Source organism: Silurus aristotelis, assembly GCF_946808225.1.
Source record: "Silurus aristotelis genome assembly, chromosome: 5".
NCBI lineage: Eukaryota > Metazoa > Chordata > Actinopteri > Siluriformes > Siluridae > Silurus > Silurus aristotelis.
In genome coordinates this window covers 10,098,985-10,243,163 of record NC_139578.1, presented here as the reverse complement: position 1 = coordinate 10,243,163, position 144,179 = coordinate 10,098,985, and the positions used below count along the sequence as shown (strand labels likewise).

The following is a 144,179-nucleotide window of genomic DNA, read 5'->3' as shown; positions in this document are numbered from 1 at the left end:
GAGAACAGAATAGGACTACGAATAGATCCCTGAGGCACACCAGGGCCCGGGTTTTTCAAAAGTAATCCACTAGGATTTTGGATAACGGATTGGATCAAATCTTGAAAATAGGTTTTTCAAAAGAAAAAACGGATTACATAATTGGATTAGATCATGTAATCCAATCTTGGTTTTAATCCGGATCAAACCTTTAGTTTGGGTTTTTCAGAACTTTTTTGTAGGATTTGGATCACTTTGATCCAAAAAATCTGGATTAAACTGATCCCATCAGAAGGGATTCCATGCCCAAAATGTAATGAAAACTTTAAAAATGTATCAAATAATGCTATATTTGGATCATGCAGTATCTTACAAGATATCCTATTTATTCATAAGGTTTTAATTTTATTTGTTCATCCGTCAGGCTACAGTGATTAGGTAGGCTTTAACGTATTCAGCCTTTCAGTATAGGCCTACAGCAAAGTAGAAAGAGTTTTGCCTCATACAATAATCCCCCAAACAGCTGTCAAAATTGACAAAAAACAATAAATATACAATAAACATATATATATATATTCATCACAATCGAAAATATTTTTGTTTTTAGAATATTTATTAGTGATGCATGCAATGATTACAGAATAACCCCAAAACTGCAAAGAATGGCAATCACTGATTTTTGAAATCCAAAACAATTCCAAATCAGAAATAGTGTCTAACTATTGCGTCCCTTGTTGCACGTCCTGTTTGCTCGTTCTGGCAGAATGCAGGAGGTTGGTTAGGGTCTCCAAGGGGCTCAGGTGCATCATTGTCAGCACAGAGAGGGACATTGCGCTTAGTAGCGATGTTGTGCAGGACAATACAGGCAAGGGTTATGTTGCATGCTTTCTGTGGGTCCGCTCTCAGGTAGTTAAGGCATGCAAAGCGCCTCTTAAGAACTCCATTTAAATGCTTAATTGCACATCTTGCTCTGCAATGAGCAGTGTTGAAGGGTGCCTGCGCCGGTGTATTTGCTGTTAGAAAAGGAGTCATCAGCCATGGTAGGAGTGGGTAGGCACTGTCTCCTAATATTATGCCATCCGGTCGGTTGGTTTGGAGGTCTCTATATAGAGCGCTCTCCCTCAGGATGCGTGCATCATGGACAGACCCATGAGGATGATGAGGTCAGCATCACACACAAGTTGGACATTGATGCTGTGCCTCCCCTTTCTGTTTATAAACTCCCATTCATTCTCACGAGGTGCTTGTATATGCACATGTGTGCAGTCGATTGCTCCAATAGTATTGGGCATATTCCCCAAAAGAAAAAAGTTGCGCGTGGCCTGGGCAATCTGGTTGTCCTTTGGAAAAGAAACAAATTCATTGACCAGGCTGGCCAGTGCGATTGACACATCTCTCACCACATCACACACAGCTGATTTCACCACCCCTATATAGTCACCAACAACCTGATAGAAAGTCCCACATGCATAAAATCGGAGAGCAATGAGGATCTGGTCTTCCACAGACAGACCGTAACTCCTTTGGGTTCTGTGTTGAAGTTTTGGCCTGAGAAGGTTTACAAGGTACTCTATATCAGCCTTCCCAAAGCGAAACCAGACATACAGCTCCTCAGTGGTGTATTGCTCCAGTGGCTTGGTACGTTCAACATACACCCTTTGACGGTATCCTCTCCTGGCAAAGTGGTGGTGGCGGTGGACAACACCTGCCATTTCACTGTCTCTCTGTGAATCCTCTGAGAATTTTATATGGCTGTGTAGTTGGTCTTTTCAGACACACCTATTACAACTGATTAGTTTTGGCTTGTGTTCAATTGAGGCAATTGGAATCAAGGCCTATAATTGATGAACAATGTTCACTATAGTAAAGCAACGAAACCATGGACTCAAGAAGCTGTAACTTCACTGCTGCTGAAACCAATGCACTACTAGAGAGTGTTCGGTGCCATTATGGAACAATAGTGGGAAGTTTTAATTCTGCTAAGGATACCAACAAAAAGAAAAATGTGAATGCCATAGGGTCTGGCCAGAGGACGACCACAGACCAAATCAAATTGCGGTGGAAGAATCTTAAGGCCAGGGCAACAAAGGACCATGCTGAAGCCAAAAACCCACAAACAGGCAACAAGCCATTTAAGAGGGGAGATTACACAGATGTGGTCCTCGACATCATTGGAGGTGAGAAGTCGCAAGCTCTCCATGGTATTCAAGGTGTTGTAGGGGATGGCGAGCCTTGGATTGGGGAGGAGGAGAATCTGCCAGTTCCTCCTGAGGCTGATCCAGAGAGCGTCTTTATATTGAATCTCAGCTCTGTTCCTGAGGAAGAAGCTGGATCCTCATTGGTTGAGCCAGTGGTAGTTGCCACAGGATCTCAGAGCAAAGGCTTGAAGCGCCCTTCATCAAACAAAGAAGATGATTACAAGGCACTTCTGCAAAAAGAGACTGAAAGGGCAGAAGCACAGCTTCATCTGGCAGAGGAACAACTGACTCTGACCAAACTGCAGCAAACCAAAGACAGACTTGAGATCCGCCTCCTTAAGGCTACGTTCAGACAAGCTGGTCTCTCCACATCAGATGAGGAAGTCTAAAATTATTGTGGAGTATTTGACATTAAGTCTTTTTTTTTTTTTTATTCAATACATCTATATTTGAAACTTGTTATAAATATCCTCAATGTACAGGGTGTTGTGTTGTAGGTCCCAGATGAGCGGACTGCTGGAAGAGGACGGGGTGAGGTTTTTCTTGTGTTTAGTTTCTTTTAAATGTGTGTGTTTTCATTTCAAATAATAATAAATTTATATTGACCCCACACTGGCTATTCTACTTGTTGCTCTTTACATATCTATAGTTCTACATTGTGATTTCCTATCCTGTTTGAGCACTGGTTATCCAGATTTGGTAATCCTAAAAAGTTCCTATCCGGATCAGATTGATCCAATCTGATGTTGCTTTGAAAAACTGGCTCAAGAAGTAAACTGGATTACGTGATCACGGATCGCAAAAAAAAGGATTACTAAATCCGGATAAATTTTATCCGGATTAAACCTTTTGAAAAGCCGGGCCCTGATGACAGAGGAGCAACCGAGGAAGAATGATCATCCAGCATTACTGAAAAAGTTCTGTTAGTAAGGTATGATAAGAACCAATTTAGTACTGCACCCTGCAGACCAACAACATGTTGAAGACGAGAGATGAGGATGGCATGATCCACGGTGTCAAATGCAGCGGTAAGGTCCAGTAACACCAAAAACCACAGAGCTTTTACCATCCAAGGCTCCAAGAATGTCATTATAGACCCTCAATAATGCTGATTCAGTGCTATGTCTCGACCTGAAACCGGACTGAAATGTATCACCAATGCCGTGCAGTTGAAGGTGAGACTGAAGCTGGGGAGGATATTGGGCGGAAGTTAGATAGTATAGAGGGATCAAGGTTGGGTTTCTTGAGCAGCGGTCTAACAATAGCATGTTTAAGAGCAGCGGGAACAGTACCCACGCTAAAGCAGCTGTTTATGAAGGAGACAAGAATGGGACCTATGATGTCAACAGCCTCCTTCAAAGTCCTGGCAGGAACAGCGTCTAGAGGGCAGGCGGTGGGCTTCAACTCGTGGAAAGCTTTCTTGAGGTCCACCAGAGTAACAGCATCAAAGTTCTCTAGCACACATTGGGCCGCACGAGTAGAAATAGCAACAGCGGGGATTTGTGTAATGGTTTGCCTAACAGACAAAACCTTGTCCAAAAAATGTTGTCTGAATGCATTGCGTTTTTTTTTGGTTTGTTTGTTTTTTTTTTTTACGAAACGTCATTCAAGACGACAGACATCGGATTTATGACAGAATTGATAGTGCTGAATAAAATTCCAGGGCAGTGGCTATTGCTGATGATGAAAGGTACTGTCCTTTAGCTTCCTTCAGTGCACTCTGGTAGGTGGCAAGACTGTCTCTAAACATCTCCAGCGACACCTGCAGCCTATCCTTCTTTTATCTTCGCTCAGCCTGTCTACACCGGAGCCTAAGGGCCCGAGTTGTATCATTGAGCCAGGGGTCCAATGGACCATTGGTCGACTTCACCTTGAAGGGCACAACAGAGTCCATAATCTGGGAGCAGATGGTATGGAAGGAGGCGAGGAAATGGTCCAGACAAAGTGGCGATGTCAATTCAGTAGTAGAGGCGAGATCGGAAACAGAGAAGGCAGCGACAAAATCATCAACTGTAGATGAGGTAAAAATGCGACGACGATGAGGGGCAGTAGACGTTGGTGCAGGCGAAACAGCACAAATTTCAAACCGTATAAGAGAATGGTCAGAGATGGGAAAATCCTTGACCTCACAAGCTGACACAATAACCCCACGAGAGATAATAAGGTCGAGAGTGTGACCTAACCTATGGGTGGGACAGGAAATGGACTGAGCCAGATCTAATGAGTCTAAAAGTGCCTTAAAATCATTAGCAGGTTTATCAGAGGGGCAGCAAACACGAATGTTAAAGTCACCACAAATTAGAACATTGTCAAACTTTGCTAGAAACTCTGACAGAAGTTTTGAAAACTCAATTTTATTTTTTTAAAGTTTAATTTGGGCAGCCAGTAGATTACTGCACATAGGATCGGACAGGGGAGTGTAAGCACAAATACTTGTACCTCGAAGCTGGAATACCCTCTAGTGGACAGCTGGCGGCACTTCATCCTCATTCTGGCCTTGGCTTTGGAATGTCACCAGTTAACAAGGCTAACTGGGCACTGGTTCTTGCCCCAAAAAATTATGAGCCGCCATTTTAACAGCTCTTTGGTATGCTTCCTTGGTAGCAAAGGGGTAGCTCAGTAATTAGAATGTTGGACTTCTGATGAAAAGGTTGTGAGATCGAATCCCAGCTCCACTCAGCAGCCACTGTTGCATCCCTAAGAAAGGCCCCTAAACTGCTCAGTTGTATAAATTATATCATTGTAAGTCGCTCTGTATAAGGGCGTCCGCCAAATGCCGTAAACGTAAATGTCATCTAGGTAACACCTAATGTCCATTCATTACAGTTCCATCAATGTTGAGGTTGTCAGCTGTTAGAGACTCGAGTGTCAAACTCTTCAGGGTGATAGTAGTCCCATTGTTGCAGGCTGTTTATATTAATTATAGTCCAAAAAAAAAAAGCTAAGAGCTCTACAACAAATACAAGATGACAATGTGTTTAACTCAGCTCCGTTCAAAATTGTGGAAATAATACTGACATATTCGACTAGAAAACCTACCTCTTTGTTCGTGTAGACTTTGTGAAGATATTCCTGCACTTCAGACTTTAAGGCTATTTTTGGGAAGACACTCTTTATAGACATCGTGGACACTGTAAAGAGAATATGAAACGGGTGAAAACACGGCTGTCAGGTTTAGATTTGAAAAAAAAAAAAGAAAGAAAGGAAAGAAAGAAAGAAAAACTTGTATTGGTTACAGAGTTTATTTCAATAAGCTCTCAGCCTACTAAACTCTAATAAATGATCTCTACATCCAGCTTAGTCAAATTAACACTTCTCCTAAAGACTGCACTGTGCATTAACATGTCTCAATACTGTACATTGTTTTCTATGATGCCTCTTACTATTACTACCTACTGTTGCACAAATTACAACATTCTACCTCATGTTTCCTTTTTATGACCACTTATAAAAAAAAATACCTTCTGGTGTTTATATTCACATTTGCACATCATACAGTATTATTGTAGTAAATATTATATAATGCACCTTTGCACTCCCATAATGTTTATTTATAGAAGGTTTATGTATATACATATCTATATGCACTTCTGGTAAGCTGCATTTCAGTGGCTCTGTATTTGTACTCTGCACAGTGACAAAGTTGAATCTACTGCAATCTAAAAAGAAAAATTAAACAGTACAAATTTCTTTAACAACAATGCAATTCAAGGATGAATAAATGTAGCAAGCAAGCACGTGCCTGTTCCTGACAGTATATTACACTTACACACAAACAAACAAATAAACAAACACACTGAATGCACACTCGATGCACTGCGTACCTACAAAACGTCTCTAATAATCCAGGATCATCTCTCTTTTAATGCACGTGGAGGAATAAAAGCATATTTACTGTACACACTGGGTCACGCCCACGTTTCTCTAGAATATCCGCAAACGTCATACAAGGGTCAAAGTTCAAACCCATACTTATTGAGACCTACACATTTCTCGTTGAGAAATTAAATACATTCTGTGACTACTGCCGTTGTTTCTCGTTTTATAAAAGATATTATGGCAAAAAGTAATTATTAAAAAAATTTGTTATTTCTCCCCCCTGTGTTTTCCGTCGCCATTTTTCCACAAGCTGGAAAGCACGCTGCATTATGGGATATGTGCATAATTTTAGCTTTAATCGCCGGCCGAATTAAGTCACAACAGAAAGCAATATTCTGAATGAATCAATGTATTCTTGCGTCTCACTTTATAAAGATCGTGCAAAATAACTGTTTAAATGTAGGTTGTATATTTAAAAAAAACAATTCGTTGACCCTTTCAATATGGCGGACCCGCTGCCGTATTTCATAACCATGCGCCCTTCGCTAAAGAGTCGGCTCATTGAGTCGGTTCTGCAACTTGTTGAAGAGTCGAGTGTATGAAGCGAGCAATTCCCAAGATGAATCGGTGAATCATTTCATTCCCAGTCTTTCAGTGGTGTGATATTTGAGTCAATCCACCTCTTAATACCAACATTATGACGCCACAGCTCTGATATATATATTGTTTTACAGAAATGCAGTATATCATCACCGACAGGTATCTCATGCAGCGGAATTGAATGCACAAGAAAAACAAATGAACACAATTCAACCAGTCTGCTTTTCAACCACAGCTGCACCACCCACATACATCATCATCATCATCATCATCTCTAACACAAGCATCAATATTAACCTCATAAGATGAGCACAGATTTTACATGCATAGTTTTTTGGGGGGATTTTAAATGAACAGGAATCAAAGGGCAAAGGTATAAATGGTTTATGAAAAAGCTTAAGAACTGTTTTGAACTGTTTTGGCTGACCTTTCCTCACAATGTCCATCTTTTGTCTGTCATGTAAATGTCCTTGTAAATGTCTGCGGATTTAAATCAACCTCCAGTGTTCACAGTTCTAGCATTATAGCAGTACCCCTGTAATTTAATTCAATTCAATTTAATTGATTTTTATTTGTATAACACTTTTAACAATGAACATTGTCTCAAAGCAGCTTTACACAGAAAATGTGGTGATTAAAATTGAATATGTCCTTTATAAGTAAGTTTGTCCCTGATGAGCAAGCCGGTGGCAACTGTGGCAAGGAAAAACTCCCCGAGATGGCATAAACCTTGAGAGGAACCAGACTCAAAATGCTTGATGACTGTAATCTAATTGGATAGATACTCAAACCCTCAAACTCTTGGTTACCCTCCAAGATGCAGTGCACATGCATAGACTACTGGGAATGATTTAATACATATTCATAGACAAAAATATATGAAAACGTAAGTCAAAGATTCTGCTAGAGTTTAAGCCAGGAGACCCTGCTGACCCTGCTGTCCTGACCCTGCTTTGCTGACCCTGATGACCTGCCTTAGAATTATGTAGTAAACAAAAATGTGTTTCATGTTTTGGATTGTAAATGAGCTACATTTAAATTTGATAATGAGCTTTTTGATCATCAGTTGCCTTGTACAGAGGAAAGGGTGAGTACAGAGTCAAAAGCGGTATTAGTACTATTGTACAAATTTATATTATGGCAAGAAACATTCAGTTAGGTAAAAAGATGCAGTCCATCATTACTAAAAGAAATGTAGGTCAATGAAATAAAATCTCAAGATCTTTAAATGTATCCTCAAGTGCGATCTTCAAGACCATCAAACGCTAGGATGAAACGGGATCTTATAAGGACCGTCCCAGGAAAGAACGAACAGGAGCTACCTCTGCTTAGCTTCTTTAAATGACCAGTTTTAGGAATCTCTGATTGACAGCACTTTAGATTAGAGCCCACATAAGTGCTTCTCAGAGTTCAAGTGGAGTTCAAGTTGGGGGTTATTCAACATGCTTTTGTTGGCTACACAATTTCATGTTTGTTCTGTTTTTAATTTTAATGTCTTGTACAATATACAATGTTGAAGCAACAAAAAAATAAAGAAAAATAAAGAAAAAACACTGATTAAAAAGGTTTATTTGTAAATAAATAAAAAATAATAGTGTTATCTTAATAATGATATGCAAATACTATAACATTTCATGGTACAATTTCAGTGGCAATTTCAGTCATGAAAAATAAAACTAAATCCTACAAGTTTTGGTGTCGTTTAAGAGTCTTTTTTTATTTGACTCTCCGAAAGCAGTTTGCATACAGGCTGCACTGTCATAATGATAATAATAATAATAATAATAATAATAATAATAATAATAATAATAATAATTTTAATAATAATAATAATTATGATAATAATAATAATAAAAATTTAAATAATAATAATTTCAATAATAATAATAATGATAATAATAATAATAATAATAACTAATATTATTTTAATAATAATAATAGCTGGAAACGATCAGACCAAACCACAGTCTAATGAACGTGTTTAGGAGCGAGCATTCGCGATTAGCCAATCATAGCGCAGAAGCGGGAACACGTAGCCAATCATAGCGGAGGAGGCGGGCTTTGTGGGAGCAATAAGGCGTTGGGGGATGGTGGTGCGTTAGTCTTATATATATATATATATATTTTTTCCACCAATACTCCTGCTTACTACCCCCTCCCTATCCCGGGTTAGTTTTGTATGGAAACTTTTCCTCCTTTCCCCCCCCCAGAAAAGTGTTTAACTCCTCCACTGCTTGACGCACGATTTCTTTTCCAGAGGCGACCCGTGTTCGCCTTCGTATCCACGCTCAGTCCCGGCTGGAGTCTGGGATGTGACTGTAGCGGTTTACTGGGCAGAGAGACTGAGATGAGGAGGCTGCTCCGGCTTTTGACAGAAATAAGACAGATTGTGGAGTGATTGAACCTGGCTGGGGTTTTAAACCTAATTCCAAAGCACGGCACTGTTGTTTCCCTGTTCTGCGATGGGTTTCATGAAATTAGCGTAGCCGGATAAACAAACATAACGGGGTTAGCAAGAAAACGCTGCTGCAGCAGGCCGCTAGTTCACTCCTGAGCTCTGTCCAGAAGATATATATATATATATATATCATGGGCTTGATCGTGGCCAAGCTGTGGAGCTTTTTCTGCAATCAAGGTAAGTTGTTGTATTGCATTCTGATTGTATGTGGTTAGTGACTTAAAGCAATAGTACCACTCCAGCTGTGTGTGTGTGTGTGTGTGTGTGTGTGTGTGTTAGAGGAATGCAGCATCAGCCGCACCTTGATAACTAGCTTCAGTAGACCTAAAGCGAGACTCAAAAGCAGCTTTACACACGCGGAAATATAATAACGTGTTCAAAGGCAGTGTTATTGTTCGCTCAACCTCGTTAAACGCATATTTCCTCGACGTTTTGACACGTATTTGGGTTCCTCTGCGTCAGAACTTACCGACTAGCGTGTTCTATGTTGTGAACGTCTGAGGAGCAACACGTTTATATCCGAACAACCCTGAACAAATATCAGTTGAAAGCTATAGCTGAATATGCATGTGTGTGTGTGTGTGTGTGTGTGGTGACTTAACAAACAGGTGGTTGACAGCAGCCTAATAAAAGCATAAGTGATTGCAAAAAAAAAGTGGTTTTCCCTTATAATGTATTTTGTATATTATATAAAAGAGAAATATTGATCTTTAAAACTATTATTTTTCAATGACATTGTTGTGTATTCTCTGTATGTATCATGTTAGAAGCTGAGAGAGACTGATTGCCATCGCACTGAGGCACAAAAGTCAACCAAGCAGGCAATGTACATCCAGAAATATGTAGGGTTTTTTGTTTGTTTGTTTGTTTATGCAAATAGTGATGGCAAAATAACCAAGAAGTAATAGTATTCAGTCTGCAAAAGCAGCCGAAGGGTGGTTAAAAAAACACACACACACACACACACACACACACACACACACACACACACATTTTCAGACAATAGATTAATGTCCAGGACTCTAGTAGTTGTGTTGTATTGCAAATCCGAAATCTCTCATTCAAAACTAATATTTTGATACAGAAATTGACTAAAAGATAAGGAACGTCTACCGATGTCACCCATATGAGGATGGGTTCCCTGGTTCCTCTCAAGGTTTCTTCCTCATATCATCCAAGGGAGTTTTTCCTTGCCACTGTCGCCACGGCTGCTCATCAGGGACAAACGCACACCATTCACCTTCACTGTTGTTTTCTGTTAAGCTGCTTTGAGACAATGTCTGTTGTGAAAAGCGCTATACAAATAAACTTGACTTGACTTGACTTAATAAAATCGTGGTCGTTTGGTATGGCATGTCCAATGTATATTTATTATTATATATTCATATCTATACTTGTTTGAAAGTAATCATGGTGGATCATCATGGTGGATTTTGGTGCTTGATTTAAAACTTGGCTCATCAGTAAAACAAATGTGTAGTGATTTTAAAATGATTTTTTGGTGGAGTTCATTTATATAACTTGCAGAATAGACAGACTGGAAAACGTGTCTGTCGAGAAGAGTGAGACTTGCGTGTCTCCCCTGTCCCACAATGCGTGCCCACCAAGCGTTCTTCTTCTTCCTCTCCCTCTGTTTGTGGCGGTGTCAAATGTGAAGAGCGCATGGATTTTCAAAGTTTTCTTGAATTTATTTATTTATTTATTATTTTTGGGTGGCCACGTTCCTGTCTCCAAAAATCCGTAAATCTGTATATAATATAAGAGCGTCGTGAATAAATGTGTGTTGGGTTGAAGGTTTAAATTTCACCTTTTATTTATTTATTTAAATTATTATTTTTTTTTAAATAAAAATGGTCAAGCATAAATGCGTGCTGCATTAATTGCACGTTAATAAAATTAGTGCCGTTAAATGATCTTGCGTTAACGCTTTAACACACATTTTGACAGCCCTAGCTTTAACCGATTAACTTTATCAGGGAAATGAAAGCGTACATTCTTAAAGTCCCATTGAATTCTGAATTTTTAAAACCAGGGAAATGCAGTACTATAGAGAGAGTAAGGACTGATTTCAGGTTACAGTAAGAGTCTTTACACTAATAATCAGGCTAATCCTTTTACTCTGTTCTTTTTAATCTTGTTGCATAGAGTAGTTTGGGGCCGGCGAGTGTCAAGTTCTTTTCTAAGGAAATGCGATGGGTGAGAAGGTCACTGTGTTCCACTATCACCCCCCCCCCCCCACCCCCTATAGTTCTTTTGTGTTTCCGAACAGACTTGGGCCTTTTCTAACGCAGGATGTGACAGAAGGTCCAGTGTCTTGGGTGACCCGGCAAACAAAACGCAAACGAGGAAGCCATTTTCCTTCCATATTGTCTTCCCATGACGTTATTCATGTATGCGTGGACAGCCGGCGTTCCTGTCAGACTGAGCAGATGTGAGCGTTTGGGTATCCTCTGAGTAACTGAAAAGTCTGTTTGATATATCAGAAAGCTTTTAGTTCTGAGGCCATGTTGATAAATCGGTAGCAGACGCATTGATTATTTTGACTAGAAACCGTTCAAATCTGTGTGTACTGACCTAAATAATTGATTCAGATTCAAGAAGAAAAAAACCTGTGCTGTTATATGGAATTAATCAGTGTTGTGACGTGTTACCAACACAGAAGTGCATCGTTTTCTTTTCCATAATTATATACGCAAGTAGGGCTGTAGCTATCGATTATTTAAGTATTTTTTTTTACCGATTATTCCATCGATTAATCGAGTGATCAGTTATTTTTTGCTTATTAAAGAGCAATACTAAATAGAAGAGAAAATGAGACGGGACTCTTAAAACGATCAGGTAATTTGTTTCCTTTTTTGTGAAAACGAAACTTATTTAGTTGGCAAATGACATCAAAATGCAAATACAAATACATAAATACAACACAATTATAAAGATACATTTCAGATTTCTACAAAAAATGTCTCTTATGGTTCAAAGTGATCCCAAACTTTGGAAACTTGAATCCTATGGAGGTTTTTATTTTTATATTTTTTTCCTTGCAATTCCGATTTTGACTTTTTCTTTGTCTCGTAAACGGCAATCATTTTCGGTGCATCCACCAGTAACCATGTTGTCGGCCTGAAGTTAGAAGCCTTTGGTGTTTGAACGAGGCTCCTCTGTGTCACATCACTATTTTATCCATGAATAGTTTCAACATTTGATGTTAAATGTCTGTGAGACAAGTTAGTTCCTGTTATCTCTTACATTATAACAAGTGAAGTCTCTCCTATGGCAAAAAAGCCATAGTGAATGTTCTAATACACTGAGCATGGCAGACTTGGTAAACAAGAATCGACCTTCACCAAAGTCAGGTTGATTTTTGGGTGTTTATACGAGTCAAAGCTAAGTCAGATACGAAACGCTTTGACGAAGTCACATTTTTTTTTTCAGCCTAATAGGTTTAAACTGGCATTTGCACCCAATTACACTAATCACCCAAATAAACAGGCCTGTTTGGCTGAGGCTGCTGATCCTAGTCAGATTTGACTTGAGTGGAAGCTGACTGTTAGACATTTCTTGACATGATATTTAGAATATCTTTTTTATCTAGTTGTCTATCTTGAGTGCCAGTAATGTGCAACACAGGAAACGAAAGCATTGTGCTACGCAAGTACATTCTGTTCTTGTTTTTTTTTTTGTTTTTTTAAGCTCCAAAGGGAAATTTGTGGGTTTTTTTTTTTTCTTTTTTTTCTTTTCACCTTTGGCATAACTTTCCAAAACTGTCTGGTTCATTTGGTTCATTTAGTTGACAGACTCAAAGTCTCAAAGTGTGGGTCAGTCAGCCCTGAGGAAGCAATACTGGTGTCGTTTCCTGTATAGCATTGTGCCGCTATCTAAACCCAGCAAGTTGTGTTGTCCTCACTTCCTTCCATCACTCCACATCTGAACATAAAGGGCAAAAAAGCCAGACTACTTGTGCTTTATTCTCACACACACACATTCTTTGCACTGACATGCCAATTTTGATCTTGGGCTGCGTGTGAACTGTCATGCGTTTCTTGGATAACAAGCATGATTCGGCTCGGTGTGCATGTGTGGGTGGTAAGGCTCATGCAGCCTTTTGTTTTATGTAAAAAGCTGAAATTGTGAGTTCACTAATGCCACAGAGCAAAGACACACATTGCAGGCTCGCTCCGGGAGGAAACGCTTCAGTCCTACATAACGATCCATTCCCTAGACAGCTCTTCAGATGCTCTTGGTTTTAACTCTTCCCCAGATTTTAACATTCTAAACACATCTTTTTTTTTTGTAGTCTCTAGTAACAGTGTTCCACAAAATCTGGTTTGAAATGGAACATCACTAAGTCGGTTGACGGTGATGTTTTAAATATCCACACACGTGCAAACCTGCTGCTCCGAAAGTCTTGAGGCCGCGGTAAAAAGTGTCTTGAATGATTTGTATTTATGATTCTGCATATTTTGCATGTATTTGAATGAAAGCACATTTCTTTTAAATTTGTACAGTAGTTCAGATTGTTCTTGTCCCTTCCGCTGAAAATTCTGGAAAAAAAAAATATTTGGGACGATGTTCTGCTAGATAATTATATAATAAATAAATATACAGTGGTGTAAAAAATTTAATGTTCCAGATTATCGAAACAATTTAAATATTAGTAAAAGATAAAACAAGTGAACACATGCCATTTTTAAAAAAAAAAGGTTTTTATTATTGAGGGTAAACAAAATCCAAAACTACATGGCCCTGTGTGAAAGTGTTTGCCCCCTAAACCTAATAATAACTGGTTGAGCCGCCCTTAGCAGCAACAACTGCAATCAAACGTTTGCGATAACTTGCACTGAGTCTGTTACAGCGCTGTGGAGGAATTTTGGTCCAATCATCTATGCAGAATTGTTGTAATTCAGCCACATTGGAGGGTTTTCGAGCATGAACCGTTTTTTTAAGGTCATGCCACAGCATCTCAATAGGATTCAGGTCAGGACTTTGACTAGGCCACTCCAAAGTGGTGGACTTGCTGGTGTGTTTTGGATCAGAACCCAAGTTCAGCTTGAGGTCACAAACAGATGGCCTGATATTCTCCTTCAAGATTTTTTGGTAAACCGCTGAGTTCATGGTTCCATTTATCACAGCAAGTCCTCCAGGTCCTGAAGCAGCAAAACAGCCCCAGACCATCACACTACAACCACCATAAACCACCAAAAATTACAACCACCATAAATTTCGGTATAATGTTCTTTTTCTGAAATGTGGTGTTATTTTTACGCCAGACGTAATGTTACACCCACCCTCCAAAAGGTTGAAATTTTGTCTCGTCAGTCCACAGAGTATTTTTCCAAAAGTCTTGGGGATCATCAAGATGTTTTCTGGTGAGAAACTGAGAAGATCCTTTATGTTCTTTTTGCTCAGCAGTGTTTTTTTTTACCTTGGAACGCTGCCATGCAGACCCTTCTTGCCCAGTCTCTTTCTTATGGTGGAGTCATGAACACTGACCTTAACTGAGGCAAATGAGGCCTGCAGTTCTTTGGATGTTTGTTGTGGGGTCTTTTGTGACCTCTTGGATGAGTCGTCGCTGTGCTCTCTGGGTAATTTTGGTCGGCTGGCCACTTCTGGGAAGGTTCTCCACTGTTCCATGTTTTTGCCACATGAATAACGGCTCTCACTGTGGTTCGCTGGAGTCCCAAAGCTTTAGAAATGTCTTTATAACCTTTTCCAGACTGATGGATCTCAATTACTTTCTTTCTCATTTCTTTCTGAATTTCTTTGGCTCTCAGCATGATGTCTAGATTTTGAGGATCTTTTGGTCTACACTTGGTCAGGCAGGTCCTATTTAACTTGTTAGCCTTCGCCACAGATTTTGGGACTCACAGATGAAAATGCCCTACTTAACATTTAAATGTTAACAGTTCCTGATAAAAATAGGCTACATACACAATTTAAATATCTTTAAAAAGAAGACACTTTGAGCTTTACTGTCAATTATCAAAGTTGATATTGCTCCAAAAGATATTGTTATAGATGATGACGTGCCATGGATATACTTTTCCTGCTTTGAACATTTATTTTAATTTTATATATAAATACATTAAATCAGTCCTGGAGCAATCCAGAAAAGTACTGGGTTGATAGCCACATGTCTCATGAGTTTATATTTTATATTTTCTGAAGATTTTCATGACAAATGAGATTCCAACAAACATTTATTTGAGACTTGTCTGATCCTTTTCTCCCTCCCCCTGTTTGAGAGTCACCTGCTAAACTCAGGTGGCCATTCATACTCTATTCATACAGTCTGCATATTAATGAATTGCTGACCATTAAAGGCTTTTGTTATACATGTTTGGCTTTTGATATTAATTTGGCATTCATATAGATGGCCGGGTAGCCAGACAAGCTCTTGTTTTAAAGTAATGGTCATTCATATTGATGTGTGACTATTCCAATCCCAACAACACACACACACACACACCTACTTTTTAAGCATTTGTCTTATAAAAACAAACGGGCAATAAAAACCTATAAAATTGTATAAAACTGTAAACTGAGATATTTATTGTAACATATAGATTCAAACTAGCATCTCCATGCACATCTCCAAGTCTCTGTTACTCCGCCCCCAAAAATATTTTCCACGTCGCTGCTTTGTGCAATTTTCTGATAAAACAACTTTTTGACTACATTTTTTTCTTTGTTTATTTTTTTTTGTAAACAAGGTCCAGTTAGCACGAGCACGTGTAACCAGTAAGAGTTTGCAAAGAGTAATAAAACTAAGACTTCACCACATGGTGAATAAAATCCTTCCATACAGTACAGACCAAAAGTTTGGACACACCTTCTCATTCAAAGAGTTTTCTTTATTTTCATGACTATATGAAAATTGTAGATTCACACTGAAGGCATTAAAACTATGAATTAACATGTGGAATTATATATGGAATTATATACCTAACAAAAAAGTATAAAACAACTGAAAAATGTCATATTGTAGGTTCTTCAAAGTAGCCACCTTTTGCTTTGATTACTGCTTTGCACACTCTTGGCATTCTCTTGATGAGCTTCAAGAGGTAGTCACCTGAAATGGTCTTCCAACAGTCTTGAAGGAGTTCCCCGAGAGATGCTTAGCACTTGTTGGCCCTTTTGCCTTCACTCTGCTGTCCAGCTCACCCCTGAACCATCTCGATTGGGTTCAGGTCCGGTGACTGTGGAGGCCAGGTCATCTGGCGCAGCACCCCATCACTCTCCTTCTTGGTCAAATAGCCCTTGATGCCTTCAGTGTGACTCTACAATATTCATAGTCATGAAAATAAAGAAAACTCTTTAAATGAGAAGGTGTGTCCAAACTTTTGGTCTGTACTGTATATAGTTAGAATCCTGCACTTATTGGCTACAATTTCCATCAATCATTTTGTTTCCATAATATTACTGGCTGAAAATAAAAGGTTATAAAATGATGCATGGTGCATAATAAACGTCACCTAAACACCTGCCTATGGATTGTAGACTCAAGCCTGAGATTGTTTTGTAACGCTATATTCTAACAGCCATATTTGTCTTTTTACCAGCAAGATCTTTTTTTTTTTTATTTGTATTTTTTTATGCAAAAGTATTTCGGACAAAACACCAGCCGAAGGTCTGTGAAACAAAAGAATAACCATTTAAATCACAATACTATTGTTTTGTTGGTGCAGAAATGCTTTAAGACATGTTGTTCAGTGGTATCTTTCCTAATACACTGGAAATTGCAGCAGTGGATGCGTTTGTGACATGTTATTACAATAAATGTGTAAGTACTGCATTATATATACGTTAAACGTTTTCCATTGAGGAACAGTGGTCTGAAATCGCTGCTTGAGGCTTAGACCTTTAGAATGATGTATCGATAGTCATGGTTACTCTTCTCCCTTTTTATTTAATCTATTGCTAAACATCAACACCTGAGAACAATTTTATAATCGTTGCACTGGCACAGCGCTGATGACTAAGGGGTTAAGAGTTCTTAATTGTGAACAGGTGTGGCAGTAATCAGGCCTGGGCGTGGCTAGAGGAAATTGAACTCAGGTGTGATAAGTTTTAACAGGGGGCAAACACTTTTTCACACAGGGCCATGTAGTTTTGGAATTTGTTTTCCCTTAATAATAAAAACCTTCATTTAAAAACTGCATGTTGTGTTCACTTGTGTTCTCTTTTACTAATATTTAAATTAGTTTGATGATCTGAAGCAGACGTGCAAACAAATAAATCGGGATGGTGTGTGTTTGTATATATATGTGTATGTATATATATACAGTGAGGAAAATAAGTATTTGAACACCCTGCTACTTTGCAAGTTCTCCCACTTAGAAATCATGGAGGGGTCTGAAATTGTCATCGTAGGTGCATGTCCACTGTGAGAGACATAATCTAAAAAAAAAAATCCAGAAATCACAATCTATGATTTTTTAACTATTTATTTGTATGATACAGCTGCAAATAAGTATTTGAACACCTGAGAAAGTCAATGTTAATATTTGGTACAGTAGCATTTGTTTGCAATTACAGATGTCAAATGTTTCCTGTAGTTTTTCACCAGGTTTGCACACACTGCAGGAGAGATTTTGGCCCATTCCTCCACACAGATCTTCTCTAGATCAGTCAGGTTTCTGGCCTGTCGCTGAGAAACACAGAGTTTGAGCTCCCTCTAAAGATTCACTATTGGGTTTAGGTCTGGAGACTGGCTAGGCCACGCCAGAACCTTGATATGCTTCTTACAGAGCCACTCCTTGGTTATCTTGGCTGTGTGCTTCAGGTCATTGTCATGTTGGAAGACCCAGCCTCAACCCATCTTCAATGCTCTAACTGAGGGAAGGAGGTTGTTCCCCAAAATCTCGCAATACATGGCCCCGGTCATCCTCTCCTTAATACAGTGCAGTCGCCCTGTCCCATGTTCAGAAAAACACAGCCAAAGCATGATGCTACCACCCCCATGCTTCACAGTAGGGATGGTGTTCTTGGGATGGTACTCATCATTCTTCTTCCTCCAAACATGTTTAGTGAAATTATGACCCAAAAATTCTATTTTGGTCTCATCGGACCAAATGACTTTCTCCCATGACTCCTCTGGATCATCCAAATGGTCATTGGCAAACTTAAGACGTGCCTGGACATGTGCTGGTTTAAGCAGGGGAACCTTCCGTGCCATGCATGATTTCAAACCATGATGTCTTAGTGTATTACCAACAGTAACCTTAGAAACGGTGGTCCCAGCTCTTTTCAGATCACTGACCAGCTCCTCCCATATAGTTCTGGGCTGATTTCTCACCTTCTTTAGGATCATTGAGACCCCACGAGGTGAGATCTTGCATGGAGCCCCAGTCTGAGGGAGATTGACAGTCATGTTTAGCTTCTTCCATTTTCTAATGATTGCTCCAACAGTGGACCTTTTTTCACCAAGCTGCTTGGCAATTTCCCTGTAGCACTTTCCAGCCTTGTGGAGGTGTACAATTTTGTCTCTAGTGTCTTTGGACAGCTCTTTGGTCTTGGCCATGTTAGTAGTTGGATTCTTACTGATTGTATGGGGTGGACAGGTGTCTTTATGCAGCTAACGACCTCAAACAGGTGCATTTAATTTAGGATAATAAATGTAGTGGAGGTGGACATTTTAAAGGTAGACTAACAGGTCTTTGAGGGTCAGAATTCTAGCTGATAGACAGGTGTTCAAATACTTATTTGCAGCTGTATCATACAAATAAATAGTTTAAAAATCATATATTGTGATTTCTGGATTTTTTTTTTAGATTATGTTTCTCACAGTGGACATGCAGCTACGGTGACAATTTCAGACCCCTCCATGATTTCTAAATGGGAGAACTTGCAAAATAGCAGGGTGTTCAAATACTTATTTTCCTCACTGTATATGTGTATGTATATATATATATATATATATATATATATATATATATATATATATATATATATATATATATATATATATGTGTATATGTATATGTATATATATATATGTGTATATATATATATATATATATATATATATATATATATATATGTATATATATATATGTATACACTTAAAATAAGACGTTTTGTTTAGTTGTGAAGATAAGCATCTGAAATATCATTAATTTAGTATATTAACTGATATATATAAACGATATCTGCATAAATTAAATCATTCAAACATTGAAAACAAGCATTTGAATGTGGTTAATCCGCAGTAACTCACGTTTAAAAACAGAAGTAACTGATGTGGTAGACATTCTATAAAAAGGAAACAGAACAGAGAAATGCAGCAAGCAAACAGGTTTAAAAATAAAGAAAAAAAAATGAACATCCGTGTACAAATGTTATCATTCTCTGAAAACCACAGCAGTCAAAAAAAATCTAATAGTTTACCGCTGCGGTTATTGTCGCTCGCGAGCTGATTGCGTGACCTGATGCTCGCGAGTCACAACAGAACAGATCCAGTGCGACTGTCCCGAAGTTACAAACAGTTTACACAATAGCACTACATTACACTACGCCATGTTCAAATGATGAGGATTATACAGTTGTTGCTTACTGTGCTGACTTTTCGCTTTCATCCATGACGGCGTCTGTGTTCTCTTGCCATCACACTGAGCCGTAACGTGAGCAGTCCAACTAATCGATAACTGCATTCGTTGCCAACGATTTTCATTATCGATTATTATCGATTTAATCAATTAGTTGTTGCAGCCCTATATTACACATAAACAGAAGGGTGCTATGGGAATGAAGCACTTCAGCAGGTGTCACCGACTAGCTGCATGTAGGAGCCATTATGGGGAAGCAAAAAAACGTGACCAATGTTTTCCGAGTCATTCAGGAGTGAACGTGCCACAAACTCACTCCAATGTGCTTCTATCATGTATAAAGCTAAACTCAAAATTGCCTTCATGCTCAACATGCTCACTTTGCTTTTGCTAGCGGTCACTTTATTTACTGCGGACCACAAATTGGTGGCTCTCCCTGTAAAGTGCACATGGGCTTAGTTCATCTTCTCACCCTAGTTTTTTTTTCTTTGGTCTGCAGAACACAAGGTGATCATCGTGGGTCTTGACAATGCCGGAAAGACGACCATTCTTTACCAGTTGTAAGTAGCCCTCGCTTCAAAAATCTTTTTAATGTAACGATTCTCAAGAATGGGACATGTAAGGCAGTGCTTCTGTTTTTTTTTTTTTTTTTGTGCAGCCTGATGAAAGAGGTCGTCCACACGTCTCCAACAATTGGCAGTAACGTTGAAGAGATCGTCGTGAAGAACACGCACTTCCTAATGTGGGACATCGGTGGCCAGGAGAGCTTAAGAACCTCTTGGAACACTTACTACTCCAACACTGAGGTGATTTTTCAGAATGATTCTCCAACAATATTCTAAATATATTCCATTTCTGTACACTACATTCTTGAGCTATGTTATTAATATTAATTATTTTGTATGATTAGGAGGATGATTACAGTTCCAAAACCGCCCGCGATAAACGAAAAACCGCGATAAACGAACGCCACCCCAAAAATGCTTTTTTTTAGATTACTGTACTTTATTGGCAACAATTATATATACAGGATCATTATTTAATATGTATAATAAACAATACCAAAACACTATAATAATCCAAAAATCAGATGGACTTGCAAACATTAGGTTTTGAGCCTTGTTGTTTAGGAAGCTCCTGACCAATGGACTGTGAGTGTATCATTGTGTACCATCACACTGATGAATGCAGTGAACTATGTCCAACTGGTATATGTGTGCATGTATGTGTGTGTGTGTACAGACCCTGAGGTCAAAGCTGAGTATCTGACAAAGGGGACTAAGTGAAAGCATGTCCCAGGCATTCAACCGAAGCATTTTGTGTGTGAGAGGTCGATGTGGTGGGGGTTGCTACTGAATGCTGCTCTAAAACACTGCACTCTGTGCAACAAGCACACACACACATTCTTAAGTACATGTGCCAGCAGGCAAGGACATGCAGAAAAGCTCTTATAGTGCGCTTTTATTTTTTTTTCCCACTTGTACACGAAGCCCACCTCATTGCGACTGACTTTATTCACTAAGCTAATTGTGACCTTTTATGTCTGTCCTGTTCTCAGTTCATCATCCTGGTTGTGGACAGTACGGACAGAGAAAGGCTTGCGATCTCCAAAGAGGAGCTGTACAGAATGCTAGCACATGAGGTAACACCTACACGTGGGCTTAAACGTTTTTTCATTTATACACTAGCACAGATAATATTTTACATTTCAAATAACTAAAACTCAAAACTGAGTGCATCATTCACATCGTTGTTGCAGTCTTGATCCAAAATGTGAGTGGTCAAGCGCATCGAATTAACCGGAAAAATTGTTTTATGCATGCAGTCTGTAATCATTCAGAACATCACTTGCTCACCTCAATCTTTTTTTTATTTTTAGGATTTACGTAAAGCCGCAGTGTTGATTTTTGCGAATAAGCAGGATATGAAGGGCTGCATGTCCGCAGCCGAGATCTCAAAATACCTGACCCTCAGCTCAATCAAAGATCATCCGTGGCACATTCAGTCCTGCTGTGCTCTTACAGGAGAAGGGTGAGGGTCACACAATCATGTACACTGTTCATATGATTTTTTTTTTTCCGACCTTTTTTAAGAAAGATGTTTTACTAGATTTTAGAATGTGCTATAAAACCCGTAGTGAGATCAGGTGCTGTTGTTTGCTGAGGAAGCCTCATCGTTCCCTTTATGCTAAGGGTTCAGTGGGGTTGATCAGATTTCTTTGCTTTATGAACAGGAGCATTATCCTGCTGAAACAGATTTGGGCCTCTTGGTTCAGCAAATGGAATTCTGTTTAATTGTTGCTTGTCTGAAAGACACCTCAGAAGAATGTGGTGGAGTGGTAGCTCTGTGGTTAGGACGGGAGGTCGCGATTGCAAATTGCAGCAAGGCCAAGCTTCCACTGGGGGCTCCTTGAGCAAGAACTTCAACCTTCAACTACAATTGTTGCATAAATGAGATTATAATAATAAGTAATAAGTTGCATGAGACGAGTTGTCTGACAAATGCCATACGTGTAATTGTAAGGTGACCACATACTTGTAGCTGAATAGTATATATTATTGTAATAAGTGCTGACCCATTAGTACAGTACAATGACACATTCACATTTGAGAACCATTAAACATGTTAATGAACACCGGCTGTAAAGGGTCTCTCAAGATTTTGCTAAACCTTTTCTCCAATAAAAACGCCAGATGAACCAGTCAATATAGGAATCTGGAATGATTGACAGTTATGTAGGTGGCTTGAAGTATTTTTTTTTCTACTTGAATCTTGACACTTGACCAACCAATCAGCAATCGCCTGACAAACTGCCATACATAGAAACGGAAAAGAAAGATTTATACTTGCTTTCTTTAAAGCACCCGAAGCCAGCGATATGTTTTTAAACTGTTGCTCATGCTGCACCACACAGCCACTTAATGCACTCAAATCAGAGTGGTGTGACTGTGGTGCACCCATGATTGGACAATGATGCTACAACTGATCGATTAGACATTTTGTTGTAGCCGTCCTGCTATCTGGGGGATGGAATACTTTCTCTTGCGAATATGTTTCTAATAAAATTTTAATGAAAATTTTTTAAAATGTTTTTATTTCAACTGATCAAAACCAGTGCCAACTCTGCCTAATGTTCTTGAATTCTCTTTCAGGCTTTGCCAGGGCTTGGAGTGGATGACTTCAAGGGTGGGACTCAGATAGCCTCCAACAACTTTACAGGACTGGCTTCATGCAGCGCCTTCACCGTGAACATCTGGCCTCATCCTATTGGCTGCATTTTTTTTTTTTTTTTTTTATGATTATTATGATTTTAAACCTTTTAGCTCATGAACAGTGATCGACCGCTCTGGACAACCTACCTCACCACAGAATGACTGGATGCTGGTTGACAGATTGGACAGATGTTTCAGTTTCTTCAGGTTATTTATGCACATGAAAGAACTGAGAGGCATTGGACTGTGTGCTTTGAACACCCATTTTTGGAAATGTTCTCTGTTCTAGTTTAACATAGTTAATGGACTGTGGTGTGTTTTATTGAACAAATCATTTGACTGGTCAATACAGCGGTCAGGGACGTCTGTTGTTTCTTTTTTGTGTGGGTGTGTGATGGGGGGGGGCATGTATGAAGTGTCTGTAACAAACTCAAAAACCACTACATATCATGAACACACATTGCATATCATGGCTCATTACCTCAGTTAGCAGCACTACAGACACTCGAGCAGCCGTCATTGAGCTAGCCTTTGCGTTACCACTGAAATTGTGGGAGCGGCCTGGCTCAGTAATATGGAGTTTTATTCATTGATCTATGTCAATTATTTGAGGTCCTCAAACACCATTTATAACCATGTTTGTGCCATTCGAATAAATGGGCTCCTTTTCCACCCATCATCTGCAATTACATTGAGGACTGGTTATTGATATCTTTTTCCCCCTGAGGATGAAACCTGGATTATGGATAAACTTGAAAATCCTGTTTTTGTTTTGTTTATTTTATTTTTTTTTGCTAATTGTATTTTGTTTTTATATGTCAGGTACCAGTTTGTATTATTTTTATACTGGTGATTCATATGCTGCATCAAAACACTTTTACTCAGTCGTGTGTGTGTGTGTGTGTGTGTGTGTGTGTGTGTGTGTGTGTGTGTGTGTGTGTGTGTGTGTGTGTGTGTGTGTGTGTGTGTGTGTGTGTGTGTGTGTGTGTGTCAGTCAGTCAGTCAGTCTCAGGCTGGTGAGCATTTTCAAATCTATTTAAATAATTGGTGCAAACTGAGTAGCAGCTACAAAATCTAGGTGGAGATCTTTTCAGTTCTGCAATTTTGAACCATGAAAGTGTTTATGAAAATACTGTTTTTGGAATAAAATTATGTATGCATATGTTTTTTTTTTTGTTTGTTTTTTTAAAGATAGTTGTTGGAACTATTTCTGGAATTTATTTGAAACATAAGAGACATGATCATGTCTAGATACAAAATTTGGCTCTATCTAGATATGTGCTTGGAACTGAAATGAAAATAGGCCTTTGAGTGAATATAGGAACCAGATGTTTTTATGCTGACTTTAAAAAAACGCTGCCTCAGCCATTCTAGGAGTTTACAAGTATGCTTGTGCGATTATTAGCATATTTGAAGCATTGAGCTGTGCAATCCTTAACACTTAAAACTATGTCTACTGATTTAACACCAAACAGTATAGAGCTAGAAATCAGTGAATTTTTATTTTATTTTTTGCTTTGCACATTGCCATCAATAACTATATATATAAAAATATATTTATACTTTTTTTTTTTTTTTTTGTGCGCTGAATGGATTGCAAGGGAAGAAAATGTTTTTATGAAAATTTTTATTTTTTTTCATAAAGTAGGCTGTTGATTCAGAGGCACAGATTCATTCATCTGCAGTACCACGGATTCCTCATTTCATCAGCCATTGAATACCCATTCCCAAATCTCAGATGTGCCATTTCAGCATAAGCAGGTAAAATGTGTATCAACATTTATATTTCTGTAATTTTGTAATAAATGCTTTTATTTTGAATTTCTCTTTGTCCCTTTGAAAATGCTGTGTGGATATTTGTGTTGTTTAGAAGAAAAACGTGGATTTCTATGCAAGCTTATGCTATTCATAGCTCACTTAGCCAAGAGTTCAATTTCAGGTAGGGGGAATCAAGATGCACCATCTGCCTGTGAAAATATGAGGACAGTAGGGAAATAAAAACAACAACTAAAAGTATATGCAAATCTGCCATAACATTAAAACCACTCAATATTTTGAAGAGCTTCCTTATGCCACCCAAGTCTTTGAGCAGAGCAGGCCACCTCTTTCCATTGCTCCATGTTCCAACTGTAGATGTTTTTTGCAGTGGACTGGAATCAGCATGGGCACTCTGTAGCTTAACAACCATATGAACAACAAGCTATGATTCACGGTTCTGAGACCTTTCTCTCATAGACAGAACTACATTTTTTTTCAGCAATTTGTTGTACAATAGCTCTTCTGTGGAATCAGAACAGAGAGGCTAGCTGTCACTTCCCACACACATCCGTGAGCCTTGAGCATCCATGGCCCTGTCATCAATTCACCAGTCAATTCATCCTTTGAACCAGATTTGCTAGGTACTGGACACCCTTCACTTGCCACATTATATATGCCACTCTGTGACTGTTGTTATGCCATGATATAATTTATTCAGTTTTTCCTGTCAGTGGTTTAGGAGTTATGGCTAATCAGTGTATATACACTGTAATTTTTTTGCACTGCATTGATCAGTGAAGCATACATATCTGCACATCATTAAGACATCAATTAGTAACTGCTCCAGAGACTTTTATGGAAGCACTGGGTGTGACCCAAGAGCAAAACTATAGGTAGAACACACAAAACTCCACAAAGGCAGTAACCAGAGCTGTGATGAGGAAACTCAAATCAAATCAAATGGAGGAAAAGCAAAATAAGTGATGAAAAAAATACATCCTTTTTACATGAATACAAATCTCTGATGTTCCACAGTATGTAAAGTGCAACACAGTTAACAAGTAAAACATTCACTGTAAAATATGCCATTTTGTTATGTAAAACATATCAGAGTCCCTGGTGGTCTAGTGGTTAGGATTCAGCGCTTTTAACGCTGTGGCCCGGGTTCGATCCCCGGTCAGGAAACCAAAACCCTAGCCACTCTTAGTGCTGGTCCCAAGCCGATAAATGGGGAGGGTTGCGTTAGGAAGGGCATCCAGCATAAAAACGTGCCAAATCAAAACATGCGGATGATCCGCTGTGGCGACCCCTAATGGGAGAAGCGAAAGAAAGTATTATGTAAAACATATCAAATTTAGTTTCAAGTTAAAAAGATTACATACCAAATTATATAAACCTAATTTTTTCCTACATTTTACTTAAGCTAAAGTAGACTTCTGTTGTCAAATAATTTTGCAAATAGACACCTTTGAGTATATGCAATATATTTATACTTTTAGGAAATATACACAAAGTGTAAAGCATGTCACTGTATTGCCCTATACTGTACACTGATAATATACAGTGTATTGAAAATGACAATAATTAATATCAATCTAGTACATAAAGTTAGTACATGTTTAAAACATTCAGTTTATTACTTTGGACTAATTAACTGTTGGCCCCGGTGCTACTGAGCCATTTCAGTTCGCTTTGTAAAGAATAAATAACTGGCAGGAATTAAGTGCACTTTATTCATCACCTTGTCTCTATTAGTGCCTCCAGAGAGTCAAGGATTCACTTTAGAATCCTTTTAGAAAACATACAAACCCACGCAATCACACCTATAGACAATTTGAAGTACGTAATCAATCTTTCGACATGTTTTTTCGGAGGTAGAAAAAAAGAGATTTGCAAAATCAGTGAAAGAAACAGTAATTAGAGTGAACTCAATATATAACTGAAGCGAAATGTGTGTTAGTGCGCAACAAATGTTCGAATAATTGCAGATAAAGAAGGAGGTCCTTCTTCAGTTCATTGATTTAATTTATCAGGGCTAAATAACAATTGTTTATTCCTGACCAAATTAATATTCCCAGGTGACAGAAAACAACAGATTTCAATATGTAGTCTCTTTTTCAGTCTCTAGGTTATGTATGTAACCTTAGTTCGGGAACGAGACACTGCGTCACAACGCTTTGGGAACACCCTCAGCGTTGCTCATGCTCTTAATTACGTGTGAATTCTGGCCATAGGCAAGGCAACTTCACCGGCGGGGCAATAGCGATAGAGGCAATAGCAGACAAACAGCTGCTCTGACTTCCTCCATGGACACCTCCTGTGGACATACATGTCCAGTGCTTGCACTGGACACAGTCGGTTTTGATTCTATTGGTCAGGGGCTAGCAAGGTAGGAGTGTAGAATGCCTGCAGCATGACAGGTCGTGGGGGAACCGCAGGCACCTAAGGTATGTACCCTGGTTTAGGGTAAAGAAAGGCACTGGCCATGCAAGGGGTAAACTCCAGGAGAGACATGGCCATGGAAAGAGCCTGTAGGTCCCCGACCCTCTTCAGGGAGGATATAGGCAGAACGAAAGCAGTCTTAATAGACAGGTACCTAAGGGCCACCCCAGCCAAGGGGTCGAAAGGGGGCTCCGACATAGCCGCTAGCACAATGGCCAAGTCCCACACAGGCACTCTGGATTGCGTCCTGGGTCTCAGCCTCCGGGTGCCATGCAGGAAACGTGTCACCAAGGGGTGTTTACACAGCGACTGCCCCTCAGGCGAGGTACAATAAACCGTGATAGTGGGCACGTAACCCTTCAGGGTTGCAGGAGCCAACCCTGTGGCAAACTGTTCCTGCAGGAACTCCAGCACTGAACCAACCAGGCAGTTAAATGGTCTAATTGAGGGTGCTCGCACCATGCAGCGAACATGTACCATTAAGCGTCATACAACCTCCTCGTAGAGGGACTCTGGAATGGAGGATGGTTTCCACTACCTCAGTAGAGAGAGGTGGCCACAGCCAAAGCCTCCATAACTCTGGGCTGGGGTGAACCAGGGTTCCCCATCCATGGGAGAGGTGATCCCCCCTGGGAGTAATTTCCCAAGGAGGTCTCTCGAGGAGGGACACCAGGTCTGTGAACCATGGTCTGCCCAGCCATCAAGGTACCACCAGGGGGAGCAGCCCGAGCGGAGGAAAGGCGTAAAGGCATAGCCTCGGCCACGTATGTACCACGAGAGAGAAAACCAGAGGGGATAGTGCGAAGTCTCCTGAGTCGCAAACAGGTCCACCTGGGCTCTCTAAAACCTCCGCCATATCTGCTCCACCACCTCGGGGTGGAGCCTCAATTTCCTGGGGTTTTATAACATGAGCACTGTGATGTAAGAATATGAGTAATGTTTTTTCTTCAGTCTTTTACAGTCATTTGTGGTTATATAAGCTACTGAGCAACTCGTAAAATAGCTCAACATTTGCGATTATCATAGATCCAACACCAGCTTCTCCATGCCAGAGCCTGTAAACACTCACGGAGGTCCAGTGTTCAAACTTCACATGAAGTTTGATCCAATTGGCACTGGTACGTCTCTAGATGGTTCGGGATGTTTGTGGGGTCGGCATCTACTTCTTTAAAGGTCCCCAATCTTCATAAGGTGGAACGTGACTGGGGCTGGAGCAACCTCAGGATGCATTGGGATGGGTAAAGAAAGAGAAGCAGTGGAGAGGAATTAGCATAGCTGCTGTTCATGATATTAACAGCACAAGTTGATGATGTGCATGTGATCAGATGTTCTTGATCATCTGTTATGATATGTGATGTGTGTTATGTGTAGGCTTTGCTAAAAAGATAAGTTTTTAATCTGCCTCTGAGCCCCCACTGGAGTGGTCTCGTGGAGGAGGCCAAGTGGAATCACATTAGACGCTGCCACCATGAGATCCAGCAGCCTCTGGAACTGCTTCACAGTGAGTGACTGGCCTTCTCTTACTTTCCTGATTCTCCTGTGAGGATAGCTTCAATCCAAGCGGGAGACAATTGTGCCCACATTATGGTCGAGTCCCACACTACACCCAATAAGGTGGTTCTCTGTACTGGAGAAAGCACACTCTTCCTGGCGTTTAGCCTTAACCCCAGCTCCTTCATGTAGGTGAGAACGACATCTACAGTGAGGAAAATAAGTATTTGAACACCCTGCTATTTTGCAAGTTCTCCCACTTAGAAATCATGGAGGGGTCTGAAATTGTCCACTGTGAGAGACATATAAAAAAAAAAAAAATCCAGACATCACAATATATGATTTTTAAACTATTTATTTGTATGATACAGCTGCAAATAAGTATTTGAACACCTGAGAAAGTCAATGTTAATATTTGGTACAGTAGCCTTTGTTTGCAATTACAGAGGTCAAATGTTTCCTGTAGTTTTTCACCAGGTTTGCACACACTGCAGGAGGGATTTTGGCCCACTCCTCCACACAGATCTTCTCTAGATCAGTCAGGTTTCTGGCCTGTCGCTGAGAAACACGGAGTTTGAGCTCCCTCCAAAGATTCTCTATTGGGTTTAGGTCTTGAGACTGGCTAGGCCACGCCAGAACCTTGATATGCTTCTTATAGAGCCACTCCTTGGTTATCCTGGCTGTGTGCTTCGGGTCATTGTCATGTTGGAAGACCCAGCCTCGACCCATCTTCAATGCTCTAACTGAGGGAAGGAGGTTGTTCCCCAAAATCTCGCAATACATGGCCCCGGTCATCCTCTCCTTAATACAGTGCAGTCGCCCTGTCCCATGTGCAGAAAAACACCCCCAAAGCATGATGGTACCACCCCCATGGTTCACAGTAGGGATGGTGTTCTTGGGATGGTACTCATCATTCTTCTTCCTCCAAACACGTTTAGTGGAATTATGACCCAAAAGTTCTATTTTGGTCTCACCTGACCACATGACTTTCTCCCATGACTCCTCTGGATCATCCAAATGGTCATTGGCAAACTTAAGACGTGCCTGGACATGTGCTGGTTTAAGCAGGGGAACCTTCCGTGCCATGCATGATTTCAAACCATGACGTCTTAGTGTATTACCAACAGTAACCTTGGAAACGGTGGTCCCAGCTCTTTTCAGGTCATTGACCAGCTCCTCCCGTGTAGTTCTGGGCTGATTTCTCACCTTCCTTAGGATCATTGAGACCCCACGAGGTGAGATCTTGCATGGAGCTTCAATCGGTACGCAGCACATCACCCACAACGAGGATCATTGTGTCAGGACCTCTTCCCACTTACCAGCGAGGGGCTGAGAAGTTTAGTAGACTTTTAGCTCTAAATGAATGGTTACAGTCATGGTGTCGAGAACATAAACTTCTCTTTGTTAATAACTGGAACTGTTTCTGGGAGCGTCCTAGGTTCTTCCGCCCTGATGGCCTGCACCCCAGCAGAGTTGGAGCAGCAGTGCTATCAGATAACATCTCTAGGATACTACACACCATCTGACTGGTAAGACATCAAGAAATCTTCAACTATAAGAACACGCATACTACAGACCAAATAGTTACAAGTTCACACACAGCCCAGTTTATAGAAACCGTATCTATTCCTCGTGTAGTAAAACCAAGAATTACATACACAAGATCCAGAAATAATCTTATTGCAGTTAAAAATGAAAAATGCCAGATAAACAAACACAACAAAGTTCTAAAGTTCGGTCTTTTAAACATTAGATCACTTGCACCCAAAGCACTGATTGTAAATGAGATGATCACAGATAATAATCTCGATGCACTCTGTCTCACTGAGACCTGGATTAAACCAGGTGATTATATGGGTCTAAACGAGTCGACACCGTCAGGATATGTTTATAAGCATGAGCCCCGTCAGACTGGTCGTGGGGGGGGTGTAGGAACCATTTATAGTGCTTCTCTTAATGTTAGTCAGAGATTAGGATTCAGCTTTAAATCATTTGAAGTGCTCGTTCTTAAAATTGCACTTTAAGAGATGCATAGAAAACTCGCTCTGGTCACCGTGTACAGACCCCCAGGACCCTACGCTGATTTTCTTCATGAGTTTGCTTGTTTTCTCTCAGACCTCCTGATCAGCTTTGATAAAGTGCTGCTTGTAGGAGATTTTAATATTCATGTAGATGATGAAAACGATGCCCTAGGATTATCATTTGTCGATTTACTAAACTCTTTTGGAGTTAAACAAAACGTCACCAGACCAACCCACCGTTTTAACCACACACTAGACTTAATAATATCCCACGGAGCAGACGTCACTGATATAAATATTTTACCTCAGAATGATGACATCACAGACCATTATCTCCTACTGTACACACTACCGGTAGAGCAGATTAACCGTGTTTCACCACGGTATCGACTTGGTAGGACTATTATTCCAACCACTAAGGACAGATTCATAAATAACCTGCCTGATTTATCTCAGTTTCATATTAAACCCATAACTGCTGATCATCTTGATGAGATGGCAAACAACATAGACCTTATCCTCACTAGCACTTTAGACACTGTTGCCCCCATCCGGTTAAAAAAGGTTCGAGAACAAGCACCTGCACCTTGGTATAATAGTCATACGCATGCCCTAAAGAGAACAACACGTAATCTGGAGAGAAAATGGAGGAAAACTAAATTGGAGGTATTTAGAATTGCGTATAAAGACAGTATGCTTAGCTACAGACAGGCGCTAAAAGCTGCTAGAGCTAAACACCTGAGCAAACTCATAGAAAATAACAAAAACAACCCCAGGTTCCTTTTCAGTACAGTCGCTAAATTAACAACAAATCAGGGATCTGAAAAATGTGTTCCATCACAGTTTAGTAGTGAAGACTTTATGAATTTCTTCACTGAAAAAATAGATAACATTCGAAAAACAATTGTGGCAGTTCAACCTCTGACAGCATCTCCCGACACAATCGTACTTACAACCCCACAACTACACTGTTTTACATGTATAGGACAGGAAGAGCTGTATGATGCTATTATGAAAGCTAAATCAACAACATGTCAGTTAGATCCAATTCCCACTAAACTACTGAAGGAAGTGTTATATACAGCTGGTGAGCCTCTTTTAAATATTATTAACTCCTCACTATCGTTAGGTCATGTCCCTAAATCCCTCAAGTTAGCAGTTATTAAGCCCCTCATTAAAAAACCTAATCTGGATCCAAACACGCTATCGAATTACAGACCAATTTCAAATCTCCCATTTATGTCTAAGATTTTAGAAAAGATTGTCGCTGCCCAGCTATGTAACCACTTGCAGGAGAACAATATCTTTGAAGAGTTTCAGTCAGGTTTTAGGCCCCATCATAGCACAGAAACTGCTCTAGTTAAAATCACTAACGACCTGTTTTTAGCTTCAGACCAAGGCTACATCTCCCTATTAGTTTTACTAGATCTTAGTGCTGCGTTCGACACTATAGATCATGATCTTCTCCTCGATCGCTTACAGAATTACATCGGTATTCAGGGACAGGCATTAAGCTGGTTTAAATCCTACCTGTCCAATCGTTACCATTTCGTAGATTTAAATGGAGAGCTATCCAGGATAATGCTAGTAAATTATGGCGTGCCACAAGGGTCAGTTCTGGGACCCCTGCTTTTTACAATATACATGCTTCCATTAGGAAATATTATTAGAAGGCATGGAATTAGCTTCCATTGTTATGCTGATGATACCCAGCTATATATTTCATCCAAACCAGGCGATACAGCTCAATTAGCTCGCATAACTGAGTGTGTTGAAGAAATAAGAGATTGGATGACCCATAACTTTCTGCTATTAAATTCTGATAAAACGGAGATTTTGCTCATCGGCCCAAAAAATAGTACACAGAAGCTCCAGCATCTCAGCCTGCATTTAGACGGTTGTTCTGTAACTACTAGTTCAACGGTAAAAGACCTGGGAGTTATTTTAGACAGCAACTTATCTTTTAAAAATCACATCAATCAAGTTACAAAAACAGCCTTCTTTCACCTTAGAAATATTTCTAAGCTAAGAAATATGTTATCTATATCTGATGCAGAGAAGCTCGTCCATGCGTTTATGACCTCTAGAATAGACTACTGTAATGCATTACTAGGTGGATGTCCTGCATCATTAATAAACAAGCTTCAGTTAGTTCAGAATGCCGCAGCAAGAGTTCTTACTAGGTCAAGAAAATACGATCATATAACCCCAATCTTATCGTCCCTACATTGGCTTCCTATTAAGTTTCGAATAGACTACAAACTACTGCTACTCACTTATAAAGCACTAAATGGTTTGGCTCCCATGTATCTATCCAGTCTCTTAACACGCTACAATCCGTCACGCTCCCTGAGATCTCAAAACTCTGGGCTTCTAGTAGTTCCTAGAATAGCAAAGTCCACTAAAGGCGGTAGAGCATTTTCACATTTAGCTCCTAAACTCTGGAATAATCTTCCTGACAGTGTTCGGGGTTCAGATACACTCTCCCAGTTTAAGTGCAGATTAAAAACATATCTTTTTAGCAAAGCCTACACATAACACACATCACACACATCACATCACAACCTTGTGCTCCAGAACATCTGATCACATGCACATTATCAACTTGTGCTGTTAATATCATGAACAGCAGCTACGCTAATTCCTCTCCACTGCTTCTCTTTCTCTCCCCATCCCGAGGCTTCCTGAGGTTTGGCCAGCTCCAGTCACGTCCCACCTCGTGAAGATTATGGACCTATGGATGATCATGGAGAAGTAGATGCCGAGTGTTTAAAGGCCCTGGCATGGAGAAGCTGATGCTGGATCTATGATGATCACAAATTGTTCTGTATTGTTGAAAGATTTATGACCAAACTTTTGATGTCACCCATATGAGGATGGGTTCCCCTTTGAGTCTGGTTCCTCTCAAGGTTTCTTCCTCATATCATCTAAGGGAGTTTTTCCTTGCCACTGTCGCCACGGCTGCTCATCAGGGACAAACGCACACCATTCACCTTCACTGTTGTTTTCTGTTAAGCTGCTTTGAGACAATGTCTGTTGTGAAAAGCGCTATACAAATAAACTTGACTTGACTTGACTTGACTTGGAGCCCCAGTCCCAGGAAGATTGACAGTCATGTTTAGCTTCTTCCATTTTCTAATGATTGCTCCAACAGTGGACCTTTTTTCACCAAGCTGCGTGGCAATTTCCCCGTAGCCCTTTCCAGCCTTGTGGAGGTGTACAATTTTGTCTCTAGTGTCTTTAGACAGCTCTTTGGTTTTGGCCATGTTAGTAGTTGGATTTTTACTGATTGTATGGGGTGGACAGGTGTCTTTATGCAGCTGACGACCTCAAACAGGTGCATCTAATTTAGGATAATGAATGTAGTGGAGGTGGACATTTTAAAGGCAGACTAACAGGTCTTTGAGGGTCAGAATTCTAGCTGATAGACAGGTGTTTAAATACTTATTTGCAGCTGTATCATACAAATAAATAGTTTAAAAATCATATATTGTGATTTCTGGATTTTTTTTTTTTAGATTGTCTCTCACAGTGGACATGCACCTACGATGACAATTTCAGACCCCTCCATGATTTCTAAGTGGGAGAACTTGCAAAATAGCAGGGTGTTCAAATACTTATTTTCCTCACTGTAGATGCCGGACTGCCCGAAGCTCTGATCGAGCTAATATCAAGCAATAATCGATAAAGTTCAGAATGCGGATACTCCGAAGCCTTAGCAGCGCCAAGGCCGCATCTATGCACTTTGTGAAGGTGTGGGGTGAGAGCGCTAGGCCGAACGGGAAGACCCGAAATTGGTAAGCTTCGCCTCCGAAAGCAAACCTCAGGAACCTCCTGTGAGCGGGAAGGATGGCTATGTGGAAGTATGTGTCCTTTAGATCTATCATGACATCCTCAATGTCTTTGGACTTGATCTGAGACACGACCTGCCTGAGAGTGAGCATCCTGAACCCGAGCCTCACGAGTAAACAGTTCAAGGAGCGCAGATCTAGGGTCGGACGCAACCCCCCATCCTTCTTCAGAACTATGAAGTACTGGCTGTAAAAGCTGGACTCTCTGACTAAGGAAGGAACCACCTTGATGGCCCCTTCATTAGGAGAGTACGCACTTCCTGTTCCAGGACCAGAGCCTGATCGAGTCCCACCGGAGTGGGACACACCCCGTTGACGCTATTAAGGCCTCCTGAGAGGTGGCGGGTCTCCTCTATCCGCTACGAGGCCGGGTGGAGGCGGAGGGATACACCTGCTGGAGGTGGCTGTGCCCTGAAGCACATCTTATGGCAGGGCTAGCAGCCTGGCCTCCTGGTGGCACTGAGGTGTACACCGCACTCCTAAGATTAAGGCTCTCTGAAAGTCAGGGCCTGCACCTCACAGCCCACTGTGCTCAGAACGAGCCTCAGGTCGGCCGGCTCCTTGGGCTTGGGCCTAGAGCGTCGTCGGGGGCCCTTGGGTCCAGGTGGCAATGCTCTGCTTTTGGTCTTCGCCCAGCAATGCCGGGCTGGGGCTGCACCCGCCGAGTGGTTCTGTGGGAGTGACAGGGAAGGAACCGCTGAAACGCCGGCGATTACTATTTAGTCTCCTGAAACTTGTGGATGATCGCCCCTACGGCGTCGCCAAACATGCCTGGAGGAGCCATCGGGGCATTCAGCAGGAAAGCCCTGTCCCTGTCGGGAATAAGATGCCTTTCTGTGGCTACTAGGGCTGACATGGATTGACCTACAGCCTTAGCCATTCCTTGGTGGCTCTAAGAGCTAGGTTGGCAGCGCGACGTAGCTCCTTAACATCGTCAGTCCCAGAGCTGAATCCCTTATACTCCTCCCGCTACAGGTCAGCTTGGTATACCTGCAAAACACTCATCATGTGGAGGCAACCCGCAGCCTGACCCGCTGCCACGTAAGCCTTGCCTTCTAGGACGGAAGTGGCTCGCAACAGTTTAGTAAGCAATACCGGGGCCTTAAGGGACGATGCTACGCCAAGTTAAAGATAGCTAGCTAGAATCTCTTCAACCTGTGGCATCACCCCATAGCCGCACACCTTAAACCCAACAATATTTGCATACAGTGAGGTACGGGAAAAGAGGCGGGCCGCATATGCGCTCTCCCCGGACCTGAACACCTCGGTGTGCAGATCTGGGAAAAAAGGCAGGCCCCGGCGTGGAGGCTGCGATGGGAAAAGAGGCGGGCCTCATATGCGCTCTCCCCAAACCTGGACACCTTGGTGTGCAGATCCGTGAAAAAAGGCAGGCCCCGGCGTGGAGGCTGTGATGCAGGAAGCCCTCATCCAGCTTACTGGGTGTGCACTGCTTCCGCTTCTCGTCCGGCCAAGCTAACTCCAGGAGCTTCTCATACAGCACAGGCTGGGAGTCTGTAGGCTTGCTAGCCTCCAAAATCTCTCCCTCCTTGGAGGAAGAAATGTGGAGCGCCGCGCTGCTCGCGCCGGGGGAAGAAACCGCTGAAGGGCGTGCTTCCCCCAGGGAACAAGCGCTTGACCCGGCAAGTGAGGCTGGAGAAAGGGACTCACCCATCTCCATGCCTTCTGCTAGATCCGCCTGCGAGCCCCACGACCTCTGGCTCCGCTTTGCCTCGACAAGAGCGGGGCCCGAGCCTGGAGGGAGAGTACTCTCCTCAAAGATCGCATTTGCCACGCGGCTACAATGAAAGTAATCGACTCCCTCGAGAGCAGACTGAGCATGCTCCACTCCCAAGCAAACAATGCATTCAGAGCGTGAGCAACGCGGAGGCGTTCCCAAAGCGTTGTGACGCAGCTCGATTTCCCGAAAGGGAACGAAATCAGCATTCTAAATTGTATTGGGAAAAATAATTACGCCCTATGACCATTAATTATTAAGGACACTATTAGCGTGTTACTAAACATGCATGCAAGGTATTTATTCAATAGGATGCCACTACCTTTTTTATTTAGACAAACTCAGGTGTGTGAAAACTTATGATAAAAAAAAACGTCAGGCAATTGTTGATAATTATCAGTCTTAAGAGGGTTATAAGGCCATCTCCATACAAATTTAACAGATATTGATTAATCAATACTACATCATTTTAGCTATTGGCCTCCGTTTGAACATAAATGTTTATGCTCATGAGAGCATAATCAGTAATTTTTTTTTTTACATGACTTTAAAGGAAGGGTGGCTAGAAAAAAAAAGCCACTTCTCTCCAAAAACAATATGCTCTAACATGTCTAATGAGCTTTAAGAAAGCTTTAAAGAGGCTATATTTGATAAATGTCCTGAAAGCAAACTGTCCACACATTGTTCACTTTAAGCACCTTGTTTTCATAAATTCTACTATTTGATTCATAAACACTTCTAAACAGAGTAAGAGACCAAACTCTCAGACTAGCAATTTGTTAAAACAAAGCCTGCTGTGAGTGATGAGAGTCAGCATGTGAGCCATGCTGAAGACTATATTACGTTTCATAAAACAGAAGGACACAGGCACTTTAGACCTCACACTCTGTGAAAAGAATCTGTCTCATGACTGTCACATAATCTTTGTGTTTACAGCGAACAGAAATAGTCTGTCTGTAAATTAATCTGTGTGAACTCAAGAGTGCTCTCTGTCTAACATCATAGTGGATAGTAGATTACCTTTCTGATCCCCTATAAATGATGATGCAGGGTAATATTTGGGTTAAAAGGTGTACTGTGGAGACATAACTGATCTTTTAAAACAAACCACAGTTTCACAAAATACTAATTTGTGTGTTTTTTTTTTTTACTATCTAGGCCTATAGTCAAGTCAAGTCAAGTCAAGTTTATTTGTATAGCGCTTTTCACAACAGACATTGTCTCAAAGCAGCTTTACACAAATCAACAGTTAAGGTGAATGGTGTGAATTTGTCCCTGATGAGCAGACTGTGGCAAGGAAAAACTCCCTTAGATGTTATGAGGAAGAAACCTTGAGAGGAACCAGACTCAAAAGGGAAACCCATCCTCATTTGGTTAGTAGCTCCTAGTTTTATAAGCTCAGCATTTGTGATCATCACAGATCCAGCATCAGCTTCTCCATGCCAGAGCCTTTAAACACTCCAGGAGGTCCAATGTCAAAACTCCACACATGTAGCGGGATCTAAATGGCACTGGTACGTCTTTAGATGGTTCGGGATGTTTGCGAGTTCGGCATCTACTTCTTCAAAGGTCCGTAATCATCACGAGGTGGGAGGTGACTGGAGCTGGCCAAACCTCAGGATGTCTCGGGATGGGGAGAGAAAGAGAAGCAGTGGAGAGGAATTAGTGTAGCTGCTGTTCATGATATTAACAGCCCGAATTGATAATGTGCAAGTGATCAGATGTTCTGGAGCACAAGGTTATGATATGTGATGTGTGTTATGTGTAGGCTTTGCTAAAAAGATATGTTTTTAATCTACACTTAAACTGGGAGAGTGTGTCTGAGCCCCTAACACTGTCAGGAAGACTATTCCAGAGTTTAGGAGCTAAATGTGAAAATGCTCTACCACCTTTAGTGGACTTTGCTATTCTAGGAACTACTAGAAGCCCAGAGTTTTGAGATCTCAGGGAGCGTGGCGGATTGTAGCGTGTTAAAAGACTGGATAGATACATGGGAGCCAAACCATTTAGTGCTTTATAAGTGAGAAGTAATAGTTTGTAGTCTATTCGAAACTTAACAGGAAGCCAATGTAGAGACGATAGGATTGGGGTTATGTGATCATATTTTCTTGACCTTGTAAGAACTCTGGCTGCTGCATTCTGGACTAACTGAAGCTTGTTTATTAATGATGCAGGACATCCACCTAGTAATGCATTACAGTAGTCTATTCTGGAGGTCATAAACGCATGGACGAGCTTCTCTGCATCGGATATAGACAACATGTTTCTTAACTTAGAAATATTTCTAAGGTGAAAAAAGGCTGTTTTTGTAACTTGGTTGATATGATATTTGAAAGACAAGTTGCTGTCTAAAATAACTCCCAGGTCTTTTACCGTTGAACTAGTGGTTACAGAACATCCGTCTAAATGCAAGTTGAGATGCTGGAGCTTCTGTATACTAGTTTTTGGGCCGATGAGCAAAATCTCAGTCTTATCAGAATTTAAAAGTAGAAAGTTATGGGTCATCCAATCTCTTATTTCCTTAACACACTCAGTTATCCGAGTTAATTGAGCTGTATCGCTTGGTTTAGATGAGATATATAGCTGAGTATCATCAGCATAACAATGGAAGCTAATTCCATGCCTTCTAATAATATTTCCTAACGGAAGCATGTATATTGTGAAGAGCAGGGTTCCTAGAACTGAACCTTGTTGCACACCATAATTTACTTGCATTAGCCTGGATAGCTCTCCATTTAAATCTACGAAATGGTAACGATCGGACAGGTAGGATTTAAACCAGCTTAATGCCTGTCCCTGAATGCCGATGTAATTTTGTAAGCGATCTAGAAGGAGATCATGGTCTATAGTGTCGAATGCAGCACTAAGATCTAGTGGAACCAACAGCGAGATGAAGCCTTGGTCTGAAGCTAAAAACAGGTCATTAGTGATTTTAACTAGAGCAGTTTCTGTGCTATGATGGGGCCTAAAACCTGACTGAAATTCTTCAAAGATATTGTTCTCTTGCAGGTAGGAACATAACTGGGCAGCGACAATCTTTTCTGAAATCTTAGACATAAATGGGAGATTTGAAATTGGTCTGTAATTCGATAGCGTGTTTGGATCCAGATTAGGTTTTTTAATGAGGGGCTTAATAACTGCTAACTCGAGGGATTTAGGGACATGTCCTAACGATAGTGAAGAGTTAATATTCAGAAGAGGTTCACCAGTTGTATATAACACTTCCTTCAGTAATTTAGTAGGAATTGGATCTAACTGACATGTTGTCGATTTAGCTTTGGCAATAACATTATACAGCTCTTCCTGTCCTATACATGTAAAACAGTGGAGTTGTGGAGTTGAAGGTAACACTGTCTCAGGAGATGGTGTCAGAGGTCGAACTGCCACAATTGTTTTTCTAATGTTATCTATTTTTTCAGTGAAGAAATTCATAAAGTCCTCACTACTAAACTGTGATGAAACACAATTTTCAGAGCCCTGATTTGTAGTTAGTTTAGCTACAGTACTGAAAAGGAACCTGGGATTGTTTTTGTTGTTTTCTATGAGTTTGCTCAGGTGTTCAGCTCTAGCAGCTTTTAGCGCCTGTCTGTAGCTGAGCATACTGTCTTTATACGCAATTCTAAATACCTCCAATTTAGTTTTCCTCCATTTTCTCTCCAGATTACGTGTTGTTCTCTTGAGGGCATGCATATGACTATTATACCAAGGTGCAGGTGCTTGTTCTCTAACCTTTTTTAACCGGATGGGGGCAACGGTGTCTAATGTGCTAGTGAGGATAAGGTTTATGTTGTTAGTTATTTCATCAAGATTATTATCAGTTATGGGTTTAGTGAGAAACGACAAGTTTTACAAGAGGCATTGCAAAGAATTTAAGCTGAATGTTTGGAGAAACGTATCTGCAAACCGTTAAATTGCCGAGTTTGTTGCGACATGAATGCGCCTTTTCAAAACAATAAAAGACTTGGTGTTTCCAAATGTTTATTGCATATAGTGTTTTTTCATGAAAAATAAGTGCTTATTTTAGCTACATTAGTAATTAATACAGTCATAACTATAATACATCACCATGCTTCCATCAGCTACTAATAACTCACTATGTGTCATTATAGGTATGGTATTAGTCAGATAATTAGCAGGAACTGTTTTAAACCGTTTGTAATACAGTAATCCGAATCATGTACCGGTTTATTGCGGAATTGCATTTGCCAGATAAATTTGTTTGGCTGATTTTCCCGGTCTCTCACGGATAGCACGATAGACCACAAAACTTATAGGGAATTGTTTTTAGTTTTATGTTGAAATAATGACATTTATTAATAAAAATATAATTATTAATTATAAAATGAAATAAAATGTTTATACAGTACAATACTGTATACATAAAATAGCGTTTTTGGGGTGGTGTCGTAGCTTGTAGTTTGTAGCTTTCCCCTTTAATGACCATTGGATTGCTTCCTACAGGATTTATGCACATTGTATACATATGTACAATACATCTGATTGCTTTTTTATTGGATTTATGCTTACACACTGACTGAATATATTTTTTCATTCTATTCAGTTTAGTGAAGCGTGAAAGGCCATGTACATTTTTGAGGGCAAATTTGAGGGGTTTTTTGCACCAGTATTCTATTACTACGATTTCCTCTGTCTGACACCAGGGGGAGATATTGCTCTGTTTGACTAGAATATCAACACATGGCTTGGACAAAATAGGTTTTATTTTGTCAGCCCCTGCAGTGTGAGTTGATGGCTAGCAGCTGTTTTTGGAATATAGGAGCTGGTCACAGTGTGAAGATGATCTGTTTTTGTTAAAAAAAAAAATAATAAATTTCAAAAAAGGTAGTAGTACACTGTGAGAACATGATGTTAGGGACATTTTGCTCTTCTCCAAAGTCACTGTCTCTGTCCTTTGGTTTTAGTACCTAAACCTTTATAAGTAAATCTGCCTCGAGAAGCCTATTCACTTACAAGTCACTGAACAGATAAAGGAGCATTACTTAGTAAACCAAGCAAGTGGCCATGGACCAACTCCCAACATGATGATACAACCACCATGCTTCACTGTTGCAGTAGTATTCTCAGGAAGATGAGCAGTTAAGGAGTGTACAAAACCAAAATCTGAAACATTTTATTCTCATCAAAACAGACTCCACATCACATGTCCCCACATTCCAACATCCTCACATAAACAAAACCATAACTCTGTTATTTATTCCATGACTGAATTCAGAAAAGCACAAAATGAATAATGAACCTTTAGTTGAATTACAACACCAACAGAGCGCATCAGGTTTCACTGCCTTCAGGCAAGTACAGGAATCTGAGGCTTTTGAGATTTGGGTAAAAAAGAAGGATTTAAGCCTTTGCTTACTTATATATCCGGGTCAGTTAATCATTTCAGTAGACTATAGGTTGAAACTGCATACATTACTTCAAAGAAATTGATACATTTATGCATATAAAATTTATATCTTTAATTTCTAGAACTCTGCAAAGCAACTTTGAGTCAATGTCCATTGTTAAAAATTCTATCCAAATAAAAGTGGATTGAATTAAATCTGTAATTAGTAGCTGTAATTCATTTCATGTTACTTTTGTGATTGAATTCAGCTATGATTAATTTAACTATTAGCTAAAGTGATTACACTCTTTTGTCTTGTGCTGTTACACCTGTACATTAAAGCCATCCAAATGACAGGCAGCTGAGTGTGTTTGGGTGTAATGGAAGACCAGAAACGCTTTATGTCTGTCACTAAGGTCTTTAGGGAAAAGCCATATCTTTCTGCCCACCTGTTTTGCAAGAAAAATTATGCTCTGCGTGTCACTATTTGCAAAAGTGAACGTAGCACCTAAGGGAAAAGTTGTGACAAGCTCATTAAATAGAGTGCCTGATTTGTACATTTCTGAATTTCTAAAGAGCCAATTTATTACTTCATTGCTAATAATAGGGCAAATGGCATATTTGTTTAATAGGTAGGTCCTTTCCTGACAACCTTAAATAACAAGTTCAGAGTGAGCCAGCCAAAGTTGTGTACTTGAATTGTGATGTAGGGATGTTGCAAAATATTTGCTGTAGCAGAAAATAATCTAGCATACACAACAGTTGTTGCTTGAGGCTTTTGAGCATTAAAGCATGCTTATTGATTTAAGCATTGTTGTGAACATGACAAAGTGACTTTAGCTCTCAGTGACCTGATTTGGCCGGATCTTAATTTGCCCTCTGGAACACCACTTTGACACTACTACCTTGTAGATGAGTCTACAATTATGCTGCAATGTCTGACCTTGTCAAACTCAATTCGATCCAACTTCTGTACGATGTCAGAACAGAAACCTCTCTGATGCATAAGCTTACAAGAAAGAAGAGATTTTAAGCGATGTAAATGGATTCATTGTCACGAATGACTGAAAGAATTTGGCCTATGTGATACCTCCTATTTATCCTATTTATAAGTCATGGTTAAACAAATTCCTGTTCCCAGTCATGTATTAATGAAAATTCATTAACTGAAATTATACATGTGGAAATGTATAATTGTTTTCCTAATGATTAAGCCAAAGGTAATGATAACAAGGAAAAATTCTCTGAGCCAACATAAGGAAGAAAACCCGAGAGGAACCAGACTCAAAAGAAACGGTTCTTCATCTGGGTGACATGTATTGTTGCAATTAGTCAAGTCAAGTCAAGTCAAGTCAAGTTTATTTGTATAGCGCTTTTCACAACAGACATTGTCTCAAAGCAGCTTTACAGAAAACAACAGTGAAGGTGAATGGTGTGCGTTTGTCCCTGATGAGCAGCCGTGGCGACAGTGGCAAGGAAAAACTCCCTTAGATGATATGAGGAAGAAACCTTGAGAGGAACCAGACTCAAAGGGAAACCCATCCTCATATGGGTGACATCAAGAGTTTGGTCATAAATCTTCTTTAAATTATAAAGAGTTTCTCTTTCTCTAATTGTAATATATATAAAGATGGGTTTAAACTCAATTCTGCTGTATCAAAATGAACTGTTGGTGATATTAATGATGTAAAATGTAAACTGTTCTAAGGCTGTCCAAGTAACATCCACAACCACTTGTACCAGCCGCAGTAATCTCATGATAATTCAATTCAATTCAATTCATTTTTATTTGTATAGCGCTTTTAGCAATGAAAATTGTCTCAAAGCAGCTTTACACAGATAATGTGGTGATTAAAAGTGAATATGTTCTTTATAAGTAAGTTGGTCCCCTGGTGGTCTAGTGGTTAAGATGCAGCGCTCTCACCGCTGCGACCCGGGTTCGATCCCCGGTCAGGGAACCATCCCCAGCCACTCTCAGTGCCGGTCCCAAGCCTGGATAAATTGGGGAGGGTTTCGTTAGGAAGGGCAGCCAACGTAAAAACGTGCCAAATCAAACGTGCGGAGGATCCGCTGTGGCGACCCCTAACGGGAGAAGCCAAAAGAAAGTTTATGTTTCTTTATAAGTAAGTTTGTCCCTGATGAACGAGCCGGTGGAGACTGTGGCAAGGAAAAACTCCCCGAGATGGCATAAGGAAGAAACTTTGAGAGGATCCAGACTCAAGAGGGAACCCATCCTCATCTGGGCACCAAATGTCCATTTATAGCAGATATACGATGTTGCGGGTTGCAGTGATGATGATCAGAAGCGAAAAGTAGTCCTGAGTCAATGTAGCAGACTGTTAACATGAACTACAGTCCAAATCCATCCTCAAAGCTCCCGTTCTTACTCCGGAATTTCATGAAACCACCCAGGCGTTGATGAGAAACCGTCCAATATAATCTTTAGGAGTGATTATCAGGTGACAAATAAACCAAGCAGAAATGGGATATAAGTATGGACCAGGAAGGTTTCTATAGCTGTTGTCATTATTCAGTCTTGGTTACATTCAATCAATTAAACAATAATTATTTTGCTTAAACTGAATCAGTTTTACCACCATAGACTGACTTTACAATTTTAACACAGCAAAATGATCTGGAAATTATGCACATGCTCTGGAACCAGCACCACAATGTAGTGAATTAAACGGATCTGTTGTTATTCAGCTCCAAATATGAGTTAACTAACTATACATGAACTACAGGTGACAAATTATCTTGTCTTCTTTGTCTGGGTCAAGAGAAGATTCTACTCGTAATTCATGATGCTCACTGTGGGAAATATTTACCATGTCCATTAGGATAGAGTGACTGTCAACTTGGAGTCAGTAGAACCAATTAAAACAAATGGCTTAATTTGATAAATGGTTGTGCTCTAAGAGTGGAAGAGTTTTCTCTTCATAGACAAATTTAAGACTTTTCTTCAGTGTTAGAGTCAGAATATGGCACCGGCAACCTGTAAGTGATTGAGAGATTCTCCAAACCTGGATTCTACCTCATGCTGAAAAAGTGTTGTTTACTTGAATTATTTTCAGGCTATAAATTCTATATCCATTTTGTGTCATATATGAGCAGGGATTACTATTAGTACTTTAACTTCTGAGACCACTTAAACGTTCTCCATGCATCTCTACTGTATGTGTGTCTCTCACACGTTCACTTAGGTTTGTTGATGGTGGTGTGGTGGGTCGTCTTTTATCCCAGAGATCCCTCATGTCTGTGTTACCTTCTGGTTCTCCCTTTTAGTTAAGGACACATATTAATCCATATCCTTCTCTTCCTGTCCTAGTCTCTCTCTCCACCACTCTGCGCAGCTGGGAATGGTTTCTTATGGGGATGGTTTTTCCTTGCCACAGTCGCCAACGGCTTGCTCATCAGGGACAAACTTACACTTATAAAAAACATTCATTCATTCATTCATTCATTCATTCATTCATTCATTCATTCATTCATTCTCTCCCGCTTATCCGTAATTCGGGTCACGGGGGCAGCAGTCTAAGCAGGCCCCCGCCTTCGACTGCTCCCCAATCCTCACAGCACCGTCCCTTACGGTCCCTCCTGCAGGTGGTGAGCCCACGGGAATGTCACTCCGACGTCACGGACCTTGATATTGCCCTCGTAAGGGACCCCCGGAGCATAGAGGGTTAAGGGCCTTGCTCAAGGGCCCAAGAGTGGCAGCTTGGCGATACCGGGGCTTGAACCCCAGACCTTCCGATCGGCAACCCAGCGCCTTAACCGCTGGAGCCACCACTCCCCCCTATCAAGAACATCTTATTCATTTTTATCACCACATTATCTGTGTATAACTGCTTTGAGACCATGTTCAATGTCAAAAGCGCTATACAAATAAAAATGAATTAAGAATTGAGGGAGACCTGATTATCTCACGTATAGAGTTAATTAGGGTAACTATTTAATTTAGTCAACAAATATCTTACTAACAGAAATCTTGAATAGTGTCTAAATGAGTAGAACACTAAAAAACAAAAAAGTTCTTTTTCTTAAATGAATTAACTGAAAATGTGTACATAATTTCCACATGGGTAAATTTGAGCTACATTAATAGAGTGTGATTTGATCATGTATTTTGAGCCCCGAACAAAACCAAAATGAACACTCTTGCCCTATTTGCACGTCGATCCTCAGGGCAATGGTGTGCTATAACGGTTATGTAACACATTCTACTGCTCATTGTTCATTTCATACTATGTGGCTGTCATTTAATACTACTTTATAATACATCCTATATAGTATGCATGAACCATTTTTCATTTGAATCCCCATCAGTGAACAATTGAAAACCTCAACAATGATGCAACTATACTTATTGGACATTCGGTGTCACTCAGATAAGAATGGCTTCCCTTTTTGAGTCTGGTTCCCCTCAAGCATTCCTCAAGCATTCTCTGGGAGTGTTTCCTTGCCAGTGTTGCCAGTGTTTTGCTCACTAGAAAAAAATCATTTATAGGACTGATTCATAAATTAAAACATTTAAATGTATGTTTGTAATCAATTTATTTCTTTAAAGCTGCTTCAGGACTATGTTCATTGTTAAAATTGCTCAGAATTTACCAACAGAAATAATAAAATAAATTGTATAAATGTAATTATTCATTCTTATTCATGGTGCCTACAATTTGATTTATGACAGTTTGATTTAGTACAAAAATTAATGACAGTCACTTTAGTTTAATATAGTAATTAGTAACTTGGGTTAGTATAAGCAGTGAACATGAACTAAAGAAAAAGGTTTAATGAGACAATGTTTTAATGCATCCAAAATGTAATTTTTCTTTTAAATATGACCAAGCACATATTTTATATTCTTTATTGTTGCTCTTCAACAGCTGCTGGCTGTAATTAAATGTGTAAATTATTTATCATATCCATGCAGCTAATACATCCAGTATTGCAGTTCCTAGTCAAAATTACAATTACAAGGAACAAACCGCTTTATCTGTGTACAAATTATAATTAATTGATTTGAATTGAAAAGTTCTTTATTGAATTGAATTGAATTGAATTGATTTGAATTGAATGGAAATGAATTGAATTGAATTGAATTGAATTGAATTGAATTGAATTGAATTGAATTGAAGTGAAGTGAAGTGAAAAAAGCTACACATTAATACAGTTTCACATCTTGGACAAACTTAATTGCAGTTTTCGACCAAACTACTTGATAGTTATAATGCTAACAGACATGAAAGACAGAAGATGAATGGCTATCCTAGCCATAAACTTTTATCAGATATATAGAAAATATATAAAATAAGGAAAAATAGTTAATAAAGACAACACATGGTTAATCATTATCATGAAGGATTGGCAGAAGAAATATAAATTATCACCACTGTTTAATCAAGAATAACAAGATTGAGTCTATATAGGTCTATAGGGATGAATGTGAAGTGCTGACTCACGGCAAGATCTGTTAGAGCCAAATTTAATCCTCATCGTATTCCTGCAGACTTCCTCCAGCAGCTTGTCTTTAAAAAAGAGAGGCTTTTTTCTTCCACAGGAAGATTGATGGTCTAGAGTAGATCTGATAAAACTGTAAAAGTGACCTATGCAGAAGCAAGGTTCAGTTTAATATTTTGCACAGGAATGTGTCTGTTAGTTGCCACAATCTGAGAACTAAGTGAGTTTACAGAACAGCAAAGGATAAATACTTTGAGACCTGAACGCTATTCATTTATATACAGTACAGTATATTGTAGCCTTCATTTGTTAGTTCCATTCTGTAATGTTTTATCAATCATCTCTCTTTTTAATAAAACTGCGATAATTAAAAAAAAAAACTCATCTGACTACAATTTTACATAAGTCATTTATCCTAATCTTCCAAAATGAAATGGATTAGTGTAGGTCATCAATATTAATATAAAATCCTCTAAGCTTGTTGCCTTCAGGAGATCAGCTGCGCAATTTAATTTCTGGGTAAAGTCATTTGAATGTAGCACAGCAGTCTCTGATTAACCCGGGGGTCGGCAACCTGTGGCTCTGGAGCTGCAGCGGCTCTCCAGCCCCCTTGCTGTGGTCCCCTGCAGCCTTGACAAAATTACATGTAAATAAATAAAACAAAAAAAGATTAATTTTATTTTATTTGTGTTACACAGTGAACAGTGTTTCAAAGTGAACAACCCCTTATCTTGCCATTCTAGGTAACAGATGTAACACTGAAAAAATAAAGTTAGAATATTTTGTCGATCTGTCTACTTCCTGCAACTTGACCCGCAAGTAGCTGATATTGAGGTCCAGACCGCTGCTTTAGTAAGCTAACTATAAATAAATAAATGAAAACATCTCGGATTAAAACGTGAAAATATACAGTATCTCACAGGACAATTTCAGGACAGCTATACATTTACAATATTGACTAATATCAGTGTGAACCTACCACATGGTATTTAAAAATTAATGAGTACTGGGGTGAGATAAGTTTCCATCAACCCATCCCTGGCTGAGAGGAAAAGAAGCTACATGTTCCTACACAGAATCTGAACATATCTTTTGGAAGACTAGTGCAGTCGATATGTGAGGTGAAACCCATCAAGTGTGGAACTGGATTCTTCATGCCGTGGACTGCTTCCGAATTAATTTGAACCACATTAGGGAGACAGACACAGAGAGAGGCAGCCAGATACATAGTGAATGAACACTGCTTCAGCTATAGAGGGCTTATAAGAAGACTCGAGGCATTTCATGATATAGTCACAAACTTTAATCTATTGATCTATTATAAATATAATATATATAATAATATATTTTTGCCTCCAGTAGAGGATCATAATGCTGAAAGAATTATTTTTCCATTTTCACAGAGAATAAGGCAGAAAATATACAGTTAGGGTAAGGGTTATACTGTAATAAATGTGTGTGTCTCTAATTGATGCAGTCTCCTTAATTAACCTGGAGAATATATTCCCTGTATTTTGACGTGAACCACTGTGAACCACTGACAATGGTTTATAATAGTGAGTAGCTTACATAATATAAAGCAATAAAAACAAGGATAGAATCTTCTGCTTAAATGTTGAGTAATAGTGCTTGAAGATCAAAAAATCAATAACAAACGAAAAAAAATAAACAATACAGCATCTGTAGTATCCAGTGGTAGAAAGAAGACTTTGGGGAAAAGCACCAAAAATACTTCCCATTGCAATACATTACATAGAAAGTCATGCTCAGTGACACGAACAAAGAGGAAAATCCGTGTTTATAAACACGAATCAGTAGATTACATTTCGTGACTATATCACGAAATGCCACGAGGGCTGATATTCCTTAAACAGTCAGTTTCAAAAAAGCTGAAAATAGGTTAAAAAGTAAATTTACCGCATAGATCAAACTGCATGTGGCTTTTGTTTTTTTATTTTCTCTTTTATTTAAAACCTGACCAAACATGCATTTTGTAATACAGAAATGTACTTAGCATCTAATAATTTATTTTATTTTATGTGAAACCATATAAAATATTGTAAAAAGGATTAGACATAATAAGCTGCATGCACCAACTCTTTCCTTACAGGCCTGCATCTACAGTGGAATCATACAGTGTCACAAAGACTTAAAGACCACTGTAGGTGTAATGCATGATTCAGTGAAGGAAGGATCTATATGATGTATAAATAAGGTATAGTTTTACAAATCTCTAACAAGCCGGGTTATTACGAAAAAAAGTGACAGACAATTAAATCTGATATTTAAGAAACACATGGATGAAAGACAAGGTCAAAAACACAAAAGTTAGAAGAACATCAAAAACAAAAGAGCTAAGCAAAGATAAAAACAAGTCAATGCAAGATCAATCCTCCATTAGCATAAATAAGAGCTTTACACACTCTGGACAATTCGTTTCATCAAACATTCAGATTAAATACTTTGCCATGCCTCCTGTAAAACTTGCTGAAGATGCTCCTCACTAGTATTTCTTTCTTACTTTGCAATCTAGTTAATCCACGATTAGTGCAATAGCATTTACTTTCCATGATAGATAACACTTCAGCTTATTGTTTGCTCTCTAAATAATAACTACAGAGCTTGGACGTATGCTTCAGGTCATTGTCTTGTTGTATGGTGGGTCAAATTAGCCACAGTCTGGAACAGAATTGCATGGCGTTTACAGTAAGTTTGGAATGGTAGCCATGTTGGTTCATTGTTTCTTTCACCCAGAATAAGTCTCCAAACGTCCCTACTCCAATAAACCCTAAACCATTAAGCTTCCACCTCCTTCAGGTGTGAGGCAGTCTGCTAACATCTCTACTGTTCTTCATCTTACATAAGTTCTTCTGTTCCAATAATGTCATATTTTGACTCATCTGTCCAAAAAATTTTCTTCCAGTCATTCACTTTCTAATTCTTGAGCGTTTTTTTTTTCTTTTTACCTAGTTTGTTACATATAAATGGAGCATGCATGTGCCCCTTAAAAAATTATAAAAGACTAGGTGTTTCCAAAATAACTAAATGTAATCAACCAATGTGTACGTACAAGGTGCATTTATAATATTATAGATTGATTGTTCACACAGAAATAGCTCAAAATAGCACCTAGTGGCTTTAGTGCTGGATTTTGGAATATGATTTCATTAGAGATTTTCATTAGAGATTTTCAGCTATTACATTGTAGTATAGTAGTTATTATTATCGTCATGTAATGTAAGAGATGAGTAGGAATGTTTTATTAATAGATATATACACATGCAATATTGAGATCCTAAAGCAAGAATGCAACCCAGGCGTGGGTCAGGTGATAAGCAAACAACAATAAACTGTGAGGCAAGAATAAGAAAACAAAACTAGGACAAGAGACATAAATCAAAGAACAAACAGGCTTGGTAAAATGACAGAGACTCAATGAGTTACTTCGAGAGCATGAAGTAAGAATACAGGTATATACACAACTATTGAACACAGAAGTGGGAACAGCTGTGAAGGGAAAAACACAAGGACCAACGATGAGACAAGGGGGAAGATATTATAAAAGCACAAAAATGTGGCACATGACAACAGATGATGGAATTGGGAAATGTAGTATTATTAACTTTTTCAACATTTATAAGCTCTTAAAATTCTCACCTCTGGTCACTTATGCTACATAGAGTCCATTTGTATAACGCAGTAGGTATTATACACATAAATTATTTCCAAGGCTGTGAAGTATTTATTTTCACAGCTATTAAGCATTTATTCGTCATGTTCACGAAGTTGAATGAGTAAAGTATAATTATTATAACTGAATAAAATGCTTCCATGCATATCATTTGGATTTAATTAAACAAAAAGAACAAAATGATACATTGATGAAGCTTTCACCTGCTAATATGTTTTCATTAAAATACAAGAAGTTGAGATTTTTTTTTTATTATATTACATCATAATATGTGCAAATGTGATTTTCTACTTATTTATTGCATCAATTTGTTTTGCCAAAGAAAAAAAAATAGATATTTTTAAGATCTGTTAAAAAAAATTCCATGTCTGACAAGCATCTTTCTGTTTGGCATATTTAAAAATGGACACCATTACAGTTGAGGCACCCTGGCCCAATCCAGAACGCATGTTTGTTTCCTAGCAACAGGCATCTTGAGTTAGCCAAAAGTCATAAACCAATAATGAAATTATTTTTAGCATCGTTCTACTTTTTCCCTGCTCTAGTTTTCCGTAAAAAAAAATATACCGATTTGTCAAGGGTGATATCCGATTTTGTTTTGTCATTTTTGTTGCTATATTGATTGTAATCATATGGTTTGTCTTAAAAAGTATGACTCATTGACTGGTGTGCATTAACACTGATATAAACCCATAATATAACAAGAAAGAGGGATTGTTATAACAGTATATCAATAACTCAATCATTTTATATACAAATTATTGCTTATTTTAGCCTATTTTTAGCGATCAGTGTTATTTGTTGCATGTAATGATGAGGTTAATAGCTTTGAGATGCTTAGGTTTAATGAATGTTGTAAATGTGCATCCAAATAAGTGACAGTTAATATGTGTGTATGCAGGCAGAACATTATCAGTCTGAGCTAAAATAATATTTCCTGATGATCAAATGCTTAAAAAAAATCCAGTGTTTAGAAGAAAATTTTTTATTTTGCTTTTACTCTGCAATGAAAAAATTATTTTTGGCAGCTTTTTTTCATTCTTAGAACCAATGATGCAACCATAGATATTTCTTTTATCAAAGGCTAGTAACTAGCCAGCACGAAAGCCAAATCCAACAAATATTATATATCAGCGTTCATGATATTTATGCATGTAACTCCAAATGAAAAAGGCAAATAAAGCAGTAGTAAAAAGTTTACATTAGAGCGTTGGAGTCTTGCGTGGTGAGCATGCACACATGCCATGGCGGTTTAATGCATTACTTATTGTTTTCTTTGAAACAATTGTACCTGCTAATTCCAGGTTTTTCTTGTGTGACACCTTGGTGATTATTCAGTTGGGAATGAACCAGCTGATATTAATTTGCACTGACAAGAGGCAGGATTGCTTTCTTATTACTGATTGATTTCAGCTGGTGTCTTGGCTTTTCATGCCTTTTTGCAGGTCCATTTTTTCATGTGTTTAATCATTTTTCCCTATATCATTTCATATGATTACACATAATGTACGGTTTGATTTCTTTGAATGTGTGGATGGGTTGTTACCAACATCTGGTAAAGATTTTATGTCCATAGCACCTTTAGAAATATATTTATTGGGAAAAATGGTGACGTGTTTAATACTTATTTTATCCGCTGTATATAATATATATATATATATGTTCACAAATATATTAAAATATCACACAGAAACAGGTCTTAGAAATTTTGCAACATCCTCAAAAGTGTCAAAAACACATGAAGAGATTGTCCACAAGTGTCCTTGAGCTGTCAGTGAGTGACTGATTACAGGATTCTGATGGCCCTCAGGTAGAAACCGTTCTTCAGTTCATTCTAGATTGTATGCTGCAGTACCGTCTGCATGACTGGTGAACAGTCATTACAGTCTTTTGGATTTTGTAAGTCTTCCCCAGGTGTAATGTATGATAAATATCCTGCAAGTTTAGCCCTTACTTTAGCATGTTTCCAGGGTTTGTGATTTGAAAAGGATTTGAATGATTTTTCTGGAATAATATTTTCAGTGCATGTACTGATGTAATCAGTGAAAGAGTTTGTGTTCATTAATGTCTGTTTCTGCTGCATACTGAAAGATCTTTTAATTTGTGGATTAGAAACAGTACTTAAGTGTCAAAATAACCTCCTCAATCCATTGCTAGATTGTCCTTAGGAACTTGTTTTCCTGAATCTGCTGAAGACTTGTAAAAGTCAGGAGGCACATATAGTTACAAAGGCAGAATTAGCAGCATATACGAGTGTGTGTGTGTGTGTGTGTGTGTGTGTGTGTGTGTGCACGAGTTCATTTCCTTTGGTTTGTATCTTGAGTGAAATAGTGCTTTAATGTATTTCTTTGTTCTCTGGGGCACAGTGATATTAAACTCTGCACAAACCCAAATATCAGGAAAGTTCATCCTTTTGCCATCTTCTTCCACTTGACCTTTTCAACAGAGACCAGGCATGATATGTCTCAGTCAGACCTTACTGAGACTGAGTACAGAGTTGCCCTCAATAGAATCCCCAGAGTTTGAGGATATGTGAATTACAATAGGTACTCACATTCAGAGGTGCCAAAAGTACACACATCCTTCACTTAAGTAGAAGTACAGATACTCATGTTTTTAAAATACTTAGGTTAAAGTTAAAGTACCGACTATACTTTTTTACTTAAGTTAAAGTAAAGAAGTTTGGGCTCTGACATGTACTTAAGTAAAAAGTAGCCTTTATTAGTACTTGTTTTAGTGTCACACTGGTATTAAAATCGATTAAAATATTTAATCACAACTTAATTGCACATTTCTATCTGTTCTAAATGTACCGTATATTAATACTTTATGTTTTTAATACTCATGGACATGGAGAAATAATGATGCTTGATGCAAAGGTATGTTTATTATTAGTGAAACCAAACTCAACATAGAGCATGAAAACAAAATATTCTTCTAAATGTTTTAAAGTAATAATGATGGTTTAAATTTCACCAAACGGAACCTTTGCTATGTTTCCACACAGTTAATGAGATACCGGAGCAACTGTACCTCTTCTAACTTTCATACCAATTACATAATCAGAGAATATTTGTATTCGATGTGAACTGGTTAATGTAAAAGACATTTCGAGCTTTCTATGCATATATTTATTTTGTCTGTGAGGTAAGTTTTCTCTTAGATTCAGGTTGTTTTATTTATGTGTTTGTGAAATGAGATGACAGAGACAGCAGAGAGCGCCCCCTGTCTGTTAACTTTATTTTACAAAAACACATGGTTTTGTTTTTATTATGAGTTTATGCAAATGAAAGTAGACATTTGACAGATACTAATGATGTAATGCTCATATCTGTACTATCAAAAAAGACAGCAATTTAAGTTCGTTTCGGCATTATGAGATAAAAAAAAACTGAAAATGACCCCGTGAGTTTGTCGACCCCTAGAATGTTAATTGTGTGAATCATAGCAGATTTTGTTGTTTAATTTGAGACTTGCTGCATCAATAAAACAAATATTTACTGATTGAAAATATTTTTCGTTTTATTTTTTTTTTTATATAGCCGAAAGAAAGAAAGAAAGAAAGAAAGAAAGAAAGAAAGAAAGAAAGAAAGAAAGAAAGAAAGAAAGAAAGAAAGAAAGAAAGAAAGGAAGAAAGTTTTAAATCTAATAAAAAGTTTATTTGGAGTTTCAGTGCCGCCCCTCTCCTATGACCCCAGCTCCCATTTATCGTGGAAGTAGATGCCTCCTTTACTGGCGTAGGGGCTGCCTTATCCAAACAGTCGGGAAACCCTCCACGGCTCCGATCCTGCGCCTTCTTCTCAAGGAAGCTCTCCCCCGCAGAATGGAACTATGACACCGGTAACTGGGAATGTCTGGCCATTAAGCTGACACTCAAGGAATGGTGTCACTGGCTGGAAGGGGCGGCACACCCCTTTACGGTGATCACGGACCACAAGAACCTCCAATACCAAAGAATACTCCAATATGGCAGTTTTCTTTTAAACAAAATTTTTAAATTCTGATTTACAACATCTTCATTCTCTATTTTTTCTGTTTACTTCTTTCTTAACTGTTTCCTCGCTTTTTAGTTTAACTAATAGTAGCTGTGTAGGTGGATGATGGATGAGAAAACTTTGTATTGAGGAAAGGAAAGCCCAAAAAGATCTGTTTTCAATTAAACTTATTTTCACATCATTTTCTGGCTGTAAAATGTATGCACAACAGAAATAAACCATGGGTGCAAGGTAAAAAAAAAAAAAAAATGAATCTGTAGCTGATTTTGAAGTGGCACCCATTGGAAGTCTCAGTGAGATGCTGTTATCATTTATTAAAGCACTATAGTGTGCTGGCAAACAAAAAAGACCAAGGTAATGTCTTCAAGCAGACAGATGGAGTGCAGGTTTTCTGTTTCTGTAATATGCCACAGTGATGCTTTTCAAACAGATGATATTAATTAGTTGTCAGGTTTTGAGAGGTTGTGAGCTTAGTATTACTGGTGTCTCAGACTAACATGAACAATGTCGGTCTCTATGTAGTTTATAATATACCAAATAATATTAAAATTATGAATTATAATTATAATTCAGTATGACTTTTTAGCTTAGTAATGATTCCTTGTAAAGCATTGTTATGAAGCTGTATATGTATGTTGTAACAGGGGTATCACTATTTAATTCCTCATTGCCATCTAAAGCAAGTCACAACAAATGCAATTGCAGGTTAGGCAGTTTATAATAGAAAACAGCAACCTGTTCAAATTGTAAAGCAGTTTTAAAGTCAAAGACAGTGAGTTAGACAATCAGCATAAACAGGGACAAAACAGGAGACAAGAAGATGAGGCAAAAGCAGGTCAAGATTGGAAAAAGGCAAACACAGTATCAAAGCTGTTTTTTTTTTATACAGTCAGGAGAAGGTCTAAAGAATTGAATACGCATGTGATCAATCAGTAACTGGGGCACAGGGAATGCTGAAGCATGTGTAAGGTGTGGGAGGTGCAGTGGTGTAAAGTATTTTATGTAAATGTACTTCGTTTCTTGATTCTGGCATGTTGAAGAAGCTGTTGTGTTAATTTGGTTAATGCAGTGTTGAGGTGCACTAGTCCTCAACACCAAGACACACGTTATTAAAAGTCATAAACAGTTGAGTTGTATGTTTTAGACTTAGACTTTTATTAACGTGTGTCTTGGTTTTGAGGACTAGTAACATGTTTATCATCTTCCTATAATTAATGATATATTTTACATTATAGTTAAAAGGAACCTAAAAATGTTGCAATTTTAGGTTCTTTATAATTATATTTATGTCAAAGGCAGTACAGTATTGTATAACATATAACTTATAGCAAATTGTAGTTTTATATCTATAAATCTATATTTATATATAGTTTTAATCTATAAATATGTCTTCATATAAAGAATTACATTAATTATGATAATAAATTAGAAGTCATTAAACAGATAATAATATCAGGCTTTTTAAAATTTTATTTGGTCTTCTATTTGTTTTCAAGTGCTCAATACCTTCAGTTCAGTACAAAATATACATTTATTTTGCTAAATTGCTCTTCCTTGAGTTTGTATGCAGTCTTAAATCTATCTGAGAGTGTGAAATGAATGTAAATGCCTCGTTTCTCCATTAGACACTCATCACTCTCAATATTCTGTGACCTTCTGTCCTGTCAGAATTTGGTTGCTTTCCTCCTAATTGAAGCAGGGCAGTTCTGACACTGATCAATTTTTGGCATAGCATTTTTAAACTAAATTACCCTTCAAACTTTCTTCTCTCCTTCAGGAAAAAAGAAAGACAAATAGCCCACCACCTCCTATTTTTTCTGTTCAATAGCTTTTTAATGTTAAACATTGTACTTGCTGTAATTGTTCCACTGTTCTTTCTGTCACTTAATAATATGCTTTAAGCAATTACTTTAATGGGTTAATTACCTGAACAGGAACAGGGTTCAAAAGTCAAAGACTTTTACAACAGTTGCGTGGAAGTGGATGCAAATACAAAGACAACGAATGTAAATGATTACAAATTTGGTAGCCATGGTCATAATCAATAGACTTCATTGCAATGAGCAAACCATACAGCCAGGGCAAAACCCAGAATATCAATGTATAGATGTAGAGAAAGCATGATCAAATCTAGAAAAGCAAAAATAAGTCAGGTAAGAACACTGTTATTTTGCAATTGGAAGGCTTTTATATACTGTGAGGTTTGATTTTTCACAGGTGTGGGTGATTAGTATTCAGTAGAATATGAACATAACAAAGTATGTTGTGAAATGTAGTCAATTGCGGCCAAATTTGTAGCGTATGGTGAAAAACAAAAACAAAAAGGCCTCTGCTTTACATAATGTCTCAGTAACTTCTGGAAAGCTAAGTTTACAGAGACAGTTACAAAGACAGAGGCCTTTTTTTTATATATATATAATACAAAAACAGGTTTTACGTTTTTAATATATTTAAAACTAAGAAATTAAATGTTCAATATCAAGACTTCCTTTACAGTCAAGATTCTGCACTATATATCTATTTATTTGAATGCAAATAAAATTTGTGATATTGACCATGCATTTCCTGCTTTGCACAAAAGCAATTAAAGCAATTTCACTCGCGTTGTTGGATTTTGGGCAACATTCTATATATTAGTTCCTGGTTCTGCCCTTGTTGCTGTTGTATAAATTGATTTTTTCTCTAGCACAACAAGCACTGCTTGACTGATCTTATCCTAAAATTGCCCCTGATCAGTTAATTTACCTTTGCTTTGGCTTCCTTTGTCTGGTCTGCCTGTTGGATTGACATCATTATTAGGTGGCCTTTTGGGAAGGAACAGACTAGTGTCCTCTCTGTCCTCTTAACTTCAATTAACCTAATGAATCACTGAGGCAGAAAGTAATCTTGGTGTGTCAATATCTTTTGTCCCTTTAGACAAGATGTGTGCCTGAGTGTCTTTTATTAATTAATACCTATTTTCATCAATCAAGGTAACACCTAAATTGATGAAGCTAGACGCCTATAACTAATAAATTATAGAAACTGTTGTAATTGGCTGGGTGAGACAATTCACTATGTTTTTTGATGTTAGGATGTTAAAACAGAAATACATCTTTACAACCATGTTGAGAAGAAACATTTGTCTAGTTTGGAAGAGTGTCTCCAAAATCTCCTTTTCAATTAAATACAATGCAGTTTAGTTTTACTTGACAATATACATTGTCCCAAAGCAGCTTCATAGTGATAAGTAGATTATAAAATGTGAATTTATATGTTAATGCCGATAGGTTTAGCCTATAAGTTTATATCTAATGATTAAGCCAGTGACGACAGTGGCAAAGCAAAACTTCATGAGATGGTATGAGGAAGAAAGCTTGAAAGGAACCAAACACATCTGGGTGGCACATAATGTCCATTCATTATAGATTTATATCATTGTCTTGTTATTGGCTTATAGGCGTTAAACCCCATGTGATCTGCTGTTGTAGCCTATCCCTATGGTGGCCGAGAAGTGCAAAACATTAACAAATCCGAAAACAAATTAACAAATCCGAAAACAAATTAACAAATTCAAAAACACATTAACAAATTCAAAAACAAAACAACAAATCCAAAAACAAAACAACAAATCCAAAAAAAAATTAACAAATCCGAAAACAAATTAACAAATCCGAAAACAAATTAACAAATCCAAAAACACATTACCAAATCCAAAAACAAATTAACAAATTCAAAAACACATTAACAAATCCAAAAAACACAACAAGTCAGACAAACCGGAAAAGTATAAAATAAACGGACAATTTTACACATGTACAAGAAACAAAGTTATACGATTTTATACTTTCTGTATATTTTGGATGACTTGTTGTGTTTTTGGATTTGTTAATGTGTTTCGTGCAACGATTCAGACAAACCGGAAAAGGTAGGTATTGTTTGTGAACGTAAACTTACAGATCATTGGACAAGACACCTGTCAGTCAAGATATACAGGTGAATGACAGGTGTCTCGTCCAATGATCTGTAAGTTTCTATTCACAAACTATACCTACCTTTTCCGGTTTGTCTGAATCGTTGCACGAAATACATTAACAAATCCAAAAACACAACAAGTCAGACAAACCGGAAAAGGTAGGTATAGTTTGTGAATAGAAACTTAAAGATCATTGGACGAGACACCTGTCATTCACGTGTATATCTTGACTGACAGGTGTCTTGTCCAATGATCTGTAAGTTTCCATTCACAAACTATACCTACCTTTTCCGGTTTGTCTGACTTGTCGTTGTGTTTTTTGGACTTGTTAATGTGTTTTTGAATTTGTTAATTTATTTTTGAATTTGTTTTCGGATTTGTTATTTTGTTTTTGAATTTGTTATTTTGTTTTTGGATTTGTTAGTGTTTTCTAATTCGTTAATATGTTTTTGGATTTGTTAATTTGTTTTCGGATTTGTTGTTTTGTTTTCGGATTTGTTTATTTGTTTTTGGATTTGTTAATTTGTTTTCGGATTTGTTAATTTGTTTTCAGATTTTTTTAAATGTGTTTTGCACTTCTCGGCCACCGTACTATCCATCTAAAAGGTTTGCACATTCATCACTGCGTTAATGCTCACCATGGTTTAATAAAGAGTAATTCTGATCAATTCCATTAAGTTACTATATTACTAAATTACTATATGTCAGTTCTGACCAGGCTGGTTATTATTCTGTGATCCCTCTAGGACAGCTTTCAGCCTGTAGACGCTGACAGATACCATTTTTTTGTGCACCATTTTCTGTAAAGTCTATAGACCATTGGGTGTGAAAATCCCAGGAGTTCAGCAGGTTTTGTTATACTTAAACCAGCTCATACAGAATTATGCCACAGGGAAAGTCACAAAGATCACACTTCACTGTTCTGATTTTTGATGTGAACATTAACTGAAGCTCTTGAAGCATTTGCATGATTTAAAAAGAAAGATAGAGAGGAGAAAGAGCAAGACATTTTCCAGACACCATGCCTCCAGCCTCATCTGTCCTTATCTGAGAGTGATAACATTCAAAAAGGTTAGTATTCACATTTAGGTTTGTGTCATCTAAAAATTTTAAAAGGTACCCATCCAAATGTCAAGGGTCACTTCAGACAAAGAAAATAAATGTTTTCTAATCCAACCTGATTATTAAAAATCAGACATTCACACAAATTTTCCCAACATTGTAGTAATTTTACAAATGTGTTTTACAAATGAGTGTTTTGAATAAAGATCTGTTGTTAAGATGATTTAGTAAAATAGATGATTTCAATTTAATTGTAAATAAAAAATAAATGATGTAATGTAACAATACAGAAAATAAAGTACCTTTCCACAATCCTGAAGCCAGTTTCCATCCACTTTTATCCACTATTTTGCAGGTGGTAAGCAAATTCATGTAAATGGATCCATAGCATTTTTCTCTCTAGTCTAAATGGAATGAATTCCCCTTTCACTAAACCCCCGTTTATAGTCAATTCTATTACAGATTCCCTTCTTTGTGCATGGTAAACTATATTCCATTAATGGAGGTCATTAGGATCACTCATTTTCTGACCTGTGTTTCTTAAGCCACCGATGACATACTGTATGTTTCTGTCAGACATGTCCCCTGGACAGAAACTCAAATGCAGACCGGGACCATGAGAAAAGATTATATATAACTTTTGTATTTGGAAATGTCTTGGAATCCCAAAGGAGAGACTGGAATCTTTGGCAGGAAATTTGGGGAAGTCTGAATTGTTGTCAGCCTGTTTCCACCATGACCCCCACTTGGAAAAGTGGAGGAAAATGAATACATTTGATGAACTGATTACTAGAAATTCTGAAGCACAGTAGATAATTTTGCTCTGTGTTAGTAATTTCCCTGTTGCACAGAGGCTGGTATGATGATATCAATAAGGTTCTACTCAACTGAATAGCTGTGTAACCGAGCAGCTTTTCAAACTCATACAAAAAAAATGTCCTCAAACGTTAAAAAAGATAACTAAATAACTAAATAATTTACAATTTTTTATATAATGCAATGCAAAATGCTTAATTTATGTCAATTTAGACAAAAAATCTTGCACATGTACTATGTAAGGCAGAAAAAAACATGCATTTGCAAGTGTTAAAGTATAGAAGGTAAAGTATAAAGAGCATTTAATAGTATCTGAACTGAACAGCATTAATATTTTTTATGCCTGCACACATTCGTCTTATATAATTAGTTTACTTTCTAAATGATTACACTATGTAATATAATTTAATGTACATATGTATTAATCACTAAAAATTTGTTTTACTGATGCGCCAAGTCTCAAATCAAGCACCAAAATCCGCCATGATGCACGCAATTAACCCTTTAGCACGTTTTGTGGCCAATTTAGAAGAGGTAGTTTTCCGTGTGGAAAACGTTGATGTCCTGATGATTTATGTAATTTAAAGCATCATAATTACTTTAAAACATTTACAAGAATATTATGTCTTCATGCTCTATGTTCAGTTTGGTTTCATTTGCCTATGAATATGTTGATTAGAATATAAAAAATTTGAAAGTATTAATTTAAGGTATTCCTCACAGCACCGTCCCTTATGGTCCCTCCTGCAGGTGGTGAGCCCACGGGAAGGCGGCCCCACGTCACTCAGACATCACGGACCTTGATATTTCCCTCGTAAGGGACCCCCGGAGCATAGAGGGTTAAGGGCCTTGCTCAAGGGCCCAAGAGTGGCAGCTTGCCGATACCGGGGCTTGAACCCCAGACCTTCCGATCGGCAACCCAGCGCCTTAACTGCTGGAGCCACCACTCCCCCATTTTGCTGAGGATTGGGCAGCAGTCGAAGGCTGGGGCCTGCTTAGACTGCTGCCCCCGCGACCCGAATTACGGATAAGTGGGAGAAAATGAATGAATGATGAATAATTTAAGGTACATTTAATACAGATAAAAATGTTGCGAATAATCAGGAGTTAACTCTTGACAATCATGCGATGAACCATGATTAAATATTTTAATTGATTGAATTATATAGCATTAAAATTATTGGCACAAGTAAAAATGTATAAGAGATGGGTCATATAATCACATGTTTAAAGTTGTCATTAAGTTGTCATTTATGTTCCTGCTATAAATTATAAGAAGCCAGACAACAATAAAAACAATTCCATCTTGTTTTCCTTATATTTAATTTGATTTATTGTAATACATTTCAGTTGCAATCATTGTGCTTTGTCTCCTTCGAAAAAGTTATTGTAATATCATCATCTTCTCTCAGTTATCTCTATGTCTGGACACTGTCTTTTGGCCGCGGATTCTTATTAATGTTATAAAGCACAGGAGAACTCTTGTAATGCAGCCATTAGTGTTCAGTCAGAGCTATTGACACTTAATAAAATGTGGCTCAATTCACCATCCATATTTATTATCCTTTTACATTTAAACAAACTGAGAATGCAATGAGAAACTCCTACTCATGTGTGCCTTCCATTTAGACTACAGACTTCCTGCTTTACAATGGATTTATCTGCAGCTAATGATTTCAAGTTTGACTTTTGTCTCCATGTGCACTGTTTTGTAACTTGTCATAAAAGTCATTTATGACCTGTGGTATGTTACACTGCTTTCTCAGTGTCATTTTCGGACTATAGAATTTATACATTTCTGGATTCAGGAGGATTGAGAAGTGCTGTGTGTGTGTGTCTGTGTGTGTGTGTGAATTTGTGTGTGTGTATTTGTTTATAGCTTAGTTTATGTATTTATATCTATGTGACTTCCTTGACAGAAGGCCTAATGCAAGCGCTTGTGTGGGCCTCTTTCGTGGTGTGGATTGTGATATGTGTGTCAGGTAAGCCATGTCAGCCGGATGAATTTGAGTGCCTGACAGGAGAGTGTGTGCCAGGGGCATACATATGTGACTTCAGTCATGATTGTTCAGATGGCAGTGAAGAGAGAAACTGTAAGTATTAAAGCTCACTACTATCATCTAATTGCATGTATGTTTATAGGATCTATTCTTTATATTTTGCTTATATTTGCTTGGTTATTTAAGACATAGCATGTTATTATTTATTAATCTCCAACCTAAAAATGAGCTATGAAACTATTGTTATCAGGATTTTATCGTGTTTGGATGTACTTTGTTGCTGGAAAGCGACTAAAAACTGATAAATTACTTCCTTACTGGTCTAAAATCTTACAACATTCTAGCTTCATGAATAGCAATCTGTTGCTAATTATCTCTTGATTGATTATTTATAAAAAAATTTCCATTTATTTCCAAATTCAAGATCTCGCGAATTACTAACATGACATAATTCAGAACATTAGCAGCTTCCTGTTTTAGTTCATTGACAGTACAATATGCCTTTCAAATGAGCTGTTATCTGTAAACACTTGGGTTCATGGCACCGAAAAAGAGCAGTTCTCATAAAACAACTTATCATCAGGGGAAGTTTAGAGATGATACACAGCAGTGTTTTTATTACCACAAATGTAGCCTCAGTTGTGTCTTTTGGAAAGGGAAATCTAACTGCCACTGTGCTGGCACAACCACATTTGCCTAACAATTCTGATAAAGGGTTAGCTGTCAGGTTTGGACAATTTCCCAATAAATGAAGTCGCAACATTGTCTAAGCCTTCCTGCTGTTAATGTTTAGCACCAATTCAAAAAGATCAATTTTTATTTAAAGCACGTTCTTGCTTGTTTTCACTGTCAGTCTAAAAATTGTTTTTATAAAACATGAAATCAATATGCTTGTCCAAGCCCTAAAATATATATATTTTTTCTGTAGACAGAATGTTTTATCTTTTTGTCTCTTAAATTTGATTTGTTATTAGAAAATAGCTTTTATTTTTGTACAAACTGGAAGACTTTCTCAGGTTCTATTTTGCTATCAAGTAACAAAGTGAGATATTATGCAATATTTGCAATAAATACTGCTGTCGTATAGTCATATTTCCCCTTTAGTTAGCTTGGCATGTATGTCATGCATGTTTTACTTTATGCATATATGTTACTCTCACTTAAAAGTTTGATTATTTTAAACATTGCAACATAGATCCATTGCAGTTTATAGCTTTTATTTATTAACATTATGAACCTATTAGCCATCACTTATTGTGGTGTCCTCAATTTTCACTTTTTTTCTGATTGTCTACTTTTATCATGGTACATTGAGTGTCTGAAGAAATTAAACCCTGCAGCTACTCTGTCCTTTTGTGGCTATGGACATATTATTATTATTAATCCATCAATTATATGCATCCACACAAATCTTCTGAGAAGTTGGAAGATATATTACCATTGGGACCATATTGGACTTTTGTACATCTGTACCAGCTGTTCATTCAGCCCTTGGTACTTCTTGATCTTCTTATGCTCTTTCCTCCTAAAGTTACTGTCAGCTAGAATTCACACATCTACAGTATTATACATGTCATTTTTAGCTCCTTGTCAGCCATCACTGTTTTTGGTTGGTAAGCCAGCAGTCCCACTGGAACTGAACTGTTCTCAACCACTTTCTGTAGCATATCCAACTAAAACTTGGGGTTTCTAACCCATACTTGGCACAGTTGTTTCTAAAAACTATATCAGCCATATGCTTATGTTTTTGACATTACCATTTTACAGGGACAGTTTTGCACTATATATATATATGTATATATATATGTATATATGTATATATATTTCAACATTCATAATCATGAATCTCAACCATCATCATGAATCAGTATCAGCTCTTTTTAATGATGCCAAGTCTGATAACAGCTGATGAACTCCTAGAACTGCCCAAAAAACAAACACAAAGGCATGAAAGCTATTGTAAAGTTATCTGTGAATAGTGTGCATCCCAAATCCTGTATTTGGTGTATTGCCCAATTTCCAGATTTTCACCATGAACAGCTAAACTTTCCTATTTACCTTAAAGGTGTATGTAGCTGTCACCTCAGATCATCACATCATCATATATTATATGGCGTGGATAATGGTCTCATAAGCCTCCTTTGTACAAGATGGTGAATTTGGTGTCTGAGGTGAAAGTGTGCTATTTGCTAGCAATCTCTTCTACAAAAAGTCTTCAGATCAACCATTTATCTTCCATGAAAGAACATCACATGGGCTTCCTTAATATGAGCAAAAACTGATTAAATATCATCACCATAGTCTTTTGACAGGATGGAAGCTCACCTCCTAACATGGTATGCCTCTTTAGAAGGAGTGATTCCTCTTCATTAAAATGATTTTAAGCCATGTTACTTGAGGGTGCCTTTGGTGCCACTATTTTGGCATACACTTTCTTCCATGTTCTAAACAGTTAACCACAAGCTTCACAATATCCTGGGTGTGGTAGTCCTCTTCAAATATCTTTCTGATTAGTTAAAAGTCGGTCTATTAAGTAGGTGATTCTCACTGAACCTTGTGGTATGGAGGAGTGAAATGGAACACTACTAAAGTATGTAACTATTGTATAAACTATAAATATAATATAAATAATACTTGTGCTTCATTAAAATTGGTTGGTTGTCCAAGTCCTCCTCTGATTGTTAGTATGGATCAATGTGATGCTGGCTAGTCAATCAGAATTGGACATGAATCAAACAGCAAAATAAGTTTATTGTGTCTACAGATTTGTGGTTTTTATGGTTTAAAATGATTCTGTTTTTAAAAAGGCACCCTTTCAGAAAGATGTGATTTCGAAGATGGGCTTTGTGATCTACAAACACCAAACTCAAATAAATTGTGGACTCGAGGCTCATGCCTGACTGACCCTGGACCTCCGTTAGACCACACCGGCAACCCTGCAGGTAGGCACACTTATATGGGCAATTAACTGTAGTGATAAAACAGTTTATAACTTTTTTCTGTAATCTATTCAATCGAAATAAAACTATGTGTATTACAATATATTAAATACTTGATAAATGTATTTGCAGTATAGCAAGGAAATTGGTCTTACATTGTTCCCTTTCTTTAGGACACTACTTGTTCCTGAATTCGGAAAGTGGAGAGATAGCCACAGCAGAAATATCCAGTCAGTTTTTTCTGCCCTCAGAGTCCTGCACGGTACTGTTTACTGCATACAACATTTCCTCTCATATACTATACAGTACAATTAAAGGCAAATACTTTTGTACTTTTATTCAAGTGAAAGTTTATAGGAGCGCTTTTATATCTGGCAGGTCACTTTCTACTATCACATTGGCCAAGCAGGTGGTGAATTACAGGTTCTGGTTAGATCTGAACCTTCAGGAGAGAAAAGACAAATCTGGATTCAGACCAGACAGAATTCTGATCCACTTTTAAAGCCCTGGATTAGGACAGCAGTTACATTCAGACAGAGCCAGGAGTTTCAGGTATTTGTAAATGTATAGATTAATTAAGCTCCTTAGCAATTTACTAAGCAAAGCATCTATCAGTAAATCTATGGACTACATAGTTTTGTAGAATGTTGTTTTATTTGATTTATTTTGCTGCCCTTAAGTAATGGTTTCAAATGAAATGGTCCATTACATGGATGACAATTTTCCTGGACCTGATTGAAGGTGTGTTTTGTGTGAGAAGTGTATAAATAATCAAAGAGAAAACTAACAAATCAATACATAAATAAACTACTACTAAAAATGTATAATAATACCAATAATAATGCAAATAATAATGCAACCATGCAAATTAATTAATTTCAAGATTGATAAGCAAAAGGAATAAATACTTGAGTAGGATTTCTGAAAACTCTTTCTAGTTTAAAACATCTCAGGTTACGTATGTAACCATGGTTCCCCAAAGGAAGTAGATGCTTCGTCAACAACGCTTTGTGAATGCTTCCGCTTTGTCCATGCTCTGAATCACATGTGTAATCAGTCCAATGGAAACCGCGCCATCACCAGTGAGGTGACGTCATGACCAAGAACCCTTGGAGAGCCTTAGAGGCTGCCACACTCCGGGTGGAGTGTGCTCTGACCCTGAAAGGAGCGGGGAGACCAAAGGACTCGTAGGAGAATAAAATAGCATCCGCAATCCATCTGGGTGTCCATCTCCTGAACCAGCAGAAGCTAGCACTGGCTCCATGTGCTTTTAATAGGTTCTTGGTCATGACGTCACCTCACTGGTAATGGTGCGCTTTCCATTGGACTGATTACACATGATTCAGAGCGTGGACAACAGGAAAGCATTCCCAAATCGTTGTTGACGCAGCTCGAGTTCCTGAAGTGAAACTTGGAATACTGATAGGAACTGAATGACACCTTTGTCTTTGTCATTAATGTACACACAGCCATAAAATGCACTGGTGAAAAATCCCTACATTGAACTTTGACCAGTGAGAGCTGCTTTGTAGAGTGGAATTACAGAGGCATGTTATTAATGACTGTTTAGGACTTGACCCTTTTCTTCTTGTTGGATGTGTAAGACAAAAAAAAAAAAAAGCATTTCCTGTGTTTTAGTGAAAGTTAATTATATTTGGAAATCTATGAAGAATAATAAAGTCCCCAATTATTAATAGATAGATAAATAAATACGTACATAAAATAATAATAATAATAATAATAATAATAATAATAATAATTGTAGAGACATAAAAATACCTAAATAAAGTAAATATAGAAAAAAATAAATGCATTAAAATAACTATACCCTTTTTGTTGATCAAAATGTATGTATGTATGTATGTATATATGTATGTATGTATTCATTTTTAATAATTATTCATTTATTTATAATTTTTCCTCCTCAGTACAAAAACACAAACATACAAAAACACAGTGATAAATGTAATTAATGTATGTATCACAAGTGAAATGACTCTGCAGGTAATATTTCATGGACTGGTGTTTGGCAGCAGCAATCCTAATGAAGTTATTGCTTTTGATGACTTGTCATTCAGCCCAGGCTGTGTATTGATAAAAGGTAATACATACACACACATACCCTGAAATAATCACCTGATCACTCGCACATTAACCTCCTAAGACCTGAGCTTTGGTTTGGCTTGCATTTTAGATTTCTTCCAGTTATTTGGGGTTAGGAAGAACCAATAATTATAATAACCATATATTTTCTTTGAACATGAAGCTCTTCTTGGAAAAAAATTATGTTACTTATGTGGACACCCGGTCTGTATCTACAGAAAACAATAAAGACACCACTGTGCACAATGTCCACGTATGTGGACACCCAGGTCGTAGGAGGTTTTAACTATAAACTTTACAATTCAATCAGAATTAGGATGACCTGAAACTGAGTTTAAGAGTAAATATGATACTGTAGCTTAGGAGTAGTTTAGGATCAGGTCAGGGAGAAAGATCATTATGAGAGTTGATAATTAAAAATGATAGATAACTATCATTTTTAATTATCAACTCTCATAATGATCTTTAAAAGGAGATCTTTATGATCGATAAAAGGAGATTATCCATCTTGAAGGGATTAGGAAAAAGAGAAACAGAGTGAGTGCTATTTTGCATGTGGAAAAAAAGGTGCATTGAACTTTTGCTGATTGTGCAAATTAAAAATAGGTGAAATAAAGATGAATGACATTTTTAATCTGTCTCAGTTATGGCAAGTTGTAATTTTTGCTCTGGGTTTATAGCTTACTTTTCCCTCTGTGCTGCCACTATGAAATATGTCCTTGTGAGGCTCAGTTTTATTTGTCCATAAATAACTGCATTACACCATACCTGCTTAATCTATTGTTAAAAAAAATAAAAATACCCGTGCAAGATTTGAAGAAATAAGAAAAGATTGCACAATTTATCACTATGTATAAACTAATACTTTAACACTGATTAGGTTGCATGATCAAGTAATAATTATTCGCTTGACTGCTTGACTACATCATCTACAATCTATAAATCATTAAGTTCCATTTATAAGGCAACCAATCACATTTTAAAATACAATCAGGTCTTCAATAAAAAATGGTCAGTAATAAAGACTGCTGTGGTCATAATCATTTTATCATTGTATTTGAAGTCTGACCATACATTAAACACATTTAGCACTTTTTGTATCTAATTATCATTCTCTGAATGTAATATATATAACCGTATATTAGTATTTAAGTCATCTCTGTGGTGATCATTGAGGATCTAATCTACATCTGTATTTCTTTAGGATGCTTAATGAACATTGTTGATAAATGGGCTATTATGGTTACACTTTAAATGGTTGCTTTAAACCAAGCTTGTTTTTTATAAACGTTTTTATTTAAAAATATATATATATAATGTTGAGGCATTATACATAAAAAAGTGATCATTATCAATATCAGTATATTGTCTAGACCAAAATTAAATGGTGCCTAATATGTTACATTCTACCTACTAAATTAAAGAAAGAAGGCATGTATCCTCTGCAAGCCCCTCTCCGCTGGACTGCGGGGCAGGTGTTTTTGTGGACCCAGAGCAAGTGTGTGATTTTACTCTGAATTGTCCTCATGGAGAAGATGAGGCCAATTGTCGTAAGTATTGTTTCATATCGTATAGTATTAAAGCATAATTTCCGTAAATGAACACTAATATCATAAAAGGCTGAGTAATATATCAAATCTGACTGAGAATCTGACTGACAAAATCGGTCAGTCAGATTCTTGACAGTGTTGCACATTATCTGGTTTATCTGATTTGCTAACAACACAGTGGCAACAGTACACCACTGGTTTATAGAAACAAACGTTTATAATTCACTACAAATGTTATACATTTTTAAAGTAAATTTATACTTCAATTTATTCTTTTACTTTTTTTAAACTTTTTAATACAACCAAATAAATATTAAATGTGAAACTTTTAAGTTCGGAGAAAACAATTATCACAATATATTCATATTTCATCATCATATCATCATATCGTCCAGCTTTCATAACGTATCTGATGTTAGTAATTTTGGGGCTAGTAAACTTCTGAACCCAAAAGTAAAGCAAAATAACAACAGTGCAATTTTTATTCACTACTACTGAATAATACACATAATATAAACTATATGGACAAATTGACTTTGTGGACACTTTTGCACAGTTTTGCATGTGATTTTGAACATCCCATTACACATTTAGTCCCATTTTCTGTTGTAATTACCTCCACTCTTCTGGAAAGATGTTCCAGTAAATTTTGGGGTGTGCTTGTGTGAATTTGTGCTTATTCAGCTCTATAGCAGGCCCTTCAAGATCTTCCATTCCATGTATTCTGTATATAATAGTTATAAATATAGCATGTCAGTGCTTATTACCTGGATAAACTAGTCTATAAATATAGTAATGCAGTTTTAAACCTGAGACACGTGTTTACTTATGTATGTGGTTCTGTGTATACAGCTGCACTGTGTGATTTCGAGTCGGACGCATGTGGCTGGCATGAACTTGCACCTGATGATGGATTTGACTGGATCAGAAGCTCACCTCAGATAGTCTCTACAGACCAACAACACAAAGCACCTCCAAGGGACCACTCCACCAACACAAGCACTGGTAAGCACATATACATGCAGCTTTCTTTTCACAGGGGGAAACATAACAGTATAAACCGTATATATAGTTTTTGCCTAATGAGTCCTGCTTTAGAATTTGGTTTAGTGTTGTTGAAAAGCATTAAAACAAAATGGTCTCAAAACCCCAAAACATACATTATAGCCTATAAACTATTTATCCCATATTATTTTTTAAACAGAATCTTTATCATATAAATTATCTTTGTTGACTAAATGTTCATTCTTAATTCTTACAATTACATTAACATTTATGTCTATTTCAATATGATTCAGGTGGCTACTAATTATTAATCATTTTCAAGTCTTTAGTCAGTCTCTGTTTCTTAGCCAGCATTAAAAGAGCTTACAATTTTGTTATGCATCAATCATTAAAGCTTGCTATTGTTTGGACATTGTAAATTCCTTTCAGGCCACTTTCTTCTAGTCCTGAGGAACAGCAGCAGTTTTTCTCAGCATGCTTTACTCCAGAGTCCCACATACCAGCAGGCAGGCCCGGACTGTAAAATGACCTTCTGGTAACAGGGAGATCTTCTGTTTTTCATCTTGTCATACAAACACATCACCATATATAAATACATTTGATGCTTGATATTTTGGTCGTAGGCACTACAATGCTGGTATCTCTGTGGGTGCTGCCAACATGTACCTGCAAATCAAAGGCATGGACAACATCACAGTTCTGTGGCGCACACTTTATAACCAGGGGAACGTTTGGCAGCTGGTGACCATTCAGCTTGGCCGCCAGAAAAAGCCTTTTCAGATCTCGGTGTCCAAACTGAGCCTGGGAGTCTATGATGGAATCTCTGCACTGGATGACATTACTTTTCACAACTGCTCACTACCATCGCCCAAGGACAAGTGCCCTACACCTGACTACTTCCACTGTAGGCAGAGCCGAGCGTGTGTGGACCGTCTCAAGCTTTGTGACCTTGTTGATGACTGTGGAGATGGAACTGATGAGGAAAACTGCTGTATGCTCTTGTTAGATTGAATTAAGACTACATGAAATGTGCATTGCTTACCAATAGTTTAAAGTAAGTAATCTATCAAACATAAATTATTGTATATTTCTGTTTACCTCTCTCTTCTTGCTTATCTAGCCTCTGAGTTAATGTGCAATTTTGAGGATGGATTATGCAGCTGGACACAGGATAAAGAAGACATGTTTGATTGGACCTGGAACCAAGGACCTACTCCGACTCCCAACACCGGCCCCTTTAAGGACCACACATTGTCCAGTGTGAGTGGGCACTACCTCTTCATTGAGTCCTCTGCCCCTCAGCAATTTAAAGACACTGCACTACTCATTAGTAGACCTTTTAATCCCACTATCAGCAAAGGAGAAGTCCCACGGGCAACTTGTGTCTTCAGGTTCCATTATCATATGCTGGGCCAGTACGTTTTCAGATTAGCCATCTACATCCGCAACACTGACAGTGGGCGTGGCCAAATGCTGTGGGTTCGTCATGGTGACCAGGGCAACTTATGGCACAGGAAGACCCTGTACATTAACAGTGCACGACCCTTCCAGGTGAATTTTACTCTAGTTCATACTTTTTCCATTGTAAAGTCATCTTCAATCATACAGAACTTAAGTAAAGATTCAATTCACACATTTGTAAAATGCTGACATAATATAAATAGGAGCATTTAAAGTACGCAATTTAATTAATTCCCTTGGCATTGACTTTTTACTTGTTTTTGTGAATTGACCTTGATTTGATCAAAAGCTTGTCATAGATCTCACCCTCTCAGATTGATAATAGAACACACACACATACACTGACACAGTCAAATAAAAAAAATAAAAAAAGCCCTGTCCGTTGCCTGATAACTATAATTAGATGTTCTCTAAAGCAGCATAACCTTGGCAACATCTGCTATCAGCAATATTGTGGTATCTGCCCTAAAGCTGTAAAACATGCAGATCATTAAACACACATAGACACACAATGTTAATGCCTTGACCATTAAAGGACATTAGAAACATCCAAATGACTCTCATTTTAAACCTTTATCTCTTTTTTATACTATATACACCTCATTTCTTTCTTATCCTATCTGGACTGCATCCTGTATTAACAACGTGCATTTACAAAGTCAAATATTTAGTTAGATATCCAAACCCAGTGCAAATTAAAATAAAATCTAAGCACATATTTCTTGTGTTGTTCCTTGTATAATATTTAGTTTTACAAATATTGCACAGCATGATACAATGTTTTGCATAACAGATGTGGCTGAGAGAGATGGATTTATTGTATAGAGATACTGTAGATTCTTCTGGTCTGAGATGGTTTGAGAAGATCAAATGGGATTTTTAAATGGATTTTCTTTTTCTCTCTAAATGTTTTTCTCAGATACTTGTAGAGGGCACAGTGGGGGATGACTTCACAGGAGATATAGCAATAGATGACCTTTCATTCCTTGGCTGTGAGCCATATGATGGTAAATGTCACAATCAGACCTCATTTCTGACACATGTAATCAAGACTCATTGGCAGTCCTTTAAAACATGTGTATGCACTTTATTTTTTGAATTTCTGTGTTTAGGTACACTTCCTTCATTAGAACCAAGCACTCTAGCTCCTGTTATCACTCACCCGACGTTACCTCCTCATAGCTGTCAACCGGGTCAATTTGTGTGTGGGGTTTATGGAGAGTGTGTGAGCCAGAATCAAGTGTGTGACTTCAGGCAGGATTGTTCTGATGGATCTGATGAAAAAGGCTGTGGTATGGCTATGTTGATTTACATTTTTTGTCAGTCACTCCATATATATCTCTTTCCCACGTATACGCTTTCTTTCTCACTCTCAAAATGTTAGTGATGGAACGGTGTGATTTTGAGGGTGGAAATTTATGCGGTTGGACGCTGGATAGCCCCAAACCTCCAGTCCTGCTACATGCCTTCCAGTGGTTAACAGGACAAGGAAAAACGATATATCAGGGTGAAGAATTTCATAGGCCTGTTAATGACCATTCACTGTAAGTAACTGTATTTGTGCATTGTATATTTATGACGTTGCATACAAAGAATAGTCTGCCTCTTCCAAAAGTATTGTAATATGTTTGATCAGTGGAAAATTTGTGTGTTCAAACAAAATGTGCTCTAAGTCGTTTAACATGTTCAAGATGGAATTTATCAGGAAATGAAAGCAGAAATTGTGACCTTATTATCTCATGCTTGGGAATTTCTTATTTTAATAATAATTAAAAAAAAAGTTATAGTTATATATTTATATTAATCTTTGTAAGGGGTACAGTGCAAGGCTTCTTCTATTCATTTAAAATAAAATGTAATGTAGGTACCATCCAATTTGGTTAATCCTTTGCACAGTTGCACACTTTTGTGTGTGTATGTGTGTGTGGTTTTGTTTTTGTGTGTTGGATTTAGTGGCACTGCAGAAGGATGGTACATCTATGCAGACAGCTCTAATGGTGGGTATGGCCATGTATCTGATCTTATAACTCCACCAATCACCGCCACAGGGCCCCAGTGCACTATGGAATTCTGGTACTACATGAGTGGCTTTACTGTGGGAACACTACAGGTAGATGTTTGAAATATCAACTCAGATTATAGCAGTTATTGAACAATATAATATGCAGATCTATAGCAAAAGCACTTTTTAGCTGTTGTCACATTTTTAACGATTTGCAATTATAAGGTCTGGGTTAAAAAGTAAATCTTATACAAAAAATTCAAATTGTACACTTTTTACTTTAAAAATTATATGATGTCTGTATGCCAAATGTTTTTATTTGTGTGTTTGCAGGTTCTTATTAAGTCTGGTAATGTCACACACGAGGTGTGGTCTGAAACTGGAAACCAAGGCAGCCGCTGGATGCGCGGCAAAGTTTTTATCGGCATCCGCCACAATTTTCAGGTCTGTAAAAACACTTTCCATTGAAAGATTACATTGTACAGGTGAGAAAAAAAAGAGTTAAGATGCGCATACTGTATATGAGTGTCGATAGTGTTAATAATAGAATACAGGACACAAACCCCTTTAACTAGAATGCAAGATTTCCCAGACTCTTTTTCAGAAGCGGCCAAAAATTTTATTCTTACCTGTTTGTGATCAGCATTGAGTTTCCTTGTAATGCCGTGCTTCACAGTAATGGTTAACCTAAAAAAACGGGAAAGAGCTCTTTAAGAACTTGCAGTTTTTTATAAGTATTTCAAGTATGATTTTTTTATCCTAGTTTGAAATGGCTAAACATGATTGTGGTAATTGTATAGTGTTTTAAATGAAAAAAGCTCTAGTTTCTTCAGTATCTGCTTTATCTTTGGACCAGTGTTATTGTAAAAATGTGTGAATTGCTAAACATGATACTTAACGTACAGAAACCCAACATCACCCAGTAGTGTCCTGCTTTATTTATGAAGTTGGTCAAGTAACTAAAAATGCTATAGTAATTCTGACTTATTGTCTGGAAAACCTCTAATATCTAGTACTGACCTAACAATGTACCTAAGTACATAAGACTAAGTAAGTCTTTAAAAATCATGTAAAATGTGTATAATATATATATATATATATATATATATATATATATATATATATATATATATATATATATATATATATATATATATATTATACACATTTTACATGTATACATATATATATATATATATATATATATATATATATATATATATATATATATATATTTTTTTTTTTTATTTACTCAACTTTTATTACTCGGTAATCATAATAAGGTATTTCCAAACCACGTACTGCATTGAAATTTAACCCACAACAGTGTAACAGTCTCATTATGTTAAATAAATAAATAAGCAAAAGTGCCATTTCCAAAAAGTTAAACTAACTTTCCAATGAAAAATGCCAGGCTCCAAATATTTCTGCCCAAAGAAGTTATAATTGAGGCAATTACGCTCCTCTATCCAACCCTAAACACGGTTTCGAGGCAATCACGCCCCTCTATCCAACCATAAACCCTAAACCCCTCTATCCAACCCTAAACAGCTCTCACCCTTGTGTATCATACATAATAGTTACTTAACATTTTTTAATTATTAGAATATATAACAATTATAACACAATTGGACCTTTAAGAATGCTTCTATGCAGGGTTGCATGAATGTTTGGTTAAATATGGAGTCAAACAGTTAAAGTATGTCTTATGTTGAATGCTCAGAAATATCTCAACCTTTCTCAACTGATCCTTCACTTTACATCATTAACGTTTTATCAACATTCCATCTACCCACAAACACATACAGGCACATACACTCTCTATAAACCCTCTCAAACCTTGACTGTTGAAGCTTTGAAGTGCTTTTGAGAGGCTGCCCACAGCACTGAAGTATCTATTCTCTGTGCATATTATGTATTGCAGGTCTAAATGCCTTTTGGCTCCTTTTCCTTGTTTGAGAGTTATGCATAATCTACTTTTGCATAATTCACTTTCTCTCAGTTTCTTTCTTAGATGTAGATATAACTTGACTAAACTGTCAAATTATTTAATAGGCTTTGAAGTTTGGTGGATATTTTTATGTACATCATTCATCTATTTTGTTTTGCATAAGGCATTTGCCAGCAGCATGTTTTTCATGGACCTCTAGGGTTGAGGCTTTGAATCACGCCTCTGCCCTGTGTGTTTGGAGTGCCTTGGGGGCTACCTTGAGAAAACTGTTTGTGGTGTGTGAATAGGTCTGTGTGTAATGGGTTGGCACACCATGCCTCCTTCTCTGTGATAGGTGCCAGGCTTGCATATGACCCTTTGAAGGACAAGTAATATAAAAAGGAAGAATGGATGATTTTTACTGGTTGTGAGGATGAGCATGCTGAAAAGATGTTTGAATTAAATCAGTCTTATATAACAGTATATGGTGCTTTTAGGCAGAGATGGCAAAAGTACACACATTGTTCACTCAAGTACATAAGTACAGATACTTATGTTTTAAAAGACTGGTAAAGGTTGAAGTACTGACTACACTTTTTTACTCAAGTTAAAGAAAATAAGCCTGGGCTCTGACATGTGCTTACGTGAAAAGTAGCCTTTAATACCACCTGTTTTACTGTCATGCCAGTAACTGGACCTCACATCATATTAATATATTAATCCAATAGAATTTAAAATTTTGTTAGCTAATTAATGTATCCAGACTGAACATTCACCATATAAAACAAAAGTAGAGCAAAGATGATGATGTTCAGGAATGTCTCTGTTCTCAGTCATGTTTACATCGCTGACTTTCTCTGTCTCATCCATGTCAGCTTCATACTTCTTGTTGCCTTCTGCCTTGCTTGTTGCTAGCTTCATAGGCTAGCCTATGTCTGTGGTGCATGTTAGCCAGTAAATGATACACCAGTGGTAGGCTGAAAAAGCCATGCAATTAAAAGAAATAGGTTGATGTGCTAAAAAGGCATGCAGAGAGAAGAAGAAATATTGATCATGTCACCAAATAGATTAAAACTAAAGTAACGAACCTGGTTTGAAAATGTAAGAAGTAGAAAGTAGAGATATTTGTGTTAAAATTGTAATGAGTGAAAGTAAAAAATTGTCTGAAAAATAAATTGTGAAGTAAAGTACTGATACCAGAAAAATCTACTTAAGTACAGTAATAAAGTGTTTGTATTTCACTATTTCCAATTTCTGCTTTCAGGTCATCCTTTGTAGTAAACGAGGTGTAAGCTACATGGGTGATGTGGTTGTTGATGATGTTGAATTTACTGACTGCGCACCACCACTTTTCTACGGTCTCCTGTGCACCAATCATGAGTTTGCTTGTGCAAATGGACTCTGTATTCCTGGCGCCAATTTATGTGACTTCATTGACCATTGTGGGGACGGCTCAGATGAAAACCACTACATCTGCAGTAAGATATTGAACTATGAACTATACCAAGATGTTCAATTTAGGTGTGCTGATCAGAAAGCAAGTGCTTATAATAAATGAGTTAAAAATCACTCTTTAGTTGACATCATGTCTAAAATATCAATCATATAAAAAATATTGTTTGTTTATTTTAATGTATTTTAAATTTACACAAGTCTCAATCAGCAAGGTCTACAATTTAATTAAACAAAAAAGCAAGGTTTTTGCACTAAAAGTATTGATGATCAATTTAATGCAATTATACAAAAGTTAATTGGTATTCACTTGCATGTTGGTCTCATAAATTTATGAACTGCTTTTTTAAGTAAAAATATTTAGTTTTTAGTTCACTAAATGCCTTTGTAGCCTTTTTTTTACTCTTCATGTGTTAGTTGATTGGTAAGTTCTTGTTCCTCTTTTTTACAGAGGCCTTTCATGGCCATTGTAACTTTGAATTTGACCTTTGCTCCTGGCACCAACTGGAGAGTGACAATTCTGACTGGTTGATTAAAGCAGGAAGAACAGCCACTGTAGGAAGAAGCCCAGCAACTGATCACACCCTGCGTAACCCCTCAGGCCACTACCTGTACAAAGAGAACTCTTTTGTCAAATCCTCTGGGGACATGGCTCGAATCTCCAGCCCAGTGTTCAGCCAGAGCAGTAGAGAATGCAAGGTCAGATATCATGCGTACTGTTCACCATTGATTTAAGTGTAATTTTATCCTGAAGCAACTGAAACACCACCTGGTCTACTAAAAGTAGCACATATAAAGAGACAGAAGTTTTTAAACAAATTAAATGGCATTACAGATAAATGTATAGATTATTTGGGTGATTGGGACACTGTTTGATGTAAGTGGAGCTAGAAAAATTGAGCTTTTTAAAAGCAGTGTCTGTGAAACTATAATACTATATACTATCGTGTCCTTTATTCTCATTTCAAGCTTGTAGATGTCCGTGTGAGTGCATGTGAATCATTTCTGTCAAGTCATTTTAGATGATTCTCATTTATTTGAAGATGCAGCTATGCAGGAATCAATCAACTATTCATTGTTGGTGTGTCTGTGGAAGAACGAAAGGGACAAAGAGATGGGGATATATATATATATATGATTGGCCACCTGAAAGGGTTCTGTTGTTCAGCCGCAGATGCACCTCCAATAATAATCAATTGCAGTCCTTCACCCTGAAAGGAAGCCAATTAGAGAGAGAGAGAGAGAGAGAGAGAGAGAGAGAGAGAGAGAGAGAGAGAGAGAGAGAGAGAGAGAGAGAGAGAGAGAGAGAGAGAGAGAGAGAGAGAGAGAGAGAGAGAGAGAGAGAGAGAGAGAGAGAGAGAGAGAGAGAGAGATTTTGTATGCTTGTGATCGTGTTTGTGTTGTCTGTAGAGCTCTGTTGGAGTTCATAACTAATGAGAGAATCCAAACCCCTTCGCTTTATATATTTATTAAAAAGTCTGTCTATATGGTTTTCTACAGAAAAGAGATCTTAAATTAGTGATTTGTGTGCACTTAATTGAGTTCCATCTAGTCCAAAAACTACAAAAACTTTAAAGATAAATGCTACTGCAAGTAAAATGCAGGATGTGACCATGTCTTCATGTGGGTTATGCTAGACCATATTCCACCATGGTAAATCTTTCACTGCCAATTTAAAGCACATTCAAAGATTTAAAGAGAAATCAAGGCTGCATTCCAGACAGCATACTATTCACTACAGTAGTATGGGTTTGGGAGACATTCCATTTATTCTAACTATTTGATGCTGTCAGGAATGCTGGCTAGGACATTGTCTTTAATAATCAAAGCAATAAAAACAAAGACATTACCCAGTTTGAATGTCGAGGTGCAAGGAAAGGTGAAGCGATCAGCGAGGGGTAATAAGCAAAGGGAATAAAAACAGAATAACATTTAGAAATGAAAAAAGTCCTATACTGTGAAAATTGAGTCCAAAAAAATGTGTATGATTAGTTGAGTTGTGTTTTTAAACATGTGTAATGGGAATTGCTCTCCTGGAAGCTGCTTCTGTTTCCAGCATAGACATGGGAACTGCCATGATAGAATCACAGAACTGCACATAGCTATAAGGAATCTGAGCTACTTCCAACCACATTCTCTTTACAGTCAATGATCCAGTTCATGTAAAAGGTGTTAAGTAGTCTTGAAGCAGGGCTTTAAGTGTGGAAGCCACCACAACTTTTTCCTCTTCAAATGTCTTTATAGACCTAGAGTTATTTGTGGACAGGAGCAGCGTCATGCTGGAACAGATTTGGGTCTCTGGGTTTTCTGTGAAGGACTACATTTAATCGTGTAGAGTTTAAAGGAGGATACGCAGGAGGATGTCCACTTACTTTTGCCCATATGAAGTATGTCAGTAAATTAATTGATTGCTTCTAAGAAGTGTTAAATAGTATTTTCTATGAGCATTTTTTTATTTATTTTTTTATTTTTTGTGTAGATGGTGTTTTACCTGCACATGTCTGGTGAGGGCGCTGGCACTCTGAGTGTGTATATGATCACAAAGTCCTCGCTCCTCCTCCTCCTCAACCTTACAGGGTATCAGGGCAACTATTGGATCAGACAGGAAGTACCCCTTATCTCCAAAGAGCACTTCCAAGTCATGTTTGAGGGCAGAATGGGTCAAAATGGAAGGGGAGATATCAGCATCGATGACATCACTTTCTCGCCAGGCTGTCTCTTTAACCAAGATTCAAAGACAAACCTCCCAGACCCTATGCAAACTGGTATGCTTTTTGTTTGTTTTATCTTATTTTGCATTGGGTCCGTTCAATGCGAGCTGGTTCCTTCTGTTCTGTTAACCCTAATGGAAACCGTTTTGGTCCATATAAATTCAAAGTAAAAACTAATTAAAAAACCTTCTGATACCATTATAAGCACTTAAATTCCCTGCCATCACTGGGTCAAATCTATGACTCCCAATGCCTTATTGCTTTTTCTACCAATATTTTTCCCCTTCCTATACCTTCCCCATATATACCACTGCAATATTTAATTCCCTTCTCATTGAAGTGTCTATGGTTCCATATACCTCATATTATTTCTTCATCTTTTGACGAGTTTTTTTCATAAACTTATCTAAGCAGCTCCAAATGGCTAATGTCGAAACACAAATTTATATTTTATCACAATCTCATTCCATGCAGCCCTCTCAATCACTTTCCTTATCCTTTTCTTTTTCCCCTTCCTGGGGTTGGCCTGTTCTTTCTCACTGCATTAAGCACTGATAGGTTGTCTATAGTAAGTTTTGCCCTGGAGAAGTGTCTCGATTGGTTCTCTGCCAAGACACAAGGTGATAGCAAAAGAGCACAGCCAACTAAGTCTGGACATCAGTTTGCATAGAGCTGTGTAGACTGGAGTGAAGGAAATAAATGAAAGAAAGTGAAGTTTTTCAAGAACCATGGAGCATATATCAGCTTTTTTTTAATCTTTGTCTCTTGCAGAGATTTTGTGTTTGTCCGTTGATTCCACTGCATGATTCACTTCTATTCAATGTGTTTTTTTCTTATTAGTAGCTCCATTATTAGCTGGTGTCTGTCCTGCCTAAACTGGTGTACAGCGAGTCATTCTATGTGAAAAGCAATGGGGCCCTTTAGCATCCCTTGAGTTATTTACACATTGATTCCTCTGAGACAGAGGCAGAATGAGTGAGAATGCAGTAGACAGGGAGGTAAGATGTTTTAATCTATAGTCGGGTTTTCACATTGATTGACAAGACCGCAGGGTGTGAGAAATGGGAACAAATGTCCCTGTGATACAAAAAGCTTAGTGTGTGCTGTTGTTAGGTTTTTTCTCAAGAGTAACGCTGTGACTGGGTCTGTGTGTGGTCTTCCTGAAAACAAAGACTCTGCTATGGCTGCGTCTGTCTGGCCCTCCTCAGGCAATGTGTCTGTGCATCAGTGTGTGTGGATTGTCTAGCATTGTTTCATAATAGCTTGTGTCACCAATTAATTTTACAAGTAAAGATTAACCTTGGAATGTGGCACATTTAACAACTTCTTTAAGCTTCATTTAGATCAAAGTCCTGAGTACTGGTTTCGGTCATGCTAGTAAGATGACATGATGCCTGGTGTACCTGATATGAAGCATACATCTGCAGCCAGTGTGCATGCAGTAGTGTGGATTTGATCAGCATTCCATCGCACATCAGAGTCAGGCTCAGGGTTTTAATTTTGTTCACTTTGCTCTGGAGCTAGTGGAGCGATTGCCTGATGAGAGATATGATTCACACACCCCCACCATACTTCTTCCCAGCTTTGTCCCAGAATTTTTTTCAGTTATCTGATGACAGTTTGTGATTGTGTGTGTGTATCTGTGGGTCTGTAGATTTGATCTTGAACATACCTGAACATGCATGGTGATGAAGGTTCCTATTGCTTTGTTAGTGATTACATGAAAGGAAGAAAAAAATCTTGTTCCAGCAGTAAGCATTGTAGATATAATAAAAAAAAAAAAAACAGCCACTGGCCTTGAGTTCTTCACTGGAAGAAATGGTTAGAGAATTTATTTACTCTTTTCATTACTCATTAGAGTAACCTCCCCTCTTCCTCATGCCTCATCACACCTTTAAAACCCTAAAATTCCAACAAGCAAAGATTTACACACACACACACACACACACACACACACACACACACACACACACACACACACACACACACACACACACACACACACCTGTACACATAATGTGTATTTTCAGGCATTTCTAGACATGGTGCTACAAAATGAATCTTTGAATGTTTTTCATATAAATATATTATACATTATTTGTATCTGTTTGTTCTCAGGATCCTGCCCACAGGGATTACTTTGCTGTGATAATGGTGCCTGTTACAAACCAGAGCAACTTTGTAATTTTATTGATGACTGTGGGGACAACAGCGATGAGAAGAACTGTGGGACTTCCTGCTCATTCGAAGACGGACGTTGTGGATGGAAGAGTTCCCTTGCAGACAATTTTTATTTAATGCTAGGCACTGGCTCGGCCCGGAGCATCAGACCACCATATGATCACACTCTGATGAATGAAAATGGTAGGAAGATACTTAACATGAACATTGAACATATCTGAGATGTTGAAGCTTTTACACAGGTTGATGCACAATTCTGTCATTTTCACACAGATCAGTTTTTTGCCAGTTGTTTACATACTGTATAGAGTGCATTCAGAAAGTGCATTAATACACTACACTGACCATCTCTAGGTTATGTATGTAACCCTAGTTTCCTGAAGGAAAGAGATGCTGCATCAACAATGCTTTGGGAACGCCTCTGCCTTGTCGACTCTCTAAATCACGTGTGCAATCCGTCCAACGGAGAGGCACGACATCGCCGATTGGGTGAAGTCACGACCAAGAAGCTTTAAAACGGGGGAAACAAAAGGGAAGGAAGAGCCGCAGGGATGCAGGGAGTGTGGCTTGAAGACTCAGAGTCTCGTTCCTTCAGGGAACTAGGGTTACATATGTAACCTAAAAACGTTCCCTATCAGGAACTCAAGCTGCGTCAACAATACTTTTAAAACAAGAGTCTAATCCTGCTACACTGACCAGTCCCTGCCTAGTGTGGATGGACTCTAGACTGCAGGACCGAGAAGCCAGGAGTGGCTCTAAGGTCAAGGTTATTAAACCTGACGAAGGTCAGTAGGGTGGACCAGCTTGCAGCTTTACAGATCTTGGATTGGGACTCCAGAGGACAAGGCCACAGAGGCTGCCACAATCCGGAAAGGACAGGGCCACGGAGAGAGCCTGTAGGTCCCCGGCCCTCTTTAGGGAGGATAGCCAGAAAAAAAGTCTTAATTGCCAAAACCTAAGGGCCACCAGTGGCTTGAAAAAGGCAGAGCCTCCAGCACAATGGCCATATCCCATACAAGCACTCTGGGTCGCCTCCAGGGCCTCAGCCTCCGGGTGCCATGCATTAAACGTGTCACCAAGGGGTGTGTACCCAGCGACTGCTTAGCAAGCGGAGCACAATAAGCCGACACGTAGCAGACACGTAATCTTTCAGGCTAGAAGGAGACAACCCTGAGGTGAACTCCAGCACTAAACCAACTGGAGTGGAGGGAGACACCCGCTGGAAGTCGCAGTGAAGCATGTGTCATGGCAGGGTTAACAGGCTGACCTCTTGATGGTGCTGAGGAGGGATGGGCACCATATAGTGAGGTCCCCTAGTGCAGTTCTAGGGGCCTCTTGAGAGGCGGTGAGCCTCTAGGTCCGCTACGGTACCAGGCAGAAACAAGGAGGGCACTCGCTGGAGCTGGCTGTGTCCTTAGGCACTGAATGTGGTAGGGTTAACAAACCAGCTTCCTAAAGGGCACCAGGGTGGGGCAGGCACCATATAAGGAGGGGCACAATGCCCTTTCCTGGCGTAGGCCCTGCCCACCAAAACTAAGGGGCTCGGTGGGCAGTAATGGGCCTTGAGGGATGATGCCACACCTGGGAAGAGGTGTGCAAAATAGGCGAAAGTGTGCACTGGAATGTAAGATTATGAGTTATTCTAAGTCTTTAAAACCAGATGTAGCGCAATTCACATAATTTCACAAGCTTGTGTCCAAATATAGTTTTGCTGATGTGAATTTGAATAGGCAGTGGTTTGGGATTTTATCCACAGTGTTTCTGCTATTTGGGTGCATTTGATATTGTATGAATCACAGCGTGTTAAATATATTTCTATGCTTTTTTTGTAGAACATAGTGAATTAAAGTGAAAATGATAATACAAAGTGAGTGTCAAGTAACTGTCAACTTGTTTGAAACTACCCAGTATATAAGCTATACAGGAACATGCCTACCACACTTTTAGTTAATAAACACAAAAAGTAATTATACTTATTACTTGCACAGTAATCTCATTTTACATTACATTTTGTGCACAGTCGGAACGATTGCTTGCTTTTATTTCTTTCGGACGTTTACCCTTACCAAAAACCTGTAAGGGGACAAACACACACAGAGCCCTTCTTGAACAAACAGAAGCTAGCGTCTGCTCCACTGCATGCGTGTTTTATAGTTTCCTGATCGTGCCTCTCCGTTGGATGGATTGCACATGTGATTCAGAGCGTGGACAACGTGGAAGCGCTCTCGAATCGTTGTTGACGCAGCTAGAGTTCCTGAAAGGGAACTGGGCTTCATGGCAAAGTGCCTAGATGGAAGCCTATTCTCAGTGCAAGACACATAAAATAACTTTTTTATTTTTTTATTTTTTTTAAATTCTCAGCAGGCTTTTATGTATCATGAACTGAGGAGAGGCTTCCGTCTGGCCACTCTGCCATAAAAGCCCAGATCAGTGGAGCATTGCAGTTATGGTTGACCTTTTCTCTTGAGCTCAGATATGAGCATAGAATTTTTGGTCACCTCTCTTATCAAAACCCTTCTTCACTGATTGCTCAGTTTAGCCAGGCAGTAGGCTCTATGAAAAGTCCCAAATATCTTTCATATAAGAATCATTGAGGCCACTGTATTATTTGTAGGCTTTCCCAGAGCTGTGCCTCGATACAATCCTATTTTTGAGCTCTGTAGCCATTTCCTTTGAACTCATTGCTAGGTTTTTGTTCTGATATGCATTTACAAGTATTAAACCTCATGTGTAGGAAAGGTACAGTTGTGTACCTTTCCAAATAATATAAAATCAATTAAATTTGCCACATGTGCACACCAGTCAAATGTTTTAAAGATGATCCAGAGAAATGGGATGCACCTGAGCTCAATTTCTAATGTGTCATAGCAAAGGAACTGAATACTAACGTTAACGTGATATAATTTTAGTTTTGTTATTTAAAGAAAGTTGTTACAAATTTGATTTGTGCTTTGTCATTATGAGGTATGGAGTGTAGATTTCTGTAAAAAAGGTAGCACTTCAACAATGCAAAAAAACAAAATATGAAAAACTGAAAACACCTGAAAACTTTTTAAATGCACTCTATATAAAACCTGACACATCAAATTCTTATACAGAATATATGTTGGACTACACATCTTAAATTGTAGCCTGCTGTACTTTTTAGGCTGAGAGAGTGAAAGTGAGTAGAAATGTTCATAGTGAGCAAACGTTTGCCATCTTTACAGCACATTAAAGACGCTGAACAGAAATAAAACAGTCAACATAAGTCAGTAAGCTCCAAGTAGATCATTGCAAAAGCTCATAAACATCTGCCTGTCCGTGTTTTCACTATTTTTTTACATTTTAATATTTTTGCATTAGAAGCCTCAATTTTACACTGGCTCTACAGCCAGGACTGAATCCTTGCACTGCCACAGTCTGGTTTCTGTAACTACTCTGCAGTTAGTTTTTTGTTTGTTTGTACTCCATCATACACTGATTAGCCATTTTTACATTTAGACTCCACTGACTACCCTCAAAGATTCATGCTTTATTTAAAGATCCATGTGTCGATTTGAGTGTCATTTAAGTACCAATACTGCAATGAGAAAGAAGGTCCCCTGGTGGTCTAGTGGTTAAGATGCAGCGCTCCCACCGCTGCGACCCGGGTTTGATTCCCGGTCAGGGAACCATCCCCAGCCACTCTTAGTGCCGGTCCCAAGCGTGCGGAGGATCCGCTGTGGCGACCCCTAACGGGAGAAGCCGAAAAGAAAGTTAGTTACTACAATGAGAAAGAAATGCATGTAAATTATAAGTCAAATGAATATAAGTCTAAATATCAACTACATTTTTGATTTACAGTATAACCTTATAACTTGTCCCATGTCATATGTAAAGAGCTGCATTCCGAGCTGTTTATAATTACTGTATGAAGCAATGCAGCTATAGTTAAAGCTTAAAGTTCTACCATGTGCTTTAATAGGACACATGAACAATACAGGATCCAAAAGGCATGGTTTAATGATGCCATTTATCTTGTTTAATCTATACATAATAGTTTTTTTATAGTCTATAATAAGATTTGAATACAGGCACACACATTTATTCTTTCATTTAACAGTAGATTTGCATGATCAGGAGTAATTAAAATAAACTAAAACATTTTTAAACCTCGATTATTGAATCTGTTCATTTTGCCCAGTCAACTTGGCTGTGACATTCCAATGACATTATTTTCGCATTGCATATGGCTTTATCTCAATATTGTTAATTTCACTAATTAAATAGCACTGGAATATACTCTCTGTTGGTTTGTACTATCAACAATCATTACTATAAAGCCATTTTAAATGCTGATATCATTGTGCTATAGGTTAAACCCCCTGCCAAAGCATTTTATTAGGATTTTGATTCTTTTTGACATTGGTATAAATATATTTAGTACAATTTCTGCAGGCTGATCTTTAATTCAGTTGCTCAGTATAGCATTTTCCCACTATATATAGTTATAAAGACACACCCCTGCAATCCTGAATCTTGTTTTATCCTGAATCTGTTTTTTATTTACATGATTCTCTTTTTTCCCCCTAACCCCTCTCTTTTTCTTCCCCTTTACTTCCAAGGCCACTTTTTGTATTTGGCATCCACTCCAGTAGGCTTAAAAGGGGATAAAGCTCACATGAGAAGTTTTGTATATAAAGAGTCCAGCGCCACCTGCAAACTTGCTTTCTGGTACTACATTTCCCACAAGGCGACAGGAGTCATTCGTCTCTACTTAAAGGTAAAACATTTCAAACACTTCAAAATGAGTTCCTGTAATTTCAGCCAGAAATATGTTTATGTAAAAGGAGGTGAAGGGATGTTACCAATAAAAAGGTAGTAACAGCTCCATGCATTGCTATTATGATTTTTTTCAGAAATGTCTTAATGTGTTGTAATTGCAGATCACAGGATCTGTTAGCTGAATGTATCTTAGAAGTAGTGCTAGAGGCAATTAGACACATGTTTATTGAAAAGAAAGATTCTTGGTCATTCTTGATGTACACAGGAAGATTATGATGGGTTCAACAGCAGTCGGTGTGGGGTTTACCTGCACATGCACATACATTCAGTGCATGGAAATGGGACACACAAAACACGCACACAAACACATTTATGACACCTGACCTACAGTGAAATTCTTAACCTGAGTGTGGGAGAGCATATGGATTCGAGGAAAAAGGAACGCCACGACAGGACAGTGTCAGAGTCGATAAGGTCACTTTTATTGAGAGTTTCTTGGTATTCTGGTGCTCAGTGTCTCAGCCACACTTCTCTGGCACACACACCACACATCCTCGCGCTCCTTCTTAAATGTCCCCACCGATCACTGAAAGAGAGAGAAAACTCATTAGTCATTATTTGCTTCAGGTGAGGCATTCCTGTGTCTACCTGCTCCCGGCCTCACCCTCCATTCACAAACCGGCGCTTGACCACGCCCCCGCTGCCACACTGAGTATCCAAAACGTACACAGTATCCAAAACACCCTAAAATGTAACCATTATTATTTGTTACTTCTTCTTCTTTCGGCTTCTTCCATTAGGGGTCGCCACAGCAGATTATCAGTCTCCATACCACCCTGTCCTCTACATCTGCCTCTTTTAAACCAACTACCTGTATGCCTTCCCTCGCCACATCCATAAACCTCCTCCTTGGTCTTCCTCTTTTCCTTCTTCCTGGCGGTTCCATCCTCAGCATTCTCCTACTGATATACCCCATGTCCCTCCTCTGCACATGTCCAAACCATCTCATTCGCGCCTTCATTTACCTTGTCTCCAAAACGTCCTAAATGCGGTGTCCCTCTAATAAACTTACTTCTAATCCTCATCACTCCCAACGAAAACCTTTAGCTTTGCTACCTCCACCTCCTGTTGTTTAGTCAATGCCACTCTCTCTAAACCATACAGCATAGAACATATGTGTCAAACTCAAGACTCATTTTATATAAAACTATTATTATTGTTATTAAAGGCCCGGCGATATGAAGCGCTGATAACGCACAAACTACAGATCCCATAATGCAGCGCTTCAGCTGCCTTGCAAAATCACAAAGTGAAGCTGCTTGAAGAGCAACAAAATGGCATAAGAGCAAAGAGAACTGAATGTTTTGATTTGTTGTTATGTTAACTTTTGCTGAAAATCACAAATGTTAATATTTTCAGGGGGTTTTTGCAGCAAGTTTTGAATTTGTATAATTTTGATAGAAGATATTTTTATGGAGAGCTAAATATTTTTAAGTTATTTAAAGTTTTTTTTTTTATAAAATGGCATAAGAGCAAAAAAATCTGTTTTGATTTGGTGTTATTTTAACCTTTACTTAAAAGCACTATTTGTATTTATTTTCAAGGGTTTTTTCGCAGCATGTTCATATTTCTAATTTGTATAATTTTGACAGGAGATATTTTTATGAAGAGCAAAATATTTTAAGTTATTTAAAGTTTACCGTAATTTCTGGACTATAAAGCACACCCAAATATAAGCCGCACCCACTGAATTTCACAAAGATTTTTATTTTGAACATAAATAAGCCGCACCTGTCTATAGGCCTACTCTGAATCTAATGAACTTTACACAGGCTTTAACGAAAGACAGTGTCCGTTACACGGCTTGTATCTAAACAGTAGAAAACCAAGAAAGTCATTGTTCACTGTCTTCCTCCTTCCTTTCACAACAGTTCGGCAGAAAAGTGAAGCTTTTCTCCCGATGCCGTGCAGCTCAGAACACAGGTGAAGTGCGTTTTTTCCTGCCCGGTTGTTTTCAGCGTGACGAATGATTCGCATTTCCTGCCGAGTGAGCGGCAGGTCAAACGTCAGAGGAACCTCATCCATATTTATGATGTGGTGTGGCACGATTCAGTGGAAGCGCGATTTAATATAAAGAGTTTCACTGGTTCACCTGAACCCCTTCGGCTATAATATTGGTCTAATGTTATGGGGCTCAGTTTTTTGGCTTGAAGTTTGTGAAATCGGGAAACACCCAGGAAAAATCCATATATTAGCCGCTTCATCGTTTAAGCCGCGGGGTTTAAAGCGTTGGAAAAAAGTAGCGGCTTATAGTCCGGAAAATACGGTAAATTGATTTATTTTGGTATAATATTCCTGTCTGTTTTTATTTATATTTATGTTAAAAAAACATTTAGTTTTAGTGTGTTCAATAAATGTCCTATTCGGCCCGTGACCTAACATGTGCTTCGAGTTTTGGCCCCCTGTGCAATTGAGTTTGACACCCCTGACATAGCCGGTCTCACCACAGTCCTATAAACTTTGCCTTTCACTCTTGCAGATCCCCTTCTATCACAAATCACTCCTGTCACTCTTCTCCACACACTCCATCCTGCCTGAACTCTTTTCTTTACTTCTCTAACACACTCTTCATTACTTTGCACTGTTGACGCCAGGTACCTGAACTCCTCCACCTTCTCCACCTCTTCTTCATGCAACTGCACCACTCTATTTCACTGTCTCATTCACACACATGTACTCTGTCTTTCTCCTACTGACTTTCCTTCCTCTTTCCTCCAGCACGTACCTCCACCTTTCCAGACTCTTCTCCACCTGCTCCCTACTATTACTGCAAATAACAATATTATCCGCAAACATCATAGTCCACGGAGACTCCTGTCTGACCTTTACCGTCAACCTGTCCATCACCACTGCAAACAGGAAAGGGCTTAGAGCCGGTCCTTAATGCAGTCCAACCTCCACCTTGAACCAGTCTGTCATTCCTACTGCACACTTCACTGCTGTCACACTGTCCTCATACATGTCCTGCACCACCCTCACATACTTCTCTGACACGCCTGACATCCTCATACAATACCACAACTCCTCTCTCAGCACCGTCATACGCTTTCTCAAAAATCCACAAACACACAATGCAACTCCTTCTGACCTTCTCTATACTTCTCAATCAACATTCTTAAAGCAAATAATGCGATTGTGGTGCTCTTCCTCAACATGAACCCATACTGTTGCTCACAGATGGTCACCTCTTCTCTCAGCCTGGCTTCCACTACTCTTTCCCATAACTTCATGGTGTAACTGATCAAATTTATTCCCCTGTAGTTACTGCAGGTCTGCACATCTGCCTTATTCTTAAGGATCGTTACAAGCACACCCCTTCTCCATCCACTTGTGGAGCATAAGCACTGATGACATTTATCACAACCCCTTCAACTTCCAACATCACATTCATCATCACCCTGTCAGGAACCCTTCACCTCCACTACACTATTACTGTACTCTTCCTTCAGGATCACCCCTAAACAATTTCTCTTTCCATCCACACCATAATAGAACCGTTCAAACCCCCCTCCAATGTTCCTGGCCTTACTCCCTTTTTACTTGGTTTTCTGAACACACACCATATCTACATTTCTCCACTCCATCATATCAGCTATCTCTCTCCCTTTACCAGTCAAGTACCCACCCTAACCTCCACTCTCCTCCACTTCTCCTTTACCTGCTGTCTCTGTAGACATCTTCCTCCTCTTCTTCTCTTCCTTTGGCCAACAATAGCCCAAATTCCACCGGTACCCTGTTGCATAACGATATCTGTGGCGGTCGTTGTTAACCCGAGCCTGGACCGACATGTTTTTCGTTGGATGCCCTTCCTAATGCAACCCTCCCCATTTATCTAGGCTTGGGACTGGCACTAAAAGTGCACTGCCTTGTGCAACCCTAATAGCTGGGTTTTATCATTATTTATAATTATTTTATAAAAAGCAGCAATTCAAAAGCCATTGTTCTTGTAAAGAACATCCAAATATCCCTACAATATCAAAATTGTTTCTCATGGTAATGCCAAAATCAGCACTTCTCTATGGTCTTAATCAGCCACTGCACCTCACCAGATCATGTCAAATAACTGTTACATTTTGTTTAATTAGCACAAGTATTTAAGTTACTTTAGTACCTGATTCATCGTCTATCTTTTTGACATTCATTGCCTTTAGGTTATAGTATATTCCCTAGTTCATGCCTGTCCTCATGCTACGAAATCCTAGTTCATGTTTTGATATAAAATTTGGGAGACAGTTCTCAAATTTACGTTGAAGTTTCATTTTCTGTTACAGAAAAAAAAATTTGCTACACCTGTAAATTTATATTTGCAGTTATAGTTTATTTAGAACACCTTATTGTTCCTGTAATACCAGCTAATGCACAGTGACTTGTATGGCAGACACTTTACCTTATCGGCGGTCATTTCGTGATTACAGTAATTCCCCATTTATCATGGTGGTTACGTTTCAAAACTGCCCACAATAAAAGAAAAAACATGATAAGCGGATGCCACCCTAAAAATGCAATTTTATGTATACAGTACTCTATTGTATTTGCATTTTACTTCATTTTATAATGAATAATTATATTTGTATTAATACATTTCATTATTTCAACATAAAACTCAACTTCAACATAAAAACAATTCCCTATATATTTTTTGGTCTATTGTGCTATCGATGAGAGACTGGGAAAACCAGCCAAACAAATTTGTTATGTGGAAAATGCATTTAAACCAATAAACCAGGGGGCATGAGATTCAAACCACGGTTAAGCGGGGGGTTTACTGTATATTATTTTTATTAGAAATAGTAGTAGTACTAGTCATAAAATAAAATAAAAACATGTTGTCACTGATATATATAGTAAGACTGCTACAGAGCATACACATGTTTATTTAACATTTACTAGAAGAGAATCTCAGATGTCAGCTCTTTATAATAGTCAGTAAATTTGCCAAAACAATAAATTCTTTAGGACAAAGGTGTTTACAATTTCCGATTTCTCAAAAAAATATGACAAGCTGTGTTTCTTTGTTGTTCTTGTTTTTGTTTCATTAATTAAAAAAAAAAGACAGAAATGAGACACTGGAGAACAAATAACTGTATTTAGTTGTTATAATGTAAACCATAACAGCATGGACAACGTGGGACTGATTTCCAGCCCAGAAATTTTATCTGAACGGCCCACACACTCACTTGGGATGCCCACAAATTGACAAATCCACTGTTTAAACGTTTCTGACAATTTGTTTTTTAAAATATTGCACAGTCGGCACTGGCGGTACAACATAAATTAAATAAATACTGCAAAAATAAAATAAATGGCCCAAATTGAATATGATATCTATAGCTAATTTCAAATGTTGACATTGGTCATTACATTAAGTAATAGCTTCAATAAAATAATTTTAACGTTTTGTGCTTTTGTATTTAACAGTCACTAAACATACACAGTAGGGCAAGTAATGCAAATATAAATAAGGCTTTCCAGAGACTACAAGAAGAGCCGATCTGTTTCACACTAAAAATGCCAAATGCATTTTCCAGCAAAGTAAAAATAAAAATGTTCAATGCTAAATATGCTGAACACTGAGCGCAGCTTGAAGATGAGAGAAGGATGCTCTAGAAATTGTAGTTTGTCAAGTGACAAAGATCTCATGATTTAAAGCAGTAGAGTATCTATAATATTGGCATACCAGTAGAAGCATGGAGATGTTAAGGAGAGATGGCAGTGGAGTTTTTTTGGAAGGGGAGAGGATGCCTGAGGAATGGAGAAGGAGTGTGCTGGTACCAATTTTTAAGAATAAGGGAGATGTGCAGACCTGCAGTAACTACAGGGGAATTAGGTTGATCAGTCACACCATGAAGTTATGTGAAAAAGTAGTGGACGCTTGGTGGATAGGAGAGGAGACCATCTGTGAGGAACAGTGGAAGAGCACTACTGACGCAATATTTGCTTTGAGAGTGTTGATGGAGAAGTATAGAAAATGTCAGAAGAATTTCCATTGTGCATTTGTGGATTTAGAGAAAGCATACGACAGGGTGCCGAGAGAGGAGTTTTGGTATTGTATGAGGAAGTCAGGTGTGGCAGAGAAGTATGTGAGGGTGGTGCAGGACATGTATGAGGACAGTGGGATAGCAGTGAAGTGTGCAGTTGGAACGACAGACTGGTTTAAGGTGGAGGTGGGACTGCATCAAGGATCGGCTCTAAACCCTTTCCTGTTTGCAGTGGGGATGGACAGGTTGACGGAAGAGGTCAGACAGGAGTCTCAATGGACTATGATGTTTGTAGATGATATTGTGATTTGTGGTGAGAGTGGTGAGCAGGTTGAGAAGAGCCTGGAGAGGTGGAGGTACGCACTGGAGAGAAAGGGAATGAAAGTCCATAGGAGTAAAACGGAGTACATGTGTGTGAGTGAGAGGGAGGACAGTGGAGTGGTGCGGTTGCAGGGAGAAGAGGTGGAGAAGGTGGATGAGTTTAGATATCTGCGGACAAAAGTGCAAAGTGATGGAAAGTGTGTTAGAGAAGTGAAGAAAAGTGTGAACACAGGGTGGATTGGGTGGAGAAGAGTGATAGCAGGAGTGATTTGTGATAGAAAGGAATCTGCAAGAGTGAAAGGCATTGACTACAAGATAGGAGGCGGAGTTGAAGGTGGCAGAGTTTAAGATGCTGAGATTTTCAACGGGAGTGACGAGAACAGACAAGATTAGAAATCAGTTAATTAGAGGAACAATGCATGAAAGTCATTTTGGAGACAAGGTGAGGGTAAGAGGTGGCAAAAGTACACACATCCTTTATTTAAGTAGAAGTACAGATACTCATGTTTTAAAATACTCTGGTAAAAGCTGAAGTACTGACTATACTTTTATTTTACTCAGATTAAGGTTAAGAAGTTTAGGCTCTGACATGTACTTAAGTAAAAAAGTACCAATTACTACTACCTGTTTTAGTGTAACGCTGGTAACTGGACCTCACGTCATATTAGTATTAGGGGTGTCAATCGAGTAAAACATTTAATCGTGATTAAATGCATGATTATCATGAGTTAACTCGCATTTAATAGCAAATTAAACGTAAATTTTTATCTGTTTTAAATGTACCTTAAATTAATACATTTAAAATTTTTTTTTAACTCTAATCAACATATTTATGCTTTATGCAAATGTATGTTTATTATTAGTGAAACCAAACTCAACATAGAGCATGAAGACAAAATATTCTTGCAAATGTTTAAAATTATCGTATTTAAAATTACGTAAATAATCAGGACACCAAAAGGAACCTTTGCTATGTTTCCACACGGAAGGCTAATGAGGTGATACTGGAGAAAAACTGTACCTCTTCTAACTTTCATACGGATTGTATAATCAGAGAATATTTGTTTTCACTGTGGATTGGTTTATTTAAATGTAGACAGAGCTTTCTATTCATATATTTATTGTGTGTGTGAGGCAAGTATTCACTAAGGTTGTTTTATTTATGTATCTGTGTGAAGAGATGACAGAGAGAGAGAGAGATGACAGACCTGTCTGTTTTCTTTATTTTACAAAAGCACTGCGTTTTTTTGTTATTATGATTGTATACAAATAAAGTAAACCCGTTACGGATTTGAATGATGTATTCCTCTTATCTGTACAATCAAAAAAACGAATTTAAATTTGTTTCGGTCATTATGAGAAAAAAATGCCACAAAATGCGCCACGCATTTGTCGGCCCCAGAGGGTAATTGTGCGGGAAGGACAAGGAGGAGGTTTATGGATGTGGTGAGGGAAAAGCTGCAGGTAGAGGCAGATGTGAAGGACAGAGTGATATGGAGACGGATGATTTGCTGCTGAAAGAAGAAAAGGAGTATCTAATAGGGGTGTAGTTATACATGTATTCGCACCCAAATTTTTCGGTACAGGGCTTTCTGTTTTTCGGAAAAGGACTTGAACCGAATGCAATCCTTTTTACATGCGGAACATAGTTAATATCTGAGTATTACTAAGTGGTGGACCGCAAGTTTGTTTAGTCTCCGCCTCACACTTTGAGTGCATTTTTCAAATTATTATTATTAAACATACACAATAGGGGTATAAAAAAAAACTAGAGTTAGCGCAGTGTCACTGTAGCCCCTCACTGCGTACCGGAAATAAGATTTGTTTTGCGCATGCATGAGACCGCTAAAGAATCCATAGCGCTAGCATTAGCCGCTAGCCACTTCCTGTTTAGCGGCTAATGCTAGCACTACGGATTCTAGCTAGCATTAGCTACAAACTATGTCCAGCTTCAAGAATTTCTCTTGAAAGGACAAAATTCTGACAGTCCCACATGTTGAGGGTAGAAATTATTGAATGATAAAAGGAATGAAGACATTTGTTAAAGTATGCTGAAATAAGTAGATCATATCGTTGGAAAATTAAACACACAAACAGACACACAAATACACAGATCTGTATTACCCAAACAGGGTCTAACAAGTTGTAACTATTTAATAAAATTTCTCAATTTCTTTAATTTTATTTAATCAATTTAATTTGTGGCATTTTAATTTATTTATTAATGTAATCAATATAATCATAAAGTGTATTGCATTCATTTGATTTATTCTATTTACATTTTTTTCATGTAAACTGTTGATGTTCACAAATTAATAATAACAAACTGTGTTAATAAAAAACAACAAGCAATTTTATGTTTTGCATTTCTTCCCCTTACTGTACTGAAATTGACCCGAACAGTGACTTAAAAACTGAGGTACTTACAGAACCATGAATTTTGTGTACCATTTCACACTTTTAGTATTTACTATATCTTTTTTCTCTCTAGATAATTTTTATTTATATTATTTGCACTGGGATGGTCACACAACGGTCATTGCTGCAGTAGTGAGTATGCAGTGCTACACTGTGTGTAATAGATACCTGCCACACCAGGTACATTGCTTGTTTTGCTGTCTCAAATTTGGCATATTTACAATACTTTTAAAACTTCTTTAAACTGGCCCTTTTCCTTTCCCACTTCTTTTTGCTCTCCATATTGAATAAATCCTGAGTGTTCTTTGGTTTAACAGTAAACCTTTGCATTTGTCATGTGACCAGCCTGGAATCAATCGATCTATTAGGGATCTCAAAGGACCATGTTCATTGTTTTGTTGCGTAGAGTATGGAGAGACAGCAGCGTAATCGATAAACTACAAGTGTGTTAACTTTGTCTTAGTCTACCTGCACTATTTGCTTTGCCAACAATGGGATGAGATTTGTGGCAATAAAGCACTGCAGAACTGAACTGAAATGTGCATGGGGGAGAGAGTAAACTGCTCAGAGGGCAGCTGCCATTGCTGCAACATGTATCTCATGTGTAATTAAAAAGTAAAAAAGTGTGACGTGTAATGATGCTTTCCGAATAAATTCAGATTTGTAATCACTGGTATATATACGTATACACACACACACACACACACACACACACACACACACACACACACACACATATATATATATAAAAATTTCTTTCCATGTCTTCTTGTATGTTTTGCTGTTTTCTTTGTCTGTCTGGTTTCAGTCTGAGACCCTGTTCTGGGTAATCTGAAGATCTTAAAGCAGCTTTGCAGCTCAGTTTGTGCCATCTGAGAGCACTGAGCCATGCCAACTTGCCCATGTGTTTATCTGGTCACCCAAACACCAAAGCAGCCTTCCACTACCATCTGGCCCTGCAGTTTAGATGGGAACATTCCCAGACGTGTGTGTGTGTGTGTGTGTGTGTGTGTGTGTGTGTGTGTGTGTGTGTGTGTGTGTGTGTGTGTGTGTGTTTTTTCTCTCAGTTTGAATTTCATTGATTTCGCCTTCATGTGACAGGAATCATATAAGGTGCAGATTATGAAAAAAAAATTATTGTATTATTAATTTGTTTTGTTTGTTTTACGTTCAGTAGTCAATAGATCCCGAATTGTTGGAATTCAGAAGCTGGAGTGAAATGCAGAGTTTTGTTTCTGTGGGGTGTTTTGTGTTGAGCATAATGAAAACGAGAATTTAAATGCAGCTTAGCATATTCATGAGACAATAGAAAGAACTATGACAGTCGATAGTGTGTGTGTGTGTGTGTGTGTGTGTGTGTGTGTGTGTGTGTGTGTGTGTGTGTGTGTGTGTGTGTGTGTGTGTGTGTGATTTGCTGAAATAAATTTACTCCCTCGGCTCTTGTGTTGCATCAACCCAGTAACTCAGATAATTAGAATAACAACACATTAGTCAAACTGTCTCTCTCTCTCTCACACACACACACACACACACACACACACACACACACACACACACACACACACACACACACACACAAAGCCTATCGCTTTCCCGTTCCATGTTCTATTTCACACTCTTCAGTTTCAAACAACCAAAAACATATGATATTAAATGCCACTGATTATCAGAGGACAGTTTCACAGTAGTTAAATTTTTCTCTAAGTAAAGTGTGTGCTATGTTGTGATCGAACAGGATTATGGCCATTAACTATAGACATATAGGTGGTGGTAGCTCAGTGATTAGGGCAGTAAACTCTGGAGCCAAAGGTCATGAGTTCAAATCCCAGCACCACCAAGCTGCCAAGCCCTTAACCCTCACCTGCTTATTTCTAAGTTGCTCTGTATAAGGGTAGCTACTAATTATGTAAACTATGTTTAATGGAAACCACTTGGTAACATTTTTGGGGAGGTGGTAGCTTAGCTGAAGGTCATGAGTTGGCATTACTAGGCCCCTGAGCAAGTCCCCATAGCTACTCAGTTGTATAAATGGGATAAATGTAAAAGTTGTTCTGGATAAGGGAGTCTGCAAAATGCTGTAAATGTAAATTAACTAAATTACCCATCAGGCCCTGAATGTTACGTCACTAATCACTTCACACTTAATTCTCAATTCATACATGTATTGCAATTTCACATTCGCATAATGCTGTTTAGTCGTCCAAGTCTAATTTGATTAAGTCTGCACTTGCGTTTCCTTGCTCCAACTGTAAATCTCTTTAAGGTCTACACCCAGTCTGGCTGTTTGTCTGCACTTACGTATTGCCTACAGCAGTAATGTTTCTCCCTACACTGCACTAAACCCAGCTCCAGCTTGATAGATTGACTGTACAATGACCATAACATTGCAATAATTTTTTTACCCTTTGCTAGACCTCAAGAAGCATAGTTCTACTGGCCCATTCTGGAGGATGGATCGGCTTGGATTACGACGAATGTCAAAATGTCAATTTCCCAAAATATTTCTCAGTATTCAGTTCAACGACTGAACTATACTATTGTTAAACACTGCAGTAGCCAAATAATCATTTCATTTGTTATGGAAAAAGTCTGAATGCTAACCTGCAGGAGTGCAAGCATTATTTAAACATACATAATTGTAACCATAGATACAAATAGGCAACCTCACTGTATTCAATAACTGAATTCGAAAATGGTTAGTAATAAACTATCCAGCTAGCTGTGGTGAGTACAAGTGCTGTATGTTGATATGCTTGTTGATGTAGAATTTTAGAAAGGAAGTAGTCTAGCTGCTAATGTAATGGAATCTACTGTCAATGTGCTCAGTGAAAGGTTTTTATTTGTTGTTTTTCAAATTAAACTTTTTTTTTTTAACAAAAAGAGGTCTTAATATTTGGCATATTACTGTGATTGTAAATGCCATACAGGTGGCATGAAGACACACTTTTTAAAGTTTCACATTGAATATACAATACCTAACATGTGTTTGTTTATCTAAGTCAGAAATTGTGTAACAATACAGAATGTTTAGAGATTGCTATGACAATGTGCTTTAATACTGGTATATACAGTAATAAAGAACATAATATATGTAAAAAAAAAAAAAAAAAAAAAAAAATTTATGAAATGGGCCTTTTTGTAGGCACTGGCCACCCACTTTACTTCTGTACAGAGGTTAATTGCCTTAGTTTAAACATTTGATTTGTTTTCCACATTTTATCGTGCATGAAATTCCTTTCCAAAAAAACTAAACTATGTTAAAACATTTTTAGCATTTTAGCTTGACCTTCTAGGACAAGTAATTTCATGCAGGGTCTTTAAAATAAAGGGGGAAATTCAGCTCGTGAGTGGAAGGTTGTAAATTATGAGCCAGACAAAGACTTTTAGTTTCTAGAGCAAAATCCTTAAACCTTAACTTCTAACATGTTTAAATTTTGCTTTATTTATAAGCATTTGCCCAATTAATAGTGCATTATAAGACTTGTAGTCGCATTAAGAGTAACAGTCTTAATTATGTACAACAGTTTATTAATTACAATGGCCCGAGTGCATCTGGATTACATTGTGTTGATATTTAACTCCCCATCTTTGCTAGCTTTAGTATAGTGGTCTATTAATTGGGTCTGACAATTCCCAGGTTTTTTTTTCTAGCTTGATGAATGATTCGGAGCAGCACTGTTTCATCCTTAATGGGAAGATTAATGTTCTTATTTTCTGCCCAGGTTTATTTTCTCCCTAATCATTGAAATGGCACACCAAATCTATTGAAACCCTGTTTCTAAATAGCTCTCAGGAATGTGGCTTGTAATATTGTGTTACTGTACATCACACATCTATATTAAATTTAGAGATAAGAATGTGCCTAGGATGGTCCTTGGTATACTTGGCTTTTATCTTATTTGACAAAAATACATGATTTTATTAATAGTGCCACACTATTACATAACTATTTATGTGGTCTTGAAAGTGAAGCTGTTAAATATATATGTACATGTGAATGACACCTGTGTAATGGGACACTACTTTCTAAAGGCATTTGGGGTCATTCAAACAACAAATTCAAACAATGTGTGAATTAGGTTTGACTTACTGCTATAAGTTTTGTGCAAACAGGAACTCGCTGATGTTTCGTGATATTAGCTGTACATATAAACAACTAAAAAGCACAATATGTTGTTTACTGATAGATTTTTAAAAACTTAATTATTAGCCAAATGCTATGGTGTAAAAATTGTGCTTCCAATGGAGCCATATCACATTATCTTCTCATTATTTTCAGTTAAGTGTTATTCCTTACATAAAATACTAACTGTTTTAAGCTACTTTTTCTTGTGCTTTGACTCTTACTAGTGTCATGTTAAGCATTTAGCACACTTGCCTCACACTTCCAGGGATCAAATTCTGCTTTCACTTTGTGCGATGTTTGCCTGATCTTCTTGTGCTGGAGGGGTTCCCTCAGGGGTCTTTGTTTTTCTCTCTGAGTTCAAAAACATTTGTTTTCAGTTGACTGGCATTTCCAAATTATGTAACAAGGAGTGTGTGTGATTGTTGCCAGGAATGTGTTAGCACCCCATCCAGGGTGTCCTTCAATTGTGCCTCAAGTTCCTTGGGATAGGATCCAGGGTGGATAATATCTTGTGTAAAGTTTCTGATTGTGTGTTACATGTGATGATCAGACAGAGAATGAGCTGAAGGAGGTGTGGATGGAGCAGAGAATGATGCCTGAATGGAGGAGAGCTGAGGTGCCTCTGAGGAACCTGAGGAACTTTGAACTTATCTTTGAGGTAGTGCGTGCGAGAGATGTCAGTGGTGGGGCAGCACTCGACGACCTGCAGTTTATTAACTGTGCACGCAGTGAGTATACACACATACACACACTTGTTCCACTTCATTGTATATTACCTCATATATCATTGTTACCCAGTTCAGTGGTTTTGGGTTTTCCATGCTCCCAGAACACTAGATTTAATTTATGGACTTCACTAAACAGTAGCTATCTGAAGAGTTGCAACAGGTGTGTTAAATCGCTTACATGTACAGCACAAGGTTGTGCCATGTCGTGACTTTTATTGTCAGATTTAAGCGTTTGAGATTCGCTACGCTAACTGAGCTCGGTGTTAGCGTTTCTGACTCATTGGCTAATTTGCAAAGCCTTTGTTGCGCTGTTTGTTGTTAGAACAGCGTACTGATGTGTTCAGGTGTTCACACATGGGAAGGCAAGAGAAAAGAGGGTGGAGGAAGGAAGACTAACCCTTGGTGTAAACATTGTAAGCATTCCTGTATTGCTTTTAAAGCTTCTGTTAACAATGAAAACTTTGCTTAGATTTGTTAAGTCTGCACTGATACTTTCTCCACTTTTGTGGATGAAGCAAGACAGGAACATACCTGTCTCTGTAGAGCTGTAGTGTACAGACCACTGTGGAATTCTACTGTATATGTCCTTTAGTCATTTAGGTGAGTGATTACGCCCTTCAGAAACATTTCGGGAAAGTTCACTGAGCACACTCGAACCAAGTGTCAACTTTTAATTTCCCTCAAGTCTCATTATTGTTTAATATTCATGTAGTGACTTGACCAGCAGGACTCTTTAGACAGCTCTCAGCAGTGCTTCATAAAATATCATATCACTTGCTTAATTAGCTGATGGAAAAAAAAAAACAAGAGTCTTATAAAGCTTAAAAGGCACCTGCACATAAGGACAGGGAAGATGTGTGAGGATGTTTTTTTTTGCTGCATGTCAGTCGTAAAAGTTGTGAGTTTGGAAAGTGATCTTAGGAAAGCTTTAAAAGGAAAGAGAAGAGATGTTTACATTTGCACTCTGAACACAGGGTGATTTACAGTATTAGTCATGCATACACTACATAAACAAAGATTTGTGGACACCTAAGCATAAGATTTGTATGTGCATTTCGAACATCCCATTCAACATTTAGTCTCCATTTGCTGTTATAATAACCTTCACTCTTATTCAGCTACAAGGGTGTTTGTAAATTCAGGCACTCAAGAGCTTCCACTCCAACCCATGTAAACTTTATCTTCATAGAGCTCACCTTTAAGAAAGTTATTAATAAAGAAATATCATTAAAAAAATTAACATTTCTGAACATTTATTTTGCCATTATTTGTGATAGTCCAGTTACGATGCTCAGTTCTACAGTCCTACAACAGACATAATTTGTTTGGGATTATAGGAAGAAGCAGAAAAAACTGAGTAAGATCCAAAAGAATAGCAACTTTTCCAAAACTCTTGTAGAGATTTTGTCACATAACTCACATTAATAACATCCAAACAAGTGTATTTATGACAAAAGCTGTTGGTTACACAAATTTTGTGAAAACCTTATTTTAGTATTCACTCTACCACAGTTTGCCAATAGATTTCTTCAAGAGCCTTGGAGATGTTGTCAAGATTATGGACAAAAATTCCATTTCCCATCAGAGACCACACCCCACTAATTGATGCTATTGTTTCTTTGTCACTTTGTTATAGGTTTTTGTTTAATTCCACATTAATGCAATGCAAATAAATGAGTGTGCACTTGCACCCCCTTCTCCAGGATATATTCCATTATATATTTAATCTGGCTGTACTACGCTTTACAGGTTACAGAACACTGTACCTAGTACTCATCATGTGGACAGTACTGTATGTTGTAAGCCTTCTTAAGCATAAACATTTTTTTTAAATCTCACTTGAATAATTAAGGAATGGCAAATTGTGCTTAGAAATGTAAACTGCTATTTTCTAATGGCACATTAAATTATTTTTGTACAGTAGCCTATATCCTATTTGTAAATACTATATAGACTTAACTCCATCTCAGGTTTTTTGCTAATGTTATCACCAGGTTCTTTGCCTTTACTGTGTCTTACTGTCAGACTTTTTTGTATTTGTCAGCTGTTGGGCCACATTACCATTTAAAGTCCATATAGTTCATGTTCATGGCTCTTATTTGTACACTTTTTGGTTGTACTTTGCGCAAAACAATTTCTGCATTTATGCGGTTATGCCAGTTCCTGTGCTGTTAGGCTATTTTAACCAAAGTCACTTAAAATCTAATAGTAATACCATTACGAGTATTTACAAGATCAGTGAGACTTACTGAGACTTACTGAGACTTACTGAAAGTGAATGATGATGCACTTGCTTATAGCCGTTTTAAATTATTTCTTCTTTAAAGTAAGCTTTTCAGGTGTTCAAAGGAAAAAGCTCTCATGTGGTTTCTTTTTTAATAATTCCATTAGCTGAAAAAAAGACTTTATTTTAAAAAATTATTCTTACATTTAAATGTAAAATTTCATTTTCATTTACATTTCATTTGAAACCTGTAACTACACACACACACACACACACACACACACACACACACACACACACACACACACACACACACACACACACACACACACACACAGTGTCTGTGGTTGTAAAAGCAGAAAGGCATTTTACAGCGTGTTCAGCTCTGTACAGCTCTCCTGAAGCTACTTCAGAATATATTGTTTGTGCGTGTGTGTGTGTGTGTGTGTGTGTGTGTGTGTGTGTGTGTGTGTGTGTGTGTGTGTGTGTGTGTGTGTGTGTGTGTGCATTGTTCCCTAATGTCTATTAAATGAAGTAATTTTATGTCTTTAAATATGATTGATTACTCTTTGTAATACCTATAGCAGAAATAGTAAAAGTAATTATTATGATGAAGAGAAAGATTATCATGATTTTAATTGTATGCTTTAAATGGTGTATTGTGTTTTTTCTATTCCTCTAAATGATCAGATCTTTATAATGTTGCTCAGTAATCTCATTTAGCATTTATGAAGGTTTTAGTCAGCTCATAGTTTCTGGTGTCACTGGTGTTCTGAGGTGTGATGTGCTTTTGTGCTCTTCTGCAGCATGCCTGACCGTATGCTACAGTTTTTTGTGATTCGCTTGAAGAGGCTTTCCTAATGGGTTTCCTAGAAATCACAGCGAAGGCTGATGTGTAAAGCAGTAAACTTTGATTCCCTGCAGAGCCCTGATGTATGATGTGATAATGGTTAATGTGTTGGAGCAGTTTCCATGCTAGTTGTGATGCAAGGAAGTGCAAAAAAGCAGAGAAGCTAACGGTAGCTAATAAGAAGTCACTTACTGTGTGAGAGAGACTAAATTCTAAAAGAGCTTTGCATCTCAAACTTGCTTTATTTTTCACAGGGTTTTTTTGTTTTGTTTTAGTGTAGTTTGTGCTACAGCTTAAAGCTGCTATCAGATCATTTTTGAGCAGATGTTGCATTTAATTAGCTTTAGTTTTTGTCTCTCTCTCTCTGTGTGTGTGTGTGTGTGTGTGTGTGTGTGTGTGTGTGTGTGTGTGTGTGTGTGTGTGTGTGTGTGAGTGACTGCAAACAAGCAGCCCTGAGGGTATGTTACAATATAAATTACAATATAAAATGCATATAAATATCTGACAGTTTGGGCTTTGAGAGAACATCTGGCTGCTCCCCATGCGCCTTTTTATTTTTTTCCCAAAACTGCAGCTTTTATATAGTAAAACCTAGAAAGTTTTCTTTTTTCCACAAAATTGATGTTAATGAGCTAACAAGTTATATTTTTAGACATAACATTGATTAGCTCTATTAATAATTAGATCAGCACAAGTAATCTTTTTGTATTCACAGTAAAGCATGACATTTCTTGTGTTTTATCTAGTTTTTATTTGATTTAAATTTTTATTCGAAAAACTACTCTCGATCTATGGATAACTATAATTGTATACAAACTATAAAGGTTTGTATGCCTCCGTATTCCACAACAATACATTTCATTGTGCATTGAATCATTCAAGATAAGATTGAAGTATAGACTTTAAACTTTAGTATGTTTTTTAATAAAACTATTATATGAACCATTTAGGCATTACAGCCATTTCTTTCTTTTACAAATAATTGCTTGATAATTGTTTGCAAAGCAGTTTCATAAATGTGAATATAGTGCGTTTACCTCAGGATGCAATCACTGATAACATTCAACAACAGAAAGAGCCAATCAGACAGCTAGAATGCATGTGAAAACAAATCATGCCCAGTTCTGGAACAATATTATGTGGAAAGATGAAACCAAAATCATCTTTGGAAAGCAGAATGTTAGGAAGAGAACACTACATATAGTACATATATACATATACTATCCAGTCATTTTTGAGCAGATGTTGCATTTAATTTGCTTTAGTCTTTGTTTCTGTGTGTGTGTCTGTGTGTGTGTGTGTGTGTGTGTGTGTGTGTGTGTGTGTGTGTGTGTGTGTGTGTGTGTGTGTGTGTGTGTTTTAGGCATACCATTGATTAGCTCTATTAATAATTAGATCAGTACAAGTAATTTTTTTTGTATTCATTCCTATTAGTTTACATACCTGTATTAACATTATGTACGTTTCAGGTGGCACACTTCCTGGTTCTTGTCCTGCAGCATCTGATTTTGTGTGCAACAATGGCAACTGTATCGTTTCCAGCCTGGTGTGTGACAGTAAGGCAGACTGCACTGACGGATCTGATGAGCTGGACTGCAGTGAGATGATTTTCTCCTCGCTTTCTTTTTGATACAAAAGCTGTAAAGTCGCATCTGTTCTATTACACTAAGTGTGTGCAGTAAAAGCTCCAGGATGTTTCTGCAGAATTAGCAATTTGGGTTAGAGACTGAAACTTGTATAAAAAAACATGAACCATGTCTGAGATTTTAATTTGTAACTCTAAAACTCAAAAATTTGACATTCAAACAAAAACAGATATGTATCCTTATATTTACATTTAACCTTCTAACTCATTTACAAGCCTTGCATGGAAAGGATAAATTGAATACAGTGAACTTTTTGCACAAGAAAATTGATATTCATTAAAAATACATTCACACAGAAGTCTAACTAATATCTTTTAAATCATATACTTAATAGACAAGTTGCCACATTTTTATGTATAATTTGCACTGTGAAGTTTGACATATACTTTTAGTTACACACTGATTCAATGACATTTTTTTTCTTGTAATAGTAGAATTAAATAAATAAATATTACATATGAAAGAGAAGGTAAGCAAACATGCATCTATAAATTTAGAAAATTTAGACCAGTTTTTCAGCCAAGAATGTTTACATAATATAAGAAGATGGACTAAACGTTTGGATTGTGGATTGTGTATTACATTTAAATTGGGGCAGTGTTTGCTCATAACAGTGGATTTGTGTCTTTTTGCAATGCATTATGTACATTTTTATGCTTCCCAGGTGACTTAGCAGGAGCCTGTAACTTCAACATGCCTGAGGATGAGTGGGAGGCAGCGTGTCAACTGGTGCAAGATCAGGATGACGACTTTGACTGGCAGATTGGACATGGCAATAAACATCAAGGAAGAGGACCATCTACTGATCACAGCCCCGGTAGGTGTTACAACTATAACAGACTTCTGTACCTAATTGTATAGCTTCAGTTAAATGGCACATTCCAAAAGATTCAGTAGATATCAGTACAGTTAATGGATTTGGGTCATTTCAAACATTCAGTGCAAGTAGCATCTAAAGGGTTTTAAATAAAAAGAGTTAGAAAACAAATTACACAATAATTGGTGTCTGATTACATGGTTTTAGAGTATAATAGCCCTAAATTATTGATATACCCTAAAAGCATTATTGCAGTTTCTAGAAAGGTAATTGAGGCATTGTAGCGTTTTTGTTTAGGACAATCAAAAGATCACAGGATTGAAATTCTTGCATTTAGAGCATTAATCATTCTAAATCATGCACAAAACTGCTGAAAATATTAGCTCCACCACGTAAACTGGAAAACTAAAATATATCTTTACAATAATTGCTCATATTTATCTTTAAATATATTTTTCATATAAATAGCTAGAGACTCATATTAAAAGGTCCAAAAGTTAGTGTACTAAATGACACTTAACACTGCTTGGTACAGGAAAAAAAAGCCTTTTTACAGGGAGATACCAATTCCTTGTGTGCATGTTGTAGATAAATAACTTAATACTCTTATAAAACCGGGTTTGCCAATCCTAGCCCTCTATAATTACATTATATTGCTAATAGTGTGTGAAACCTGGCCTTAAGCTGTTGGCAAAAGGTTGGAAGCACAGAATTGTTTAGAATGTCTTTCATCTAAATGGCCAATTGAACGAAGGGAACAGAGGCATCTAAATATGTTCCAATGATAAGCATTTTCCACATACAATTTTCACTTGTTCTGCGTAAGATCAGTCATTTTATTATGTGAATTAATAGTCTCTTGTGTATTTGTGGATGTGAACTGGTAGATGGTAGTGGGAGCTACCTGTTTGTGAACTCAACCTTGCAGCGAGAGGGGGATGTTGCTCGTATAATCACCCAGCAGGAGTTTCCTGCCAGTACTGGTGTCTGCCATCTGCGCTTCTGGTTCCACATGTATGGCTCCAAACAAATGGGCATGCTGAAGGTGAGAAAGAGAAAGACATGGAGGTATTAGCATGATGTGATCTGAAATATATAGTAGGTCAACCAATTTTAGACAGAGAGAACTAGAAACCCTGAATAACCGTAATCACATGGTCAATAATTATTTCCCAATCCCTTTATTAGTCTCTATCCATCTCTATTACCACGTTTAGTTGAGTAAAGAAAGGTGTTCATGTTCTACTTCTGCATATGTCTTACAAACCTACCATTTTGTCCAAAGTTCTAGAAATAGAAGTAGCCTCTTAAGTAAAGAGTTTACATGCCATTGGCGCCCACTATGCAGTCTGCTTGTGTGCACTGTATAGCAAAGAGTCAGCTCTTTAGAGAGCATCAACGATCTTTACTTTGATCACTCATTACCCCAAGATACTTCAGCATTTAAGTGCTGAATTGAGTGCATTGAATCAATCAAGATGTGATTGAAGTATAGACTTCAATAGTATGTGTTTTAATAAAAAATATTGTGTTGACCATTTAGGCATTACAGCCATTCGTTTTTTAAACATAGTTTCTACTAATTCACAGGCTCAAAAATGATTGTTTGACAATTGTTTACAAAGCAGTTTCATGAATGTATATATAGTGCGTTTACCTCAGGATGCAAATCAGACAGCTAGAATGCATGTGAAAAAAATCATGCCCAGTTCTGGAACAATATGATGTGGAAAGATGAAACCAAAATAATCTTTGGAAAGCAGAATGTTAGAAGAGAACACTACATATAGTACATATATACATATAACACATACATACGTATAGAGAAGGACAGGGAGCGCTCATGATCCAAAGCATACCACCCAATAGTTGCTTAAGGCAAAGAAATGGAGTGCTCTAAATGGTGTAGTCAGTCACCTGACCTATACCAATTTACTTTATTTCACTTACTTGATTCACAAACAAGCAACAACTAAATCAACTTTCCAACTTGAATATTCATTAGGGTAAAAGGGTAAAACTGCTCCTATGCCATTCTATAAGATTTACTGCTACTTTTTATATGATGATAATAAATTTCGTTTTTTATTCATTTTTTTAATTAATAAATGAATAAATGAATAAATAAATAAATAAATAAATAAATAAATAAATAAATAAATAAATAAATTTTATAAATGTTTAATTTTTATTAAAATTAACGTTTTTTCACTAAAATCTCCAGGTGCACACAGTGGGCACTAGCGGCATTCCCTTACTTATGTGGGCTGCTAGTGGGAACTATGGAAATGGGTGGCGTTACATTAACGTGCTGCTGTCAAATCCTCATCCCTTCAGAGTGAGTTTTCAGGCTGACGTGGTAGGAAACAATTGGACAGACATCGCCATCGATGACCTCTCATTTACCCAAGAGTGTGCTAAAGGAGGTACAGTACACATTTCTGATTCCTAATTTACTATAACTACTTGAGTAAATCATTTACATTCCAGACAGCAGAAACAGTGTGCCTTATTAATAGAGTGGCTAATAAAATGTAGCTGTCCAGGAAGTGCAATTTCTTGTCCAATTTTTGTATGTGTACAGAAAAACAGAGTCCAGAGAATGGAAATCTTTCAAACTGACCCTTCCAATGTTTTTTACTGTTTCATCAGCTCTTGTCACCCCTGTCCCCCCGACATGTAACTTGGAACAATTCCAGTGCGTCTACTTGTTGGAGTGCATCTCCTTGATCTTGCGCTGTAATGGAGAAGTGGACTGCATGGATGGTTCAGATGAAGAGGATTGTGGGACTGTGCCACCACAAAAAGGCTGTAAAGACACAGAGTACCACTGTGGCAAAAACATGTGCATTCCATCATTGCTGCGCTGTGACAGCGTAGCAGACTGCCCCAACGGCGAAGACGAATATGGATGCCGTAAGAGATGCACACACTCATACACACACTCGTACACACACACACATACAAGTACATGGAAAGTAAAAACATGCTAAAGTTAAGTTTTTTTATGATAGACTAGCCAGTGTTTCTTTGCATATATTTTTTTCTGAATGTGTGCAGCTGTTGTACAGTGTGCGATTGGGGAGTTGGTGTGTGAGGAGACCGCTAGCTGTATTGTTCACAATCAGCGGTGTGATCAGACTGCAGACTGTCCTGCCTTCAAGTCTGACGAGTCCAGCTGCAATGGTGAAGCTGAATTTTGATTTTTATTATAAATAAAGCCAAAATTTATACATACATGCAATACACATACATATATTTTATATATATGTATATATATATATATATATATATATATATATATATATATATATATATATATATATATATATATATATATATATATATTTATACAAACACATTATATACAGAAAGTGTATATTTGTGTAAATTAAGGCCAATGTGAATTTCATTAAAGAGCTTAATATAATTGCTTAGAGTCAGCTATGATCCTCTCTTCGAAACCTGGTGTACTGTTAGTTATGAATTTATGAATAAATTAATTTAATAAAGAAGAATTGTGAGCAGACACAGTGTGAAGCCTGAGCCTTAAACTAATTAATGATAAGTAATAAGTTTAAGCATTTCCATGTTTTACCTGGTTTCATTATAAGCTCAGGGAGAGTTTGACAGGCAACTGCACTGAGTTCATAACCTGGTTCATGCACTGTACCTTATCTGTAGCAGTACACAGTGTTGTGCTTATAGAAAGAATATGTGATGAAACATACAAAAAAGTACAAATTATTCACTGCACTGCTTCGGTATATTTTCTCACCTTTTTGAAAACCCCTGTTTCAATAATTAGTCCAGATTGGAATTGAGTTTGAAAAGCAAAGCCTGAGTACAAAGTTTTACTCTAGAGAAAAGTCTTGGTGAAAGATTTTGAGACTAAAAAGATCTGACATAACTCTTCGGCTGCCAGTCTTTATTTTCCAGGGTTTATAAAAGCTCATCTGTTCTACTTTAAGCCTCAGTGATTTGTAATCTTTGCAAGTACTGTCATGAAAAATTTGTTGAGAATAGCTGTAATAAAATATTTCTGAATATGTAAATGCAAGAATTTGTTAGAGTGCATGCAAAGTTACAAAGGAGCTCTTTTGTAATTTTTTTGAGATTTGTGCATAAGTGTGTTAAATATATGTGTCTGGTTTTCAGATTGTCCCACCGGATACTGTCTCAATAATGGAATGTGTATAGTGGAGAAACATGGACCTTTGTGCATGTAAGTAACACACACTTCATACAGCAAATGAAATAGAATCTTTTTTCCAGGGAATAACCTGCAGTTTGTAGGCCTCGGAATGCTTGCAAGGTTATGTCTTGTTACATACAATACTGCTTTTAGAAGGGTCAGTTAAACTGATATATGCAACCTGGATACATACAATCTAAACCACATTTGGACAGTGGACAGGCTTATACCTATAAAATAGTCTTTAATAAGATAGCAAGCAGAATGATAAAACAATCCAAAGTAATCTAAAATCTCAGTATAAACTCACAAGCCATCGCACTGCAAGAAAAACGTCAGAAAAAAATATCATTTAGCCAACTGATAACACTTTAAAATAACAGTACATAAAAAAAGCATGTACTAATATGTAAAATAAATGTTACTTTATTATGAACTAATGATTACTTAAGGCATATATTAATCAAGAACTAACTTTAACTACTCCATGAGTTGACTACCTTAATTACCTGTTAGTTTGTTAATTAATGCATTAAATAACATTTTAGGTTAAGCTGAATGTAACTTGCTCTACTAGATTTCAGTTTGGAGCATGCAATTAAAATTGTTTAGCTAACTTTCATGTTTGCTTTGATAGCATGATTTATACAGTATATTAGATTACATTTAACTTTATTGTCATTGTGCAGGGTACATGTACAAAGCCAGTGAAAGCAGTTAGCATCTTACCAGATGTGCATAAGTGGCATATTTACAATAAATAGCAGTGTGATAAATAAGGGTATGGGGTCCATGTGTACAGGGGTGAGGGTGAATAATGTACAGAAGGTGCAGTAGGTAATAATATATGTATATATCGTAATATACAATATACTGTGCAAAAATTGTACATAGATAGACAGGTCAGGAGATAATATGCTCAAATGACATGATACAGTTATGTACAAGTATGAATGTTTGTATGATACAGTATATACAGAATAAATATCGGTGGAATATACAGTAGTGCAGTGATAAGTTATGGATATTGCAAAAATCTGCCCGATGGGGGAAGGGTGAATAGTCCGTGATTGGGGTTAGAGGAATATTTGATAATGCCCCTCACAGACATCGTTTCTTTTGAATGTCTTCCAAGGTGGGTAGCTGAGTGCCGATAATTTGTTAAGCACTTTCACCACCCTCTGAAGGGCTTTAAGGTTCGAATCAGTGCAGCTGCTGTACCGCACTGAGATGTAGTTAGTGAAGATGCTCTCAATGGTAGAGTGGTAAAAGTTCTTCAGTATCCTATAGCACATACGGGACTTTTTAAGTCTCCTCAGGAAATACTGTTGTGCTTTACTGATCAGGATAGAAGAGTTCAGAGACCAGGTGAGATCCTCAGAGATATGGACTCCAAGGAACTCAAATCTGGGTACACGCTTTACAGCAGCTCCGCTGATGTGAATGGGAGCTTGAGTGTGATTGCCGGCTCATCTAAAAGTCCACAATGACCTCCTTTGTCTTTTTGGTGTTAAATTTCAGGTTATTGTGCTCACACCATGCTACTAGGTGCTGGATTTCCTCCCTATAAACTGTCTCATCGTTTCTTCTGATTAGGCCTACCACCATGGTGTCATCTGTGAACTTAACAATGCTGTTTGAGGCATAGGCAGGTATTGTATGCAGTCATGAGTGAAAAGGGAGTATAGGAGAGGGGACAATACACATCCCTATTTGAACAATTTGGGTCATAGGCAAATTGGTATGGGTCCAGAGTGAGTGGCAGACAGGCTTTAAGGTGGGTAAAGACCAGTCTTCCAAAGCACTTTGCAATGACAGGAGTGAGTGCGACGAAACGGAAGTCACCTAGTTCTGTTGCAGTGGAGTGCTTTGGCATCTGTACGATGATAGCAGACTTAAAGTAGGTGGGGACATTTGCTTAGGCCAAAGACAGATTGAAGATGTCTGTGAAGACCCCAGCCGACTGCTCGGTGCATGCTTTGAGTACACGGCCAGGGATGCCATCAGGGCCAGCTGCTTAATGTGCATTTACCCTGCCCAGGGTAGCACACACTTCAGAGGTAAAGAGTATGCGTGGCTGCTTACCTGGTAATAGCTCTGCCTTGATGTTCCCCTTTTTCAAACCAAGCATAGAAGGTTGAGCTCGTCGGGGAGTGAAGCATAACTGGTTGGTGGTTTCCCGCTGGGTGGTTTAAGGTCAATGATGTCCTGAATCTCTTGCCACATGCGTCAGGGGTCAAGAGTTTAAGTGCTGATCAATCTGCTGTTTGTATGCATGTTTAGCTTTGCAAATTTCCCACCTTAGATTGGCTCTGGCAACGCTGTAGGCCTCCAGAGCTGAAAGCTGTGTTGCGTGCTTTAAGCAAAAGACGGACAGTGTATACAAAGTTTTTAAAATCCAGCACTTTTGCAGGCTACTTCTAGCATGCGCATTAAAAAAATTTATGCTCATACTCCAGCAAAGGGGTCACCAACATGGTGCCCGCGGGCACCAGATCGCCCGCAAGGACCACACGAGTCGCCACTATAGCGCCACTTACCAGTGAGCTGCATCACATTTTTTTTTGCTATTCTTTTTTTAAATCTGTTATGGATAGAATAAGAGTTGGAAACCAGAGTATGGATAAACACCTTGTCTTTATTTAGTCTGAACATATACAAGGCAGATGCTTGAGGAGAAGTACGAACCAGAGAGCGGGCAGAATCCGTAATTCGGGTAGTCCAGGGAAGATCGTCAATGTGAGCCGTTAAAGGCAAACCTATATTGAGCGCTTCCTCCAAAGCGGAGCATGGAAGTACGGGAAATACTAGTGGTAGGAAGTCCGGTAGATCTCTCATGGCAATGAGTAGATCTGACAGTGAATAGGGTGGAATCCAGAGCTTATAAAGGGGAAAGGTAATGGGGAACAGGTGTAGGTGATTAGAGAAGGAAGAGGCTGGGTGAGAGTTAGAGCCTTGGAGGGAGGCGTGGCTGGTGGTTCCCTGACAAAATCTTTTAAAAATGAAAATATTAAAATATAGATGACGAGACATAGATTAATTAATGATATTAATTATTAATAATAACATAATTAAAGGTCAATTTTGCAAATTTGTTATTTCAGAAGTGACCTTCACATTAATCACTACCCAAGAAGTAGCTCTCAGTTTCAAAAAGGTTGGGGGGCTGGGTGCTCAATTTACCTTTAATTATGTGTTATTAATAATTAATGATATTCATCTATGTCAAGACACTGATCATGTTATTGATTTTTCACATTAATTATCAACAATGATTTAACAAGGTAGGAAACAGATAAATATCAATATGCATATAATGTTGCCCAATATGCTCTAGCATATAAAGTTGGATTTTATGGATTTGTGATTTCATTTAAATGCATCTGGGTATCAGAATGGCAAAAGTATCAGTATAGCCAGTGCACTTTCCTGTCTTGGACCCCCACAGTTCCTAACATTGCTTCTAATGTGAGTTTATTTTGTGCTCTTGTGTTATCAGTAAATGTTATATCCTGTTCTGGGTCAAGGAGTTTTAAATGACAAGTGTTCATGCAATGGCACCAACTAAGTCCATTGAAAATGTTCTAGGATGGTGGCAAAAACTGCAGGACTGATCAGAATTTATTTGGGATAAAGCAGTATGCATGAAATAAATGCTAAATATAATTTTAGTATGCAGAATAGTTGGAGTTTGTTAGTGTCATTTTATGAAACAGATGTGTACCAACAGGAAGAAGTCACATTTGTTTACTGAGGATCATTTAAGAAAGCATGTGTGTGTGTGAATGTAAAGGAAGGTATGTGTTACCTAATAGTCGTTTTCTTGTCAAGCTGTAAATCAATGTGGACTGGAAACCGCTGTCATGTGCAACATAAACCAACTCCTCCCACAACCTCAGTTGTGATCGCTGACACTAGACCAGGTATGTGTGACCAGTTTAAAGCTGCTATTAAGTCATTTTTTTTAGCAGATGTTGCATTTAATTAGCTTTAGTCTTTGTTTCTCTGTGTGTGTCTGTGTGTGTCTGTGTGTGTGTGTGTGTGTTTGTGTGTGTGTGTGTGTGTGTGTGTGTGTGTGTGTGTGTGTGTGTGTGTGTGTGTGTGTGTGTGTGTGTGTGTGTGTAGATATTTCATAATACTGTGTGTATTTCAGTGATTGTGTACATTGCTCTAAGTGTAGCAGTGATCCTGATATTGGCTGTTGTCATTGGCACTTTTTTACTCTGCTTCATACAAAGAAAGCGTAGGGCTAAGTAAGTATATTTCGTTTGGGCTCAGTTTGTTTTTTCATGCCTCATACTTTAATCCAGATCATTCTTATTAAATGTGAAAGGAATTTAATTTTACTTTATATGTTTGCTTTATTTGTAGCTAAATGCTGACTAATGTTTGGTTTATTTATTGCTTTTAATGTTTATTCTGTATAGAGATTCCAGGTTAATTGAAAATGATGAACTGGAAAATGATGCTGCCAAGTTCAGAAAACAGGTAATATATATATATATATATATATATATAATCTCCCAAAAGCCAGTTCACCGCTCACAGTGCAGCTTAGTATAGATTTACTGTCCTCTTAAAATAACTCAACATACAGCCATTGTTGTCACAATAGCGGCCAACAAATGTGAGTTCACCCTAATTGAACATGTCAAAACTGGGTCGAAAGTGTCAGTATTATTTTGTGTGAGCACCACTGTAGTCCAGCGCTGCCTTATTCTCGAGGGCATGGAATTCACCAGAGCTGCAGAGGTTGTTGCTGGGATCCTCTTCCACTCCATCGTAATGACATCACGGAGCTGACGGTTGTTAGACACATGGCACTTCTCCACCTCCCGCTTGAAATTTACAATTGTGGCATTTGGCAGACGCCCTTATCCAGAGCGACGTACAAAAGTGCTTTAAGTCTCTAGCAATGAATAAATCTACACTGGTACGCAGGATTACAAACTTAATATAAATATACCTCTTGATTTCTCCAAAGCAAACCTGGAAAGTGCTAATTTAAGTGTTTTAGAAAGAGGTAGGTCTTCAATCGTCGTTCGAAGATAGCCAGGGACTCCGCTGTACGGACATCTAGGGAAAGTTCATTCCACCACCTCGGTGCTAGAACAGAGAAGAGCCTGAGGATGCCCCACAGGCGCTCAATAGGGTTCCAGTCTGGAGACATACTTGACCACTCCATCACCTTCACCTCAACAAGGCAGTTATCTTGGCAATGGGTTTGGGGTTGTTTTTAGAAACCGTGTTCTGCTTTAGAATCTCACAGAACTGTAAATGCATGTTTCCCTCAATGAACCGCAGCTTCCCAGTACCAGCAGAACTCATGCAGCCCCAGACCACCATGCTTGACTGAAGGCAAGATACAATTTTCTTGGTACTCTTTACCAAGTCGTCAACACACATGCTGGACACCATCTGAGCCAAACAAGTTTATCTTGGTCTCATCAGACCACAGGATATTGTTCCAATAATTCATGCTCTTAGACCGTCTTTCTTGTGAGACAGCTTCAGAAGAGGCTTCCTCCTGGGACGACGGCCATGCAAACCGACTTGTTGCAGAGCTGTGACTAACGGACCTTCTGCTTCTGCAACCTCTAATGCAATGCTGGCAGCACTCATGCATCTGTATTTTTTAAGCCAGCTTCTGCACCTCACAACACAGCACAAGGTTTCAACTTTTTTGATCGACCTCTTAGAGACTACTCTAAAATGTATCCAAGCTTCATTTTTATAGTATTGTCCCTTGAGAAGATATACTGAAATGGTTGCTGAAAGGTGACAGGTGTACTCACTTTTGTGTATACACTTTTGTTTTTTTACTTTTGCGTTTTGTGTTTTTGTGTATGTGTAGATAGATAGACAGATAGATAGACAGATAGATAGACAGATAGATAGATAGATAGATAGATAGATAGATAGATAGATAGATAGATAGATAGATAGATAGATAGATAGATAGATAGATAGATAGATAGATAGATAGATAGATAGATATAGGCAAAAGAACACACATCTTTTACTCAAGTATCAATACTCATGTTTTAAAAGACTTACAGTTACAGTATTGACTACACTTTTTCATTAAAGAAAAGCAAAGAAGTTTGGGCTCTGGCATGTACATGTATCATTACTACTAGTGTCACGCTGGTAATTGGATCTCATATCATAATAATATATTAATTAACATCAAAATATGCTTTAAAATCCTCAACAGTCAACTTCCTTTTAAATACACAGTAATATACACAATGTACCTGAAAACCCTGATTACATAGGGTTCTTGCACCAAATTTTGACTTTTAACAGTTTATTATTAATAATAATCTTTATAGAAGACATGACGGCATTCTTCTTTTACAGCACAGTATTGCATTTGACAACAATTCACTATTAAGAAATGCAGTCAACCAACACTCTGATTCCATTACACCTTAAAAAATTGGTCTTTAATCATTAGCCCCTTTTTATTATCTCTTTTGAAGTTAATGAGAGAGAATAATTGCATCCTCCATCCTTAATACTTTTCTGTGGAGTAAAAGGTAGATACAGCTTTGCCTCTGGGTGTTACAAAAGTGGTGCCACTAGAGAGATTTCTTTACAGAAAGAAAGTAAAAAGAAGGGAAAGGCTGTAAATCAATGTAAAGTCAAAAATAAAAATGTAAAGGAAAGAAAAACTTCACTGTATTAGCTATTGCAGTTTTAATCCTTTTAATTCAAGTATCCATTGTCAAAGTGCTTTTAGAAGTTTTTTTAAATGGGCACAAGATACATAATTATGAATATTAATTATTATTGTTGTTGTTTTGTTAAATAATATACATTTTCCAGCTGTTGTAGAAAATTAATAAACACCTTCTGACCAATCACAAGCAATGACCCAAGAGTGATGTGGTATAAATAGATATAATAAATATAATATATACATATAATACACAAGTCATATTGCATGAATCAATGCATTATATTAATGCTTCTGTACATACAGTATCTTTATAATGATGTACCCTTTGGCAACATTGCATGAAACGTTATGAAACATAAAACATGAAATTACAGTGAGCTAATTTAAGCTAATGGTTATTGGTTTCTAATAAAGTATAATATGTGATTCAGTTTCCAGATGTGAGGCCTCGAGAATCTGCTGCCTTTAAAGCAAGATGGAGTAAATTTCCTAATCTGGCTATCAGTGTTTATCCATGGAGAGATGAACCAGAGGTACAAATAATATCGCTCGTGAACACACATGCACAACACACACACACACACACACACACACACACACACACACACACACACATTTCCAAGTACTTGCTCGCACACAATGCATTACCATCAACATTATATTTGTCACATACACAACCATGGACATGCAGGGAAATGCTTTTAAAGACTGGTCATAAAATACACAAGAAATAATCATTTATGATATACCAAAATAGAATTACAATAAAAATACAAAATAGAATTTACATTTAAAAAAGGGAAACAGAATTCACATGCAGAGCAGCATTTACATTACTGAAGGTTGAAACGGCACTTATTTTGGGTATCAACATTTTGACCGAAGTGCTTTTTAGTCCTTAATATATTTATTATTGACACTTTAACAAGTATTAAAAGGCCACTATTAGAGCGCAATCATTTATTTTCTTGGCCTACAGCAATAAAGAGAATGAACAGGAATTTGCCTTGATGCTAAATGTAGGCCATTTGCAGCTTGAAAATGATTTTGCTCATATGAAATACAGTTATTTCCAACTATAATGTACTGCAATGAGTGTGTATATTGTGTATAACAGTGTGTGAGTGTAACTGGAGAATATCTTGTATATGCAAATATACACTGTAAATTTGAATAACTATAGCTCTTTACTCAGCATCTTGGATTTTAAATGCTGCATTGTATATGAGTGTTTTCCTATCTATTAGTTTATTCACTTAGTCCTAATTACATTGAATTTAAAGCTCTTTTTTGCACTGCACAGATTTGCATAGGACAAACCTGGAAAAATCCAGATACACATATATTATATGGACAAACGTTTGTGGACACCTAATAATAAGCTTCCAATGTGCTTTTTGAGCATCCCATTTCACATTTAATCTCCATTTGCTGTTATTAAGGTATACTCTCCACTCCTCTTGGAAGATGTTCCACTAGATTGTGGAGTGTGCATTGGAAGATTTGTGTTAATTCAGTGACAAAGGTATTAGTAAAGTCAGGTACTGATGGAGGGTGCAGTCTGCATTCTAATTAATGCCAAAGGTGTTCAGTAGGGTTGAGGTCCCTATACAAACCTATGCAAACCATATATTTATGCAAACCATATATTTATGGAGCTTTTCACAGGGGCATTCTTATGCTGGAACAGATTTAGGTCTCCTGGTTCAAGTGAAGGGGAAAAATAAAATGCTACCACATCCAAAGGCATTCTATACAATTGTGTGCCTCAAACTTTGTGGTATAATTGCTTTGTGTTTGATTTAAGTGTACTAAGTATTAAGTTGAGACCATAGTCTACCTTCATCCTAAGAGCTATAGATATTTCACTAGTTTAATGTTAAAATTAGGGCATGATTGTCACGAGTTAACTCAAACTTGACCTTAAATTGATATTTTTATGCATGTTTATACATGCAAATCTATGTTTATTATTAATGAAACCATACTCAACAGAGCATGAAGACAAAATATTCTTGTAGATTTTTTAAAGCAATTATAGTAAAATGATGTTAATCATCAGGACACCAAATGGAACTTATGCTATGTTTCCACACAGACGTTTTTAATACCTGTATGTGTGCATCATGGTGGATTTTGGTGCTTGATTTGCGACTTGGCGCGTCAGTAAAAGAAATGTTTAGTGCTTCAAAATGTTTTTGTGGTGGAGTTAATTTCTTAGTGGAGTAAATATCTGGTTAAAGAAAGGATGTTGTGAATAAATGTTGCGTTGGAGGTTTTAATTTAGCGTCTTTTATTAATCACCTCGTTAATCAAATTAGTGCCATTGAAATGAATTTGTGCTAACTTGTTATTAACACGTTCATTTTAGCAGCCCTAGTTAAAATACACAACTTTTTCATCTAGGGGATATATTTTGTTCACATCATGTGATTATTTTAATGTAATCTTCACTTCACTGTCTCAGATTTCCAGTTGGTAAATTCTTGGTGACACCAAGTCAACTGTCTTTTTTTTTTACAATTTCAATTCGAAATATATGATGTAATTACTTTTTTTAAGCTTCTTGCCAGTTATAACTTACTAAAGAGTTAATTGGGAGCACATATGTGGCAGTATTTTTTCTAGTTCTATCTTTAGAGCCAGTGCTTTTTTGCCCTTGATACCCAGGAAAATCCAAGTAGCTCAGCCAAGACCTAAATAAAAACTTATCCTAAGCTTACTATGATTCTAAAGTTAAAAGATAATAGCTTAAAGACAACAAAGTGAAAGTATTAGAGATGCTGTTATAAAAAAATCTGACCTAAATCCCACAGAAAATATGTAGACTGAAAAAAACCCCCCAAATTTGACTGTGTTATGCCAGTTCTGTAAGAAAGGTCATGCAACAAAACCAAAACATTGCTGGAAGATTGTGGAAAGTTACACCAAGATGGTTCAGATTCAGGCATTTTAATGTGAATGCTACCAACAAATAATTTAATGTAAACTTCTCATTGTAAACCTTTCTTACTTATTATTTCGAAAATAAAGTCAATGTATGAAATGTATGGTCACGTGATCTATGTAGATTGTGTCTTTTACCTTGGAGTATGTGAAATTTTGCTCGCATCACTAAATGCCTGAAGAGTGTGACCTCCACACATCAATTCATGCTGGGTATCTTTGACATGTAATCAAGCAGTAGTCAATTTCTGCAAGGTGTGAGGTCTTTCCTCTTGGGTTTTGTCTGTAATGACATGCATACCCAGTGCTGAAGTGACTGACTCAGCCAGGCATTTATATTCCTGCAGGTTTTTTTTTAAGTAAGTAAGGGATTATGTACAATATAAAATATATTTGCAATATTTGCAGAGGTTATTTAAATGGCTTATGATTAATGTTTGGTTCAGGTCAGAAATGATACAAATTAAGCCACAGCTTGATATAAAGCTGATATTGTAATCTTTTTATAATCACTGTTTCGGTTTAAAGCCACATCGACAAAGTGTGTGTCTTTGACATGTAACACCACAAATCTTTGGCTGTCCCTTTCCCATCCAGCCAAAGAAATGAAAACAAAAGGAAATGATAATGAAATATATTTTTACTTGTTTTTTTTTTAAGCTATGGTGTTGTTTGAAAACCTGCCTATTCTTCTGTGTTGTTTTTAGTTTCCTGCAAAACTGTCTTTCTCCAACCCACTCTACAAGGAACCCAAATGCTCTGAGGCCTGAGGACACACACACACACACACACACACACACACACACACACACACACACACACACACACACACACACACACACACACACACAAGATGGAACTACAAAACCCCTATGGGTGTACTTATGTAATTTGAACCTTCCTGACTAACATGACTGTACATGTACATGGTCCAAAATAAATCATGTAAAAATATATATCTATTAAAAAAATTTAATTTGTTTGACTCTTCTGGGGAAAAAACTGCAAATTGCCAACTCATTACTTTGGGGCTGAGATAGCATAGCCTAAATGTTGAACATATTCAGGAAGAGACAAAACACAATCTTATTATAATGCCATTATTTTTCTATAAACAAGTAAAATTTCCTACTTCCTGTTTTGTTCACAGTATAAACATTTATTTAAAATATACCAAAATTGTATTATGAAATATGTTCTTTGTTTGAGATTTAAATCATGAAATGGATGTCACGTCGGACGCGGTGCATGTGCCAATAAAATGTGAACATTTTACCAAGAAAAATGTTGTGCTTGACAGCGACATTTCAATTATGTGTGTGTGTCTCTTTTTCTCATTTTCTCTCTCCTTCTCGCTCTCTCTTTTACACACAGAATTAACTACCCGTAATATCCCTACTTGTTATGCTGCGTCCACTCACCATTTAAATTATTTAAGTTTTTTTCAATATAAAGCATAAGGTAATAAAACAAATGTTATTTATTTATAATAAGTAAGTAATGAATAGAGTATAGTGTGGCAGCGTTTGAATACTGAAATTAATTGGTTATTTAAGATCATTGGACTGCACTGCTGAACACAAACACACAGAAACACACATGCACCCATATAAACTCACAAATAATGTGCTATTCACTAAGTCATTGAACTATTGCTCAGAGGTTGTACAAAAAAAACAGCTTTATCGATTACCCTTTTCCATGCATAGTTTGTGCGTCTGTGTGTGTGTGTGTGTGCGCGCGCGTGTGTGTGTGTGTGTGTGTGTGTGTGTGTGTTTTTTGGTTATGAATATATTTGCTCCAAGTCCATTGTGTTTCTTTTGTAAGAAATTCAGAATAGTTAGCAAAACAATGCGGGTACCATTATGTGCCTCCACCCATTAGGGATGTAAATGTTATAAGAAGCACCCACTTCCTATATTATAATTCATATAAAAATCTTTTTTCTTTACAGCTTTAAGTATAAAATAAAATTCCACAGACTTTTCAACAGACTTTACAGCGCCACTCCATCTATTCAAATATTAAGATCAAAATGTATACATGTACAATGATATTATGGCTATTGGAGATTTTTTATTATTGAGGAATTAGGTTTTAGCTCATTTAAAGGAGTTGTATATTTTTCAGGCTTTTGCGGGTGAACCTATTCGTTCCAAGAGCCTATTTAACCTCCTACGACCTGGGTGTCCACATACGTGGACATTGTGCACAATGGTGTCTTTATTGTTTTCTGTAGATACAGACCGAGTGTCCACATAAGTGACATAATTTTTTTCCAAGAAGAGCTTCATCTTCAAAGAAAATATATGGTTATTATAATTATTGGTTCTTCCTAACCCCAAATAACTGGAAGAAATCTAAAATGCAAGCCAAACCAAAGCTCAGGTTTTAGGAGGTTAAACAGGTTTATAACTACAAGACCTCAATTATAAATATAATAATTTAATCAAATAATCAGGGTGTTAAGACTGTGTTTACTAGCACTGTAACAATAGCACTAGATGGTTATCAGGTTTTCAATATGTCTATCAAACATTATTACAAAATTAAAAATTATTGGTAAAAATTTTTAATACTTTACATTGAATATTTGTAGTTTAAATTTATTAGATTACCAAGATTCAGAATCCCAAGGTCTATATACCTACACACAGATACACACACACACACACACACACACACACACACACACACACACACACACACACACACACACACACACACACACTTATACACTGGAGATCAAAATTAGAGAACAGTTTATAAACAATTGAACAATTCTGAAATAATGTCATCTTCACTGCTCAACAGTTGAAGGAGTTTTTGTCCTGTCTATACCATGCTACCAGAACACCTATTCCACAAAATAACTTTGGCATTTAAAAAAAAAAAAAACATTATTTTGCAGAAAACACACAGATCAAGATTAGAGAACAACAATGACTGTAGCATGGAAAAAGATTACAACAAAATTTTCTGAAGGTTACAACAGTCAGCAATTAGTAGGAAGTGTACAGGCCTCTGCTCTGAATGACTTCAGCACATCTGTGGCCAAAGGACAGCACCAGAGGTGGGAAGTAACGAAGTACAAATACTTCGTTACTGTACTTAAGTAGATTTTTTTAGTATCAATACTTTGCTCCACTATTTATTTTTCAAACTTTTTACTTTTACTCATTACATTTTTACACAAATATCTGTACTTTTTACTTCTTACATTTTCAAAACAGCCTCGTTACTTTAGTTTTAATACATTGATTTGGTGAAATTATTATTTTTTTTTTTTCCCCTGCGTGCAATTTTAGTCGAACAACCGATTTCCTGTCATTGCGCGTTCAATCCACTGGTGTATAAAGTCCTGTCTCTCACTCACCACAGATGTAGACTAGTTTATGGAGCTAAGAATCAGCAGGCAGAAGGCAGTAAGAAGTTTGGGGTTAATGTGGATGAGACAGAGGGAGTCAATGATGTAAACATGACTGAGAACAGACACATTCCTGATCATCATCATCATCTTTTCTCTGCTTGTGTTCTATATGTGGATCTTTAGCCTGGACACATTCATTAGGTAACAACATTTTAATTAGTTTTGTGTATATATACAGTATATATATATATATATATATATATATATATATATATATATATATATATATATATATATATATATATATATATATATATATATATGCACAGTATATATATATATATATATATATATATATATATATATATATATATATATATATATATATATATATATATATATATATATATGTGTATGTATGTATGTATGTATGTATGTATGTATGTATGTATGTATGTACAGTGGTACCCCGCTTATCAACTTTAATCCGTTCCTTAAAACCGGTCGAAATGCGAAAAGGTCGAAGAGCGAATGTAATTATCCCATAAGAAATAATGTAAAACCAATTAATCCGTTCCCGACCTCCACCGATACCCATTTATTAACAATTTTTGCCCTGTTTTTAGCAGTATTAATACTAAATAATACAGGTACATAAATAATACTGTATATAATTGTTATGCAGCGTAATGAGCGGCGGCAAAGCCGGAGCACAGGTCGCTTTGGTTTAACGAAAACACGGAGAGTTTAACACAAAAAAACACACACACACACGGCAGTCCATAGAATCCCGACAAACAAGAGAGATATCCGTGGTACGCCCTGGAGGGGCGAGGTCCACGGGCAAACGCACGGGAGGAAAAGGTCATTCGGGGTGCGCTTTGGAAAGAAAGCGCAGCCGTGGAGAGCGCATGGAGTCCGGAAAGTAAGAAACGCACAGGAATACGTGTGACAGGGAAAACAGAGACAACCAAACACCTTCACATACAAACAATAACTGACAAGGAGTGTGGCTGAATGAGGGGTTTATATAGGAGCTGGGGATGAGTGAATAATGTGAATAACCCCAGGTGTGCATTGTTGAAACTGGGGGCTTCAGGGAAAGCGGAGGTTTTGACAGCCACCGAAGGGGACGTGGCAGGTGGATTTCTGACAATAATACAGTAAAAAGTATGAATTAAAAACATTACAAAAGTAACAAAAAAAAATGCTTCACGTGGGTCGGGGTAAAAAAAAGGTCGATAAGCAGGCATTTGGTCATTCAGCAGGCGCAAATTTTGGTCGAAAAACTGTTCGCTAAGCGAAAAGGTCGATGTCCGTGCCGGTCGATAAGCGGGATACCACTGTATATGAATATTTGGCTGTAAAAATTGAAAACATTTTAAACGGCACGAAATTTTATTAACGTGCTATCAATTCAGCGCGCATTTCTGTTTCACCATTTTTATAAAAAATTTAAATACATAATTAAATAACTAAATAAAAAAGAGGAGAAATTTAAACCTTTGGCAAAAAATACAATTATCTACGACGTCCTTTCCTTACTTAGATCTAAAATAAATAAATAAACTCCAGATAAAAATATTTTTAATCAGTAAACTTTTGTTTTATTTATGTGCCAAGTCTCAAACACCAAAATCCGACATGATTCACACCATTAACCCTCTTGGTGGCGTTTTGTGGGTTTTTCCCTCATTATGGTGACACAAACTTAAATTACTGTCTTTATTGATCGTACAGATAAAAACAATACATCATTTAAATCTGTAAAATGTCTATAATTTTATATATATAAGCTTCCTGACTTGACTTGAAGAGTGCATTTTCTCCGGTATCACCTCATTAACTGTCCGTGTGGAAACATAGCAAAGGGTCTAAATGATGTCCACACGTCTCTGCACTGATATAGCCTTTATATTTAATCACATGCTGTACATATGATACATGTTTAATGCCACCAAGCTGCCAGTTTTGGGAACCTGAGCAAGCCCTTAACTCACTACTGCTCATTTAGTAAATGAGATCATTAAGAGTTGCTCGGGATAAACACTTCCAACAGGAAGTGGCTATATCTCGCTATCTTTGTCTCTCTATTTTCTCTATCTAATTGTCTCTGTTTCACTGTATATGTCTCTCTTTTGCTGTCTTTCTATTTGTTTCTCACTCTTTCTAAAGCTGTGTCTGTGTCTCTTTGTCTTTGTCTCTGTCTTTCCTGCTTATTTACATGTCTAGTTTTGAAGTAATGCCATTAGTGATCTATGATGAAAGACTTCCCTGGTTCGATTCTTACCTCTAGTTTCATAATGAACATTATAAGAAGTTTTTAAAAACAGAACAATGAAAGATTAAAATTGGTTGCTGGCAAATCATGGTATATCAGTGGTGCAGGTGTTGGAGATGTGGTTCTTGTACCTGAGTCACTCCTCATAGACTTCGAGTTACTGAGAGAATGTACAAGAAGGAGAAGTTTTGACCCTCTACCATCATGATCTAAGAGAAAACACTGGTCTCCTAACTATAGAAAAGCCAAGAGTCCAATAAGCAAAGGCTTGTTTGCCTCTCCTGTGTTGGTGTAATGGTCAGTGAAGTGGTCGCTGCTATCTGACTCACCTGGTTCGATTCCTACCGATTAGCTTTCCTTTAACTTGTTTAAAAAGTTTTTAAAAAGAACCAAAAAAGGTCCTAAAAATCAGGTTCTTGCAGGAGATCCTGTGGCTCGATTGGAAGAGCTTTACCTCTGGGTTGTGAGGTTGCCGGTTCAAACCCCGGCCAGGGCTCAAAGTTAAGAGTGTGGAAGGTGTCAGAAATGGCTGCGTGGAAGGTTGGCTGTGGATTCGGATTCGGAGGGCGTATCCTGAAGCAGGGGGGCAATATCCGGGCATCTGCCCCCCCATGTCAGAGAAGCTGAAAACAGGGGGTTATGAAGCACAAACGTCCAAAAAAGTATCGACTTGGTTTTGCATATATAGGGAAAAATTCTGCCAAAATCCTATCACCCTCACTTTTTCTGAGGCTGTGAAGCAGCAGGTCTTCCCAACCTCTGTTCACAGTCAACCACTCCATTGCTCACCACACACAGCTTACCGAGTGTGGGGACAAGCCAGATTTGAACCAGCAACCTCTGAGCTCAGAGGCAAGGCTTTTATCACAAAGCCATCAAGTCCCACAGCAAACCTTCTTTTTTTGGGAGTTTATCCTTCGTTTCATGCTTCAAAGCAAGAAATTCAGACCAGACAGAAACAAAGAGAGCAGGATTCGAACCATGAACCCCACCAACAGCGAAATACCAGTCTTAACCCACTGAACCATCGGGAAGGACCAACTCCGACGATTGTTTAGAGTAGGTCTATCTTTTCTTTCAAACCATCAACACAAGAATATAATGCTAAAGACATATATAAAGCAAACCCATATCATATGAAGATGTACGAATCAGGAATTTAACCTACCTCATGACTAGCAGACAGAAAGCCAGGTTTGAACCCTGACCACCAACATTAGCAAAGTACCAGCCTTAACCCACTAAGCCATTAGAAATAAAAGGATGGGAAGCTTGATTAGAGCAGGTCTATCATTCTTTTCAAACCATCAACACAAGAATTTAACACTAAAGAAAGATGTAGGAAGCGAATACAGATGTAAGTAGCACAAGTTGAAACTACATTGTAACTAGCAGGAAGAAAGCAGAATTCAAACCATGATTCCCACCACCAGCGAGATACCAACCTTAACCCATTGAACCAATGGTAAGGACAGGCTAGGAAGCTTGTTTAGAGCAGGTCTATCTTTCTTTTCAACCCATTAAAAACAAAAATATATCGCTAAAGAAAGATGTAGGAAGTGAATCCTGATCGTGACTGGCAGACAGAAAGCAGGATTCGAACCCTGAACCCCACCAAAAGCAAGCAACCTGATTTAACCCACTGAACCATCAGGGAAGACAGGCTAGGAAGTTTGTTTGGAGCAGGTCTATCTACCTTTAAACCATCAACACAAGAATATAAAGCTAAAGAAAGATTTAGGAAGCAGGAACATAACCTACATCGCAACTAGCAGGCAGAAAGCAGGACTTAAACCCTGATCCTCAATATCAAGTCAAGTCAAGTCAAGAGGCTTTTATTGTCATTTCTACTATACACAGTGGTACACAGTACACAGTAAAAACGAGACAACGTTCCTCCGGAACCCTGGAGCTACACTAAACAACAACAAGCTACATAAAGTGCATCGAGTGCAACCTGGTGAGAACAGTGCAGACAAAAAAACAATACAGACAGACAGTGCAGACAGAAAACACAAGACAACACAAGACAAGACACAAAACCTGAGATAGCGCCAACTAGTAAACCTACTGTATACTCTGAATATACAGTACTGTATGAGGAGAACTGTAAAAACTATACCCGGGACTGAATATAAACAGACACAATGTAGTGCAAAAAACAGCAGCAGTCAAGAGGTGCAAAAGACAGCATGTAAACAGTATAGTATAATAACAGTATAGTGTAATAAGAAACAGTAAAGGTGCAAAAAACAGCATGTAAACAGTATAATAGATCCAAAGGTGCAAAAAAAAGCATGTAAACAGTGTAGTACGGTAGAGTATAAACAATAATAGATGGTGGAATGGGCTGAGATGAGTGTGTGTCGAGTGTTAAGTCTAAGACTTCAGTGAGGCACCAGCCTTAACCCACTGAACCATGGAAGAGATCAGATTGGGAAGCATGTTTAGATGAGGCACAAGCCTTAAACCACTGAGCGACCGCTGCTGAAAAGCATGTGTGCTTTTTTGGAGGGTTCATACTTTGTTTTATGCCAGCGCAGTAAGAAAGAAGGCATGTAGGACTGGCTTTGAAACCTTATCACCAGCATGGACTATATTAAGGACCATGTTCAGGCACAAGCCTTAACCCACTGAGCTACCACGGAAGTGCTTTTTTTTTTTTGGTGGAGTTATCTTTTATTAAAGACCAGGAAATCAAGAAATTAATCCAACACAGAAAGGACAGAATTTACATGTTTTCAGAGGGGACAAGGTCCAGAAGTTTTATTTACCAACACAGCAACCAGGAATCAAACTCTCAAACTCATCCTCGTGGGGACCCTGACATTAACCCACTAGGCTATTACATCTATCTATCTATCTATCTATCTATCTATCTATCTATCTATCTATCTATCTATCTATCTATCTATCTATCTATCTATCTATCTATCTATCTATCTATCTATCTATCTATCTATCTATCTATCTATCTATCTATCTATCTATCTATCTATCTATCTATGATGTGAGGTCCAGTTAACAGCTAAAACAGGTGGAAGTAATAACTACTTTTTACTTAAGTACATGTCAGAGGCAAGACTTCTTTACTTTCACTTGAGTAAGAAAGTATAATCAGTACTTCCACTTTTGTGAATGAGTATCTGTACTTCTACTTAAGTAAAGGATATGTATACTTTTGTCACCTCTGGACAGCACTAGTCTCTCACACTGCTCTGGTGTGATTTTGGTAAACTCTTCTTCCAGTCTCCTCCACAGTTCGGTGACTGTAGTGGGTTTCTTGGCCATAACTTTGTCACCAAGGATTTTCCAGAGGTTCTCTATTGGGTTGAGATCAGAACTCTGGGCAGGCAATGTCATTATTTCAATGTTTTCAGTTTCAAGGAACTGCTTTACCCGTTTTGCTGTGTGACATGGAGCGTTGTCCTGCATGAACACTGCGGGCTGATTGGGTGATGAACGCAGGGAAGAAACCATATGTTGTTGAAGAAGGTTCTAATAAACATTTGCAATTACTCTGCCATGTAGCTGTATAAGAGGCCCAACTCCTGCTGCAGAACACATGCCCCAAACCATGACACTTCCTTCTCCACTTTTCACTGACTTCTTTACACACTTTGGGTTCAGTCTTTCTCCAGTTTGTCGCCGAACATAATGTTTCCCATCGGACCCAAATAAATTAAACTTGCTTTCATCACTGAAGTGAACTTTGCAAATATCTGTACTTTTTACTTCTTACATTTTCAAAACAGACTCGTTACTTTAGTTTTAATCCATTGATTTGGTGAAATATTATTTTTTTATTTTCACTGTGTGCCGATTTCAGCCGAACAACCGATTTCCTGTCATTGCGCGTTCAATCCACTGGTGTATAAAGTCCTGAATCTCACTCACCACAGAAGTCAGTAAGAAGATTGGGGTTAATGTGGATGAGACAGAGGGAGTCAGTGATGTAAACATGACTGAGAACAGACACATTCCTGATCATCATCATCATCTTTTCTCTGCTTGTGTTCTATATGTGGATCTTTAGCCTGGACACATTCATTAGGTAACAACATTTTAATTAGTTTTGTGTATATATATATATATATATATATATATATATATATATATATATATATATATATATATATATACAGTATATATATATATATATATATATATATATATGTATGTATGTATGTATGTATGTATGTATGTATGTATGTATGTATGTATGTATGTATGTATGTATGTATGTACAGTGGTACCCCGCTTATCAACTTTAATCTGTTCCTTAAAACCGGTCGAAATGCGAAAAGGTCGAAGAGCGAATGTAATTATCCCATAAGAAATAATGTAAAACCAATTAATCCGTTCCCGACCTCCACCGATACCCATTTATTAACAATTTTTGCCCTGTTTTTAGCAGTATTAATACTAAATAATACAGGTACATAAATAATACTGTATATAATTGTTATGCAGCGTAATGAGCGGCGGCAAAGCCGGAGCACAGGTCGCTTTGGTTTAACGAAAACACGGAGAGTTTAACACAAAAAAACACACACACACACACACACACGGCAGTCCATAGAATCCCGACAAACAAGAGAGATATCCGTGGTACGCCCTGGAGGGGCGAGGTCCACGGGCAAACGCACGGGAGGAAAAGGTCATTCGGGGTGCGCTTTGGAAAGAAAGCGCAGCCGTGGAGAGCGCATGGAGTCCGGAAAGTAAGAAACGCACAGGAATACGTGTGACAGGGAAAACAGAGACAACCAAACACCTTCACATACAAACAATAACTGACAAGGAGTGTGGCTGAATGAGGGGTTTATATAGGAGCTGGGGATGAGTGAATAATGTGAATAACCCCAGGTGTGCATTGTTGAAACTGGGGGCTTCAGGGAAAGCGGAGGTTTTGACAGCCACCGAAGGGGACGTGGCAGGTGGATTTCTGACAATAATACAGTAAAAAGTATGAATTAAAAACATTACAAAAGTAACAAAAAAAAATGCTTCACGTGGGTCGGGGTAAAAAAAAGGTCGATAAGCAGGCATTTGGTCATTCAGCAGGCGCAAATTTTGGTCGAAAAACTGTTCGCTAAGCGAAAAGGTCGATGTCCGTGCCGGTCGATAAGCGGGATACCACTGTATATGAATATTTGGCTGTAAAAATTGAAAACATTTTAAACGGCACGAAATTTTATTAACGTGCTATCAATTCAGCGCGCATTTCTGTTTCACCATTTTTATAAAAAATTTAAATACATAATTAAATAACTAAATAAAAAAGAGGAGAAATTTAAACCTTTGGCAAAAAATACAATTATCTACGACGTCCTTTCCTTACTTAGATCTAAAATAAATAAATAAACTCCAGATAAAAATATTTTTAATCAGTAAACTTTTGTTTTATTTATGTGCCAAGTCTCAAACACCAAAATCCGACATGATTCACACCATTAACCCTCTTGGTGGCGTTTTGTGGGTTTTTCCCTCATTATGGTGACACAAACTTAAATTACTGTCTTTATTGATCGTACAGATAAAAACAATACATCATTTAAATCTGTAAAATGTCTATAATTTTATATATATAAGCTTCCTGACTTGACTTGAAGAGTGCATTTTCTCCGGTATCACCTCATTAACTGTCCGTGTGGAAACATAGCAAAGGGTCTAAATGATGTCCACACGTCTCTGCACTGATATAGCCTTTATATTTAATCACATGCTGTACATATGATACATGTTTAATGCCACCAAGCTGCCAGTTTTGGGAACCTGAGCAAGCCCTTAACTCACTACTGCTCATTTAGTAAATGAGATCATTAAGAGTTGCTCGGGATAAACACTTCCAACAGGAAGTGGCTATATCTCGCTATCTTTGTCTCTCTATTTTCTCTATCTAATTGTCTCTGTTTCACTGTATATGTCTCTCTTTTGCTGTCTTTCTATTTGTTTCTCACTCTTTCTAAAGCTGTGTCTGTGTCTCTTTGTCTTTGTCTCTGTCTTTCCTGCTTATTTACATGTCTAGTTTTGAAGTAATGCCATTAGTGATCTATGATGAAAGACTTCCCTGGTTCGATTCTTACCTCTAGTTTCATAATGAACATTATAAGAAGTTTTTAAAAACAGAACAATGAAAGATCATTAAAATTGGTTGCTGGCAAATCATGGTATATCAGTGGTGCAGGTGTTGGAGATGTGGTTCTTGTACCTGAGTCACTCCTCATAGACTTCGAGTTACTGAGAGAATGTACAAGAAGGAGAAGTTTTGACCCTCTACCATCATGATCTAAGAGAAAACACTGGTCTCCTAACTATAGAAAAGCCAAGAGTCCAATAAGCAAAGGCTTGTTTGCCTCTCCTGTGTTGGTGTAATGGTCAGTGAAGTGGTCGCTGCTATCTGACTCACCTGGTTCGATTCCTACCGATTAGCTTTCCTTTAACTTGTTTAAAAAGTTTTTAAAAAGAACCAAAAAAGGTCCTAAAAATCAGGTTCTTGCAGGAGATCCTGTGGCTCGATTGGAAGAGCTTTACCTCTGGGTTGCGAGGTTGCCGGTTCAAACCCCGGCCAGGGCTCAAAGTTAAGAGTGTGGAAGGTGTCAGAAATGGCTGCGTGGAAGGTTGGCTGTGGATTCGGATTCGGAGGGCGTATCCTGAAGCAGGGGGGCAATATCCGGGCATCTGCCCCCCCATGTCAGAGAAGCTGAAAACAGGGGGTTATGAAGCACAAACGTCCAAAAAAGTATCGACTTGGTTTTGCATATATAGGGAAAAATTCTGCCAAAATCCTATCACCCTCACTTTTTCTGAGGCTGTGAAGCAGCAGGTCTTCCCAACCTCTGTTCACAGTCAACCACTCCATTGCTCACCACACACAGCTTACCGAGTGTGGGGACAAGCCAGATTCGAACCAGCAACCTCTGAGCTCAGAGGCAAGGCTTTTATCACAAAGCCATCAAGTCCCACAACAAACCTTCTTTTTTTTGGGGGGTTTATCCTTCGTTTCATGCTTCAAAGCAAGAAATTCAGACCAGACAGAAACAAAGAGAGCAGGATTCGAACCATGAACCCCACCAACAGCGAAATACCAGTCTTAACCCACTGAACCATCAGGAAGGACCAACTCCGACGATTGTTTAGAGTAGGTCTATCTTTTCTTTCAAACCATCAACACAAGAATATAATGCTAAAGACATATATAAAGCAAACCCATATCATATGAAGATGTACGAATCAGGAATTTAACCTACCTCATGACTAGCAGACAGAAAGCCAGGTTTGAACCCTGACCACCAACATTAGCAAAGTACCAGCCTTAACCCACTAAGCCATTAGAAATAAAAGGATGGGAAGCTTGATTAGAGCAGGTCTATCATTCTTTTCAAACCATCAACACAAGAATTTAACACTAAAGAAAGATGTAGGAAGCGAATACAGATGTAAGTAGCACAAGTTGAAACTACATTGTAACTAGTAGGAAGAAAGCAGAATTCAAACCATGATTCCCACCACCAGCGAGATACCAACCTAAACCCATTGAACCAATGGTAAGGACAGGCTAGGAAGCTTGTTTAGAGCAGGTCTATCTTTCTTTTCAACCCATTAAAAAACAAAAATATATCGCTAAAGAAAGATGTAGGAAGTGAATCCTGATCGTGACTGGCAGACAGAAAGCAGGATTCGAACCCTGAACCCCACCAAAAGCAAGCAACCTGATTTAACCCACTGAACCATCAGGGAAGACAGGCTAGGAAGTTTGTTTGGAGCAGGTCTATCTACCTTTAAACCATCAACACAAGAATATAAAGCTAAAGAAAGATTTAGGAAGCAGGAACATAACCTACATCGCAACTAGCAGGCAGAAAGCAGGACTTAAACCCTGATCCTCAATATCAAGTCAAGTCAAGTCAAGAGGCTTTTATTGTCATTTCTACTATACACAGTGGTACACAGTACACAGTAAAAACGAGACAACGTTCCTCCGGAACCCTGGAGCTACACTAAACAACAACAAGCTACATAAAGTGCATCGAGTGCAACCTGGTGAGAACAGTGCAGACAAAAAAACAATACAGACAGACAGTGCAGACAGAAAACACAAGACAACACAAGACAAGACACAAAACCTGAGATAGCGCCAACTAGTAAACCTACTGTATACTCTGAATATACAGTACTGTATGAGGAGAACTGTAAAAACTATACCCGGGACTGAATATAAACAGACACAATGTAGTGCAAAAAACAGCAGCAGTCAAGAGGTGCAAAAGACAGCATGTAAACAGTATAGTATAATAACAGTATAGTGTAATAAGAAACAGTAAAGGTGCAAAAAACAGCATGTAAACAGTATAATAGATCCAAAGGTGCAAAAAAAAGCATGTAAACAGTGTAGTACGGTAGAGTATAAACAATAATAGATGGTGGAATGGGCTGAGATGAGTGTTGTTTCGAGTGTTAAGTCTAAGACTTCAGTGAGGCACCAGCCTTAACCCACTGAACCATGGAAGAGATCAGATTGGGAAGCATGTTTAGATGAGGCACATGCCTTAAACCACTGAGCGACCGCTGCTGAAAAGCATGTGTGCTTTTTTGGAGGGTTCATACTTTGTTTTATGCCAGCGCAGTAAGAAAGAAGGCATGTAGGACTGGCTTTGAAACCTTATCACCAGCATGGACTATATTAAGGACCATGTTCAGGCACAAGCCTTAACCCACTGAGCTACCACGGAAGTGCTTTTTTTTTTTTTTTTTTGGTGGAGTTATCTTTTATTAAAGACCAGGAAATCAAGAAATTAATCCAACACAGAAAGGACAGAATTTACATGTTTTCAGAGGGGACAAGGTCCAGAAGTTTTATTTACCAACACAGCAACCAGGAATCAAACTCTCAAACTCATCCTCATGGGGACCCTGACATTAACCCACTAGGCTATTACATCTATCTATCTATCTATCTATCTATCTATCTATCTATCTATCTATCTATCTATCTATCTATCTATCTATCTATCTATCTATCTATCTATCTATCTAATCTATCTATCTATCTATCTATCTATCTATCTATCTATCTATCTATGATGTGAGGTCCAGTTAACAGCTAAAACAGGTGGAAGTAATAACTACTTTTTACTTAAGTACATGTCAGAGGCAAGACTTCTTTACTTTCACTTGAGTAAGAAAGTATAATCAGTACTTCCACTTTTGTGAATGAGTATCTGTACTTCTACTTAAGTAAAGGATATGTATACTTTTGTCACCTCTGGACAGCACTAGTCTCTCACACTGCTCTGGTGTGATTTTGGTAAACTCTTCTTCCAGTCTCCTCCACAGTTCGGTGACTGTAGTGGGTTTCTTGGCCATAACTTTGTCACCAAGGATTTTCCAGAGGTTCTCTATTGGGTTGAGATCAGAACTCTGGGCAGGCAATGTCATTATTTCAATGTTTTCAGTTTCAAGGAACTGCTTTACCCGTTTTGCTGTGTGACATGGAGCGTTGTCCTGCATGAACACTGCGGGCTGATTGGGTGATGAACGCAGGGAAGAAACCATATGTTGTTGAAGAAGGTTCTAATAAACATTTGCAATTACTCTGCCATGTAGCTGTATAAGAGGCCCAACTCCTGCTGCAGAACACATGCCCCAAACCATGACACTTCCTTCTCCACTTTTCACTGACTTCTTTACACACTTTGGGTTCAGTCTTTCTCCAGTTTGTCGCCGAACATAATGTTTCCCATCGGACCCAAATAAATTAAACTTGCTTTCATCACTGAAGTGAACTTTGCAAATATCTGTACTTTTTACTTCTTACATTTTCAAAACAGACTCGTTACTTTAGTTTTAATCCATTGATTTGGTGAAATATTATTTTTTTATTTTCACTGTGTGCCGATTTCAGCCGAACAACCGATTTCCTGTCATTGCGCGTTCAATCCACTGGTGTATAAAGTCCTGAATCTCACTCACCACAGAAGTCAGTAAGAAGATTGGGGTTAATGTGGATGAGACAGAGGGAGTCAGTGATGTAAACATGACTGAGAACAGACACATTCCTGATCATCATCATCATCTTTTCTCTGCTTGTGTTCTATATGTGGATCTTTAGCCTGGACACATTCATTAGGTAACAACATTTTAATTAGTTTTGTGTATATATATATATATATATATATATATATATATATATATATATATATATATATATATATATATACAGTATATATATACAGTATATATATATATATATATATATATATATATATATATATATATATATATATATATATATATGTGTATGTATGTATGTATGTATGTATGTATGTATGTATGTATGTATGTATGTATGTACAGTGGTACCCCGCTTATCAACTTTAATCTGTTCCTTAAAACCGGTCGAAATGCGAAAAGGTCGAAGAGCGAATGTAATTATCCCATAAGAAATAATGTAAAACCAATTAATCCGTTCCCGACCTCCACCGATACCCATTTATTAACAATTTTTGCCCTGTTTTTAGCAGTATTAATACTAAATAATACAGGTACATAAATAATACTGTATATAATTGTTATGCAGCGTAATGAGCGGCGGCAAAGCCGGAGCACAGGTCGCTTTGGTTTAACGAAAACACGGAGAGTTTAACACAAAAAAACACACACACACACACACACACACACGGCAGTCCATAGAATCCCGACAAACAAGAGAGATATCCGTGGTACGCCCTGGAGGGGCGAGGTCCACGGGCAAACGCACGGGAGGAAAAGGTCATTCGGGGTGCGCTTTGGAAAGAAAGCGCAGCCGTGGAGAGCGCATGGAGTCCGGAAAGTAAGAAACGCACAGGAATACGTGTGACAGGGAAAACAGAGACAACCAAACACCTTCACATACAAACAATAACTGACAAGGAGTGTGGCTGAATGAGGGGTTTATATAGGAGCTGGGGATGAGTGAATAATGTGAATAACCCCAGGTGTGCATTGTTGAAACTGGGGGCTTCAGGGAAAGCGGAGGTTTTGACAGCCACCGAAGGGGACGTGGCAGGTGGATTTCTGACAATAATACAGTAAAAAGTATGAATTAAAAACATTACAAAAGTAACAAAAAAAAATGCTTCACGTGGGTCGGGGTAAAAAAAAGGTCGATAAGCAGGCATTTGGTCATTCAGCAGGCGCAAATTTTGGTCGAAAAACTGTTCGCTAAGCGAAAAGGTCGATGTCCGTGCCGGTCGATAAGCGGGATACCACTGTATATGAATATTTGGCTGTAAAAAATGAAAACATTTTAAACGGCACGAAATTTTATTAACGTGCTATCAATTCAGCGCGCATTTCTGTTTCACCATTTTTATAAAAAATTTAAATACATAATTAAATAACTAAATAAAAAAGAGGAGAAATTTAAACCTTTGGCAAAAAATACAATTATCTACGACGTCCTTTCCTTACTTAGATCTAAAATAAATAAATAAACTCCAGATAAAAATATTTTTAATCAGTAAACTTTTGTTTTATTTATGTGCCAAGTCTCAAACACCAAAATCCGACATGATTCACACCATTAACCCTCTTGGTGGCGTTTTGTGGGTTTTTCCCTCATTATGGTGACACAAACTTAAATTACTGTCTTTATTGATCGTACAGATAAAAACAATACATCATTTAAATCTGTAAAATGTCTATAATTTTATATATATAAGCTTCCTGACTTGACTTGAAGAGTGCATTTTCTCCGGTATCACCTCATTAACTGTCCGTGTGGAAACATAGCAAAGGGTCTAAATGATGTCCACACGTCTCTGCACTGATATAGCCTTTATATTTAATCACATGCTGTACATATGATACATGTTTAATGCCACCAAGCTGCCAGTTTTGGGAACCTGAGCAAGCCCTTAACTCACTACTGCTCATTTAGTAAATGAGATCATTAAGAGTTGCTCGGGATAAACACTTCCAACAGGAAGTGGCTATATCTCGCTATCTTTGTCTCTCTATTTTCTCTATCTAATTGTCTCTGTTTCACTGTATATGTCTCTCTTTTGCTGTCTTTCTATTTGTTTCTCACTCTTTCTAAAGCTGTGTCTGTGTCTCTTTGTCTTTGTCTCTGTCTTTCCTGCTTATTTACATGTCTAGTTTTGAAGTAATGCCATTAGTGATCTATGATGAAAGACTTCCCTGGTTCGATTCTTACCTCTAGTTTCATAATGAACATTATAAGAAGTTTTTAAAAACAGAACAATGAAAGATCATTAAAATTGGTTGCTGGCAAATCATGGTATATCAGTGGTGCAGGTGTTGGAGATGTGGTTCTTGTACCTGAGTCACTCCTCATAGACTTCGAGTTACTGAGAGAATGTACAAGAAGGAGAAGTTTTGACCCTCTACCATCATGATCTAAGAGAAAACACTGGTCTCCTAACTATAGAAAAGCCAAGAGTCCAATAAGCAAAGGCTTGTTTGCCTCTCCTGTGTTGGTGTAATGGTCAGTGAAGTGGTCGCTGCTATCTGACTCACCTGGTTCGATTCCTACCGATTAGCTTTCCTTTAACTTGTTTAAAAAGTTTTTAAAAAGAACCAAAAAAGGTCCTAAAAATCAGGTTCTTGCAGGAGATCCTGTGGCTCGATTGGAAGAGCTTTACCTCTGGGTTGCGAGGTTGCCGGTTCAAACCCCGGCCAGGGCTCAAAGTTAAGAGTGTGGAAGGTGTCAGAAATGGCTGCGTGGAAGGTTGGCTGTGGATTCGGATTCGGAGGGCGTATCCTGAAGCAGGGGGGCAATATCCGGGCATCTGCCCCCCCATGTCAGAGAAGCTGAAAACAGGGGGTTATGAAGCACAAACGTCCAAAAAAGTATCGACTTGGTTTTGCATATATAGGGAAAAATTCTGCCAAAATCCTATCACCCTCACTTTTTCTGAGGCTGTGAAGCAGCAGGTCTTCCCAACCTCTGTTCACAGTCAACCACTCCATTGCTCACCACACACAGCTTACCGAGTGTGGGGACAAGCCAGATTCGAACCAGCAACCTCTGAGCTCAGAGGCAAGGCTTTTATCACAAAGCCATCAAGTCCCACAACAAACCTTCTTTTTTTTGGGGGGTTTATCCTTCGTTTCATGCTTCAAAGCAAGAAATTCAGACCAGACAGAAACAAAGAGAGCAGGATTCGAACCATGAACCCCACCAACAGCGAAATACCAGTCTTAACCCACTGAACCATCGGGAAGGACCAACTCCGACGATTGTTTAGAGTAGGTCTATCTTTTCTTTCAAACCATCAACACAAGAATATAATGCTAAAGACATATATAAAGCAAACCCATATCATATGAAGATGTACGAATCAGGAATTTAACCTACCTCATGACTAGCAGACAGAAAGCCAGGTTTGAACCCTGACCACCAACATTAGCAAAGTACCAGCCTTAACCCACTAAGCCATTAGAAATAAAAGGATGGGAAGCTTGATTAGAGCAGGTCTATCATTCTTTTCAAACCATCAACACAAGAATTTAACACTAAAGAAAGATGTAGGAAGCGAATACAGATGTAAGTAGCACAAGTTGAAACTACATTGTAACTAGTAGGAAGAAAGCAGAATTCAAACCATGATTCCCACCACCAGCGAGATACCAACCTTAACCCATTGAACCAATGGTAAGGACAGGCTAGGAAGCTTGTTTAGAGCAGGTCTATCTTTCTTTTCAACCCATTAAAAACAAAAATATATCGCTAAAGAAAGATGTAGGAAGTGAATCCTGATCGTGACTGGCAGACAGAAAGCAGGATTCGAACCCTGAACCCCACCAAAAGCAAGCAACCTGATTTAACCCACTGAACCATCAGGGAAGACAGGCTAGGAAGTTTGTTTGGAGCAGGTCTATCTACCTTTAAACCATCAACACAAGAATATAAAGCTAAAGAAAGATTTAGGAAGCAGGAACATAACCTACATCGCAACTAGCAGGCAGAAAGCAGGACTTAAACCCTGATCCTCAATATCAAGTCAAGTCAAGTCAAGAGGCTTTTATTGTCATTTCTACTATACACAGTGGTACACAGTACACAGTAAAAACGAGACAACGTTCCTCCGGAACCCTGGAGCTACACTAAACAACAACAAGCTACATAAAGTGCATCGAGTGCAACCTGGTGAGAACAGTGCAGACAAAAAAACAATACAGACAGACAGTGCAGACAGAAAACACAAGACAACACAAGACAAGACACAAAACCTGAGATAGCGCCAACTAGTAAACCTACTGTATACTCTGAATATACAGTACTGTATGAGGAGAACTGTAAAAACTATACCCGGGACTGAATATAAACAGACACAATGTAGTGCAAAAAACAGCAGCAGTCAAGAGGTGCAAAAGACAGCATGTAAACAGTATAGTATAATAACAGTATAGTGTAATAAGAAACAGTAAAGGTGCAAAAAACAGCATGTAAACAGTATAATAGATCCAAAGGTGCAAAAAAAAGCATGTAAACAGTGTAGTACGGTAGAGTATAAACAATAATAGATGGTGGAATGGGCTGAGATGAGTGTGTGTCGAGTGTTAAGTCTAAGACTTCAGTGAGGCACCAGCCTTAACCCACTGAACCATGGAAGAGATCAGATTGGGAAGCATGTTTAGATGAGGCACATGCCTTAAACCACTGAGCGACCGCTGCTGAAAAGCATGTGTGCTTTTTTGGAGGGTTCATACTTTGTTTTATGCCAGCGCAGTAAGAAAGAAGGCATGTAGGACTGGCTTTGAAACCTTATCACCAGCATGGACTATATTAAGGACCATGTTCAGGCACAAGCCTTAACCCACTGAGCTACCACGGAAGTGCTTTTTTTTTTTTTTTTTTGGTGGAGTTATCTTTTATTAAAGACCAGGAAATCAAGAAATTAATCCAACACAGAAAGGACAGAATTTACATGTTTTCAGAGGGGACAAGGTCCAGAAGTTTTATTTACCAACACAGCAACCAGGAATCAAACTCTCAAACTCATCCTCATGGGGACCCTGACATTAACCCACTAGGCTATTACATCTATCTATCTATCTATCTATCTATCTATCTATCTATCTATCTATCTATCTATCTATCTATCTATCTATCTATCTATCTATCTATCTATCTATCTATCTATCTATCTATCTATCTATCTATCTATCTATCTATCTATCTATCTATCTATCTATCTATCTATCTATCTATCTATCTATCTATCTATCTATCTATGATGTGAGGTCCAGTTAACAGCTAAAACAGGTGGAAGTAATAACTACTTTTTACTTAAGTACATGTCAGAGGCAAGACTTCTTTACTTTCACTTGAGTAAGAAAGTATAATCAGTACTTCCACTTTTGTGAATGAGTATCTGTACTTCTACTTAAGTAAAGGATATGTATACTTTTGTCACCTCTGGACAGCACTAGTCTCTCACACTGCTCTGGTGTGATTTTGGTAAACTCTTCTTCCAGTCTCCTCCACAGTTCGGTGACTGTAGTGGGTTTCTTGGCCATAACTTTGTCACCAAGGATTTTCCAGAGGTTCTCTATTGGGTTGAGATCAGAACTCTGGGCAGGCAATGTCATTATTTCAATGTTTTCAGTTTCAAGGAACTGCTTTACCCGTTTTGCTGTGTGACATGGAGCGTTGTCCTGCATGAACACTGCGGGCTGATTGGGTGATGAACGCAGGGAAGAAACCATATGTTGTGTTGTTGAAGAAGGTTCTAATAAACATTTGCAATTACTCTGCCATGTAGCTGTATAAGAGGCCCAACTCCTGCTGCAGAACACATGCCCCAAACCATGACACTTCCTTCTCCACTTTTCACTGACTTCTTTACACACTTTGGGTTCAGTCTTTCTCCAGTTTGTCGCCGAACATAATGTTTCCCATCGGACCCAAATAAATTAAACTTGCTTTCATCACTGAAGTGAACTTTGCAAATATCTGTACTTTTTACTTCTTACATTTTCAAAACAGACTCGTTACTTTAGTTTTAATCCATTGATTTGGTGAAATATTATTTTTTTATTTTCACTGTGTGCCGATTTCAGCCGAACAACCGATTTCCTGTCATTGCGCGTTCAATCCACTGGTGTATAAAGTCCTGAATCTTACTCACCACAGAAGTCAGTAAGAAGATTGGGGTTAATGTGGATGAGACAGAGGGAGTCAGTGATGTAAACATGACTGAGAACAGACACATTCCTGATCATCATCATCATCTTTTCTCTGCTTGTGTTCTATATGTGGATCTTTAGCCTGGACACATTCATTAGGTAACAACATTTTAATTAGTTTTGTGTATATATATATATATATATATATATATATATATATATATATATATATATATATATATATATATATATACAGTATATATATATATATATATACAGTATATATATATATATATATATATATATATATATATATATATGTGTATGTATGTATGTATGTATGTATGTATGTATGTATGTATGTATGTATGTATGTACAGTGGTACCCCGCTTATCAACTTTAATCTGTTCCTTAAAACCGGTCGAAATGCGAAAAGGTCGAAGAGCGAATGTAATTATCCCATAAGAAATAATGTAAAACCAATTAATCCGTTCCCGACCTCCACCGATACCCATTTATTAACAATTTTTGCCCTGTTTTTAGCAGTATTAATACTAAATAATACAGGTACATAAATAATACTGTATATAATTGTTATGCAGCGTAATGAGCGGCGGCAAAGCCGGAGCACAGGTCGCTTTGGTTTAACGAAAACACGGAGAGTTTAACACAAAAAAACACACACACACACACACACACACGGCAGTCCATAGAATCCCGACAAACAAGAGAGATATCCGTGGTACGCCCTGGAGGGGCGAGGTCCACGGGCAAACGCACGGGAGGAAAAGGTCATTCGGGGTGCGCTTTGGAAAGAAAGCGCAGCCGTGGAGAGCGCATGGAGTCCGGAAAGTAAGAAACGCACAGGAATACGTGTGACAGGGAAAACAGAGACAACCAAACACCTTCACATACAAACAATAACTGACAAGGAGTGTGGCTGAATGAGGGGTTTATATAGGAGCTGGGGATGAGTGAATAATGTGAATAACCCCAGGTGTGCATTGTTGAAACTGGGGGCTTCAGGGAAAGCGGAGGTTTTGACAGCCACCGAAGGGGACGTGGCAGGTGGATTTCTGACAATAATACAGTAAAAAGTATGAATTAAAAACATTACAAAAGTAACAAAAAAAAATGCTTCACGTGGGTCGGGGTAAAAAAAAGGTCGATAAGCAGGCATTTGGTCATTCAGCAGGCGCAAATTTTGGTCGAAAAACTGTTCGCTAAGCGAAAAGGTCGATGTCCGTGCCGGTCGATAAGCGGGATACCACTGTATATGAATATTTGGCTGTAAAAAATGAAAACATTTTAAACGGCACGAAATTTTATTAACGTGCTATCAATTCAGCGCGCATTTCTGTTTCACCATTTTTATAAAAAATTTAAATACATAATTAAATAACTAAATAAAAAAGAGGAGAAATTTAAACCTTTGGCAAAAAATACAATTATCTACGACGTCCTTTCCTTACTTAGATCTAAAATAAATAAATAAACTCCAGATAAAAATATTTTTAATCAGTAAACTTTTGTTTTATTTATGTGCCAAGTCTCAAACACCAAAATCCGACATGATTCACACCATTAACCCTCTTGGTGGCGTTTTGTGGGTTTTTCCCTCATTATGGTGACACAAACTTAAATTACTGTCTTTATTGATCGTACAGATAAAAACAATACATCATTTAAATCTGTAAAATGTCTATAATTTTATATATATAAGCTTCCTGACTTGACTTGAAGAGTGCATTTTCTCCGGTATCACCTCATTAACTGTCCGTGTGGAAACATAGCAAAGGGTCTAAATGATGTCCACACGTCTCTGCACTGATATAGCCTTTATATTTAATCACATGCTGTACATATGATACATGTTTAATGCCACCAAGCTGCCAGTTTTGGGAACCTGAGCAAGCCCTTAACTCACTACTGCTCATTTAGTAAATGAGATCATTAAGAGTTGCTCGGGATAAACACTTCCAACAGGAAGTGGCTATATCTCGCTATCTTTGTCTCTCTATTTTCTCTATCTAATTGTCTCTGTTTCACTGTATATGTCTCTCTTTTGCTGTCTTTCTATTTGTTTCTCACTCTTTCTAAAGCTGTGTCTGTGTCTCTTTGTCTTTGTCTCTGTCTTTCCTGCTTATTTACATGTCTAGTTTTGAAGTAATGCCATTAGTGATCTATGATGAAAGACTTCCCTGGTTCGATTCTTACCTCTAGTTTCATAATGAACATTATAAGAAGTTTTTAAAAACAGAACAATGAAAGATCATTAAAATTGGTTGCTGGCAAATCATGGTATATCAGTGGTGCAGGTGTTGGAGATGTGGTTCTTGTACCTGAGTCACTCCTCATAGACTTCGAGTTACTGAGAGAATGTACAAGAAGGAGAAGTTTTGACCCTCTACCATCATGATCTAAGAGAAAACACTGGTCTCCTAACTATAGAAAAGCCAAGAGTCCAATAAGCAAAGGCTTGTTTGCCTCTCCTGTGTTGGTGTAATGGTCAGTGAAGTGGTCGCTGCTATCCGACTCACCTGGTTCGATTCCTACCGATTAGCTTTCCTTTAACTTGTTTAAAAAGTTTTTAAAAAGAACCAAAAAAGGTCCTAAAAATCAGGTTCTTGCAGGAGATCCTGTGGCTCGATTGGAAGAGCTTTACCTCTGGGTTGCGAGGTTGCCGGTTCAAACCCCGGCCAGGGCTCAAAGTTAAGAGTGTGGAAGGTGTCAGAAATGGCTGCGTGGAAGGTTGGCTGTGGATTCGGATTCGGAGGGCGTATCCTGAAGCAGGGGTGCAATATCCGGGCATCTGCCCCCCCATGTCAGAGAAGCTGAAAACAGGGGGTTATGAAGCACAAACGTCCAAAAAAGTATCGACTTGGTTT

At 37.9% G+C, this 144,179-nt stretch overlaps 3 protein-coding genes and 1 pseudogene across 14 annotated transcripts in view; 2 read left to right on the top strand and 2 right to left on the bottom strand.

The window, feature by feature from the left end:
• The window catches only part of nsun6 (NOP2/Sun RNA methyltransferase 6), a 23,103-nt gene extending 16,572 nt beyond the window's left edge, over window positions 1–6,531 (bottom strand). For 2 of the 9 annotated variants that reach the window (XM_083542030.1, XM_083542034.1), the window contains exons 1-2: window positions 6,002–6,409; window positions 5,217–5,308 (exon numbers count right to left, since the gene is read on the bottom strand). In XM_083542030.1, the coding sequence (XP_083398156.1) occupies window positions 5,217–5,300 (84 nt within the window). In that variant the 5' untranslated portion in view covers window positions 5,301–5,308; window positions 6,002–6,409. The other 7 variants (XM_083542028.1, XM_083542027.1, XM_083542029.1 and 4 more) reach the window with 7 other exon arrangements.
• Window positions 615–1,710, bottom strand: LOC310727008 (putative nuclease HARBI1; annotated as a pseudogene). The gene has a single exon. The product of its transcript is annotated as a putative nuclease HARBI1 (transcript).
• Window positions 6,532–8,639: 2,108 nt separating the features above from the next.
• arl8 (ADP-ribosylation factor-like 8) lies at window positions 8,640–24,631 on the top strand. Of its 3 annotated transcripts, none has more exons than XR_014533762.1 (7): window positions 8,640–9,231; window positions 20,098–20,158; window positions 20,257–20,404; window positions 21,157–21,240; window positions 21,478–21,629; window positions 22,751–23,711; window positions 23,813–24,631. XR_014533762.1 is itself a non-coding variant. In XM_083542054.1 (7 exons), the coding sequence occupies exons 2-7, from the start codon at window positions 9,186–9,188 to the stop codon at window positions 22,797–22,799; spliced, it is 540 nt and encodes a 179-aa protein (XP_083398180.1). In that variant the 5' UTR covers window positions 8,669–8,764; window positions 8,854–9,185; the 3' UTR covers window positions 22,800–24,631. The 3 variants fall into 3 exon arrangements, 1 of the variants encoding a protein (XP_083398180.1); XR_014533763.1 differs by having other exon boundaries at window positions 8,658–9,231; window positions 22,751–23,725; XM_083542054.1 differs by having other exon boundaries at window positions 8,669–8,764; window positions 8,854–9,231; window positions 22,751–24,631.
• A 37,546-nt stretch (window positions 24,632–62,177) lies between these two features.
• On the top strand, window positions 62,178–120,338 carry malrd1 (MAM and LDL receptor class A domain containing 1). The gene is made up of 33 exons (XM_083541967.1): window positions 62,178–62,524; window positions 65,239–65,373; window positions 65,544–65,632; window positions 65,749–65,922; window positions 67,375–67,471; window positions 68,898–69,023; window positions 69,876–70,028; window positions 70,458–70,563; window positions 70,652–71,019; window positions 71,149–71,579; window positions 72,409–72,496; window positions 72,602–72,781; window positions 72,874–73,033; window positions 73,443–73,599; window positions 73,825–73,935; window positions 76,686–76,899; window positions 77,325–77,572; window positions 79,353–79,638; window positions 81,703–81,948; window positions 86,352–86,509; window positions 99,965–100,142; window positions 104,686–104,814; window positions 105,527–105,679; window positions 106,567–106,724; window positions 107,904–108,105; window positions 108,332–108,595; window positions 108,740–108,865; window positions 109,838–109,904; window positions 113,706–113,797; window positions 114,028–114,127; window positions 114,302–114,362; window positions 116,991–117,092; window positions 120,213–120,338. The coding sequence occupies exons 1-33, from the start codon at window positions 62,359–62,361 to the stop codon at window positions 120,273–120,275; spliced, it is 5,388 nt and encodes a 1,795-aa protein (XP_083398093.1). The 5' UTR covers window positions 62,178–62,358; the 3' UTR covers window positions 120,276–120,338.
• The last annotated feature ends 23,841 nt before the right edge of the window (window positions 120,339–144,179 follow it).

What these genes read in the sequence shown, in the direction of transcription:
- arl8 (XM_083542054.1), top strand. Translation starts at nt 9,186, where the DNA reads ATGGGCTTGATCGTGGCCAAGCTGTGGAGCTTTTTCTGCAATCAAG. An exon ending in CTTACTACTCCAACACTGAG is followed by an intron (nt 20,405 to 21,156) that starts GTGATTTTTCAG and finishes TCCTGTTCTCAG; the next exon opens with TTCATCATCCTGGTTGTGGA. An exon ending in ACAGAATGCTAGCACATGAG is followed by an intron (nt 21,241 to 21,477) that starts GTAACACCTACA and finishes TTTTATTTTTAG; the next exon opens with GATTTACGTAAAGCCGCAGT.
- malrd1 (XM_083541967.1), top strand. Translation starts at nt 62,359, where the DNA reads ATGCAAGCGCTTGTGTGGGCCTCTTTCGTGGTGTGGATTGTGATATGT. An exon ending in GACTGTAAAATGACCTTCTG is followed by an intron (nt 70,564 to 70,651) that starts GTAACAGGGAGA and finishes TTTTGGTCGTAG; the next exon opens with GCACTACAATGCTGGTATCT. An exon ending in ATCTGATGAGCTGGACTGCA is followed by an intron (nt 104,815 to 105,526) that starts GTGAGATGATTT and finishes TATGCTTCCCAG; the next exon opens with GTGACTTAGCAGGAGCCTGT.